Source organism: Oryctolagus cuniculus, chromosome 4, assembly GCF_964237555.1.
Source record: "Oryctolagus cuniculus chromosome 4, mOryCun1.1, whole genome shotgun sequence".
Taxonomy (NCBI): Eukaryota; Metazoa; Chordata; class Mammalia; order Lagomorpha; family Leporidae; genus Oryctolagus; species Oryctolagus cuniculus.
In genome coordinates, this window is record NC_091435.1 from 88,214,739 (window position 1) to 88,357,396 (window position 142,658).

The 142,658-nt window shown below is 37.5% G+C and overlaps 2 protein-coding genes, 1 long non-coding RNA gene and 1 pseudogene across 4 annotated transcripts; 3 read left to right on the top strand and 1 right to left on the bottom strand.

The window, feature by feature from the left end:
- The first annotated feature begins 11,127 nt into the window (after window positions 1-11,127).
- LOC100356896 (ribosomal protein eL22-like 1 pseudogene) lies at window positions 11,128-11,709 on the top strand (annotated as a pseudogene).
- Window positions 11,710-40,685: 28,976 nt separating this feature from the next.
- On the top strand, window positions 40,686-68,590 carry UTS2B (urotensin 2B). Its single transcript, XM_008266658.4, has 5 exons — window positions 40,686-42,477; window positions 48,483-48,581; window positions 49,747-49,784; window positions 59,157-59,250; window positions 65,246-68,590. The coding sequence occupies exons 1-5, from the start codon at window positions 42,375-42,377 to the stop codon at window positions 65,269-65,271; spliced, it is 360 nt and encodes a 119-aa protein (XP_008264880.1). The 5' UTR covers window positions 40,686-42,374; the 3' UTR covers window positions 65,272-68,590.
- Window positions 68,591-69,914: 1,324 nt separating this feature from the next.
- OSTN (osteocrin) lies at window positions 69,915-106,728 on the bottom strand. 2 transcript variants are annotated; one of them, XM_070073176.1, is made up of 6 exons: window positions 106,511-106,728; window positions 93,011-93,109; window positions 89,906-90,120; window positions 73,572-73,669; window positions 72,351-72,384; window positions 69,915-70,235 (listed from the first exon to the last, which is right to left on the bottom strand). In XM_070073176.1, the coding sequence occupies exons 2-4, from the start codon at window positions 93,107-93,109 to the stop codon at window positions 73,585-73,587; spliced, it is 399 nt and encodes a 132-aa protein (XP_069929277.1). In that variant the 5' UTR covers window positions 106,511-106,728; the 3' UTR covers window positions 69,915-70,235; window positions 72,351-72,384; window positions 73,572-73,584. The 2 variants fall into 2 exon arrangements, with proteins under 2 accessions (XP_069929277.1, XP_017202195.1); XM_017346706.3 differs by lacking the exon at window positions 72,351-72,384.
- Window positions 106,729-115,218: 8,490 nt separating this feature from the next.
- Window positions 115,219-129,150, top strand: LOC138849319 (uncharacterized). The gene is made up of 2 exons (XR_011388001.1): window positions 115,219-126,325; window positions 128,381-129,150. It is a non-coding gene; the product is annotated as an uncharacterized lncRNA (long non-coding RNA).
- Window positions 129,151-142,658: the final 13,508 nt, after the last annotated feature.

The window sequence follows — 142,658 nt, forward strand, 5'->3', positions numbered from 1 at the left end:
CATTCAGACAGTGTATATCTTTCACCTGCAAATTTTAGTCTATTGACATTCAAAATTACTATTGATAAGTAATGATATGGCCCTGCCATTTTTCCATAGATATCCTATTGATTACTTCGGATTTCCTTTAGTACATTTACAGGGAGATTTTTGCCTTCATATTCTTTCAAAATGATGACTATCTTTCTGTGTTTCTGTGTGTAGCACATCCTTAAGCATCTTTGAAAGACTGCAAGAGTGCTCACAAATTCTTTCTTTTTTTATTTTATTTTTTTTATTTTGTTGACAGTCAGAGTTAGACAGTGAGAGAGACAGAGAGAAAGGTCTTCCTTCCATTGGTTCGCTCCCCTAATGGCCACCATGGCCAGCCCTACGCCAGTCCAAAGCCAGGAGCTGGGTGCTTCCTCCCGGTCTTCCATGAGGGTGCAGGGACCCAAGCACCTGGGCCATAGTCCACTGCCTTCCCGGGGCCACAGCAGAGAGCTGAAATGGAAAAGGAGCAACTGGGACTAGTACCCAGCACCCCAACCGGTACTAGAACCCTGGGGTGCCGGCGCCACAGGCGGAAGATTAGCCAAGTGAGCCATGGATGTTAGCCTGACAAATTCTTTCAATTTCTGTTTGTTATAGAAGGTCTTTATTTCACCTTCATTCATAAATGAAAGCTTTGCAGGTTACAGTATTCTGGGGTGAGTTTTTTTTTTCTTTTACTTGAACTATGTCTCTCCATCCTCTCGTAGCCTGTAGAGATTCTGATGAGAAGTCAAACTATCCCTCTTTGCAGGTGATATGATTCTTTATTTAGGGGATCCAAAGAACTCTACTAAGAGACTATTGGAACTCATAGAAGAGTTTGGCAAAGTAACAAGGTATAAAATCAATGCACAAAAATCAACAGCATTTGTATACACAGGCAATGCCATGGCTGAGAAAGAACTGCTAAGATCAATCCCATTCACAATAGCCACAAAACCAATCAAATACCTTTTGTTTTGATGGGGATGTTTGAGACTCCTTTAACAGAGATGCCGGAGGCCAGAGTATGGGCTGAAAATGTTGTCAACAGAGAGAAAGAGGCCCCTGTGTCCAGGACAAAAGAAACAATCTGTAAAGGAGGATGATGAGCTGCTATCATGGGATGACTGCTGTCCCATACCCATGGTTTGACAGTGGACAGAGGGCCTGAGGTGGGCAGGGCAGTTGGGCAGGGATCGTCTTGAATGAGCAGTAACAGGAAGGGAGGTGAAGGGAGGCTGGAGGATGGGGCCAATGGCTGGAGGGTGAAAACCACCTGAGAATCAAACTGATAGAGTATGTCTCTTCCCAGGAGGGGAGTAGGACATTGAGGTATAATGAGAAAAGAGTTGGTAAAGGGCATCACATCTATCATGCAGAGCAGAGTGGGAGTCTGTAGATGCCTGTAAGGTTTTCCTTCCACCCAAACTATGGAGGTTGAGGCAGCAGAGGTGGGCTCTCAATACTGTCTGGAAGCATTTTAACTTTGCTTTGATGTCTGGAAAATTCTGGGGAAAGACATGATTCATGAGAAGGCTACAGCCATCAGAAGACTCTGGGTCTAGGTTGGTATATTGGAGGAGAGTCTGTGTAAGGCACTGTAAAAATTCAGAAGGATTTTCCTTTTTATCTTGAATAACTTCTCCTAGTTTATCATAATTTATAGCCTTTCTGGTAGATTTTTCAAGGCCAGCTAATAAGCAGGTAATGAAATGATTTCTGGCCATTATGCCATTGGGAGAGTTGTAATTCCAGTTGAGGTCCTGTTCGGGAACCACATCTGCCCCAGTGGGATGGACAGGGTTATTCTGATGAGTCACATCGGCATGGAGATGGGCTTATTCCCACACTTGCCTTCACTCCTCTGTAAGTAGGATATTGGAAGGAGTCATAAAGACATCATGAAAAGTCAGATCATAGGATTTGGTTAAATATTGATATTTCATGTACTACGGTGGGTTGGAGGTGAAGGAACCCAATTTTTGTTCAATTTTTGAGAGATCAGCAAGTGAGAAAGGAATGTGGACCCCGACTATGCCCTCTGCTCCCTGCACTACTCAAAGGGGTGACATGAAGTAGGCTCCCTAGCTGCCACACAATAGTGAGTGACTGCAGGACTGGGGACAGGAGAAAAGGGGGTCAAGGGCTTGAGGCAGTAGTGGCAGGGCAGGAACAGAAATGGACAAGGGCTAGTTTTGAGATAAGGGAAAGCAGGAGACTTGAGTTAAAGGGGGGGGGGGTAGAAATAGGTGCTCATCCTGGAATTCCTGGACAGGAGGGGAGGGTACCAATGAGATAGTGAGAGCCAGGGTGGACAGTGCTGGAGCAGACAGTGAGCTTTGAGGTTGTTGAGTGAGAAGTGACTGTGCCAGAGCTTGAGCAGGAAGGGGCTAAGCCAGTGCCTGTGGTGGGAGTTAGTAAGGAGGGGTCTCATCTGCAGGGTCAAAAGTAGTAGAAAGGGGTTTTGACCTTTTAGTGGGAGCTTTGGAAGTTAAGAGAACCTGAGCCAGAGAACACAAGGTATAAAGAGAAGGTTTAAAATGGAGACAGGAGAAGGCTTAGGCATAGGAAATCTCCTTCCACTTTCCTAAACACTCACAGAAGTGATAGAGATACCAAGTAATGTCAGATTCAAAAGTGCCATTATGTGGCCATTGGACTGTTTGTTGAGATCATACATGGGCCACGCCTGATTACAAAGAAGATGAGGTGATGGCATTTGAGATCCAATATCAATTTGAGAGGAACAAGATTATTTAGGAGATGCCCTAGGGGAGAGTCGGATATTGGGGTCTTAAGCCTGAGGCTGGCCCCTGACCAGCATAGAACAGTACAAGCACTCCCAACAAGGCAAACAGGAAAGGTAAGGTCGACGTGTCAAGAACACCACAAGCACCCGTGAGTTCTGTCGAAGCAGGAACTACTTTATTGAGGAAGTGTATAGGCTTATAAGGCTTACAAAAGACATGCGCAGTAGGGGAGCCAATCAGCAAAAAGGTCATGCAGGCATGGGTGGACCACGCACAGGGCATCTTAAGCAAAGTATAGGGATCATGCAGTGTCCACGTGTCCGGAACTAAAGCGGACCTATCCCTGCCGTTGGTCTGATCTTATGTGGCTTAACCACAGCAGCCGCAAACACACCCCTTGAACATCCGCCAGGCGCCATGTTGTCAGGAACTATTTTAGGCAATGTCCAATATTCAGACAGAATGTGGAGCAAGGAAGCTCCCACAGCAGCCTGAGGGTCGGACTGGCAGATAGCAGGCATCTCCGAGATGACAGCAGTGTGACGAGGAGAGTAAGGAACTGAGAGTGGGGGTATTCACACACGCCTACTGGAGCCTGAGGCGTAAACCCATGCAGAGGCATAAAGCCTGTGGGAGTTGTGGTGCCTGGTACTAGGACTTTGAAACGAAGCAGAGCAGAACCACAACCCAAAGTAAAGGCTGCCATGGGAGAGTTCACTATTCCCCATTTTACCTCAGAGTTTTGGAGGACTGGTGTGTGGATGGAAATCACAGAGTGTTCGATGGTGAAGAAGTTTTGTGGTTGGTAGGAATCCAGGATCCCAAAACAGCTTGGAACCCCAAAGAGAGAGAAATGTTGATGGGAGAGCCTGGATCCAAGTCACAGCACCAATTAAAGGCCATCACAAAACACACCAAACACCAGAGTTAAAGGAAAAACTTTATTGTGGGGGGGGGGCGCTGGGAGGGAGGAAAGAGGACCCAACAGGCTGGAGTGAGAAGATGAGAGAGCCTATGTGTAAAAACAGGTCTTATTATATCCTTGCAGAGATAAGGATGTGGGAGCAGCAAATCCTGTTAGGGTGGGGGTGGAGTTGACACTTGTGGTTGGGCCATTTAGTCACCTGACTTCTAGTAAGCCAGGCTGGACTTGGGAAAAACTTATTCTGGAGAGATTGAAACTTATTGTGCAGGATAGCAACTGGGCCACAGTCTAAAATGGTCCCCAACGGGTAAAATGGCACCTCAAATAAGAAGGCACCAGTTTCACTAAGAATGGGAGTCTAACTGACAAACTTAATGTTCCCTATTTTCTCAGGGATAATGCTACCTATTTCCCAGTATTTGAAGTGTTTTCTCCATATTTATATCAATTTATACAATAAGGACATGTTTGGATCCATTTACTTCCTTTTGTCCAAAAGTATAAGTCTAAAACTCTTTTAAAATTTTGAAGAAAAGGTTGGTGCTGTGACATAGTAGTTAATTCTCTACCTATGGCACCGGCATTCCACAAGGGCACTGGTTCTAGTCCCAGCTGCTCCACTTCCAGTCCAGCTCTCTGCTATGGCCTGGGAAAACAGTGGAAGATGGCCCAAGTCCTTGGGTCCCTGCACCTACGTGGGAGACCAGGGAGAAGCTCCTGGCTCCTGGCTTCAGATCAGCCTAGCTTCAACCATTGCAGCCATTTGGGGAGTGAACCAACGGAAGGAAGACCTTTCTCTCTGTCTTTTCCTCTCACTGCCTGTAACTCTACCTCTCAATAAATAAATAAATAAATAAATAAATAAAATCTTTAAAAATGTTTTTGAAGAAGCCACACTTACGTGTGTATCTTACTTGCAAAAGCTACTCTGTAGCTAATTTAGCAAAGCCTAAAATTAAGCCTTGGCAGAAAGGAGAACTTCTAGTAAATTACTTTCCTGCTGGAACAAAATTCAGTAAACTTTTTGAAAAGAATCTAATCCAGACTCATTATAATTTATTATAACAATATCCAGCATTCAATTAGAAACTACTCAACAGCAAAAAGACAGAAAATTGTAGTGAAAAAGCAAGGGTGACTAGAAACAATCAGTGGAAATAGACACCAAAATGACACATGTGTTGGAATTAGCAAGCAAAGACATAAAGATGCTATTATGAGCACTTTTATAAATATTTTCAAGGACTTAAACCAAAATATATGGTCTCAATGAGTTAACTGTTGGGGAAACTCAGTCTAGAAGTATAAAGTATATAAAAATCAGTGACCAGACCTACACAATGAAAATTGCACAATTTAAGAAAGAAATTGAATAACACACACACACACACAAATCGAAAGATTTCTTGTGTTCATGGATTGTAAGATTGTGTTTGCAGCAATGTAGCGATTATCGGTTCTCATGATGACTATATAAAGAACTGGAGCAAAGTAGCTGGTCATTTCCAAACACAGAAAAGATAAGAAAATAGAAAGGACAATTTCCTGCTTTGATTTTTTTTTGTTTTTGCAGTGTATATGTAATTAAATATTGTAATGTCATGTACTCCTTAAATATGTACAAGTATTACATATTAATCTAAAAACTTAAAAAAATAAAACAGGAAGAGAAATAAAGTGCACCTCTTATTGAAAAAGAATTTAAACATTATTACATGAAAGTTCTTTAAAAATTTGTGGCAGATACATATTATGAAACAATTATACATAGATTTCATCTTTTGGGGCACCAAAATAAACTCATACTAACTTGTCACATATCTAAACAGTACATTGTAGATGTATTAAGAAGGATAAGACCTGAATTTGAAAAGATACCCTATCACAGCAATGTGAATCCATCTAAAATTAAAGCAAGAACAAGTATCAATTTATGGTGAAATCTGGGTGTGAGAAGGATGAAATCATTGATGCTCTACAAATTTATGGTAACAATGCCCTGAAGAAAGGAACAGTGTATGACAGGTAACTTGTTTTAAGAAGGGACAAATGATGTTGAAGATGAAGCCTGTAGTTCCAGACCAGCCATATCAATTGGCAAGAAAAAATTGTGTTCATGCTCTAATTGAAAAAGGCTGCAAATCAACAGCAGAAACAATAGTCAACATCATAGACACTTCAGTTTTTTTTTCACAGTCCATAATTCTGATTGAAAATTTTAAGTAGAAAAAATTTTCTGTTCCATGGGAACCAAAACTTTTGCATCCAAATCAACTGTAGACAAGAGTAGAGCCATCAATGGAAACTTTAAGCAAATTAGATCAAGATTCTGAAGTCTTTTTTTTCCATGAATTGAAACAGAAATGAGACATAGCTTTACTCGCATGCTCTTAAAGACAAAGCACAATGGAAGCAATGGCTTCCAAGAGTTGAAAGTAGTTTAGTCAAAGAAAAAGCAAATTATTCAAGAGCAAATAACATGGCAACAGTTTTTAGGATGCACAAGGCATTCTGCTTTCTTTCTTTCTTCAGTATCTAAAAATGACATGTACTTGAAGAGAGTGTTTACAGAAAGTTACCCAAATCTTTAGCAGAAAAATACCCAAGAAAACCTCACTAGAATTCACCATGACAATGCTCTTGCTCATTCTTCTCATCAAATAAGGGCTTGTTTGCAAGAGTTTCTGGGGGAATTCATTAAGTATCAGATTTATAGTACTGAACTTTTTGCTTATCATTTCTTTTAGTTTCATAATCTTCTTTTAGTTTAATCATCTTAAAAAAAAGCACTGATTTTTCTTCAGTTAATAATGTAAAAAAGAGTGCATTGCCATGATATATATCCTCAGGATGCTCAGTTCTTTAGAGATGAATCAAATAACTGAATGCCACTGAATACAAAAATATCACTGATGGAGCTTTCCTTGAGAAATAAGTATATGTTTGTGATTTTTTTTTACCTTTTAATACCATTTGTCCATTAATATTAAAAATTGTTTATGAGGCATGAAGACAGAGATGGATAAGCAATGACAGAAAGAGAGCATACGCATCTACTAATTCCATGTCCCAGTTCCTACAATGGCCAGGGTTGGGATGCAGCTAGAGCTAGGAGCCAGGAACTCAATCCAGTTTTCCCACATAGATGGCAGAACTCAACTACTTGAAGTGTTACCACTGCCTCCTAGGGTTTGTAATAGTGGGAAGTTGTAATCAGGAGTCTGAGTTAGAGATTGTGGTGTAGTAGGTTAAGCTGTTGATTCCAACAACTGCATCCCATATTAGAGTACCTGAGATCTAGTCCAGCCTCCACTTCTGATCCAGCTTCCTGCCTATGCACACCCTAGGAGGCAGCAGGTGATGGCTCAAGTACTTTGTAAAATACCCCTCTCACTCTAAAAAAAAAAAAAAAAACAAACAAACAAACAAAAAAAAAAACAAAAAACAAAACTGTCGCTCCCCCTCTTCGTGGAAGAACGACACAGGACCCTGCGCTGTTCTTTCGTCTGCTCGGCCCTCCCCGGGTTTGCTGCTGGTTCTTCCTGGGTTGGCTACTATCCCTTCCACCTCCGTGGAAGGGCAGTTCCCCCTGGCCGCATTCCCCACTTCCGCAGGGGAGCGGCACACCGCCGGCCGGCTCTTCTCGGGGGCTGCACGGGTGTTCCTTCAGCTAGATGTTCCCCTTAGATGTTCCTGGTGCATGCCGTCTCTCTCCTCCTTTATAGTCCTCCTCCGCCAATCCCAACTCGGCTGCCCACACGCCGAGTACTCTGCTCTCCTCCAATCAGGAGCAAGTCCTACAGTTTATCAGTTGAACTGGAGGCAGCTGTGCGGAAGCTGTTTACTTCTCTCCCAGCGCCATATTGTGGGAGAGCAGATGCATAGAATAAGTCCTAATTCCAGTAACTCAGTCCAGTCCGGATTGCTCCCCACAGATCCCCCTTTCTTTTTATTTTTGGCGTTGATACGCGTCTGTCTTCAGTGCCCCGTGGCACACACTCTGCTCTGCTTGCTAGAGTTGCCACAGGTTCTTACAAGTCCTATCAGGCAAACCGAATCCGGGTCCTCTCTTCGCCATGTTGTGAGGAGGTTTTTAGGCGCTGATGCGTGCCTGTATTTGGTGCCCCGCAGCGCATGCTCTGCTCTGCCTGCAGGGGCTTACAAGCCCTAACAATCAGGCAAACCGAATCCAAGCCTTCTCATTGCCGTATTGTGGGGGAGACTTATTAGTGTTGGTTCGTGCCTATCTTCGGTGACCTGCGGCGCATAAGCTGCTAGCCGCCGCAGGTGCTCATCGCCTCACTTAATCGGGCAGACCGAATCCAAGCTTTCTTATTGCCATGTTGAGGGGAGGCCTTTCTATTTCTCTATTTCTCTATCTCCGGGCATTCCTATTTCTCCCATTCCACTTCTATCTTCCAGCATTCCTATTTCTCTCACTTTACTTCTAAAACTTCTGTTTCTCTTATCCCCGCAGCTTCCCGGCGCCTCGCCCTGCCGGCAGGCTCCGCCCCGAGGCTACTTCTCGGCGGCTTTCCGGCTGAGCCGCTTCAGCCCGCTTTGCGCGCACACTCCGCAGTCTCGCACTTAACCCTTTCGCGTCTGAACCACGGCCTACGCCAGCCCCGTTCCCTATCTATTCACGCCCCGTGCTCTCTCTGCACGCGGCGGCTTCCGCGAGTCACACAGCGTAGCTTACGTGTCCGCCACTAGCATTCAATCCAAGTTCCCCGGGCTAGCCTGGCGAATTCAACCCAGCTTACGTCTCCGCCCCACGGTTTGGCTTCCCGTCCTTTGCTCCCCGGGCTAATCAGATGGATCCCAATCTGGCTTATGTTTCAGCTTCTGGTTTCAACTTTTCACCCCCTATTCCCGGGCTAACTTGAGAATCCCAAAGTGGCTTTCGTGTCCGCCTTGGCCTGCCCCCCACGGCTTCAATTTCCCTAACATTTTTCTCTACCCGGTATGTTTCCCCAAGCTTTCCTCCAACAATATTCCTCCCTCATTTCTCCTGGCCTCTCCCCACAGTCCGTATCCGAGTCTGTTTGCTCTAGCTTTCACTTTCACTTTCGACCTTAGAGATTTCTCCCAGCTTCCCCCGTAGTCCGTATCTGAGTCTATGCCTAGGCTTTCAATAGCTTCTTCCGGCACCTTTTTCGTCTGGCTTTTCCCTAGGCTGTTTGCTAGTCTCTCTCTCCGGTATTTTCCCTAGGCTGTTTGCTAGTCTCTCTCTCCGATATTTTCCCAGTTCTTCCCGTTTCTTCCCTCCTAAGTTTCCTATCCGTCCTAGGTTTCCTATCCGAGCTAGGTTTCCTATCCGAGTCACGGCACCATTATGTCGCTCCCCCTCTTCGTGGAGGAACGACACTAAGCCCTGCCTAGGCTTCATATCCGAGTCACGGCACCATTATGTCGCTCCCCCTCTTCGTGGAAGAACGACACAGGACCCTGCGCTGTTCTTTCGTCTGCTCGGCCCTCCCCGGGTTTGCTGCTGGTTCTTCCCGGGTTGGCTACTATCCCTTCCACCTCCGTGGAAGGGCAGTTCCCCCTGGCCGCATTCCCCACTTCCGCAGGGGAGCGGCACACCGCCGGCCGGCTCTTCTCGGGGGCTGCACGGGTGTTCCTTCAGCTAGATGTTCCCCTTAGATGTTCCTGGTGCATGCCGTCTCTCTCCTCCTTTATAGTCCTCCTCCGCCAATCCCAACTCAGCTGCCCACACACCGAGTACGCTGCTCTCCTCCAATCAGGAGCAAGTCCTACAGTTTATCAGTTGAACTGGAGGCAGCTGTGTGGAAGCTGTTTACTTCTCTCCCAGCGCCATATTGTGGGAGAGCAGATGCATAGAATAAGTCCTAATTCCAGTAACTCAGTCCAGTCCGGATTGCTCCCCACAAAAACAAAACAAAACAAAACACTCAGATGCTGCAATGTGAGATGCAGGCCTCCTACATGGCATCCTAACAGGTAGACAAAATTCCTGTCCCTAACCATGAGCTTTTTGAAGTCCCATAATGTACATGAGATGATTGTCTAAATGTATGTCCTAAGACAGTTGCAAAAGCTACTACTAAAAATAATAAAGCAAGAGCATAGAGTACAAATTTAATACACTATAGTCAATTGTACTGGTATTTATTACCAACAATTAGGAAATGAAAAATTTAAAAATTTATAGCAGCATGAAAATATATCAAATTCTTAGGAATATGTTTAAGAAGAATATTCAAGATTTCTAGTCTGAACACTACCAAATACTGCCCATAGAAAATTGAAGAGAGCCTAATGTGGAGATTGATCCTGTGTTCAGAGATTGGATAAATGAATATTTTAAGGGGCTAATTTTCTCATGATTGGTCTATGGATACAGTGCCATTATATGTAAAATTCCAACAGGCTTTTTGGGTAAAACTTGACAAGCTGATTTGAAATATAATATAGGAATTTAAAAAAGACAACTGGTGTGGCCAAAACACTTTTCAAGAAGAACAAAGTTAGTAGATTCAGACTACCTGTTTTTACATAGTATAAAACTCCAGTTTTCATGCTTAAATATTAGTATAAAGAAATAATTCAGTGGCGTGAAATAGGGAATTGAAGAAAAAATGTACACATATACATTCAACTATTTTTCCATAGAAACCAAGGTAATTCAGTGGAAAATGAAGTTTCTTTTCAACAACTAATTGGACTAGAACTTTGATACTACTGTTGGTGTAGTAGTGTCACTGCTACACTTTAGTTAGAAAGCTGGCAAGGTTACATATACTCATCCTATGACCAAGTATTTTCTGTAAAAGTGCAGTCAGAAAATCGATTTTACATTTATTTTCCATTTTTGTGGCCTCATTTTTCTTTTTGTCTTTACTCTTTCTGCCAGCCTACCTCCCAATAAAGTGTGAGCATGTAGCATTTCTAATGTTCTCATCCAAAGATAACTGAGAGGATGGGCCCTCAAAAGCAAATTCTCAGGATGCCATTTTGGGATTAGATTACCCATATTCTGAAAGGGACTTATTTCATTTATATTATTAAATGGAGTGGCTAACCTTCCTACCCTGTAATGGAATCACAATTATTAAAAGCTCTCACCTGTGGTTAAGTGTAATAAAATACAGCCAAAAGGAAGTGTATTGGGATATTAAGTGTTTGTTACCACCAATTAGTATGGAATGATTTATAATTACCATTTTTAACGAGTTGTAAAAAAGAAGTGCATACTTCATTGGTCTCCAATCAAAAGAAAAGAATGGGTCCATCACATTTGCAGTAATTCCCCAATCCCAATTCACACAGGATGATAGAATGAAGATCAGGTAATTTGTACACCCTAAGTAGGGGTGTGTTACAGGAGAGGAACCTCAAGCTTAGGGACTCTCATAGTAAACTTGCTTGACTTTTGCCCTGATGATATATATTATCTTTTAAATTCTGGATTAGAAATGAACATACTTCTCTGCGCTACTGCGGTCTTCCAAGATGGCGCCGCAAAAAGACAAAAAGCCCAAGAAGTCAACCTGGAAGTTTAATTTGGACTTTACTCATCCTATGGAAGATGGAATTTTTGATTCAGGAAATTTTGAACAGTTTCTCCGGGAAAAGGTTAAAGTCAATGGGAAAACTGGAAATCTCGGGAATGTTGTTCACATTGAACGCTTCAAGAATAAAATCACGGTTGTTTCTGAGAAACAGTTCTCTAAAAGGTATTTGAAATACCTTACCAAGAAGTACCTTAAGAAGAACAATCTTCGTGATTGGCTTCGTGTGGTTGCTTCTGACAAGGAGACTTACGAACTTCACTACTTCCAGATTAGTCAAGATGAAGATGGATCAGAGTCTGAGGATTAGGTCAGGCCTCCCCGTAGAGGCTTTCCTTCACTCATGAAGTACTCATAAGAAAGAAACATCCAGAAAGGGATTTTTTTCACTTATTGGGCAATTAAAAAATTGTATTCTTAAACCTCTGTCTTATTTATTTTTTATTAAAGAGTATTCTGTTTGCGTGAAAAAAAAAAAAAGAAATGAACATACTGTTTTCTGTGAAGGGATTGTATTGTCTCTATTATCAAAGGCTATTTTCTATATGTGTATCCTGGAAAATACGGTCCAGAATGAAGGAAGAGTGCCTTTGCCTACCAAATATGCAAAAATGTTGGAATGTTGAATGCAGTTTGAAAATTGACTCCCAATAGCAGGCATATTGTCTATATGGAAACACATAAGCCTAGCTACTGTAATTGATATGACTTATTAAATTAATGATCCTTTTAGTAGGGTGATCAATTATATTTTGCCTTTACAGGGCTATATGATCTGTCTTGGCTTGTTCTCTGAGTCTAGTCATAAAGTGAGAGGATACATCAAAAAATTTGATAGAAAATGGAATTTACAGATAATTATATTTTGGTATAAAAATTTTGGAATTCACAAAGATTTTCGTAATATACATTTCCATGAATTTTTTTAGACCCTTTGTGTCATGAACATGTTTATCTTTGCCACAGTCTGCTGAATATGCTGCTGGTCTCCTCTTTGATTAACATCATTCTAATCTGCCTGTGTGTTTTTCAGGTTTTTGGGTTTTTTTTTGTCTTTGCTGTAACAGAATGCTAGGCCTGACTATTGGGTAAAGAATAGAAGTTTATTTATTTGACTCACAGTTCTGGTTTCTGTAAAGCCAAATAACACAGCTTCTGCATCTGGTGGTGGGTGGTGCTAGCTTGCAAGATGGCAGCAAAATGGAAAGCAAAATAGTGGCTTGCAGAAGGAGCACCTGTACAAGCAAGGAAGTATGAGAGCAGAGAGGGGCCAGTTTACCCTTTTATAATGACCCACTCTCAAGGAAACTAATCTGCTAGGAGATGTGACCCACTCTTATAGGACAGTATTCACTTGTTCACGAGGATGGAGCCACCCTGGCTTAATTAGCTTCTGCTAGACCCATTTGTTAAAGATTCTATCACCTCAATACCACTGCACTGGGCACCTTGCATCAGCTTTGAGTGATGAGTCATATCCAAGCCTTAATACCTCATAAGTAACAGATGTCAAATATCCTTGATATCCCAGGAATATCCACCTGCAGGTACTTTAAAAAGTTCCTGGGGGTAGCATTTGGCAAAGTGATTAAGATGCTATTTGGGATACCTGCATCCCATATAGAATGCTTGGTTTAGAGTTGCAACTGCACTTCTGCACTTCTGATTCTAGCTTCCTAATAATGCACAATCGTTGGTTCCTCGCCACCCATCTAGGAGACACAGATGGATTTCCAGGCTCCTAACTTTGGCCTGGCTTAGTCGTGGCTTTTGAGGACATTTAGGAAGTAAATCAGCAGGTAAAAACTCCTCTATTTTTCTTTCAAGTTAAAAAAAATCCTGGAAAGAATTAAAAGATAAATTTATTTGGATGCAAAAAAATTTGGAACAATCCATAGTTTTTTCATAATATATATTCCCCATGAACTCTTTGAGGAGCCATTGGATCGATGGCTTTCAAAATTTTTTGAACCAGAAAAATCTTGTGTTTTAATTCCATTTTATACAAACTTTAAGAAGTGCATTAATATATGTCATAACAAAGAAGTAAATCCCATTCAAACTCAAGGGTCATGGTCTTGGATATATTGAGTCATTGCCATTAAAACAATAATCCTTAATCATGAAACATCTTTCTTTTCCTTAAAATTTATTTATTCATTTGAAAGGCAGAGTTAGATGTAGAGACAGAGAATGAGAGCAAGCATGTGCGAACACCTCCATCCCTTGGTTCATTCCATAAATAGCCCTAGGGGTGGAGGCTGGGCCAGATTGAAGCTAGAAATCAGAAGCTTCATCCAAGTCTCCCTGCATGTAGGGGTCCAAGCTCTTGAGCCAATCTCTGTTGCTTCCCAAGCACATTAGGAGGGAGCTGAATTGGAAGTGGAACAGCCGGGACTCAAATGGGCACCTATATGGGATGCTGTCATTGCAGATGGCAGTTTAACCCGCTAACTCAGCACCAGTCCCCAGGGAAGATATTGTCTTAAATAGACACTTGAAAATGTTTGGAAAAAATTTTGGTTGCTAAAACACAGAGGGGGTGCTGGTATCATACAGGTAGAGGCCAGAGAATCAAATAAATATCCCCAAATGCACAAGATGGTCCTTCCCCTCAGTGAATAATTATGCAACTCAGAATCTCAGTAATGCCAAGGCTGAGAAATCCTACTTTATAGTAATAAATATGTTCCCTCTTGCAACTCCTACAGAATAAAAATAGGAGTGAAGAATATGTATCCATTTGAATTTTGGAGGTAATACTTATAGTACCTGGTAATGCTACTTTGACCCTTTTGTTTTATTTATTTCATTATGATTTTATTAGTAGACTATATGCTGATTATTTCATATCCATCAGTGTATCTTTCAGTACCTTTTTTAAAAACTTTTATTTAATAAATTTCCAAAATACAGCTTTTGGATTACAGTGGCTTTTCCCCCTATACCTGCCTCCCATCAGCAACCATCCCATCTCCTGATCCCTCTCCCATCCCATTCACATCAAGATTAATTTTCAATTATCTTTATATACAGAAGATCAATTTAATATATACTAAGTAAAGATTTCAACAGTTTGTACCCACACAGAAACACAAAGTATAAAGTTTTGTTTGAGGACTAGTTATACCATTAATTCACATAGTACAACACATTAAGGACAGAGATCCTACATGGGGAGTAAGTGCACAGTGACTCCTGTTATTGATTTAACAATAGACACTCTTGTTTATGGCGCCAGTAATCACCCAAAGCTCTTGTCATGAGTTGCCAAGGCTATGGAAGCCTTTGGAGTTCACCAACTCCAATCTTATTTAGACAAGGCTGTAGTCAAAATGAAAGTTATCTCCTCCCTTCAGAGAAAGAAAGTTACCTCTTTGCACTGGGACCTCACTCACAGAGATCTTTCATTTAGGTCATTTTTTTTTTTTTGCCAGAGTGTCTTGGCTTTCCATGCCTAAAATACTCTCATGGGCCTTTTAACCAGATTTGAATGCCTTAAGGGCTGATTCTGAGGCCAGAGTACTGTTTAGGACACCTGCCATTCTGAGTCTGCTGTGTATCCTGCTTCCCATGTCGGATCGTTCTCTCCCTTTTTGATTCTATCAGTTAGTATTAGCAGACACTAGTCTTGTTTGTGTGATCTCTTTGACTCTTTTTTTTTTACCACTGGAATTTTTTATTAATATAAACAGAACAAATTTCATGGATACAATTTTAAGATAACCGTATTCCCCTCCCTTCCTCTCTCCCTCCCTCCCTCCTTCAATTTCCCCTCCTTTGTTTTTTTTTTATTTAATTTTTGCAGCAGCATACTTTCAATTTACTTTATAATCACCGGCTTAATGCTCCACTAACCACAATGTGCAACAAATAAGAAGTAGAAGGACCACAGGAAGACAGATGAGGCCTATAAACAATAATCAAATCATGTCAGTTTCATTCTTATACATTAGGGGTTTCTTTTCATTTTTTGTATTCTATATTTTTTTTAACTTTTATTTAATGAATATAAATTTCCAAAGTACGATTTATGCATTACAATGGCTTCCCCCACATACCGTCCCTCCCACCCACTACCCTCCCCCCTCCCACTCCCTCTCCCCTTCCATTCACATCAAGATTCATTTTCGATTATCTTAATATACAGAAGATCAGCTTAGTATACATTAAGTAAGGATTTCAACAGTTTGCTCTCACACAGAAACATAAAGTGAGAAATAATAGATGATTTTTTTTAAATGATGATGAAATCAGATCAGACCTATTGTCATGTTTAATCCCAGTGAGAGTCAAGTTGGGAGTTGATAATTTCTTTTTTTTTTTTTTTTTTTTTTTACAGAGGATCAGTTTAGTATACATTAAGTAAAGATTTCAACAGTTTGCACCCCCATAGAAACACAAAGTGAAATATATTGTTTGAGTACTCGTTATAGCATTAAATCTCAATGCACAGCACATTAAGGACAGAGATCCTACATGAGGAGTAAGTGCACAGTGACTCCTGTTGTTGACTTTACCAATTGACACTCCTGTCTATGGCATCAGTAGTCTCCCTATGCTCCAGTCATGAGTTTCCAAGGCTATGGAAGCCCTCTGAGTTCTCCGATTCTTATCTTGTTTAGACAAGGTCATAGTCAAAGTGGAGGTTCTCTCCTCCCTTCAGAGAAAGGTACCTCCTTCTTTGAAGACCTGTTCTTTCCACTGGGATCTCACTCACAGAGATCTTTTGCCAGAGTGTTTTGGCTTTCCATGCCTGAAATACTCTCATGGGCTTTTCAGCCAGATCCGAATGCCTTTAGGGCTGATTCTGAGGCCAGAGTGCTATTTAGGACATCTGCCATTCTATGAGTCTGCTGAGTATCTCACTTCCCATGTTGGATCACTCTCCCCTTTATTTATTCTATCGGTTAGTGTTAGCAGGTACTAGACTTGTTTATGTGCTCCCTTTGACTCTTAGTCCTTTCATTATGATCAATTGTGAACTGAAATTGATCACTTGGACTAGTGAGATGGCATTGGTACATGCCACCTTGATGGGATTGAATTGGAATCCCCTGGTATGTTTTTAACTCTACCATTTGGGGCAAGTCGGCTTGAGCATGTCCCAAATTATACATCATTCCCTCTCTTATTCCCACTCTTATGTTTAACAGGGATCACATTTCAGTTAATTTTTAACACTTAAGAATAACTGTGTATTAATTACAGAATTAAACCAGTCATATTAAGTAGAACAGACAAAAAAACTACTAAGAGGGATAATGTATTAAGTTGTTCATTAACAGTCAGGGCTATGCTGATCAAGTCACCGTTTCCCATAGTGTCCATTTCACTTCAACAGGTTTCCTTTTTGGTGTTCAGTCAGTTGTCACCGATCAGGGAGAACATATGATATTTGTCCCTTTGGGACTGGCTTATTTCACTCAGCATGATGTGTTCCAGATTCCTCCATTTTGTTGCAAATGACTGGATTTCATTGTTTCTTACTGCGGTATAGTATTCTAAAGAGTACATATCCCATAATTTCTTTATCCAGTCTACTGTTGATGGGCTTTTAGGTCGGTTCCAGGTCTTGGCTATTGTGAATTGAGCTGCAATAAACATTAGGCTGCAGACCGCTTTTTTGTTTGCCAATTTAAATTCCGTTGGGTAAATTCCAAGGAGTGGGATGGCTGGGTCGAACGGTAGGGTTATATTCAGGTTTCTGAGGAATCTCCAGACTGACTTCCATAGTGGCTTGACCAGTTTGCATTCCCACCAACAGTGGATTAGTGTCCCTTTTTCCCCACATCCTCGCCAGCATCTGTTGTTGGTAGATTTCTGAATGTGAGCCATTCTAACCGGGGTGAGGTGAAACCTCATTGTGGTTTTGATTTGCATTTCCCTGATTGCTAATGACCTTGAACATTTTTTCATGTGCCTGTTGGCCATTTGGATTTCCTCTTTTGAAAAATGTCTATTGAGGTCTTTGGCCCATCTCTTAATTGGGTTGTTGGTTTTGTTTTTGTGGAGTTTTTTGATCTCTTTGTAGATTCTGGTTATTAACCCTTTATCTGTTGCATAGTTTGCAAATATTTTTTCCCATTCTGTCGGTTGTCTCTTCACTCTCCTGACTGTTTCTTTTGCAGTACAGAAACTTCTCAATTTGATGCAATCCCAATAGTTAATTTTGGCTTTGACTGTCTGTGCCTCCTGGGTCTTTTCCAGAAACTCTTTGCCTGTGCCAATATCTTGAAGGGTTTCTCCAATGTTCTCTAATAACTTGATGGTGTCAGGTCATAGATTTAGGTCTTTAATCCATGTTGAGTGGATTTTTGTGTAAGGTGTAAGGTAGGGGTCTTGCTTCATGCTTCTGCACGTGGAAATCCAGTTTTCCCAGCACCATTTATTGAATAGACTGTCCTTGCTCCAGGAATTGGTTTTAGATCCTTGATCAAATATAAGTTGGCTGTAGATGTTTGGATTGATTTCTGGTGTTTCAATTCTGTTCCATTGGTCTATACATCTGTTTCTGTACCAGTACCATGCTGTTTTGATTACAACTGCCCTGTAGTATGTCCTGAAATCTGGTATTGTGATGCCTCCGGCTTTGTTTTTGTTGTACATGATTGCTTTAGCTATTCGAGGTCTCTTGTGCCTCCATATAAATTTCAGCACCAATTTTTCCAGATCTGAGAAGAAGGTCTTTGGTATCTTGATTGGTATTGCATTGAATTTATAAATTGTTTTTGGGAGAATGGACATTTTGATGATATTGATTCTTCCAATCCATGAGCATGGAAGATTTTTCCATTTCTTGGTATCCTCTTCTATTTCTTTCTTTAAGGTTTTGTAATTCTCATCATAGAGATCTTTAACGTCCTTGGTTAAGTTTATTCCAAGGTATTTGATTGTTTTTGTAGCTATTGTGAATGGGATTGATCTTAGAAGTTCTTCCTCAGCCATGGCATTGTCTGTGTATACAAAGGCTGTTGATTTTTGTGCATTGATTTTATACCCTGCTACTTTGCCAAAATCTTCTATGAGTTCCAATAGTCTCTTAGTAGAGTTCTTTGGGTCCCCTAAATAAATAATCATGTCATCTGCAAAGAGGGATAGTTTGAGTTCTTCCTTCCCAATTTGTATCCCTTTAATTTCTTTTTCTTGCCTAATAGCTCTGGCTAGAACCTCCAGAACTATATTGAATAGCAGTGGTGAGAGTGGACATCCCTGTCTGGTACCAGATCTCAGTGGAAATGCTTCCAACTTTTCCCCATTCAATAGGATGTTGGCTGTGGGTTTTTCATAGATTGCTTTGATTGTATTGAAGAATGTTCCTTCCAAACCCAGTTTGCTTAGAGTTTTCATCATGAACGGGTGTTGTATTTTATCAAATGCTTTCTCTGTGTCTATTGAGATAATCATATGGTTTTTCTTCTGCAGTCTGTTAATGTGGTGTATCACATTGATTGACTTGAGCACATTAAACCATCCCTGCATACCAGGGATAAATCCCACTTGGTCTGGGTGGATGATCTTTCTGATGTGTTGTTGCATTCTATTTCGAGAATTTTATTGAGGATTTTTGCATCTATGTTCATCAGGGATATTGGTCTGTAATTCTCTTTCAGTGCTGCATCTTTTTCCAGCTTAGGAATTAAGGTGATGCTGGCTTCATAGAAAGAATTTGGGAGGATTCCCTCTTCTTCGATTGTTCTGAATAGTTTGAGAAGAATTGAGTTAGTTCTTCTTTAAATGTCTGGTCGAATTCAGCAGTGAATCCATCTGGTCCTGGGTTTTTCTTTGTTGGGAGGGCCTTTATTACTGTTTCAATTTCTGTCTCAGTTATGGGTCTGTTTAGGTTTTCGATGTCTTCCTGGTTCAATTTAGGTAGGTTGCATGTGTCCAGGAATCTATCCATTTCTGATAGGTGTTCCTGTTTGCTGGCATACAAGTCCTTGTAGTAATTTCTGATGATTCTTTTTATTTCTGTGGTGTCTGTTGTTATGTTTCCTTTTTCATCTCTGATTTTATTGATTTGGGTCTTTTCTCTTCTTTTTTTAGTTAGTTGGGCCAATGGGGTGTCAATTTTGTTTATTTTTTCAAAAAACCAGCTCCTCGTTTGGCTGATTTTTTGGAATGTTTTTCTTGATTCAATCCTGTTGATTTCTTCTCTGATTTTAATTATTTCTCTTTTCCTACTAGATTTGGGTCTGGTTTGATGTAGGTTTTCTAGATCCTTGAGGTGAATTGAAAGCTCATCTATTTGGTGCCTTTCCAATTTCTTGATGTAGGCACCTATTGATATAAACTTTCCTCTTAATACTGCTTTTGCTGCGTCCCATAAGTTTTGGTATGTTGTGCTGTTATCCTCATTTACTTCCAGAAAGTTTTTGATTTCTCTTTTGATTTCTTCTATGACCCATTGTTCATTCAGGAGCATGTTGTTTAATCTCCATGTGTTTGCGTATGCTCTAGGGATTCCTGAGTTGCTAATTTCCAACTTCATTCCTTTATGGTCTGAGAAGCTGCATGGTATGATTCTAATTCTTTTGAATTGCTGAGACTTGCTTTATGGCCTGGTATGTGGTCAATCCTAAAGAAGGTTCCATGTACTGCTGAGAAGAATGTAAAATCTTTAGCTGTAGGATTGAAAGTTCTGTATATATCTGTTAGATCCATTTGGGCTATAGTGTCATTTAAATCTGCTGTATCCTTGTTGATCTTCTGTCCTATTGATCTGTCTATTTCTGAGAGTGGAGTATTGAAGTCCCCCAGTACTATTATATTGGGGTCTAAGTCTCCCTTTAAGTCCGTTAACAAATCTTTCAGATAAACCGGTGCCCTGTAGTTAGGTGCATATACATTGATAATTGTTATATCTTCCTGTTGAATTGATCCCTTAATCATTATGTAGTGTCCCTCTTTGTCTCTCTTAACAGTTTTTGTGGTAAAGTTTATGGTGTCTGATATTAAGATGGCTACGCCCGCTCTTTTTTCATTTCTGTTGGCATGGTATATCTTTTTCCAGCCTTTCACTTTCAGTCTGTATGGATCTTTGTTGGAAAGATGTGTTTCTTGTAAGCAGCAAATAGATGGGTTTTGTTCCTTAACCCAATCAGCCAATCGGTGTCTTTTAACTGGACAGTTCAGGCCATTCACGTTCAATGTGACTAATGATAAGTGGTAACTTTGCCCTGCCATTTGCCAAAGATAAGTTCTAATATATGCTTTGAATTCCCTGTGATCTTTTGCTGTGAGGTTTCCTTCCTTGGTTTCCTTCCTTTACCTTCTTTCATATTGATGACCGTGTTTCTGTGTTTCTGTGTGTAACACATCTTTAAGCATCTTTTGCAGGGCTGGACGAGTGGCAACAAATTCTTTCAATTTCTGTTTGCTATGAAAAGTCTTTATTTCACCTTCATTCACAAATGATAGCTTTGCAGGATATAATATTCTGGGCTGGCAGTTGTTCTCTCTTAGTACCTGGGCTATATCTCGCCATTCCCTCCTAGCTTGTAGAGTTTCTGATGAGAAGTCAGCTGTGAGTCTGATTGGAGATCCTCTGAGAGTAATCTGACGTTTCTCTCTTGCACATTTTAGGATCTTTTCTTTATGTTTCACTGTGGAGAGTTTAATTACAACGTGTCGTGGTGAGGATCTCTTTTGGTCGTGTTTATTAGGGGTTCTGTGAGCTTCCTGTATTAGGATTTCTCTGTCCTTCTCCAAACCTGGGAAATTTTCTGCTAATATCTCACTAAAAAGGCCTTCTAATCCTTTCTCCCTCTCCATGCCTTCAGGAACTCCTAGAACCCGAATGTTGTTTTTTTTAATAGTATCCTGAAGATTCCCGACAATATGTTTTAGATTTCTAGTTTCCTCTTCTTTTCTTTGGTCTGACTGTATCTTTTCCTGTTCTCTGTCTTCTAAGTCCGATATTCTCTCTTCTGCTTCACCCATTCTGTTTGTAAGGCTCTCTATTGTGTTTTTCATTTGATCTATTGAATTCTTCACTTCAGTCACTATCACAGTTTCCTGTTGTACTAGTTGTTTTGTTTCATTTTGATTCCTCCTTAATATTTCATTTTCACGAGAGAGATTTTCTATCTTGTCCATTAAGGATTTCTGTAGTTCAAGAATTTGTTTTTGAGAACTTCTTAATGTTCTTATCAATTTTTTGATATCTGCTTCTTGCATTTCTTCTATGTCATCATCTTCATAATCTTGAATTGGGGTGTCTTTTTCATTTGAGGGCATCATGGTGACTTCCTTATTTTTATTACCTCGGTTTTTGCATTTGTTATTTGGCATATTGGAGATATTTGGTTTCTTCACTGTGGTGCTTTTTCTTGTTATACTATGACTCTAGATTAAGTGGACTATCTGTTTTTGATGGAGCCTTAGGGCTTGAGATGGGTGTGGCCTGAGAGCTCTGTTTGGTGTGCCAAAGGTGACACTCCCAGGTTAGGCGTGGTAAACCTCTCTCTCTCTCTCTCTCTCTCTCTTTTTTTGATTCAAAAGGGAAGTAATTCTGCACAGCTGAACGAAGTTGGAGGTAGTTAGCAGGCAAATGATATACCCACAGGAGCCAGAGATCAGAAGCTCTTTCCCAAGGACCCCACAGGGAATCTGTTCTGCCCTCAGAGTGGGCTCAAATTCTCCTTCAGTCTCCCACTGGGTTGCCAAAGTTACGGAATTGTAGCGTCTCTGGAGAGTACTCATGTGAATTCCGTGAGTTCTCTCCCCCACCGTCTCTTTTTTCACAGTCTCAGTTCAGTAGCACCACAAATTTACTAGGTCCTAATCTCCTGTTAATTTGCCCCGCCCAGAGTCAGGTTTTTCTGCTAGGCTCAGGGCCGGTGCAGACCTGAGGTCGCTCTGCTTATGACGTATGTCCAAGATGGCGCCTGCTGTTTGTCTTGCTCGCCCTCGCGTTCCAGCGCTGGTGTGTTGAGTCTGCCGCTGGTGTCCCAAACTGTGGGCTCCCACGCTCTCCACGCAGGTCTGCTCCCCTTCCAGCGCCGATGTGTGGACTCGGAGCCCTGGATTTCCCAAGTCTCCCCGCTGTTGTCTGTGTGGCACGCACTCCCCTTCGAGCACTGGCGCGCAGAGCCTGCGGCTTGCGCAGCTCGGTCCCGCGGCTCGATCTCTTTGACTCTTAGAACTATCAGTGTGATCAACTGTGAATTGAAATTGATCGCTTGGACTAGTGAGATGGCATTGGTACCTGCCACCTTGATGGGATTGTATTGGAATCCCCTGGCACATTTCTAACTCCACCATTTGGGGCAAGTCCGATTGAGCATGTCCCAAATTATACATCTCCTCCCTCTCTTATTCCCACTCTTATATGTAACAGGGATCACTTTTCAGTTAAATTTAAACACCTAAGAATAATTGTGTGTTAATTACAGAGTTCAAGGCCGGTGCCGTGGCTCACTAGGCTAATCCTCCGCCTTGCGGCGCCGGCACACCGGGTTCTAATCCCGGTTGGGGTGCCGGATTCTGTCCCGGTTGCCCCTCTTCCAGGCCAGCTCTCTGCTGTGGCCAGGGAGTGCAGTGGAGGATGGCCCAAGTGCTTGGGCCCTGCACCCCATAGGAGACCAGGAGAAGTACCTGGCTCCTGCCATCGGCTCAGTGCGGTGCGCTGGCCGCTGCACGCTAGCCGCGGCGGCCATTGGAGGGTGAACCAATGGCAAAGGATGACCTTTCTCTCTGTCTCTCTCTCTCTCACTGTCCACTCTGCCTGTCAAAAAAAAAAAAATTACAGAGTTCAACCAATAGTAATAACCGGAACAACAAAAAAAAAACTAAAAGGGGTAAAGTATTAAATTGTACATCAACAGTCAGGACAAGGGCAGATCAAGTCACTGTTTCTCATAGTGTCCATTTCACTTCAACAGGTTTCCTTTTTGGTACTTGGTTAGTTGTCACCGATCAGGGAGAACATATGATATGTGTCCCTTTTTGACTGGCTTAATTCACTCAGCATGATGTTTTCCAGATTCCTCCATTTTGTTGCAAATGACAAGATTTCATTTTTTTTTTACTGCGGTATAGTATTCTATAGAGTACATATCCCATAATTTCTTTATCCAGTCTACTGTTGATGGACATTTAGGTTGATTCCAGGTTTTAGCTAATGTGAATTGAGCTGCAATTAACATTGAGGTGCAGACCGCTTTTTTGTTTGCCAATTTAAATTCCTTTGGGTAAATTCCAAGGAGTGGGATGGCTGGGTTGAATGGTGGGGTTATATTCAGGTTTCTGAGGAATCTCCAGACTGACTTCCATAGTGGCTTGACCAGTTTGCATTCCCACCAACAGTGGATTAGTGTCCCTTTTTCCCCATATCCTCGCCAGCATCTGGCAGATTTCTGCATGTGAGCCATTCTCACCGGGGTGAGGTGAAACCTCATTGTGGTTTTGATTTGTATTTCCCTGATTTCTAGTCATCCTGAACATTTTTTCATGTGCCTGTTGGCCATTTGGATTTCCTCTTTTGAAAGATGTCTGTTGAGGTCCTTGGCCCATCTCTTAAGTAGGTTGTTTGCTTTGTTGTTGTAGAGTTCAGTACCTTTTTTTTTTTTTTTAAAGATTATTTGTTTGGAAGGATAGAAAGAGACAGAGACGAGAGAGAGAAAGAGATAGTAGAGAGAGGGAGACGGAGAGGGAGAAAGAGAGAGAAGAGAAAACGGAAGTCTTCCATCCACTGGCTCACTCCCTAAATGGGTGCAAGCCAGGAGTTCAAAACTGCATCTGGGTCATTCGCATGGGTGGCAAGGGCACAGGTACTTGAACCATCCTCTGCTGCTTTCTTAGGCACATTAGCAGGGAACTGGGTGGAAGCAGAACAACAGGGATTTGAACAGGCACTCTGATATGGGATGCTAAACAGTGGCTTAACCTGTTGCCTCACAATACCTGCCCTAGTACTACTTTAAGCCTTGCAATAAAAAGACTTAAAATTTGTATGTTTTTCATATGGTCATGCACAAAAGAAGGTTTTATAAGAGATCTGATTGCTGTGAGAGATGCCCTGTCACTTGTGACATATTCATGTGGTTCAGCTCTACCTCTATCCCTGGCCCTGTCCCCTGCCCTGCCCTGTGGATGTTTTGTCCATAGATTTTACCATTCCTATGGAAATAAAGCTCCAACTACTTTTACTTGTCCCACTCACAGAAATGAAAGAGCCTCCACATAAGTTACCCGATGACAAAGAGAGTCCATTGCAAGTGCTTCATTGTTGGAATGAAGTTGAGGATGCTACAGCATCCTAATAGATGCCTCAGGCAGGGAGGGGAGTAACAGCCTGAAAGTGAAAAAAGACTTAACACTCATTAGGGCAGATAATGTACAACGGCCAGCTGATCACCAAGATGGCCTGCGGGGCAGAGTTCATCATGATTACGGACTGCAAAGGAAACCGTATTCCTTTGGGTGCCCGGAATGTGGTCAGCTGGGACACAACTCGGTCGGGAAGTTCATTGCCAGGGCGCAGGGGATCGAGTACGACTGCGAGCTGGTGCCCCGGCGAGTGGCCGTCTTCATCAAGACCAAAGACGGGCTGAAGACTCTGGACGGCATCTTCTCGGAACAGGTGGCCATGGGCTACTCACACTCATTGATGATAGCGAGAGACGAGGGTGAGACGGAGAAGGAGAAGCTGAGGAAGCTGCCGGAGTACAACCCCTAGACCCTCTGACGCGGGAGGCGCCCCCTCGCGGCAGCTGTCAGTTCCACGTACACTGGGACAGGAAGTATAGAAGAGCGACGGGAAGGTTCCGCAAGGCTCCCTGAAGTTCCGTTTTCTAAGCGATTCCACGTTGACTACCTTTTTCTGTACGCTTTCCAAAGTGGTTCCCCCTCATCTTGAATTAAAATACCTGCTCACCAAAAAATAGAATAAAATAAAATATTAAAAAAAAAGAAAGACAGCAATGAGATGTGGGCACCAGAGAATCCCTTGTTCTTTCTACTTACCCCAAGCACTTTTCCAAAGTGAAGTGCCTCTCTGCAGCCAGCCCAGATTCATCCTGCAGGACTCAACACTTGACTGTGTTGTCATATGAGACCTCACAGAAACATATCACATTGTATTTGCTTTTCTGTTGTTCACACTTCACTTTTTTTCCCTTTTGTTCTCCTTTGTACCCTACAAAATGTCAGTGTGTAACTTTGCCTCTGTTTTTCTTTTCTAAAGGATTCAGGTTAAGATGCAGTACACTAAAGTATGGGAGGCATATAGGAATGTGGTTGGTGAGGATACTGTGTAAGTATATAGAGGCTACATCATAGAGAATTTTCAATATCAAGTTAAGGTTCAAAATATGCTCAGCTTCCAAAATGTGTGATTTTTGTATTCACACAGAATGGTAGGAATAGGGCTCTCCATCAATAAAGTGTCTAGTGCTTGTCCCGTTATTCATTAGTTAATTAAACATGGGAGTGATTATTGCTGATTCATTCTCTTCACATAATTCTCATGGATCTCTCTTTCATTTAATTATGTGGACTGCACTTTCCTTTCTGCCAATAACCCATTTCTCATGTGCTGGCAAAGGAAGGTCTGCCAGAGGTGAATCAAGGCTTCTACAGGGAATTAGTTAATGAGAAAATCTGTGGCATCCTGAAGCATGAAAAATTTCCTCCTTTCCATTCCCTTCCTTAAGAGAGGAGACTGCTTAGTGCTCAGGAAGCCTAAGAACCCCAAAGCAGGTATTCTCTGCTATGCCCAATGTCTCTATGTTACTTTATACACATTTTTCTAAATTAACAGTTATTATGTGTTTCTGTTTTAAAACTTAGGGGTGGTAAAATTAAGGTAGATATAAACTAAAAAAAATAGATGATAAGTAGATTATTAGCAAATTGTAAAGTGTGCTAGAATTCAATCACCATTATGTATAATTTATGTGATGTAATCAGTGAGCCAGATAAATATCTCTCTGAAGTTTTCTTGTACTTTTTAATGTCTTAAACAATATAATCTTCCTTTATCTTTATTGGTTAGTGAAGGAAGAGAAAAGCTAATATAAAAATATTTATTGTTTGCTGAATTCCTCTACAGAGGTGTTGTAAAGTTGAAAAAAGTAGTGCATGTATATTAGACATATATTTATTTATATGTCATATTGGACAAGTGTTAGAGGTGCCTTGATTTTCTTTTTAAAGAAACAACTTTAGACAAGGATCAAAGAAGAAGTAGTTTATTTGGGAGGAAATACCAATGGAGAATGAAGAGGAGGAGAGAAGTTCACACGGGAAGGAAAGAAAGCCAGCATAATATGTTTTTTAGGAGGTTGTACTGTAGGTATTGGGGAATGATCCTTCTAGGGAACTTCAGGTAGCAACATATTTTGGAGTTGTCCCAATCAAGATTAAGGTTGGCATCATCCTTGTTTTCCAAATCCTCATCTTTCATAGGATGAAGGCTGCTAAACAGAACTTCATTAGATTTCATTTTAAAGTCATCAGCCTACTCTCTCTTCTGTAATACAGCCTTCTCCAATAAATGTTTGATACCAAGCTGGGTCTAAACAAGTATGTCTAATTCTGTTCTATGTTTGGCTACATAGAAAACTCTATACCCAAATGTTATGACCATGGATCAAAATTTAAATATGGTACTCCATAGACAACTGATCATTGTAATATCAACCTAAATTACTAGGAATAACACTGAAAGAAAAGGAAGAAGATAAATCAGATTCATGCACAATATATCATAGGTTGAATGTAGGCATTCTGAGTCCTGGTAGTGGGCTCTTTCCAATACTAAACACAGCTTTTCAAATGATTGTACTTTTCATAGCACATAATTCCATAGAGATCACATGGTTGGGCTAAACAGATACTTGTGAATTAACTGTGAGATTTTTTTAAGTTTACTTATTTTCATTTTATTTGAAAAGCAGTACAGAGAAACATACAGTGAGATCTTCCTTCTGGTTCATTCCGCAATGTGCACAACAGCTGGGGCTGAGCCAGCTCAAAGCTAGGAGTTTAGAACTCCGTCTGGGTCTTCTGGGTGGGTGACAGGGACCCAGGTACTTGAGTCATCATCTGCTGCCTCCCAGGGTATACATTATCAGAAGCTGGACTAGAAGGAAAGTAGACCAGGCACTTCAATATGGGATGCAGGTATCTGGTGACTTACCCTCCATAGCAAACATCTACCCCTAACTATGAGATTTTTAAAGAAGGGAATGTATTCCTAGATACACTGCCTTAATTCCTATCTTAAATTCTCCCTTCCTAGAGGGAATGTCTGTTTAAGTGACATAGAAATGCAGATGGATACATTGCATACCAAAGCTGTAAGTGGAACTGAGCCTCAACAACCAGCAAAATCAGTTGTTTCTAAATCCTCAAACTTCAAGGGAATCCTTTGCCTTTAATCCCATCCCTGTCTCTTAGCAAGGAACCTGGTAGTGCCACTAAATCTGAGTTCATCCTGTTTTATTAGTTAATGGACTTACAAATAACTGAGATGAAATGTCAAAGCTAGGCAGGAGCCACAAATTATACTAGTCAGCATAAAAGCTCCATAAATATTGACTCTACTTAATGGCTTCTGTCAGAGAAAGAAATAATCTCATTGTGATAATGGCATCATTCCCTGAAACCCTGTAAATATATTAATATTACCAATACTTTAATTAATATAAATAACCTGAAACATTCAATATATAAATTAATCTATTTTAATGTATCAATAACATTGAATTTTTTCACAATAAAATCTTGAAAATATTTTAGTGAGAAACAATGTGAAATTTGTGGAAGGTAAGGTACTATCATGAATCAACCAGGACTGAGCAAAAGGCATTCTATAAATTCAAGGATATTTTAACTGCCCTCTTGCTTTCCATGCACATATTCATACCACCAGCTAAAATGGGACAAATTGTTCGTATGGTTTGATGAAGGCTTTTGTAATTATTGAATCTGAGCATAAGAAATATGGCTATAACCCAGTTAAAGAAGAGGCAGTAGCTCAGTTCAAGAGAGAAAGGTGACCTGTTGAGGTTAGGGCAATAACTCATGCCTATAAACAAATGCAAAGAAAGAAATAAAATGGAATACACACAAAAACAAAAAAGTAACAGAAGCAAGTCAAATAGAGCAGTAACTTTTTTTGTAACTCAATTCATAAATAACTTTTCACCAGGTTACTTTACTGTGGATCTATTATTGATTGCACTTTTACTATGTTAAAATGTGAGAAGAAGCACAAATTACTTTTTTCCTATTAAAAAAAACTAATAAAAATGTTACAACTGGAGTGCAATATGAGGTGGGAAAGTTTTCATGAACCTATTGCCACAGAATATTCATAGGGAAAATATCTCAGGTATAATTAATTCCACCATCTCACATATGACAGGTTTAAGGGCAGAACTTGGACACTCAAATGTTATGTGAGAGAAATAGAAGGTATTATTTATTTTTTAAAGTAGGTAACCAGGAATCATTTATCCTGCTGAACAACCAAGTAAATGTTTTTAAAGAGAATTCTCTATAAATAAGGTTATCTTAAAGTTAATTTGATCAGTAAATAGAGATTATTTAAGTTGGGATAATCAATGATGGAACAATTATATAATGCAATTAACTTGTAAAATCCTATTGTATGTGCTAGGGCTATGTTGTATATTTTACATCTGTTTTCTACTTTGATCCCCACCACAGACTGGAAGATATCTAGTACAAAGAAAAAAAAAATTACTATCCTTATCCTTAAGTAACTCAGAATTTGGTGGGTGACCTAATCTCTAACAAATATAATGCAACAGATAAAATAAAACATTTTATTAGGCTCCAAGAATATGAGAGATGAAAGAATCCTTCCCTAAGGAAAGGATCAAGGAATTTTGATTGGAAAATAAAATCTTGAGCCTCTGATGCTTTAAATGATGAGTTTTTCTGTTAGACAGAATTTTAGATAGGAGAATTGTGTCAACAAAGGGGTGGCGCATTTTTTATTTTCATTGAGCAGTCAAGCAAGATCTAAATCAGCTATCATGGTGAAAAGAAAGAAAAAGTTGAGGCCAGCTTCAGAGAAATGCAATCATGACTCCAAAGATGGGTTCTGAACAAGTGTAAAGTCAGTTAAGTGGTCTAGGACAGATGCATTACTCCATGAACCTTCAAGGGACAGAGCCTTTAAATTAACCTGAAGTCCAAATCCAAAAGGCACACAAAAGGAGAGAAGGGCAGAAGTTACAGGAGATGCATAACTTGAAGACACACTCATAGACAATGCTTTTGCACCTAAGCTTCCCTGAAAAGAGCCTGGACTTCAGACCCTCAGTGGATTTTCAGGCAGCTCTCCGCTTTCCAACTTGGCATTCCTCAGCTTCAAGTGTTCTTCCTCAATGATATTGACTTAATTTACCAGGCACAACAAGTATCATTACAATAAATTGCCTGACTGATGTACTCATTAAAGTGTTCACATACATTTAGTTAACCTGCCTACCAATTCATCAAAATCATGTTACTTTCATTTCCACCTCAGTTACCCAATGCCAGCTATATCCTCTACTTAGGAGAAAAAAGCAAACATGCCAGTCATTGCCATTTCTTGTTCTATTTTCTTCCAGCACCAAGACTCTGAATTTAAAAGTCTCAACTCTGCCTGGTTTTAGAGATATTTAGTTTTCCACTTGCTTTGAGATGGCTCTATTCTGTGTTTCAATTAGCCAGGAAATTTCTCCTGGTAGCATGGTGGAGTATGAATTAGCCAAACTAGTGAGTTATCAAAGCAAGAGAACCAGAAATAGACTCTTTTTTTTTTAACTTTTATTTAGTAAATATAAATTTCCAAAGTACAGTTTATGGATTACAATGGCTTCCCCCCCCCCATAAGTTCCCTCCCACTCGCACCCCTCCCATCTCCCGCTCCCTCTCCCATTCCATTCACATCAAGATTCATTTTCAATTTTCTTTATATACAGAAGATCAATTTAGCATACATTAAGTAAAGATTTCATCAGTTTGCACCCACACAGAACATAAAGTGTAAAATACTGTTTGAGTACTAGTTATAGCATTAATTCACATTGGACAACACATTAAGGACAGAGATCCCACATGAGAAGTAAGTACACAGTGACTCCTGTCGTTGACTTAACAATATGACACTCTTGTTTATGGCGTCAGTAATTTCCTTAGGCTCTAGCCATGAGTTGCCAAGGCTATGGAAGCCTTTGGAGTTCGCCGACTTCGATCTTATTCAGACAAGGTCATAGTCAAAGTGGAAGTTCTCTCCTCTCTTCAGAGAAAGGTACCTCCTTCTTTGATGGCCCCATTCTTTCTACTGGGATCTCACTCACAGAGATCTTTCATTTAGGTCTTCTTTTTTTTTTTTTTTTTTTTTTTTCTCCCCAGGGTGTCTTGGCTTTCCATGCCTAAAATACTCTCATGGGCTCTTCAGCCATATCTGAATGCCTTAAGGTCTGATTCTGAGGCCAGAGTGCTATTTAGGACATCTGCCATTCTATGAGTCTACTGTGTATCCCGCTTCCCATGTTGGATCATTCTCTCCCTTTTTTATTCTATCAGTTAGTATTTGCAGACACTAGTCTTTTTTATGTGATCCCTTTGACTCTTAGACCTATCAGTGTGATCCATTGTGAACTGAAATTGATAATTGAAACAGTGACTTAATCAGCCCTTGTCCTGACTGTTGATGTACAATTTAATACTTTATCCCTTTTAGTTTTTTTTTTTTTGTTGTTCCGGTTATTACTATTGGTTGAACTCTGTAATTAACACACAATTATTCTTAGGTGTTTAAATTTAACTGAAAAGTGATCCCTGTTAAATATAAGAGTGGGAATAAGAGAGGGAGGAGATGTACAATTTGGGACATGTTTAATCGGACTTGCCCTAAATGGTGGAGTTAGAAATGTGCCAGGGGATTCCAATACAAATAGACTCTTGATCAATTTCTTAGTTTAATTTTTAGATACCAGTGTTTTTAAGAGTGAAAATTATGGGCCAGAAATTCTGATTATTGGTTATAGATATACTCATAAACAAAGCAATTTTCGTATTGGACCTTATAGTGCAATGGAGACAGACACTGCACAAAAATATACAAAATCAGGCTGGCGCCGTGGCTCAATAGGCTAATCCTCCATCAGTGGCACCGGCACACTGGTTTCTAGTCCCAGTCAGGGCGCCGGATTCTATCCCAGTTGCCCCTCTTCCAGGCCTGCTCTCTGCTGTGGCCAGGGAGTGCAGTGGAGGATGGCCCAAGTGCTTGGGCCCTGCAGCCCGTGGGAGACCAGGAGAAACACCTGGCTCCTGCCTTCAGATCAGCGTTGTATGCCGGCCGCAGTGCACCAGCCACGGCAGCCATTGGAGCATGAACTAACGGCAAAAGGAAGACCTTTCTCTCTGTCTCTCTCTCACTGTCCACTCTGCCTGTCAAAAAAAAAATATACAAAAGCAAATAGATTTAGAGTTGGAACATGTGATATTTAGGAAATAGATACAGTGCAGTAAGAGGTTATGCCAGAGTTACCCATTTAGTTAGGAGAAATTGGAGGAGATTTTTTCTGAGGAACTAAAAGCTTTGAGGTTTAAAATTTTGTGTGTATGTGTGTGTGTGTGTGTGTGTGTGTGTGTGTAAGTGGAGAGGCGGGAGTATGCCTCCTTGCAGGGGCAAAGTCCTTGTGGCACAAAGTAGCTCAACATTTTTGAAGAGCTGGAAGCGGACCATTCTGACTGAACAAAAATATGGGCAGATATGCCCACTGTTCATTCAGGAGCATGTTTTCAGACTCTGTGTGTTTGCATATATTCTAGAAATTCCTGAGTTGCTGATTTCCAGCTTCATTCCATTGTGGTCTGAGAGGATGCAAGGTAGTATTTCGATGTTTTTGAATTTGCTGAGACTTGCTTTATGGCCTAGCATGTGGTCAATATTAGAGAAAGTTCCATGCACTGCTGAGAAGAATGAGTATTCTGCAACTGTTGGATGAAAAGTTCTGTAGATACCTGTTAGGTCCATTTGGTCTAATTTTTTGATTAAATCTGCTGTTTCCTTGTTGATTTTCTGTCTGGTTGATCTGTCCATTGCTGAAAGTGGAGTTTTGAAGTCCCTCATTACTATTGTACTGGAGTCTAAGTCTCCCTTTAAACCCCTAAACATTTCTTTTATACAGCCAGGTGTCCTGTGATTAGATGCATATACGTGTCTAATAGTAATGTATTCCTGTTTAATTTAGCCCTTAATCATTACATAGTACCCTTCTTTGTATCTTTTAACAGTTTTTGTGTTAAAGTCTATTTTGTTTGATATTAGGATGGCTAAATCAGCTCGTTTTTGGTTAGTGTTGGCATGGAATAACTTTTTCCATCCTTTCAACTTCAGTCTGCGTGCATCTTTGTTGGTGAGATGTGTTTCTTGTAGGCAGCAAATAGATGGGTTTTGCTTTTTAATCCATTCAGCCAGTCTGTGTCTTTTAACTGGAGGGCTGAGGCTATTTACATTTAGGGTGAGAATTGATAAATAACTACTTTGCCTTGCCATTTTACCAAAAATTCCTATTTTTTATTTCAATTTCCTTTGAACTTTTAATGATAGATTTTCTCCCTTTACCTTCTTTTGTAGTGATGACCGTGTTTCTGTGTTTCTGTGTGCAACACATCCTTAAGCATCTTTTGTAGGGCTGGATGGGGGGTAACAAATTCTGTTTATTATGGAAGGTCTTTATTTCATCTTCATTCATAAATGAGAGCTTTGCAGTGTATAGTATTCTGGGTTGACAGTTTTTTTCTCTTCAGATTTGGAATATATCTCACCATTCTCTCCTAGCCTATAGGGTTTCTAATGAGAAATCCACTGTGACTCCAATTGCAGATCCTCTGAAAGGAATATGGCATTTCTCTTGTGCACATTTTAGAATCTTTTCTTTATGTTTTACCATGGAGAATTTGATTACAATGTGTCATGGTGAAGATCTATTTTGGTCATGTCTATTAGGAGTTCTATGTGCTTTCTGAACTTGGATGTCCCTTTCTTTCTCCAAACAGGGAAGTTTTCTGTTATTATTTCACTAAAAAGACCTTCTAATACTTTCTCTCTTTCAACACCTTCAGTAACTCCTAGAACCCATATGCTGAATTGTTTGATAGTATTCTGTATATTTCCAATAGTGCTTTTTAGTTTTTAAATTTCCTCTTCTTGTTTTTTGTCTGACTGTATAATTTCCTACAGTTCATTTTCTAAGTTGGATATTCTTTCTTATGCATCACTGATTCTGTTGTTAAGGCTTTCCACTGCATTTTTTAATTTGTTCTATTGAATTCTTCATTTCCAAGATTTCATTTTGCTTTCTTTTTAAGATCTCAATTTCATGGGCAAAATTTTCTTTAATGTCATGTATGAATTTCATTAGTTCATGCATTTGCTTTGGATTACTTCTACATAATCTTATGATCGATTTTTCAAATTCCATTTCTGGCATTTCTTCAAACTCTTCATTTTCAAAATCTAGTATTGAAGTCATATTCTTTTCATGTTATGTTCCTTATTCTTGTTTCTTTAATTGATGCATTTCTTACTCAGCATTGTGGAGATACTCATTGGTTCTTCTTCTTCTTCTTCTTCTTCTTCTTCTTCTTCTTCTTCTTCTTCTTCTTCTTCTTCTTCTTCTCCTTCTTCTTCCTCTTCTTCCTCTTCTTCCTCTTCTTCCTCTTCTTCCTCTTCTTCCTCTTCTTCCTCTTCTTCCTCTTCTTCCTCTTCTTCCTCTTCTTCTTCTTCTTCTTCTTCTTCTTCTTCTTCTTCTTCTTCTTTGCTGTGATGTCTTTTATCTTTGGACTATGTCTGTGTGAGTTAGTGGAATGTCTGCTTTAAGGGAACATGTGGAGCAGCTTTATCATAAGTTGCTTGGGCTGGTGCAGTTTGGTCTCACCTCTCTCCAAAGCTGGTGCAAAGGCTTTCAGCTGCTAGGATCGTAATTTGTGCATGTCCACACCTTCCATGTATGTCTGCTGTGTCCCTCTAATTTGGGTTTCCTCTGCCATTTTCTCCCTAACTCTTCCCTGAGACTACACTCTCTCCACTTTTTTTTAAACTATCTTCTCCTACACTAGAACAGTAAACTCCCTCCCTACTCCACCATTTTAATCCCATTTTCTATTATTATTGTTTTTACAAATGCCTTCAAGTACCCTTGTATGAGATCATGTGTGTTTTTTTTTTAATCCCTATCCTGGCTTAAATCACTTAACATAATGTCTTCCAGGTTCATCTATTTTCTTTTTTTTCTGATTTATTTATTAATTTGAAATGTAGAGTTACAGAAGAGCAAAGGCAGAGAGAGAGAGAGAGAGAGAGAGAGAGAGAGATCTTCCATCTGCTAGTTCACCCTCCAAATGGCTGCAAAGGCTGGAGATGGGCCAATCCAAAGCCACGAACCAGGAGCTTCTTCTGGGTCTCCCACGTGGGTGCAGTGGCCAAGGACTTGGGCCATCTTCTACTGCTTTCCCAGGCCACAACAGAGAGTTGGGTCAGTTGTGGAGCAGCAGGGACTTGAGCTGATGCCCATATAAGATGCTGGCACTGCAGGCTGCAGCTTTACCCACTGTGCCACAGGGCTGGTCCCTAACCATTTTCAAATGACAGGATTTCCTTCCTTTTTTATATTAGATACTATTCCATTGTGCATGTATACCACATTCCATCTTTCATTCAAATTTTGATGGTCACTGAAATTAGTTTATATTGTGACTATTGTGAATAATGCTGTGATACATATGAGAATGCCTGTATTCCTTCAATATGATCTCAAATCCTTTGGGTAAATATCCAAGAGTAGTATAGCTGGATCAAATGCTAACTATATTATGAAAGTTTTGAGGAGTCTCCATACTGTTTTTTCATAATGATTATACTAATTTACTTTCTCACCAGTGGTGTATAGGGTTCTTTTTCTCCATATCCTCACAATCACTTGTTCTTTCTTATTTTTGATAACAACCATTCTAACAAGTATGTGATGATATCTTATTGTAGATTAATGTACAGTTCCCTGATGATTTGCCATGATGAACATTTCTTTATATACTTGTTGACCATTTATATGTCCTCTTTTGAGAAATGTCTATTCAGGGCTTTCATTATTTTTAAGTCAGTTTGTCTTCTTGCTGTTGAGATGTTTGAGTTGCTTATACACTTTATTTTTTTTAAAGATTTATTTATTTATTTGAAAGGTGGAGTTACAGAAAGGCAGAGGCAGAGATCTTCCTCCACTATTTCACTCCCCAAATGGCTATTAAAAATATGATTTCCTAGATCACTGTCATGGAGTACTTTCCCTATGTATTTTTTGTAGTATTTTTACAGTTTTGGGTATTATGATTAAATCTTTAATCAATTTTGAGTTGACTTTTTTAAAAATTTTTTATCAACTTATTCTTTTTTTTTTAACTTTTATTTAATGAATATAAATTTCCAAAGTACAGCTTATGGATTACAATGGCTTCCCCGCATAACGTCCCTCCCACCCGCAACCCTCCCCTTTCCCACTCCCTCTCCCCTTCCATTCACATCAAGATTCATTTTCGATTCTCTTTATATACAGAAGATCAGTTTAGCATACATTAAGTAAAGATTTCAACAGTTTGCTCCCACACAGAAACATAAAGTGAAAAATACTGTTTGAGTACTAGTTATAGCATTAAATGTCAATGTACAGCACACTAAGGACAGAGATCCTACATGAGGAGTAAGTGCACAGTGACTCCTGTTGTTGACTTAACAAATTGACATTCTTGTTTACGGCCTCAGTAATCACCCGAGGCTCTTGTCATGAGCTGCCAAGGCTATGGAAGCCTTTTGAGTTCACCGACTCTGATCATATTTAGACAAGGCCATGGTCAAAGTGGAAGCTCTCTCCTCCCTTCAGAGAAAGGTACCTCCTTCTTTCATGACCTGTTCTTTCCACTGGGATCTCACTCGCAGAGATCTTTCATTTAGTTTTTTTTTTTTTTTTTTTTTTTCCCCAGAGTGTTTTGGCTTTCCATGCCTGAAATTTGAGTTGACTTTTGTATATGTTTTGACATGAGTCTAATTTGGTTTTTCATAATGTAGTTATCCAGTTTTCTAAAAATCATATATTGAAGAGCCCAGCCTTTCCAAACTGTGTTTTTTTTTGTTTTTTTGTTTTTGGCAACTTCATTGAAAATCAGTTGATTTTAAATGCATGGATTTGTTTCTGCACTAGTTATACTCTTCCAGTGGTCTGTCTATTTTTATGCTAGTAACATGCTATTTTGGTACTGCAGCTGTGTGGTATAGTTTGAAGTCAGATCATGTGAAACTTCTAACATTGTTCTTTTTACTCATAACTTCCTTGGCTGTTTTGGATCTTTCCTAATTTCATACAATCTATGACTCTTTTTATTTCTGAGGAAAATGACATTGTAATTTTGACAAGGATCCCATTGAATCTGTAGATTGCTTTGAGGAGAATGAGCATTTAAACAATGTTATTTCTTCCAATCCATGAACAAGGATATAATTTCATTTATTTGTGTCTCCTTAAATATCTTTTGTCAATATTTTATAGTTTTCAGCATATTCATATTACATTTCATTAAATATATTTTATTTTTGATAGCTATTATAAATACAACATACCTTTTAATTTCTTTTTTAGGGTAGTTCATGTTAGTGTTGAAAGGTTTTTGATTTTTTATGTTAATTTTATATCCTTCAACATTACTGAATTTGTGTATAGTTCTACAAGGTTTTGTTAACAATATTTGGGTTTTCCATATATATGATTGATTATGTTTACAAAAAGGGGCAATTTAAATTATTCTTTTCCAAAATGTATATCATTTATTTCTTTTTCTAGCATATTTCTCTGCTAGGACTCCTGGTGCTATGTTGAAAAGAAGTGACGAAAATGGATACCTTATATTTTTCCATTCTTAATGGAAATTCTGTCAACTTTTTATCATTGAGTGTAATGCTAGCTGTGGGTTTGTCAGCCTTTATGGTGTTGAGGTATGTTTGTTCTATAAGTAATTTGTTGAGATTTTGTGTCATGAAAGGCCATTGAATTATGTAAATTTTTTTTCTGTTTTGCATCTGTTGGAATGATCATACTGTTTTGGTTTTCATAGCTTTGCATATGTGAGCCATTCTTTCATCTCAGGAATAAATTATGCTTGATCATAAATGATTTTTTTGCTAAAGATTTATTTATTTATTTGAAAGTCAGAATTACACAGAGAGAGGAGAGGCAGAGAAAGATAGAGAGAGAGAGAGAGGTCCTCCATCCTATGGTTCACTCCCCAACTGGCTGCAATGGCCAGAGCTGTGCTGATATGAAGCTGGGAGCCAGGAGCTTCTTCCAGGTCTCCCATGCGGGTGAAAGGCCCCAAGGACCCGAGCCATCTTCCACTCCCTTCCCAGGCCATAGCAGAGAACTGGATTAGAACTGGAGCAGCCAGGTCTCCCACTGGTGCACATATGGGATGTTAGCACTGTGGGCGACGGCCTTACCCACTATGACACAGCGCTGGCCCCAGGCATATTGTTTTCTATCCTTTAACTTTTAATTTATTTATGTATTTAAATTAAAATGAACCTCTTTCAGGGAACATATACTTGGTCTTATTTTTTGTTCATTCACTTATGTTTTTTGATTATAGAATTTAATCCATTACCTTTAAAGTAATTATTGATAGGCAAAGAATACTGTCACTATTAATTATTTTTTGGTTGCTTTATGGGCTTTTCTTCTTTTTTCTTATTTTAGTTTCTTCCTTTGTGATTATAAATTCTGTCTAGTGTTGTGTTTTGATTCCTTCCTTTTTGTCTTCTGTGTCTACTTTATGTTCATGCTTTGTGGTTACTATGATGTCTATATAAGATATCTTTTAGTTATAACAACATATTCCAAGCTAACAACAGCTTAACTGTATTTTTTTAGTATTTAGTTATTTATTTGAAAGTCAGAGCTGCACAGAGAGAGGGGGAAAAGAGAGAGAGAGAGAAAACTTTCATCTGCTGGGTCACTCCTTAGATGGCTTCAACGGCCAGGTCTAGCCAGGCTAAAACCAGGAACCAGGATCTTATTTCAGGTCTCCCATAAAGGTGGTAGGGGGCCAAGTTCTTGGGCCATCTTTTGCTGCTTTTCTCAGGCCATTATCAGGGATCTGGATCAGAAGTAGAATAACCAGGAATCAAATTGGTGCCCATGTGGGATAGTGACATCGCAGGCAGCAGCTTTACTTGCTATGCCACCACGCTGGTCCTAACAGATTAAATTTGATTACATTAACATCTCACGACTTTTGATCCATCCGCTTTTCATATTTTGTGTTTTGATGTCACAATGTGTATTTATATTGTGCGTCCTTTACCTAATTACTGTAGCTATCGTTATCTTTAATAGTTTTGTCTTTTAATATTGGTATTTGAGAGGCAGAGTGACAGAGGGAAGGAGAGGGAGAGACATATAGAAAGAGAGATTGTGAGGGAGAGAAAGGGAGAGAGAGAGAGAGATAGAGAGAGAGAGAGAGATTAATTGGGAGATCACTCCCATACACTGATTCATTTCCCAAATACCTGCAGTAGCCAATGCTGAGCCAAGGCCAGAGCCAGGAAATAAGAATGCAATCCAGTTCTCCCATGAGGGTTATAGGAACCCAGTTTCTTGAGTCGTCGATGATGCCTTCTACAGTCTGTATTGGTGAGAAGCTCAAGTCAGGAACTCAACCCAGGTATTGTTATATGAGCTATGGGCATCTTAACCAGTATGCTAAATGCCTACTCCCTAATGTTTTATCTTCCATCCTTCATACAAAAGATATAAAGATCTAATTGATTTGCCTACTGCCATTACAGTATTAGGGTATCCTGAGTTTCAATGTGTATTTAATGTTGCACTTAGTTATATAATTATATAATTTATAATGTTATTGTATATGTTGTTTTATTTCTATTTAATATTTCATTTTAATTTTATAATTTTTATAATTCTATACTTTTAAACTTTCATATTTTAATTTTAGATTACTTTTTAAAAATGATTTAATTTATACCAGTTTCATGTATTTCATACATACAGATTTATGTTTTCACATTATCAATTAGAGTCATTTTTTTAATGTGAAGAATTGCCTTCAACATTTTTATAAGACTATATTCGTGATGAACTCCCTCAGCTTTTTTGTTCTGGGAAGTCTATCTCTGCTGTTCTTGCCTCAAATTTGGGAGATTAACTCATATCTCCTGAAACAAGATTCTGTGGAAAAAATGGGCAGAGAACAAAGTCATAAGGCTCATTTAATTTAGAAATGACTGATTATTATTCAATCTTATCATAAGACAGTTAAATTATTTTGCCACTTTACTTATGAGAACTGGGACTTCTTGTGAAGTTTACAGCAAAACTTTTAAAAAAGATGTATAAAGTATAAGGATTTTAAAAATTAAGGCAGCGTTAGCTGAATATGCCTTTAATAGTGACTCATTTAACTTTCTCATTGTACTGAGAAGCTTATTCTCAGATCTTCCACTTAGGCTTTTATTAAGCTTTTTACAAATATGTTTTAAATATTAATTTTATTTAAACTTGTAATCATACTTTATTTAATCATATTTATATATTTCTTTTTTAAACTTTTATTTAATGAATATAAATTTCCAAAGTACAGCTTATGGATCACAATGCCCCCCCCCATAACTTCCCTCCCACCCGCAACCCTCCCCTTTCCCTCTCCCTCTCCCCTTCCATTCACATCAAGATTCATTTTCAATTCTCTTTATATACAGAAGATCAGTTTAGTATATATTAAGTAAAGATTTCAACAGTTTGCTCCCACACAGAAACATAAAGTGAAAAGTACTGTTTGAGTACTAGTTATAGCATTAAATCACAATGTACAGCACATTAAAGACAGAGATCCTACATGAGGAGTAAGTGCACAGTGACTTCTGTTGTTGACTTAACAAATTGACACTTGTTTATGGCATCAGTAATCACCCTAGGCTCTTGTCATGAGTTGCCAAGTTTCTCTATCAATTGATACTGATTTTCTATTTTTCATTTGTATGTAATTTTTTAAAAATAGAGTTTGAAAATCTTATCTAAATAAATTACAAAAGATATTGCCAAAGTATCCTTGAATGACAGAAGGTTTTGAAAGGTATAATAAGGTTTTAGGATAAAACTTAAAAGACAATGTTCACTCTATCATTTTTAGACTTAAAAATGATACTTAAAAGCCTACAATTATTCTTTCAACTTATTTAACTTTGTAAAAATGTAGAATTTGAAGTCATTATTCCAATTCTATCTTTTAATACCAAATTATTTATCACATATAAAACTAGTCTTCACTTCTATTTCTTCCAATCACATTAATACTTGTAAATCAGGACAGACATGGCTATGACAATATTTTCTCTCAGAAAAGGTACAATTTGAAAATAGAGACAGACTCACAAACTATATTAGTCTGTTTTTGATTACTGCAACAAAATACCTGAGGCAGGCTATCTTATGAAGAAAAGAGGTTTATTTTGACTGATAATCCTGGTCCAACTGTGATGGTACACGTCTTTGCATGACCTTCCTTGCTGGCAGAGTCCTGAGCATCATTTGGTGAGTGACAAGGAGCAAACATGTATGTCTCCTTGGGTCTCTCTTCCTCTGCTTATAAAGCACTGGTATTCAATTACAGGAGTTCCACCCCGACAACTTTATCTAATCCTAATCACCTCCTAAAGGCCCTCCATATTAACATATAGTGCAATCAAGTTCCACCTCTTAGTATATCACATTGGGGATTAAATTGCACACACTCAAGCCATTTCGGAATAATAGCACAATTACCTAACTATAATGAAAAGAGGAATGAATTTTGAGCTATAGTCAGAATATGCACATGAGCAAAATATTGTGTCAATAGAAAGTAGGAAACAATGTTGTGACTGAAATAAAGGGTTGGAATAGGGAGAGAGAGAGAGGTAGGCTAAACAGAGCTGGTGGCATCTGACCAGAAGCTTCAGTCACAAGCATGTTGTGTGATAAAGTATTCCGGGCTGATAGAAATAAGTCAGTAGAGCACTAAAGTGAAGAAAATGCAAGATTTGTTCAGGAATTAGGAGTCCAAATGTTGCTGATGCACAAAGATATGTAATTAAAAGGGTATAAGCCTGGATATCAAACTTAATAGCTTACAACTTATTTAGGCAAATTTTTTAAAGCAATGAGTTAGTGAAATATTTGGCCACTGCCCAAACTTAACATTGTCGTGTGCTGTAGTAAATGCACTTGGAACTGAGTCAGTATTAGAGCTGATGCACTTTAAGTCCCTTGGGAGAAGCAAATGCCAAGATTAGAGGTCATTATAGCATCTCTGGAGCCATAAAACTGGAATTGGAAATATCCTGAAAGACTTAAAAAGAAAGCCATCATAATTAAAGCAAGTTTTAAAGAGAGTAATTGATGGGACATTTGCCAGCTTTGAATTAATGAAATTCAGTCTTAATTTTTAAAAGTGCTGGTTGTAGCAAAATGAAACGATCCTTCTTCAATAAAGTGTGACAGTAATGTTATCTCATTATGATTCATTTGAAATTTGGGTTCTTACCAACTGTAATGGATTTGGTTGGTTAAGAAGAAAGTGATGGTTGCAAATAATGTTGCTATCAGTCGGGCACCTCCTGACTCTAAATTAGTGAAATGAAAGGCATTGTTCCCATTTGCACCTGCCTTCCATGCTTTCAGCCTTTGTATTAATAGGATTTGATGTTAATTAATCCTGGAATCAGGAAACTAAACAATAAATTATGAAATATCTGAAAGATTCTACATTCCAGGTTTTTGCTTTCTGCTTGCTCATGTGCTTGAGTGCGTGAGCACGCAAAGGAATGGCTGCTTTTAGTGAAATGGGAAGGTATGAGAGTTATTGATTGGGTTCTTCCTGACATTGGCTGTGTAACAAACCTGTCATTTCTCCAAGTGGTGAATCATGTTGACAGGATGCATTATATTTTATAAGCTTTTTTCTTCATCCAGAACATTTGTAATTGAGGCACACTTGCCTTTTAAAAGTGAGCTCTGCTGCATTCAACGGCCATTGAAATATCTGACCTGACTGGGATAGCGCAGAGGATTTAACATGAACAAGATCTTTTCAACCCCAATGTGCTTTGGATTCCTTTCTTTCTTATCTGTAATGATCCTTTTAGAATCGGTGCATGGAAGACCATATCTAATCCAAGGTATGTGACCATGAATCTAAAGTCCTACAGGTGGGTAAATAATTCGTATCTTGTTTCACTTTAATTTTTCTGCCATTATTGAAGAAGATTTTGCGATGATGATGTTATTTTATCACCAAACTTCCCTTGAGCAGTCAGTGTTGTGAATTAAATGTAATCTGTGTAATCTGTTCTAACTATGTTGGACCAAATTTACTTTATCCAATATTCTTCTACATTAACTTCAACTACACTTTGTTGTAATAATGGAGCATTTTTTATCACTTGTACTCCATTACCAAAGATTGGGAATGTATTAATAGTAACTCAGTCAGTCACATAATTTATGTATATTTCAAAAGTATACCTTGGAGTAAGAAAAAGGATATTTTTGTCCTAAGAGATTACCAGTCAGCTATCCAGGAAAGTAGAGTATATTGAGATAAAATTTTGTGAGATTTGAGAATAACAGTGCATGGGGATAGCAACATTATAATTTATGGCATCTACAAATACAGACCATCATAAAATAGGCAAAAACAAGTTTCTGCTCTTATAATATTATAACATACAAATCTTTAAATATTAACTGCATTCTATAGTAGAAATAGTTCTTAATGTAACAATCAATAAAATTAATTTAGTGCTGACTTATTAGGCAACAACCTCATTGAAACTATTTTCTGCTTCTTTGTTTTAAATAAATATCGACTTAGAATACTCCTCTCTGATATCCCTTCCAGCTTGACGCTTAGATTTTCTTTTCTCTAACTCTCTTTGTCAGTAGAGGGAAGACATCATTTTATACTTATCTTACACAGGGGGAACCAAGACAGAATGTAATAAATATTGTTTATGTGTCATTGAGTTGAGAAAGGGATCAAGTTTCCCACTTTTAGATGTAATTCAACTTTACTAGACACCGTTGCCTCAAGGGTGGTTTAAAAGTCAATAAAAGTTTAAAGTTCCTTTCAGAGTTGAAATAAAAATTGCATAAACTCAGTGACTCATTTATAAAGATTTTTCACTGAAAAACAAATACTCTCAGCAACCTAACTGCAAACCTTGGAATCAAAATTTCTGAATTTTGCTCTTGGTACTCACATTTTTTAGTTGCCTGGCCACTCAAAATCATGGCATTTGGTAGGCCTCCATTGATCTTTCTATGAAATGGTGAGATTTCCAATGTTTCCTTACATAATACAGACACAGTTTAAAGAAAAATGTGACCTTTCGCTGAGGAATTTGAAAAATTAGAATTTGTTAGGTAGTGTGCATATACATATATATAGGAAGGTATATATATATATATATATATAGTGGAAGGTAGTGTTAGGTAGTATATGTGTGTGCATATATATATATATATATATAGGAAGAGGAGCAGCCAGGACTAGAACTGGTGCCCATATGAGATGCTGGCGCCACAGATACATATCATATATATATACACACACATACACACACACACACACATATATACATATGCATGTGAAATAATAGGAAGACCAACTCTGAAACTGTTGCTAGGGTACAATTTGGTAATATCTCTGACCTGAGAAAGTCATACAGTGATAGGCATTTCTCATGGACAAGATGGAATCAATATTTCTCTTTGAACCTCCTTGGTCTCAGTTCCACAATACATTAATGGGGATGATTAAGTTATTATTAAGGTCATTTTCTGATATGAATTGTTCAAGGCTGGAATAAACTTCATATATACATTTTTAATAAACAAAATAATCACTTTTTTAGTCTTTTAATATATTTTTAAAACAAAAATTTATCTACTGACAAAGGCTACAGAATTATGGTTGCCAGACTTTTCTCTGTTAGATGACATCTAAGACAAATAGCTTAGGCCAGCTTTCATGTTTTGGAGGCCATGTAAAAGATGCTGCAGTGGCTATGTCTGAAGTAGATGCAATTTCCTATCACAGGTGTTGGAGGAATAAATATCATTCCCCAGAAGACTATGGAAATTTATTATTATTATTTTAAAATATTTATTTATTTGTTTGAAAGGCAGAGTTACAGAGAGGGGAGAGACAGCAAGAAAAGTCTTCCATCTGCTGGTTCACTCCCCAAATGGCCACAATAGCTAGAGCTGGGCCAATCTGAAGCCAGGACCCAGGAGCTTCTTCTGGGTCTCCCACATGGGTTCAGGGGTCCATGAATGGGCCATTCTCTGCTGCTTTCCCAGGTGGATTAGCAGAGAGTTGGATTGGAAATGGAGAAGCCAGGACTTTAACTGGTGCCCTGTTGGGATGCTGGTGCTGCTACCCACTATGCCACAGCATCAGCGCCAGATTTTTTTTTTTTTTAATATTTTATCATGGGGCCAGTGCTGTGGCACAGTAGGTTAATCCTCCGCCTGTGGCACCGGCAACCCATATGGGTGCCGGTTCTAGTCCCAGCTGCTCCTCTTCCAATCCAGCTCTTTGCTGTGAGCTGGGAAAGCAGTAGAAGATGGCCCAAGTCCTTGGGCCTCTGCACCTACATGGGAGACTGGGAGGAGGCACCTGGCTGCTGGCTTCAGATTGGTGCATCTCTGGCCTTTGCAGCCATTTGGGGAGTGAACCGACAGAAGGAAGACCTTTCTCTCTGTCTTTCCTTCTCACTGTCTATAACTCTACTTGTCAAATAAATTAATAAAATAATTTTTTTTATCATTTTTGGGGTTTACAGGTATCTTCCTGCTAAAATGTTTTGTCTGCATCCAGTAAAAAGCTTCGCATATGAATGGAAAACATGAAGACAACCAAGTTTTTTTGTTTGTTTTTTAAAGATTTATTTTATTTATTTGAAAGAGAGTTACAGAGAGAGGTAGAGACAGAGAGAGGTCTTCCATCACTGGTTCACTCCCCAGATGTCTGCAACGGCCGGAGCTGTGCTGATCTGAAGTCAGGATCCAGGAGCCTTCTCCGGGTCTCCCACATGGGTGCAGGGGTCCAAGGGCTTGGGCCATCTTATACTGCTTTCCGAGGCCATAGCAGAGAGCTGGTTCAGAACAGGAGCAGCCAGGTCTCGAACTGGCACCCATATGAGATAGCGGTGCTTCAGGCCCGGGCTTTAATCCACTGTGCCACAGCTCCGGCCCCAACAACCAAGTTTTTGGCATTCAGTATCACAAGTTGTAAAGAATCAGAATTTCTGCTGTATTTGCAAAACCATTCACTATCTCCTATTAGAGTAATTTTGGCAAGCATTGTGTCAAGGTGCATCTACACTCAGATACTTTATATTCATTTGTTTATTAATATTAATTCTTTGAATTAGGAACATATTAAAAGTACACTTTTTATTTTATTTTTTTTTAAGATTTATTTATTTGAAAGTCTGAGTTATAGCAATGGCCGGGGTTGTGCAGATCTGAAGCCAGGAGCCAGGAGCTTCTCCCTGGTCTCCCACATGTGTGCAGGGGCCCAAGGACTTGGGCCATCTTCTACTGCTTTCCCAGGCCATAGCAGAGAGCTGGAATGGAAGTGGAGCAGCCGGGTCTCGAACTGGCACTCATATGGGATGCCAGCACTTCAGGCCAGGGTGTTAACCCACTATGCCACAGTGCCAGCCCCACTTTTTTTTTATTTTTTAAGGCTCTGTTTTAAAACTAAAAATGAAAACAAGAAACAAAAAAAGTTATTTCCAGATTTTAAACCAACATCTTATTTAACTTTAGAAATCAACCTTTGGCCGGCGCCGTGGCTCAATAGGCTAATCCTCCACCTGCTGCGCCGGCACACTGGGTTCTAGTCCCAGTTGGAGCGCCGGATTCTGTCCCTGTTGCTCCTCTTCCAGTGAGCTCTCTGCTGTGGCCCGGGAGTGCAGTGGAGGATGGCCCAAGTCCTTGGGCCCTGCACCCGCATGGGAGACCAGGAGAAGCACCTGGCTCCGGGCTTCGGATCAGCGTGGTGTGCCAGCTACAGCACGCCTGGCAGCAGCAGCCATTAGGAAATGAACCAACGGAAAAGGAAGACCTTTCTCTCTGTCTCTCTCTCTCATTGTCCACTCTGCCTGTCAAAAAAAAAAAAAAAAAAAAAAAGAAATCAACCTTTTAAAAAATTTCTGGGGCCGGCACTGTGGCGCGGCAGGTAAAGCTGCTGCCTGAAGTGCCAACATCCCATATGGGCACAGGTTCACAGGTTTGAGTCCCAGCTGCTCCACTTCTGATCCAGCTCTCTGCTATGGCCTGGGAAAGCAGTAGAAGATGGCCCAAGTCCATCCTTTGGCTCCTGGCTTTGGATCGACACAGCTCTGGCCATTGCAACCAATTGGGGAGTGAACCAGTAGATGGAAAACCTCTTTCTCTGCCTCTCCTTCTCTCTCTGAGTAACTCTGACTTTCAAATATATAAATAAATCTTTTAAAAAGTTTCTGAAACACGTTTTCTTCAGAGATTCACAAAGAGGGATTGGGAATATGGGTGTGAGGTTGGGCATGGTGGGAAGAATCTCCATGTTCCTAAAGTTGTAATTATGAAGTGTATGCTATTTGAAACTATAAAGCTGTATAGTTCTAAAAAAAAAAAAAAAGATGGTTGTCTTAAATCATTGCTGACAGGAATTTTCAAGGACAAATAATTTTCAATGTTCAATCACTGGAAACAAAACTAGAATGTAGTAATGCCAGGCAGGGATATTATGTTTGTTTTTACAAATAATGTTCCACTTAAATATCAGAGAAATGGGCTGTAATTCATCAAATAACGGCTTTTGGTTTATCATTTCTCAGTGACTTTTCTATTGGTCTTACATATTTTCTAAGAAAGGAGATGAATCAGTTTCTCTTTTTAAAATTCTCTTCCTGAAACAAATAGTCATTATTATCTGATTCTAAATGTCTTATTTTTAAAATCAAAGCATTTTAAACACAATGTAATAGATGATGAGAACAAATTTTGCAGAATGTTTTTTCTTAAATTTTATCTTGAGTTCCTGTGTATAATTGATGTTGAACAAAAGTTATACTTATATATTAATGTTTTAATACTCAATAGAAATCAGAGTCTCACAATTTATATGTCTTTGAAACAAATAAAACTTAGAAACTGGGCAATAATTAATTAGTTAATATGGAAAACTTTGGTGCTATCACCTGTTTCAAATTATCATTTTCTTCCTGTAATTAACCATTAATTGCTTGAGTTGATCAATGGTATTTTGTAGATACAACAGATGATTTAAAGAATCTAATAACTATTAATCATTTTTCTAGCTGAGCCCACAGTAATTTTATTCCAAAACTTCTACCATATTGATTTAGCTTCTACCTACAGTATAATAGTTAAGATGAGGAGACACGGAGAGGAAAAATGTTTCCTATAGAAATTATTTAATAAACTTGATTTTTCAGGCCACTTCACAGAAGTTCATTGTAAAATACTAGTAAATATTTCAATTGCATTGTTTATCAATATATATCATTACAATATTTATGCCTTATATCTTGAATGAAGTTTGTCATCCCTAATTTCCATTCCAGAAAAAAGACATTTATAATGCTGAAGCAATTTGATATGTGAGAAAGGAATGGCTGTGAGGTAAACTGACAAGATGGGAAGATGTCAATATGGAAAAGGTAGACAGCATTCCAGAACTTCCACGAGTTTTTTTTTAGTGAGTTAAAGTTAATCTCAGAATGCAAATAAACTCATATTTAAACCTACATAACAAAATTTTTTAGAAATCAAAGTTATTTTTCTTTTAAATACAACTTTAAAGCATATCTTTCTGTTAAAGGCAATAAGTATAGAGATTCAAAAATACAGATTCGAAAGAAGAAAGTAATATTCACTTCCAATTCCACTACACAGAAGTATATAATCTTCCAAGTACATTCTGTCTGTCTCTGCATGTTCATATACATTCAATAATTTTTAAAGCAGTCCATCTCTTTGGATTATACACCTCTCTTTATTCCTATTTCTTTGTTGAATATACATATTGTTAGTTGCTTTTAAATCCTATTTACTAGAAACATTTTCAGCCAGTCAAATTGGAAATGGGTATTTGTGATCATTATAGGAAAGGACTTGTTTCCTGATAAAGAAGATACAAACAATGAAGAAATCTTGTTGGCTCTGCTGAATAAACATTTTGATTTCCAAAGAGCTTCCAACATTGGTGAGTTAATAATGAAGTCAAGATTTATTTATTGATAAATGATGGAATCCGTCCTGTCTTCTGATCTGGTTTTTCTAAGTGTTAATTTAAATAAAATAAAATAAAATAATTTCTTTCTCATAGGCTGCACTGACTATTTATCTGTTTTATTTGTTTCACATTTGTGCTAACAGCCATGGAAATACAAAAAATATTGAAAGCCTATTTTTTTCAATAAGAGGGTGTTGATAAGGTTGGTAATTATCCAGTTAAAAGATATTTACTCATATTTCACTCTTATCTATGCAATTCTTCAGTGGTACAATTAATATTTTCTTTTACTAAATGTCTCAGGAGTATTGCATTTTTAAATTTCCAAAATAAATTTCACAAATGAACAGAACTTTCTGGTGGCTAAGTAGGCACTTTTTCAATCAAATAGTTTCATTTTGAAAGCAATCATGATTGTGGAATTTAAGCTGTACCTAAGCTATTTTCATTTGAAGAACAAGCGAGTCTGATTTACAAATATATTTTTGGCTGCTCTCCAAGAAATTACTAGTATATTGTCAGAAATTAGCAAGTCCAGATGAAAAGCAAATATGACAATATGACAATGTGGTATCCTCTCATTCAATATCTCAAACATTCTTAACAATATTTATATTTTAAAAATTGATTAAATGGATACCTTAATACATTTTTTAAAATGCAAGGTTATATAATTAGAAGATATTTTCATTAGAGAAAATGACTCAAATTATAAAATCTGAAGAGAATAATGAAAATAGTTTGGGAAAAATTCTTCTTGATTAAAATATATAGAATTTGTGTCTTAGTTTTATTTTCATTTCATAGTGCTTCATGAGAATTCTCCCATGTCAGTAAAATATACAGTAATTTGTTTCTGAATAATGCTTCATGTAAGAAATATAGCTTACTTTACAAAAATTTATGCTTGTTGGAAATTATGTTCTCTCTGATGACTTAGCTGCATTTCAATACATAGACATTGATATATATATATATGTATATGTATATAATCTCAGAGGCTTTAGATTTGAAATGGATAGGTTATCAAATTATTTGCAAACCACTCTTCCATATGAAATTTCAAAATTGGGTTTCAATTTAATAAAATATCACTTATGATGTATATGTTTCAACTGACAAATATGTCTTACAGATATAGAATTGGCTAAGAAATTGGAAGAACTTAACCAGGTAAGACTATTAAGCAATTAAATGCTGAATTGTAATAAAAATTATAAGGTAATATCTTTCTGATATAATTTTTAAAAATATAAATACTAGTGTAAAACTTATTCCTGCTAGAGAAAGTGCAAAGAAATTAAATAGGAAAGAAATAATCAAAATATACTGAATAATAAAACCACAAAACTATAGCTGAAGTAGTTTTAGTACAGAATTGTCTAGAAGTCCAAATTCCAGTCTAACATCTCCAATTACCTAACCATGAGACCTCAGAAAATCTAAAATTCTCTGGACCTAAATCTCCTCATGTGTAGCATGGGACAGTGGAAATAGATTGGTGCTTCCTGGAGTTATTGTTTATATTTTCTCCCTTAAGTTTTTTTGCATTAGAAATAAACAAATTGCATGTATTTCTTTTCTTTTCTTTTTTTTTTTTTTTTTGACAGGCAGAGTGGACAATGAGAGAGAGAGACAGAGAGAAAGGTCTTCCTTTTCCGTTGGTTCATTTCCTAATGGCTGCTGCTGCCAGGCGTGCTGTAGCTGGCACACCACGCTGATCCAAAGCCCGGAGCCAGGTGCTTCTCCTGGTCTCCCATGCAGGTACAGGGCCCAAGGACTTGGGCCATCCTCCACTGCACTCCTGGGTCACAGCAGAGAGCTGGACTAGAAGAAGAACAACAGGGACAGAATCTGGCGCTCCAACTGGGACTAGAACCTGGTGTGCCAGCACCACAGGTGGAGGATTAGCCTATTGAGCCATGGCGCTGGCCCATGTATTTCATATATGTAGGCTTAAGAAGATAGTGATAGTTCCCACCCTACCCTCACTTCTGCCTGTGCTTCTAACCTGCCTCCTCTTTCATCTCTTATTCTTCTTCTTAACTTTTACAATGATCTACTTTCAGTTTACTTTATACTCATAAGATTAACAGTACTCTAAACAAAGAGTTCAACAAATAGTAAGAAGAAAAAAAAAACACTGTTCCTCAACAGTAGAGACAAGGGCTATAAGCAATCATCACATCTCAAAGTGTTAATTTCATTCCTATAGATAATCTTTTTGGTATTCTATTAGTTACCACCGATTAGGAAAAACATATGGTATTGGCTTTTGTGGATTGGTTTATTTCACAAAGTCCAGTGGTTTCTAATTGTATCCCTTTTGTTGCAAAAGACAGGCTTTCATTTTTTTTTAATGACTGAGAAGCATCCCATACTCTCTCTCTCTCTCTCCATATGTGTGTGTGTGTGTGTGTGTGTGTGCGTGTGCATATGTATGTATGTATATTTATATGAACATATCATAATTTCTTTATCCAGTCATCAGTTGATGGACATCTGAGTTGATAACATCTTTTATTCATTGTGAATCAAGCTGCAATAAGCATGGAAGTATAGATAACTGATTTCTTTTGGTTTAGGTAAATTCCCAAGAGTGGGATGGCTGGATCATATGATAGGTCTATATTCAGCTTCGTAAAAGATATCTCTATACTGTCTTCCACAATGGCTATTCAAGTTTACATTCCCACAAACAGTGAATTAGGGTACCTTTTCCCCCACATCCTTGACAACATTAATTGTTTGTTGATTTCTGTGTGAGAGCCATTCTTACTGGGGTGTAGTAGAGCCTCATTGTGGCTTTGATTTGCATTTCTCTGATGGCTAATGATTCTGAGCATTTTTTTTTTCATGTGTCTGTTGGCCATCTGAATTTCCTCTCTTTAAAAATGCCATTTCAAGTCCTTTGCCCATATCTTTTTTAAAAAGAGATTTATTAGTCTGGTGCCATGGCTCAACTGGCTAATCCTCTGGCTGCAGCGCTGGCACCCAGGTTCTTGTCCTGGTTGGGGTGCCAGGTACTAGTCCCGGTTGCTCCTCTTCCAGTCCAGCAAAGTGCTTGGGTCCCTGCACCCGCATGGGAGACTGGGAGGAACCACCCGGCTCCTGGCTTCAGATTGGCACAGCACCGGCCATGGCAGCCATTAGGGAAGTGAACCAATGGAAGGAAGACCTTTCTCTCTGTCTCTCTCTCACTGTCAATAACTCTCTCTCTGTCTCTCTCTCTCACTGTCTAACTCTGCCTGTCAAAAAAAAGCTTCATTAGATTTATTTATTTATTTGAAAGGCAGATTTACAAAGAGGCAGAGGCAGAGAGATAGAAAGAGAGAGAGAGAGAGAGAAAGAGAGAGAGATATCATCCATCTGTTAGTTCACTCCCCAAATGCTTGTAGCAGCCAAGTTGACCAGAAACGAGGAGCTAGGAGATTCTTCCAGGTCTCCCATGCTGTTGCAGGGTCCAAAGCACTTGGGCCATCATCCACTGCTTTTTCAGGCCATAGCAGGGAGCTAGATTGGAAAAAGAGCAACCAGATCTTGAATTAGCGCCCATATGGGATGCCAGCACTCTAGGTGGCAGTTTTACCCACTACACTACAGCACTGTTCCCCCTTGCCCATTTCTTACCTGGATTGTTTGTTTTGTCATTGTTGAGTTTTTAAGTTCTTTATAGATTCTGGATATTAGTGCTTTATCAGTTGCATAGTTTGAAAATATTTTCTCCCCTTCTGTTGGTTGCCTCTTCACTTTGCTGAGTGTTTCCTTTGTAGTGCAGAAGCTTCTCACCTTGATGTAATCCCATTTGTCCATTTTGGGTTTGATTATCCATGCTTCTGGGATCTTTTCCAAAAAGTTTCCATACAAGTGCCAGACCTCCCTGTCCCGGTCTACCCTGAGCCCTCTCTGCTTCCTGCAACGGAAGAAGATTCATCGGCTCTGGGACATCAGGCCTTCAGGGGCTGCCCCATGACACAACCCAGCGGGTGGGGCAGAGGGGTTTCTGTGTGTGAAAGACGACCTATGGATCAAGAGGGAGAAGTGTGTCCTACCCACAGGAGGCTCACAGCTTAGCTTTTCTGGAATTTTCCTTGAGGGTCTTTTCATTACAGAATCATTTTATAATATCCTCCCCCATATTTCCATGAAGACTTTAGTTGGCATTCAATTAAGTCTACACGTTGTCTTGCACAGATCAGACAACTGTACAATACCTGGCAGAGCTCAGAGTCGCCCAGCAGTCATATGTCAGCCCAGCAAACACGGGGCGCCTGGGTGCCCTGGAAATGTCTTGCAGTTTCCTACATGTTCTCCTCTAGTAATTTGATGGTATCAGGTGTAGATTTAGATCCTTGATCCATTTAGAGTGGATTTTTGTATAAGGTGCATTCCCACTCTTAATTTCTACAAAGATCTACTTTCAATTTACTTAGGGAGTGTACAGGGAACCCTACCCTTAGTAAAAGAGTTTAACAAATAGTATGAGGAAAAATAAAAAACACTGTTCCTCAGCAAAAGAAACAAAAGGTGTAAACAATTATCAAACCTCAAAATTTCCATTTCATTCTAATACATTATATTTTAAAAAAGATTTTATTTATTTACTTGAAAGGTAGAGTTACAGACAGTGGGAGGGAGAGACAGAAAGAAAGGTCTTCCATCCTCTGGTTCACTCCCCAAATGGCCACAGCCAGGAGCCAGCAGCTTTTTCCAGGTCTCCCACATGGGTTCAGGGGTCTAAAGATTTGCCATCCCAGGCCAAAACAGAGAGCTGGATTGGAAGAGGAGCAGCCAGCAGCAGAACTGGCACCCATATGAGATGCTGGTGTTGCAGAGGGAGGATTAGCCCACTGTGCCACAGCACCGGCCCCTAATACATTGCATTTTAGGTATACTATTTTTAAACTCAAATCAGGGAAAACATATGGTATTTGTCTTTTTTGAGCTGGCTCATTTCTGTAACTACAATGGTTTCTAGTTGCATTGCATTCCCTAGGATGGTGGCTGTGGGTTTGTCATAATTTGCTTTGATTTTTTTTTTGAAGAATACTCCTTCTATACCCAGTTTGTGTAAGTTTTTTTAATCATGAAAAGATGTTGTATTATATCAAATACTTTCTCTGCATCTATTGAGGTAATCATATTATTTTTATTCTTCAGTGCGTTAATGTGATGTATCACATTTATTGATTTGTATACATTGAAACATCCCTGCATACCAAGGATAAACCCCACTTGGTCCAGGTGAATGAATTTCTGATGTGTTGTTAGATTTGATTAACCAGTGTTTTGCTGAGGAGTTTTGCATCTGTGTTCATCATGGTTATTGCTATATAGTTCTCTTTCTTTGTTGAATGCTTTTCTGGTTTTGGATTAAAATGATGCTGGCCTTATAGAAGGAATTTGGGAGGATGCCCTCCTTTTCAATTGTTTTGAATAGCTTGAAAATAATTGGAATTATTTTTTTAAACATTGTTAGTATTCAACAGTAAAATCATCAAGTCGAGTTTTTCTTTGTTGAGAGAGTATTTATTAGTGATTCTATCTCCATCTTGATTAATGGTCTGTTTAGGTTTTCTGTGTCTTCCTGACTCTATTTTGCTAGATCCTATGTGTTCAGGAATCTATCCATTTCTTTCTTATTTACCAATTTGTTGGCATATAGCTCTTTGTGGTAATTCCTGATGATTCTCTTTATTTCTATGATATTCACTGTTATATCTCCTTTTTCAACTCTGATTATTGATTTAGGTCTTCTCTGTCTTTTTTTTTTTTGGTTAGTTGGACTACTGTATCAATTTTGTTGAATTTTTTTTTTGAACAGCTCTTCATTTCACAATTTTTTGAAGTTTTTTTGGTTTAATTTTATTTCTTCTCTAATTTTAATTATTTCTTTTCTTCTAGTAATTGAGAAGGATTGATAGCTCATTTGTTTTATGCCTTTCCAATTTCTTGATGCAGGCACCAACTGCTATAAACTTCCTCCTAACATTGATTTTTCTGTATCCAATAAGCTTTGATAGGTTGTTTTATTGTCTTCATTCATTTCCAGAAATTTTTTGATTTTTATTTCTTCTATGATCCACTGTTCATTGAGAAACAATGTATTTAGTCTCCATGTATTTGCATATTTTCTAGAGATTCATAGTTTGTTAATTTCCAACTTCATTCCATTGTCATCAGAAGAGATGTATGATATGATTTCAGTTTTGTTGAATTTGCTGAGATTTGCTTTATGGCCTAGAATATGGTCTATCCTAGAGAAAGTTCCATGCACTCATGAAGAGAATGTGTATTCTGCCACTGTAGGGAAATGTCCTGTAGATATGTATGTTCATTTTGTCCATAGTGAAAATTAGCTCTGTTGTTTCTTTGGTAATTTTCAGTCTTGTTGATCTGTCCACTGATGAAAATGAAGTGTTGACGACCCACATTACTATTGTATTGGAGACTGTGTCTCCCTTTAGATCCATTAACATTTGTTTTAAGTTGCCAGCTGCCCTGGAATTGGGTGCTTGTACACTTATTATAGTCATGTCTTCTTATTGAATTGAACCTTTAATCATTATATAATGTCTTTCTTCATTCTTTTAACAATTTTTGTGTTAAATTCTATTTTGTCTGATATTTGGATGGCTACACATGCTTGCTTTTGCTTTCCATTAGTATGGCATATCTTTTTCCATCCTTTCATTTTCAGTCTGTATATTTGTTGATGAGATGTGTTTCCTGTAGGTAGCAAATAGATGGGTCTTATTTTTTAACCCATTCTGCCAGTCTATATGTTTTAATTACAGAACTTAGGCCAGTTACATTCAGGGTTATTTTTGATAAGTAACAACTTGGACCTGCCTTTTTTCTAAAATATTCCTTTTGTTTGCTTTGTATTTCCCTTGTACTTCTATTAGGAGATTTTCTGCCTTTACATTTTTTCATAATGATGAATATCTTTCTGTGTTTCTCTGTGTAGCACATGCAAGCACCTTTTATAGGCCTGGATAACAGATGATATATTCTTTGAATTTCTTTTTGTTTTGGAAGGTCTTTCCTTCAACTTCATATATAAATGAGAATTTTCAGGGTACAGTATCCTGGGTTGACAGTTTTTTCTTTTAAAAATTGGAATATGTCTCTGAATTCTCTCCTAGTCTGTAGTTTTCTGATGAGATATCAGCTGTGGGTCTAATTGGCAATCCTCTCAAAGTAACCTAGCATTTATTTCATGGGCATTTTAGAATCTTTTTATTATATTTTACCGATAAAAGTTTGACTACAATGTGTATTGGTGAAGATCTTTTCTGATCATGTCTCCTAGTAGTTCTATGTGCCTCTTGTTTGAATGTCCATTTCTTTCTCTAAATTAGGGAAATTTTATGTAATTTTTGGCTGAATAAGCCTTCTAATCTATTCTCTCTTTCCACACCTTTAGAAGCTCCAAAGACCATATGTTGGATCATTTGAAAATATCCCATAAATCTCAAACATTATTTTTTTAAAAAATTATTTTATTGATTTGAAAGACAGAGTTACAGAGAGAGGTAGAGCCAGAGAGAGAGAGGTCTTCCATCCACTGGTTCACTCCCCAAATAACCGCAATGGCTGGAGCTGTGCCAATCCAAAGCCGGGAGCCAGGAACTTCCTCTGGGTCTCCCAAGCTGGTGCAGTGGCCCAAGGACTTGGGCCATCTTCTACCACTTTCCCAGGCCATAGCAGAGAGCTGGATCAGAAGTGGAGCAGCCAGGACTCGAATTGGCACCCATATGGGATGATGGTGCTGTAGGCTACAGTTTTAACTTGCTGCACCACATTGTCAGCCCCCATTATTTTTAATTATTCTAATTTCTTCTCTTTTTTGGTCTGAAAGATGTTTCCAAAGATTTATCTTCTAGCTCAGCTTTTTTTTCTTCTACCTCTTCCAGTCTATGATTAAGGCTTTCCACTGTATTTTTTATGTGGCATAGTGAATTCTTTATTTTTAAAATCTCAGTTTGATTTATATTCAAAATTTCAATTTAATGGGAAAATTTTCCTCCATGTGTACCTTGTACATGTACCTTGTGAATTGCTTCTAAGTAATACCATGATCATTCTTTTGAATTCCTTTTCAAGCATTTCATCAGTCTCTTTGTCTTTACATTCTAATGTTGAAATGTTGTCTGCTTTTTGAGGGAGTCATTTTTTCTTCCTTATTCTTGTTTCTTGAATTTCTTCCTTTAGTTTTAGGCATTTATGGAAATATTTGTTGGTTTTATTCTCTGATAGCTTTTATCATTTGCTTAATTTTCTGTGGCTCAATGGAGTGTCTGTTATTTCAGTGAATACCCAGACACATTTGCTGTTTTGGCCAATGAGCTCTAGTCAGTTTTCCAGGTTGTGGTGAATATCCAGGGTTACACCCAGGTTAGATGTGGTACATCTCCTCTATTGTCAGCAGGGGGCAGTGTATGATCACCCTGTTGGTGCATTCACACCCTCACTTCTTTTCAAGGTGATCAGTGCCTGGTGTTAGCCCACAGTGAGTGTGCAACACTCATCCACACTACCACGTGAATCACACATGGGATTGGTGCAGTCCTCAGCATGAGCACAGATCCCACTTCAATGATCCACCCCAGCCAATAAGAGAGCTCTGACCCTCTGGCACCATACACTGTCATTGCCCAGAGACTCAGCTATACCCTGCACCCTATTGTGCAGTCACAGAATTCCCTCAGTCTTAACACACAAGGCTCCCACACTCATGGGGTACAGAAGATCTGCTCCACCCTGCTAGCCTGTCCCATCTAAGGAAAGAGTAGAGACATTCCCAGAACCAGCTGCCTGTGGGTTCTCTGTCTTGGCAGTTTGAACCCCAGAGCCTATGATATGTTAAGAGGCTAGGGGTACCTCACAGTCCTGTGTATGTGTCCATTCACCTGTTGACCCTCCTAGCCAGACTCAGTGTCAGTGGGAAATGCAGATTTTTCCCTCTGGTAAAATCCATGGATTACACTCATGCACAAGAGCCACTACAACGATTACTGCTGTCAAAATGGTGCCTTCTTTCTGTCAGTTGCTAGGCATCTTTGTGGGGGAATGGGGAGAAAGAAACACACCCTTTTTCCATTGGGTTAACAGGTATGCTTCCCCCCTTTAAGGCTCCAGGTCAAAATCAAAGGCAGTATGGAATGTAAGGCTCTCCCTCTGACAATATCACCAGTAATACAGGCTGTTGCAGTCTGCTCTCATATACTCTCCAAAGCAGTTTATGCTCTAGTTCTCAGCTGCAGGGATCAAGTGTTAGGCCCATGCTCATTCCCACACTGATCCATGGTTTCCCTCTTCCTTCTGTCGAATTTCCACTGCAAATTTCTAACTTTCCCCTGGGAATGAACTTCCCCCCTCCCCTTTTTATCTTCTGTTTCCCCCTTGCCTAAAGCAGTACTTCCTTTCCCTATTCAACTATCTTGGAATCCTCATTATTGTTTTTAAACACTGGTCATTTTTCCCCCAAAACGTTATGTGGTCTCAGCCAAGAAAATATGGGAAAGTAGAGTTGCTCTGCTTGAAGCAGCTGTTCTGGGAAGGCTGAAGGGATTTCTTCTGGACAGGGAGCCCATTGGAGCACCGTTTTCTCCACTTCTTGATATGCTATGAAGAAACTTTGAAAATCAATAGATCAGATGTTTACCAGACTCATTCAAATATAACTGAATGCAACTCCATTATTAATCTGAAGCCTATGTGGCCATTTAGGAAAATTATATCCAACATTCTCTTCTGAGATTTGTGTGGTCCAGGCTGAATCTTACTATCATAAAGTTAGGTTTACAGGACTTATTTGATGACTGAAATTCTGGTTAAAATTTTAGGGCCTCAAATATTTCTTTCTTCCTTCTATAATGGATACAGATTTCAGGAAATCCAAACATTCAGATTACTCTTTGATGCTCCTTGGAAAGGATTCCTCATTTACACCAAAAGTTTACTTCCTTTTCCCAAAATATACTTCTTACTGATCACTGGTTGAGTCATGTGCTTTTCTCAGACAGTATCTAAATGTGTTTCCTGTTTTTTTGATTCTTTGGGGCATTTAATTTCTTTGTTCATTTTCTATTTTCTTTTTTGTCTGTTCCATATTTTCTTCCATTTTTCTATCTTGCTTGCTCTTATATCTCTTCTTAAATAGAATTGCATTTTTTTTTGATAGGCAGAGTTAGACAGTGAGAGAGAGACAGAGAGAAAGGTCTTCCTCCCGTTGGTTCACCCCCCCAAATGGCTGCTATGGCCGGCACGCTGTGCCAATCCGAAGCCAGGAGCCAGGTGCTTCCTCTTGGTCTCTCATGCGGGTGCAGGGCCCAAGCACTTGGGCCAACCTCCACTGCCTTCCCGGGCCACAGCAGAGAGCTGGACTGGAAAAGTGCAACTGGGACAGAATTAGGTGCCCCAGCTGGGACCAGAACCCAGTGTGCCAGTGCCACAGGCAGAGAATTAGCCAAATGAGCCGAGGCACCAGCCTGCATGGTTGTTTTTTAAAAACTAGTTATTATCTTTCACTTTTAACAGCTGGAAAAGCTAAAAGAACAGCTCCTGGAGGCAAAGCGTGCTAAGATGTCCTATGCTATGGATGACTTATCCTCTTTACATCCTAACAAGCGAGGTAAGCTTTCATTTAAGTTATGTAAGTGTATTTTTACAGCGCTTAAAAAAATATTTATTTATTTATTTACTTGAAAGACAGAGTTACAAAGGAGAGGGAGAGACAGAAGGAGAGATTAATTGTACGACACTGGTTCACTCACCAAATGACCACAAGGCTGGAACTGGGCCAGTGCAAAGCCAGGAGTCTGGAACTTCTTCAAGAACTCCCATATGGTTTCAGGGGCCCAGACACTTGGATCCTCTTCAGTTGCTTTCCCAGGCTCATTGGAAGGGAGCTGGATTGGAAGTGGAGCACCAATATTGGGTGCCAGCATCACAGGCAGTAGCTTTACCCACTACGCCACAACACTGGCCCTATAGTAGTCCTAAAAAGGGATGAGGTTGAACTAGTGTTTTATTTTTTAAATCTCAAATTATAGTGTTTAAACACTTAGACTCCAGAGCTGAGTTCAAATCTCAACTTCGACATTTTCCTACCTATGAGATGTTGGGTAATGATCTTACTTCCTTTGCTTCATTGTCTTTGCCCCAAAATGTAGGAAATAAAGTCTTCATGGGATTGTTGAAAAGATTTAATGAAGTAATTTAATTTAGAATAATATCTGGTGTGCGGTAAATAATAAATACTTATTTTTTATTATTCTGATCATTGTTGCTGTGATTATTATTTTATTCTCTACAGAGACATCAAATATAACTAATAATGTACTGCTTTATAGATGAGATAACTATAATTTAGAAGGATTAAATTATATACTGAAAATATTTTAGCTAAGTAAAGTAGCTAGCAAACGTGAAGGAGAAAAGTTGTAGGAGAGGAAATGGAAAGTGGGAGGCAGGGAACCTGAAACTTTAATTTCTACTTTTGTATCATATAGGAAACCATCTGAAAGCTTTGAGCAATAAGTGATATGTAATAGATTTTAAAAGACTCTTGAGGCTTTATGGAAAATTCATATGGAAAAGAAAATCAAATATGAGAGCAGAGACCTTTAATAAAGCTACTTTGGTGATCAAGAAACAGTGGCAGTGTGAATTGGAATGCAAGAATGAATGAGACGAGCTCTGATTCTGAATATATTTTGAATAAAAAATCAACACATTTTCTGTATAATTCCATATGGAGTATAAAAGAATGGCAGGTGTCAAAAATGTCTTTGGGGGTTTTATTCTGAGCAACTGTGAAAAGGAGCAATTTCTGTTTACTGATTTTGGAGAAGTATGTTTGGACAGGGGTTGAAAGAGACTTGGGCCATTCGTTAGACAGTATAGCTTAGGCTACAATCATGTTAAATTTTTAATAAAAATCTCAGAAGCTTAAAGTAATAAAGTTCAAGTATAAATTCCAATTCATGTGGCACAGTGCTACTCTATTTTATATGTTATTTAAAATATATCCTGTTAATCATGATTGCCCAGACAGGGATGGATAGGGGACACATATCAACTCTCAATTGTCTTAGTTCAGAAGTGACACACATGACTTGCACTGAATTCCACTGGCCAGAATTAGTCACATGTGGTGCCATCAATGTAAGGAAGACAGTCTGGTAAGTGCAAGGAAGTACCTGTAAGATTCGAGGAGCACTGATGCTTCTGCAGTAAACCATCTGATATCTTCCTGAAAACATGGACTATAGTCTCCCCATTCTCATCAGAGACAACCACAGATTTGTTTCACCATCTGCATGTATTCAAAGAACAGGTATAAGGTATAATGTGGCTATTCTTCACTCACAGAACTATTAACTAAAAAGGGCAGGTTCCTCACAGACAAGGAAAAGAATACTCAGAAACAATATTGACTCATAAATATTGACACACAAGTTCTGGAATGCTTGGCTACAGCAATTCTGAAATCTCACAGGGCCAATATTGTGAAATCTCTTAGCATGGGTATAGAAAAATGTCTCTTTTCTTTTTAATAATTTATTTAACTTATTTATTTTAAAGCAGAGTTAGAGAGAGAGAGAGAGAGTGAGAGAGAGAGAGAGAGAGAGAGGAGAGACAGCGTCACTCCCCAAATGGCTGCAATAGCCAGGGCTGGACCAGGCCGAAGTCAAGAGCCAGGAGCTTCTTCCAGGTTTTCCACATGAGTGCAGGGGCCCAAGCACTTGGGCCGTCTCCCTCTGCTTTTCCCAGTCACATTAGCAGGGAGCTGGATCAGAAGTGGATCAGCCTGGGACCTAATCTGGCACCAGTATGGGTTGCCTGGCATTGCAGGCTGTGGCTTAACCTGTGTTGCACCGCAGTGCTAGACAGAAAGTTTTCTTGATTAGGGCCACACATACTAAGGGTTTCTGTTTTTCCAATATTATTCCTGGACACAAGTCCTGCTTGGGGGAATATTCCCTTCTGACTTGCCAGTTTTCTCAGGATCTGCCAGTTTTCTCAGCTCTCTTTATATTCTTAAATGGTTGGAGAAAAGACTTGTCTTACAGTGCCAAAGACATTTTTATTCTAATGTTCCTTGTTGCTTTGATCACAATTATTTTATTCAAAAAATTTAGAAAGCTTCTCTAATATTTTCCATGCATATTTTTAGCATAACTTATTTTGCTTTTTCATTTCCTACTTAATAGCAGCTTCCCTAAAAGTATCTGGAATGTACCTTAAAAATCACATGCTTAATCTGTTTTTAATCTCTCAATTTATTTATTCCAATTGATATTTATGGAGCCTCTATTTCTTAAATATTCTCTGTAATCCCCTTTTTTTTGTTTGTAAAATTCTGAAGCCTTCCTGAGTGCATCCATTTCTTTTATTTATTTGCTAAATTTACCAATAATAGCCTAAATATACTGCTAGTGTTTTACTTCTCAACTGTTTTTTTCAGAAGTGCAAGGGATATATGATCTGAATTTCAAACTGTTGTAGATTCCAGTTTAACAAATATTTTGTCATTTCATAAACTGGCTCTTAGTTTTTCCAACATATATTATGATTCCTCTTGTATCATTAATGTGTTCTGAGACCATGCCACATTTTAGGAACTTCTTAGAGTAGCACTCCACTTCAAGGTATTCAATCACATATTAGGATATGCTAGGTGATGTACATTAACAAAATAAGCTTACTCAGTGATAGAGCTTGTTATAAGTCTTATGAATGAATGTTGCTCATTTCCTTCACTTTCTACCTACACTGTGTGGAATATATCATCCCTATAGCCCCAATAGTAAGATAGAACAAGGATTAAGGAGGTAAACCTGCTCTTAACCATCATAATTAGGCACACAATCCCAATCTAACTTAATGTGGCTAGGAAGCATCTGGTAAATGCAGAGGAGGGCAAATCATTGTGGGAGAGTCCTATCCTTATCATAGATACCCTGGGCTTTTTATGCCTATTTGGTGGTGACTTAAATAGATCACTGGAAATATGCATTTGGAGTTCAAGGAAGAAGCCCAGATTGAATACAGAAATTTGGCAGTGGAGCCAGCATCTTGGCATGGCAGGTAAAGTTGCATTGGCAAAGTAAAGTAGCATTGGCATCCCATATGGGAACTGGCTTGTGCTCAGCTGTTCCACTTCTGGTCCAGCTCTTTGCTAATGGCCTGGGGAGAGCAGTGGAAGATGGCCCAAGTGTTTGGGTCCTTGCTACCCTTGTGGGACACCTGGAAGAAGCTCCTGGCTTTGGGTCTAGCTCAGCCCTGTCCATTGCAGCCATCTGGGGAGTGAACCAGCTGATGAAAGATTTCTCTATTTCCCTGTATCTCCTTCTCTTTTAAGTAAATAAATTAAATAAATCTTAAAAAAAGATATTTGACAGTTATCAGCATATTAGCATTTTTTAATATTGTGATAAATCTATATAAGGAGTGAGTGATACATAAATCGATGATATCTAAGGACCATGGACCAAATAACATAAAGGTTAGAGATAGGCCAGTGAGAGAAAATCAGCAAAAGAGAATGAGTAGGAGCAGCTACCACAGGAGGAGACAAAAAAAATAGTGTCCTAAAGTCAAGTAAAAATATTGTTTCCAGGAAAAGGTGTTGAACTGTGTCTAAAGTTACAATAGATTCAGTAAACAGGGGATTACACTTTCTAGTTAAATTCAACTGAATAATTCATTCATGACCTTGAAAACAATTGTGTGGTGAAATTTGGGTTAAGGAAAACATGATTAAAGAACACAATCCATTGGCTATAGTTCTTTTGAAGAATTTCATTCCAAAAGGAAGAAAAAATTGGGGCATTAACATGAATGGTGAGAGTCAGAGAAGTCTTTTGTTTTTTTTAAAGGTTATGTTGAGACATTTTTCTTTGTGATAGGAACAAAATAAATATTTGTGGTAATGAGTATGTGAAGTAGATGTCCAAGTTAGGAGACAAAATGCTAGTATGTCATATAGGAAGGATAGCTATTGGCCTAACTGGAAACTAAGCACCATGAATACAAATATATGAAGGTGAAATGGACCCAAAGATACAGCTTAAGGCAGTAGGAATTTCTACTTACTGTGTAATACTGCTATTTAATTTCATTGCTAATTTAATATATGGTTGACAGATACCTGCTACAAATATTTTTGTCCAACATCAAGCATCATGGTAAAAGCAGTGATCACAAGAGTATATACCAGAAAGGCTTCAAGGGATAGCTGAATGCTGACTGGGGTTTTACTTCATGTAAAGCAATACATAAGTACTGAGGAGTTAGTTTTAATGGCAATACCCATCATGACAATTTCCTTTGACCAGGTCCAAAAGGCTCTTCAAAATATACTTCACTGCCCTCTGAACTGAACTGCTTATGTGGTGTAAGTCTTGGCTAAGTGTAGGCTTGTATTCTTTTTTTTTTTTTTTTTTTTTTTTTTTTTTTTTTTTTTGGCCAGACTGAGATATTAAAAGATATCTGAAAGGACAGAGAGGGCAGTGATGATAACTTTCCAAAGCACACTATAAAAAGAAGATTGGATCAGTGGACCAAGCTTGTCAGTTCAATGCCTGAAAATAGACTTCTGCTTTCCCAGGGTTTGAATGTGGTCTTGTTTAAGGGAAACTGTGGCTCTTGGAGAAATGAAAAGTAGTCTTTGAGTACTAGAATAACACTCTGTGTATACGTGATGATGAGCACAAGGGCTACAGTTTAAAGAGTGAGTTTGGCTGCAGAGGGAAATCCGGACAAGCATACGGGCCTTTATCATTTATTTCAATGAGGGGCTTAACTGTACTGTGAAGTTTTCATCCAGTTTTCACTGTGAGTCCCATTAATCAATAGTGAGCCCAAAGTCTGTCTTCCAAAGGTCTTAGTTTTATAAAGCCATTTTGTTAGAAGGAAATTTGAGAAATTCATAGCCAAATGAAACTACTGTGGGTTAATTGCTTGAGAACAGGCTACAGAGGGTTGAAAATGATTTGTTTATTCATTTTGAGACTGAAATTATGCTGAATTTGGTTTTATTTTCCTGAAGCATCATGTTATGGTCAGAACATGAAGATCTAGTGTGATAGAGAATTAATTTACTTAAATATCTTTGGTGGTTTAAAAAAAATCTTTTAGATTCCTACTCCTTCTTCCCTCAATAAGTCGAAACACTTTTACCATTGCTCTTTATTTATGTGACTTCACCTTTGGAATTTCAACTACTGCAAATAGAAAATAAAGGAATGAATCTTGCAAGATAACCTGTTGCATCCTTTGAAGTATATTATATGCATTATGATAAATAGCAGTGCTGTCCAGTAGAATTTTCTGTGGTGGGATCATTCTCTAATTTTCATGGTAGTCACTGATGATAAATCACTATGGAGCCCTATGAATGTCTTGAAATGTGATTAGTGTGCCTGGGTAGCTAAATTTGTAATTTATCGAATTTTAATTCTTTTAAAGTCCACATAAGGCTAGTAGGTACCATATGAGCATCCCTTTTACAAAGCTCTTTCTCTGTTATTCAGATACATAGAAACTGTTTGATTTAAATGAAAATTTTTTTTTAATTAACTAACCGACTAATAAATTTTTTGCTTTGTTTTCTTCTTTAGCTTGCTTTTGGAAATACTGTGTCTAAAGCTTTCTCTGGCCATAAAAACCATGGGAACATTAGAAAAGGATACACATTTATTCACTCTACTGCTTGAGTAGTGTAGTTGTCAAAGCATAAAGAAACTGTGGCAAGCATAAAGAAACTGTGGCATTCATTTTATGTATTTTCTCAGTTTGCTTACTTGTTACTAAGGAGATTATAAAATGCTTAAGGCTTAGGTTGTGAGTAATGACAAATCTGTTGCAGTTTTGAATGGCATCAGATTTTCAAATGACTTTGTAAAGCTAAAGTTGAGAGTGTTGTATGTATTGTACACTTCCTGTAAACTCATTATTTGCTTATAGTTTTCCCTACGATGACTACACAATTGAAAATTAATTAAAATATGTTAAAAAGCATCTTGGAAAGTGAAAAAATTATATTACCTCAATTTGTGTGGAAAATGTGCATTTTACTTTTGCTCTTAATATTATGATGTTTTTGTGTTTTTTGGAGACTTGACATTGAGTCTGCTACAACAAATGAATATGTAGCTAGCAAGCAGAAATTTTTCATTTATTGGGCTCTATCAAAGATAGAGAAAATCTAAAATCTAAAAATTTGAGAGAAAGTGTTAATAAAACTTTCTCACAGAATGATTTGCCTTTTGATTATTTAGTTTTTATGTCTACTACTTCCATAACATCAGAAACTATTTGAGATGGTCAACATGCTTTCAAGAGGTTATATCTAACATGTTAAAAAAGCAAATACTGGGGCAGGCATTTGGATTGGGGGTTGAGGTGTTGGGTGAAACACTTGTGTCTCAAATCAGAGTAACTGTGTACAATGCCTGACTTTGGCTCCTGATTCTTGTTCCCTGCTTTATCAGTCCTTGGAAGACGGTGATGGCTCAAATAATTGGGTTCCTGCCACCCACCTAGGAGTCCTGGATTCAGTTCTGACCAGTGCCCATTGACAGCATTTGTGCAGTGAGTCAGTGGATGGGAATCCTTTCTCTCTCTCTCTCTCTTGTTCTCTCTCCCTCTCTCATGTATCTCGATCTCGATCTCTATCTCTATATCTTCTCTTCTCTTTCCTATCTTTCTCCTTCTCAAATAAATTGGCTAAAATATTAAGAAACAAAATCAAGCTCCCTGTGTTTCTCTGCCTCTCAAATGAAACAAACAAAACCACAACAAAAATTTACAAAAAAGACGCTTCTTGATTTTCCCTTTAGTTTTTTTAATCCTTTTAAAGAGTTATTTATTTATTTATTTATTTGCAAGTCAGAGTTACACACACACACACACACACACACAAAGAGAGAGAGAGAGAGAGAGAGAGAAGAAGAGGCAGAGAGAGAGAGATAGGTCTTCCATCACTCCCCAATTGGCTGCAATGGCCAGAGCTGTGACTATCTGAAACCAGGAACCTGGAGCCTCTTCCGGGTCTTCCCATGCAGGTGCAGGGGCCCAAGGAATTGGATCATCTTCTGCTGCTTTCCCAGGCCATAGCAGAGAGCTGGATGGGAAGTGGAGCAGCCAGGGTTCGAACTGGTGCACATATGGGATGCCAGCACTGCAGGCGGTGTCTTTACCTGCTATGCCACAGCGCCGGCCCAGGCCCTCTAGTTTTTGATTCAAAATTATTCATCAAATTACTCTTGCTTACACCTGAACAAGCATATTTAATCAATCTGTGGCTGAGAGGTCAACTTTGATGATTCTTTCAGGAGATATCACTAAATTACTTTTAAAAATAATTCACTTCAATAATTCCCTAAAGCTAAATATATATTGAATGTGCAATTATATAGACGTTTTGTAATGTGGTAAATTTTGGGATGATATATCCAAAATTTAATCTCCTTCAGGAAAATTTGGTTATGTTGACACCAGAACTCAGAAATCATTTGCTGTATAGGGAACAAAAAAATGTAGGTTATTATTTTGAAACTAAATGAAAAAAACACTTTGAGTTGTGAATTTCCTATGAAATGTAGTTGGATTTCATAGTACACAATGTATTGGACAAATAAATGAGATGACTCATCATATTCTTAATAGGAATTGTGTCTTAATTTACTGTAATGCTTAAAGGATAACTTATTTAAATTTGTATATTGTTGATTTATTTTCTAATCTAGTGATAAGATTAAAAAATGAATTAAAGAGTTGTATGCAGGGAAAATATTTTTCTTTTTTTCTTCATAGAAGTCTTGTATATGGGTTATGTTATGAAAAACACATACCATCTAGAATACAGCAGGCATCAATAAGTTGTGACCTCTTACTCCAATTAAATTTTGAATTAATAAATGAAGAATGTAGAAAATTAATGAGTTTAATACCATTTCAAATCATTGCCAGGAAAAAAATTAAGGCTAAAGTTGATTTGTTTTAACAAAGTGTGAAGCAGCACCCAGTTTGATTTGAAACTTACACATACTCAAATAGGAGAGCAAGGAAGGAACTTCCCAGGAAGAGACAGCATGTATGTAGTTCATCAGAAGACTGGGCAAAGGTGGAAACTGATCATAACTTTTTTTTTTTTTTTTGACAGGCAGAGTTAGACAGTGAGAGAGGGAGAGACAGAGAGAAAGGTCTTCCTTTTTCCAATGGTTCACCCCCCAAATGGCTGCTACGGCTGGCGCCTGGCGTGCTGCGCTGATCTGAAGCCAGGAGCCAGGTGCTTCCTCCTGGTCTCTCATGTGGGTGCAGGGCCCAAGCACTTGGGCCATCCTCCACTGCCTTCCTGGGCCACAGCTGAGAGCTGGACTGGAAGAGGAGCAACCGGGATAGAATCGGGCACTCTAACCAGGACTAGAACCCGGGTGCCGGCACTGCAGGTGGAGGATTAGCCTAGTCAGCCATGGCGCTGGCCGATCATAACTTCTTTTAAATAATTATTTCAAACCATTAGTTCATAGGAAATTTAGCCAAGGACCACTCATAGCTCACTATCACAAGTTTGTGAAAAAATAAAATTGGTTAGCTTTCTCAAAATCCGTTTCTGTCTTTTGCAACAAAGTGGTTGCAACTGGGGACCCTTATGCATAGTGAAATTAGCTACACCAAAAAGACAAATATGTTTCCCTCTGATTTATGGTAGCTAATACATAGACTACCAAAAAACCCTAAATGTGTATGATTGAAATTGACATCTTGTGATTTGATTATTGTTTATATCCACTGTCTGTACTCCGGTGGAACAGTGGTCTTTCTACATTTTACTTGTTAAATTCTTTATTTAATGTAGTATTAAGCTTGTGATTTTAAAATAAACTGAAAGTATGTCATTGCAAAAATAAAAAGAGAAAATGAATGGAAGGAGAAGGGAGGGAGGGGAGGCAAATTGTATCTGTCAAATATACACAATCTGTTCTGTTTGTATTAATAAAAATGTTAAAAATTTTTCTCTTTCTGGTGGTCCTTTTCTATGAACAAAATAGTCGTTGACTTTTTTTTCCTAAACCTATCACAGATTTTCAACAATTTGAAAAACTATTAAGTTATACAGAAAACCACTGTGTAAAGACAGTTATTCATTTCTTTAATCTTTTTCAGATATTCTAAACAAATTTCTAAGAAACTTAATAACTAAAACAATATAACTAAAAATTAGTCTTTTAATCTTTTATAAAGGTTAACTATTTAGTTCAGCTTTCTTCTAACGCATTTTTTTTATTATGATACTTCTGTGAGGTTTTTTTTTAACTCTTTGAATTGTACATTCATTTTTAGGTAAGTTTAGCAACTACTAATTTATATTCTCTTCTTTTAATATGAAGGTACTCTCTCAACAATGCTCTTTGTTTTCATATTAAAAAAGTCCTTGATCTTTCATGCAAAGTTTTTTCCTTCTCACATTATCAGGTTTGTTTGATAATGACTACTAGTGTTTAAGGAAAATGTGTTTTGCAGACACTTTATACACTTATGCTAAGTAACATGGTCCAACAAATAAGTTATTTTTCTATTTTGAAAGCATATCAAACATATTACAGATTTATGTGTTCATGTTACAGTAATATCAAAGTATTGCTGAGATCTGAATTTTCCAAAATACCAAGGCTGATTCTGTGATAGGTCAACTATAAAGAATCTGAATCATTTTAAAGAAATTCTCACATACAATATACTTTTCAATAATGTGTTGAGCACAGAATATGAAACAGAATAATTTTTTTACATGAGCCAGTAATACGAAAAAATTACCATACCATGACTTATGTGCTGAACTAAAAATTGTTTGTACCTAACTGTCCTCTAACAGCTGAGATGGTTTACTACTTGGTAAAACTTTAACTTTCCTCCAACTTTTAGGTGTTATTTTTATGTATAGTCTTCCTCCTCTTAATGAGCCATTGCTGTTCTTGATTAACTATAAGTTAAAACTTAGACAAATGGAAAGTTGTTAGTGGACACAAGATATCCAAGCTTGGCAAAGAAATGCTATCCTTCACTTTCTTAATCCTAAGTCAACATGCTCCCAGGGCTGCTTTATTTGGTTGACTTTGGCTGAAACTTGAATATGGTAAAAGGCACATAATTTTATAACTATTACTCAATAGACTCGTAGGAAAAGGAAAAGAGAGAAGTAAAAGTATAAAAGAATATACTGTTGCATTTTCTTATTTCCCTACAAAAAACAAACAGGGTGTATATAAATATTATAGAAACTAATCCATCTTTCATTATTTACTTTTATTGCAAAAATGTGACTGGAAAAGGCATATAAGGAAGCATTTCACTGGGTTGTGGTTTTTATTGTTACTGTAAAAAGTAAGTTTTGAGGTGAAGGTAACTTTCCCTAAATAATCAAAATATATTTTTTAAAAATATAAAAGCATTAAAATGATCTCTCAATTTAATTGAAGATGTAACAATACTGTGATGTGAAGTTCAAGATTTGCAGAATGTCAATTCTTTAATGCTTCAGGAGTGTGAAGAATTTCATTAACGCATCTTCCATATCTCTGTGACATTTCATCCAAGAAGTCACATCTACAAAAACAAAAGTTGAAATTGTTAAAGCTAATGCAAAATCTATAGATCAATTGGAAATTCATCAACCATACATGAGAAGAGCTTGACCCCTGGTTACATGATGTTTTACTATAGCTTATATTTATATAAAATAGTTTTAGTTTAAGGATAATAAAGCAAAAAGATAACAGCAGATTAAAACACATCAAAAGTGCATTTTAAAGTCCAGGCTGAGTGCTGATGCTGAAGTTTCAATAAAATTATAAAATGTTTTAGTCTGAATTCTTTTATTCAAGAGCCTACTATATTTGCCTTTAGTTTTCAATATTGTTTCAGAGGATGTTGCACAATTCTTATGGGAATGCATTGTATTTTTATGATGTTTCAGAGATCCAATTATATACAGGCATTTAAATAGGGCAACCCTGCTGTATTTAAGAGTTATATTAATTTATTTATATTATTCAATAATGATGATGGCTCTAAGAGAAAAATTGTCATTGTAATATAGCAACATGTGTCTCTCATGACCAAAAATCAATGCATTCGGTACCAAGTGGCAGAAAAATCAATAACCACATCAGTAATTTAATTTCATCAAGTAAGCCTCCTGATTTCAATGGAAGAGTCCTAGAACTTGATAATCACGTTTTGAAAAGCTATATATACTTAGAGAAAATACGTTTTTGGATTTGGATAGAACTAGAGACTTCAAAAACTAAAGCCTTGATTTACTATATTAATGAGTGGAGGAAGACACTGTATAAATATAAGATTATCTTCACAAAACATATATATGAGGGAAGATTAAATAGCACACAGCACTGTATCTGAATTTGATCTTAAATCAAGGAAAACTTCCACAATTAGATACTAGTTTTACATATAGTATGTAGACTCACAGTGAACCCAAGAAGGTAAAAATCCACAAATAAACCTGCTCCTAAAGAGAATATATCGGCCCCCAGAAAAGCAAAACAAGATATTCATAACATCTCATATATCTTTTCTGTTTATTTTAGAATTGTGTGACTAATGAGGTTAGCATACAAGTAAGAGAATTTAGCACCAAAATCTTATGGGTCATGAAGAGGATATTGGTCTAGAAGTCCAAAGAACTAGGACCTAGATCTGGTCTGCCTAAGAGTTTATAAAATGTTGCTAAATTGATTTTCTCTTGTAGCCCTTGTTTATTTAATTGTTAATAAAGTGGGGCTGTATTCAATGAAACCTTATGTCCTCAAACTTGGCAGCATGAGTGTGGGAGTATTATATAATTTTGTAAGTTGTTATTTGTTGAGCAATGCACATACTACATTTCCTGTTTAATTCAAAGGAATATGTAATGGTAAGACAGAATATATAAAACATAACTTTGAAAATTTGAAAGAGTTATAAACATTATTATATTATGGCTTCTGTAATTCATATATTATATCATATGAAGCTTCCCATGAGGAAGTAAAAAAAAAAAAGTCTCAGAAATCCTGGGAAGAGTGTGGGAAATAATGAATAGAAACACAATGGTTGGGCAGGCAAACCCACAGTGACTGATGAAAGAAAAAGGGGAAATGTGGTAAGTTTTCTAAACCTATTTTTTGTGTGATATTGTCTTCAGATTTTAATAGTAATGATAAAGATTGTCTTCAGATTTTAATAGTAATGATAAAGATTGTCAAGATTCTCAACAAAGTATGTTAAGAGAAGGACATACTTTACTACTTTGGGTCTCACCCAGTAGTGATTTAGAAACCATTATATTAATTCAGTTCTCTTCATAATTGGGATTCTAGATCTGAAAAAAACAAGGTTTCATCTGAATTTTTAATGATTTTCTTGGCAGCATTCAGTAAGTCCTCCTGTATTTATAGACATTAAATAACTGTAGAACTTCATCAATCAACTCGTTGGAGAATAAAATTTCTTTGAATCAAGTCATTCTTTGAATAAAATAGTTGAGATTCCTTCTATAGCTTTAGAACATTTGAAAAAGAGGGGACAAATGGGACATTTTAATTGTGAGAGGATTAGGGATGATGTGATGCTTGGAGATTTTCTGCATCATTGGTCTGAGGGCCCTCATGAGAAAAGTCAAAAGCTTAATTTCCTCTTCTCTAGTCCAGGTTGTCTTACCTGTTTGGCAGGGAGGATTCACCTTATATAAGCCCTATTGGGAGAAAATATATCATGTAGATTTCATCTTCAAAAAGATTTTAGTGTTTAAAATATGCAATATATATGATGAAATGTATGTTTAGCACAACTCAGAACTTAAGCTTTTGGATGTTAATTCTATCTGCATCACTTCTTGTCTATGAGGAATTTTAAGTTAACATATCAAAGCTTTCTTTCCTCTTATATGTTTAATAGTAACTAATGATCCTAATGTACTTGACACATGCCAGACACTATTCTTAGTGCTTAATATGTGTCAATTCTGTAATTTTCAAGAAAATGCTATGTGGTAGAAATTACTATGATTCTAATTTTATGGAAGAAGGTTTAAGAATGTAAGCCAGGTCTCATAGCTAACAAATAGGTGACCTGCTGTTTGAACTGTAAGTCCTGATCTCCCTCCCTGGCAATTTTACCCCTTTCATGGTACAGTACTGCATTTCAAGACATTAGAGATGGTAATGGTATTACTTTATGGAACAGGATGATGAATGAAATGTGTGTGAAGCACTCATTAAGGGCTTGGCAGAAAGTGAATTTTCACAATTATAATATAAACTGTTAATCTTTCATGTAATGTGTGTCCATCAGGTTCTTGGACCACATCAAACACCAAACTTAATCTTCAAAATATGTAATATATGTTTATTTAAATGTAAAAGATGTGGAAAAGATAACTTGTCATAAACAAAGTCATGCATGAGTAACATAATTCGAATTTAGATAAGTTTTGATTCCATAGCTAATACTTTCCTGGTACACCATTCTGTCTTTTGATTCATGTTACTATAATTCTAGTAATCTATTTATGAGCAACAAAATGATGTGTATTTCTGGAATGCGTTTCCTTAACAGAGGGATTGTTACATACTTATGTATATTTATGAAGGCAATTTATTAGGTTAATTGGAATATTAAACCTTGTTTTGTATATTAACAGTCAATAATCACATAGAAATCTGTAAAAATGTTAATTCATTACTCTTTGAGGGTGAAGAAGACCTAGGTATAATTTAAATTCTTTGACATGAATAAAGAAATTGAATACAGAAGTGTTTGGGAAAGTGATTTATAAGCCAAAATATCAAAAGTGAGATTATGAACCAGGTGGATACTTTTGTTGATCGTGAAATGTTAATCAAGTGCCTGCACTTGATTACTTACCCAAATTGTACTTACAATTTGGAGTCAATTAGCCTCTGGAATTTGAAAGTCGGTTTCTACCAATCCGATCCATGGGAATACCAAATCTCCTTTTTGGATGATCTACTACTTTTCTGAAAATCAAGGTGAATTTTAAATTAATCAATCATTGCTTTGGCTCTTTCATTTCATGCAGATCTGGAGTTGGAATAATCAGGATAGTTAACCATTCACCAAGACCCACCATGTGCCAAGCATGTTCTAGTTTCAACATCTCTTGAGGTAGGTATTACTAGCTGTATTTTACATATGCATGAGAAATGTGAGGCTTAGAGTAGTTATCTTAACCAAATTCAAATAGACCACATGAAAAAGCCATGCCTTTGCAGCATATTAATCGGATAAGTGCTTTAGTTTGGGTATATTCCTTCTTTCTTTGAGATGGTATTTCCCTATTAATTGAGAAAGACTGGAATGGGTCCATGGTGTTTTGCAATCTCTGCCTTAGAATGGTTCTCCTGGAGAAAGAATGATGATGGGAAAGGAAATGGTGCTGATGCTAAGACTTAATGTGGAGTAAGTGTGCTTCTCATGTCTTCATTGAGACAACCCACAGAAGCTTTGGATGTGATGGTCTACATTTACTTGTATTCTGTATGTCCAGTTTATGCTGAAATGGTGTAAACAGCTTCTATATTAAAATAAAGCTTTAAAAAATCCACATGGGGCTACAAGAGGCCAAATGTACCTTTCAGCTCAAGTATGCTAAGAATTAGCTCTTTAAAAAGAAACATTTTTTAAACATTTCTATTTATTTTGTTGTTACCATCACTTAGAATTATCAAGCCAAAATCCTAACAGGACAGGTCCCAAAACTTTTGTGTGTAACTTTCACCTGGAATAAAGAGATGCTTGAGTATTCATAATGATAGAGGCGGGAGATGTGAACAAGTTGATGTAAGAGACTTGCCTTATAGCTGAAGGTAAGTGACTTAAAAATATGTTGGTGTTCTTGCTGAATTATTAAACAGAAAATAGGTTATAAGGAGGTACTTAAAAAGTTCATGGAAAACAGAATGTAAAAATGTTATTTTGGCACATAATAATTTTGAAAATATTTCATAGTTTTTATATGTATTTTTCATATACTTTTTGATGACCTTTCGTATGTAAGGATTTCTAAATTTTTGCACCAAAATAAATTTATCTCTTTTTAAGAATTAGTTATTTATTTGAAAGACAGGGTTACATAGAGAGAGGGAGAGTCACAGAAAGATCTTCCAACTGCTGGTTCACTCTCCAAATGGCTGCAATAGCAGGGATTAGCCAGACCAAAGCCAGGATACAGAGTCTCCATCTAGGACTCCCTTCTGAGTTACAGGGGCCCAAGAACTTGGGTCATCTTCTGCTGCTATCCCAGGTACATTAGCAGGGAGCTGGATTGGAAGTGGAGCATTCAAGACTTTAACTGGTGCCCATATGGAATGCTAGCATTCAAGGCTGCATCTTAACTTATTGTCCCACAGCACCAGTCTCTAAACTTATGTTTTAATTTCATTTTCCCACTGTCTTTTTGAAGCTCCATTCATATTTTAAGCAAACAATATAAGAAATTGAAAGATTGCAAGTGCAATAAGCATTTTGATCAAGAAGTAGAACATCATTAACAATCAAACACTTTTGGAATAGGAAGGAATCTTAAAGTTATTTCCCCCTAAAAGCAAAGATTTCTGCTGTAATTTTTGACTGTAATTAAACTTTATTCCTTGAAAATCTCAGTGATGTTACCACCAGACAACCTAATTTTAAATACTTTAAAGAGTTAAAGGAAATATTACTTCCAAAATTTTAATGGCTCTTTCTCTTTTTTCTAATTACTTGCATTATGTTATTAATATGTAAGTACAGAAGATGGGATTATGGATGTTTTTACTATAAAGAATATTAAACATTTGAAGAGCTTAATATATTTACCCTGATTGTTCATTACACAATATATGCATGTTAATGACATATCACCTCCAAAAATATGTGCAGCTTTTGTCTGTAAAAATAGGAAGTTATAACCTTAAAATAAAACAAATTGATAGATTAAACAAAAGAATAATTTAAGCACCTAAAGGAAATGAGTGTCTCAGTATTTGAGGTTTTTCCTAGCATAATTTACTGTGTACCTAATATATATATAAAGTTCTTTTGTGACTATTTTTGTATAAATGGATCTTTTCTTTAAGAAACCTATAATTAACTATTCTCAGAATAATGAAAATTTTATGTAAATACAGAATACTATCTCTCAGTTTTATTGATAAATATTTTTTTCCTTAACTATCAGGACTGAACAGCAGTCTGATATATTGGTAAGTAAATACTTTATTAAAAGGCTCTGAGAAGCATGGAGGACAATGTGGACACAGGAGATTTTTTATTGCTGTAACTTACAATTAACAAACACTACTTACTTTTAATTAAAAATAATTAACTTTTTTAAATTTATTTTTTATTTTTTAAAAATTTTTTTTGGCAGGTAGAGTAGACAGTGAGAGAGAGAGACAGAGAGAAAGGTCTTCCTTTACTGTTGGTTCACCCTCCAATGGCCGCCGCGGCTGGTGTGCGGCGGCCGGTGCATCGTGCTGATCTAAAGCCACGAGCCAGGTGCAGGACCCAAGGACTTGGGCCATCCTCCACTGCACTCCTGGGCCTTAGCAGAGAGCTGGTCTGTAAGAGGGGCAACTGGGACAGAATCCGGCGCCCCGACCGGGACTAGAATCCCGGGGTGCCGGTGCCACAAGCGGAGGATTAGCCTATTGAGCCGCAGCGCTGGCCCAAAATAATTAACTTTAAAAAAAAAATTGTTGAATCATTTGAAAGGCAGGGTGGCAGGGAGAGAGAGGGGAAAAGACAAAGAGAGAATCTCCCATCCACTGGTTCATTCCTCAAATGGCCGCAATGGTCAAGTCTGGACCAGGCTATAGCCAGTGCCCAGAACACCCTCTGGGTCTCCCACATGCAGTGGAAAAACCTGCGGTCCCCTTCCAGAAACTTGTTGAAGACCCCCTCACATGGACTTCAAATTTTTTTCCACCAAAATAAACTTATCTTTTATAACATTTCTGTGAACTTTTTGAAATTCTCTTGTATTTTTTAACTTCATAACCAAGTGAAAAAATACTTTTTGGAAAATTAGCATAAAAATCATTGTCAAGAATAATAAAAAGTATGAGTATCAGTCATGTTTTAAGTTCTTTTATATATTTGTAGATAATGGCTATTTAAATAGAAGGAAAAAAATCTCTCCTTTATATTTTTAATTATCTTTTCACACATAAGTGAATTTATATACTCTTAAGAAATTATTTTACTTTAGTAGTCACAAAATGGCTTTCCCGAGGTATCCATGTCATAATCCCACATTCTGTAAATATGTGACTTTGAGATAGGAAGATTTTCCTGAATCATCTTGCTGGGTGCAGTCTACTCCCTGGGGTCCTCAAAGTAACGATGATGACGAAAGAAGGAACAGAAGAGAACAGCGACCTGAGAGCGACTTCCCCCACCACCGCTGCCTGTGATGATACAGGAAAAGGTCAAGAAATCACAGCACGCTGTGGCCTCTGAAAGTTTTTAAAAGAAAATGAGGACTTTGGTGCTACAAGCTGTAAAGAAACAATTCTGCCAATAACTTGATTAGGCAGGACATTAATCTTCCTCTCAAGCCATCTCACATCTTGACATCTTCTGTGCTCAGATGGCAGAAAAAGTGAAAGACAGAATACAGAGTAACATGTAAGAGGATATTAGCTGCCAATCATGGCTAAAACCGAGTCATGTGACTCTATTGAACGCAAAAGGAAAATCGAAAATGTTGTTGGGAATGACATACAATGTATTTCAAAAATTTTGTGGAAAATGTATGCATGAGTTTCAATGTTTTTCTGTACCCAAGTGGAGCAAGTGGAATTATTTTTTTTCTATTCAGGTGACAGGGAGAGAATATGAGGGAGAGAGGAAAAGAGGGAGAAAAAGAGAGAAAGAGTGATAAATAGAGAGATTATCTTCCATTATCTTCCATTCCTGAAACGCCTGCAATTGCCAAGACTGAGCCAGAAGCCAGGAACTCAACCCAGTTCTCCCAAATGAATGGCAGGGACCCAACTACTTGAGACATCGCCTCCGCCTGCCAGGGTCTGCATTGGTAGGGAGCTGGAATCAGTATCTGGAACTGGGAACTGAAACTAGGAACTCCAGTATGGAATGTGGGTGTCTAATAACTAAATCAAATATTCTATCCTATACCTCTTTTCTGATTCCATTTTCAACACACTTTTGAAGTACCCTGCTATGGGGCACAGTGAGGATATGATAGAATCTGACTGATAGAGTTTAAGATAATTAATTTATATTGTTTGAAGCTAATAAATGTTATAATTTATTATAGCAGCATTTTTCTATACTTGTAAATTTTTCTATAAGATTTAAGGCTTATGTCTAAGTGTAATGTAGTTAAAAATAGAAAATATTAAAATAATAAGATTCTGGGAGGTTCTTTGATCCTTCAGTTCCTTTTCTAACTGTTCTACCATTTTAAGTCCAGGGAAGGGGTAAGGCAGAAACCATCTAGGATGGACAGAATTCTCAGGGGTAGTTTCAGATGAAAAGGAAGAAGAATAATCCTTTCCAGGTATTTTAAGAATGGGGAGTAAGGGGCTGATGCCATGGCACAGTAGGTTAAATCCTCCGCCTGTGGCACCCGCGTCCCATATTGCGGCCAACTGGGGAGTGAACCAGCAGAAGGAAGACCTTTCTCTCTGTCTCTGCCTCTCACTGTCCATAACTCTACCTCTCAAATAAATAAATAAAATCTTTTAAAAAAAATAAGGGGGAGAAGGAGAGGTAATAGCATCGTGAAAAAGGAGTCCTACTACTCCCATCAAGAATCAATGTTGTTGGTCGGCGCCATGGCTCACTAGGCTAATCCTCCGCCTTGCGGCGCCAGCACACCGGGTTCTAGTCCTGGTCGGGGTGCCGGATTCTGTCCCGGTTGCCCCTCTTCCAGTCCAGCTCTCTGCTGTGGCCAGGGAAGGCAGTGGAGGATGGCCCAAGTACTTGGGCCCTGCACCCCATGGGAGACCAGGAGAAGCACCTGGCTCCTGCCATCGGATCAGTGCGGTGTGCCGGCCGCAGCACGCTGGCCGCGGCGGCCGTTGGAGGGTGAACCAATGGCAAAAGGAAGACCTTTCTCTGTCTCTCTCTCTCACTGTCCACTCTCTCTCTCTCACTGTCCACTCTGCCTGTCAAAAAAAAAATAAATAAAAAGAATCAATGTTTTCAATAAAAACAAGAATTTTTCTTTTTCTTTTTCCTGTTCTTTTTTTTCCCCAAAGAAACTGCTGTTTATTTAATGAGTACCAATTTCATAAGTACAAGTTTAGGAATACAGTGATTCTTCCCATCAGATTTATGATGCTCTCATAAACCATTACAAATTTAATCAGACATTTATTGGTCCCTATTATCAATTTATATTTTAATGAAGACAAAAATAAATGAAAGTAGCATTTTTTCTTTATTCATTTATTACAGTTGATCTGTGCCTGCTGAAGCAAATGAGAAGCAATTGAGTTCCTGGTGAAAATCAAAATTAACTAGCTTCTTCCAATCTCCCTCGCTCCCTCGCTCCCTCCCTCCCTCGCTCCCTCCCTCCCTCCCTTCCTTCCTCCCTCTCTCCCTCCCTCCTTTCCTTCTTTCCTTTTTCTCCCTTCCTCCTTTCCATCTGTCCTTCTTTCTCTCCTTCCTTCATTCTCCCTTTCCCTATTTCTCCTTCCCTTCTTTCCCCCCAGATTTGATTAAAAAGCCATCAGAAACCAGGAGATAGAGGACTGTTTGATCCTAATACTTACTGTTGGTGTGACCCTCTGAAAGTCTGTTATTCTAAGCCTCTTTATCTTTGATAAAATTAAGATAATCCTCACTGCACTATGATGTTATTCTAACAACAGATCCACAATTACTTTATCTTGTCAAAATTAAGATTAAGACTTGCTCATGAATATTTTGAAACTAAATTTAAAAAAAACAATTAAAATATTTATAAATCCACTCAATGCTTTATATATTTTGTACTAACTCAAAAGTCATATCACTTTTTCAAAATACATGAATAAAAATCAGTTGCACAGGAAATTAAAATCTATACAACCTAGCTATTAGGAAGTAAATTGCAATCTAGTAATCTTAAAATTTTTGTTTATATAAAATGAATATAATAGTACTAAGCTCTATCACACATGCAGTAACATATACATAAATGTTAGAAGAAATTCCTAACACCAAAGGGAAAGCTATACTTTCTGACTATCTAGTCCCTCTTGTGACAAAATAATGGTATGACATGACTACAGATGCATTTAAAACAGTCCACATTTTCCATTCTAAAATATTCTGTAAGTAGTTTCAAAATAAAGAATGTTTGTCAAACTAATGTAAAGGGAATGACTGGATTTTTTTTAAACCCAACTTTAATCTTTACTCTAAAACATATACTACAAATTAGGACTTAAATTCATGGGTAATTCCATTTCTAAAGCTATTTTACATTCAAAAAAGGCAGAAAAACTATTTTTAAAAGTTTAGTTGAAAATCAGTACACATAAGGAGTCTATAAATTTATACTCGGTTTTAAATAAAAGGAAAATGAACATTCCTGTATGCAGCATTAGCATAAGGAATAAAGTATTACCAGCACTGTAGACAACCCAAGTGTTCCCCATCCCATCTTGCCTTTCTCTCATGATTCAGTCTCAGAGGTAATCTTTTGACTAAATTTTGGTCTAATCATTTCCTTGCTCTTCCTTATCTTACAGCCTGTGTATATATTATTCAAAAATCTATTGTCTAGTTTAGACAGTTCTAGAATTGTACTTAAAAAGAATCATGTATTGGAGACATAATGTACAACTTAGTGACTATAGTTAATGATAATATTGTTAATATTAATAATTATTAGTACAATTAGTTATGCTATTAACAAAGTTAATAATAATGTATTGCATACTTGAAGTTTGTTAAGAGATTGCAAGTGTTTTCAGAACAAGAAAAGTAATAATGTGAAGTGATACTTAATTTGCTTGACTGTGGTCATCTTAACGTTCCTAATGAGGGTTGTGTGATGACCACTATGTGCCATACCTTTTTTTTTTATTTGATAGGTAGAGTTATAGACAGTGAGAGAGAGAGAGACAGAAAGAAAGGTCTTCCTTCTGTTGGTTCACCTCCCAAATGGCTGCTATGGCCGGCACTGCACTGATCTGAAGCCAGGAGCCAGGTGCCTCTTCCTGGTCTCCCACATGGGTGCAGTGCCCAAGCACTTGGGCCATCCTCCACTGCCCTTCTGGGCCACAACAGAGAGCTGGACTGGAAGAAGGGCAACTGGGACTAGAACCCGGCACCCCTATGGGATGCCAGCGCCACAGGCGGAGGATTAACCAAGTGAGCCACAGCGCCGGCCCACAATACTTCTTGAAAAAAATTAATAGCTTTGAGAATTTACCAAAGCCGGAGAATACGAGTGCCACATCATGGAAGTATCAGTCAAGTAAGGCATTCTTTTACTTCTCATGCCTCCATCCTCAATTATAATGAAGACAAATGGCAGCCTCTTCTAGTACAATGGAGAAAGTAAAGATAAACTGACCACAATGCCCTTCCCACTGCAACTTCGAGTTTTATTGGGGCCCAACCTTGGGAAATGAGAAGCTTTCATAGTATTCATGATTTGGGCTAAGATATGAGCATTTTTTAAAATTACTGAAATATGGTTATTTTTTCTAGTAAAAATGACCAACAGGATTCTTATTATTTCAATGTGCCGAGTAGAGCCATAGGATTTGCCTTTGATTTTTCCTAGGGATAAAGAACAGGTACCTCTCAGTGGGTTTTAGTGCATGTCGGTGGGAGATGAAATTGATTTTCAGATTATGTAATAGGGGATGTCTTTTAGTTTTAGTAATATTCTGTAACAAAGCGCTTATGTACCTGGGTATACAGAACATGTGTAATTGTGCTTCCGTATACTCTCCAGATCTACTCTCTACATTTTTTCATCCTACTCTGAGTCCCCAGGATGCTGATTTTTTGGACCACATAAAAGTCTCCTTTCCCACTGGCTTTGATCTGGGTCAACCAATAGGCAGCCTTCACAAGTGAGATTGGAGGGGAGTGAGGAAAAGCCAGGATAATTTTCTCCTGGCCCTCTCTTTGCAAGACCCCTTCCAGTCATCTATGCCTTTGAGCAGTTCACTGCTTCTCTTAAAGCATCTGACTCTACAATCCTCTTTCTTATTTTCAGATCCTCTCCCATCACTGTGTGTTTTGGCCAGGGCCAAAACATCTACCATGATCCATCCATTTATACTCAGATTTTTAGAGTCTTCTTGTGAATAAAGCCTCCTCAAATTTTCCTATTTCAAGATGCCCGTTTCCTATAGGTACCCTGACTGACGCATAACATTACTTGCTTGACTGACCTCAAAATGTTAAAGAGACAATTAAAGAGCAATGATAGTTGTGGAAATGTTTAATAATAATTAAATTCAAATGTAGAATATTATTATTCTTGTATTTGCAATATATTTTTGGTACTATATGAAGGAATGAGGCAAACCATTTTTTTACTCTGGGCCAGTGATCATCTTCTAACATCAGAGGGTCATTTAGATAGTATATACTATTTTGACACAGATATAATCATGTCTGCTTCCTTATTTGCATAACTGGAGTGACCATTCGTACACTGAAGGCTTTAAACAAGTGAAATAAAGTGAAAAAATATTTTAGACTTTAAAACACAGTTAGTATTGCCTTGATAATTAAATTTGTATATGTAACTGAAAATGTTGGAAAAATATTCAGGTGAAAAATACATTAAACAATATAAAATAGGAAACAATATATATTTATTTGTTTCTTCTAGATAGAATTTGACATAGAATTTGTACAGCATATGGGAAATCTGTATTTCTCTCTGCTCTGTGCCTTTCAAATAAATAAATATAAATAAATACAAATTTTTGGTTTAAGACCAAGCACAGCAATTCAGTGTAAAAACTGAAAGCTACAGTGAAATTTCATGAGAAATATCATTTGAATTGAAGTTGAATGCATATATTGTTAATTATTAAAAACAAAATTATAAAGGCCTAAAGAATCTAACTCAGGGGAAATATTTAGCTTTTATGTGCACAGGGCTTATGTGCAAGTGCCTGGAAATAATTGGAGGTGAAGGTAAACAGAGAAAAGAGGAAAAGGACAAGGCCATTTTTAACCTCCTAGGGTCATCACTATTCTACTTGCTTTATCCAACATCTTGCTTTATCTAGCATTCAGTGGGTCCTTTACAAACTGCTCCAGGATACAGACCAAGCCAACATGGACTTTTCACTGTTCAGTTCCAAGGGCACAGATATGAATAGTTATGTGAACAATATCCCTGTGTGACCTCAGTTGTCCTCCCCAACATTATTTCTTATCCTCTGATTCTTGTTACCTAATATGGAGCCCATGCCATGCTACTCAGCTCACCCTTCAAGAACATGCCCCAAAATGTTCAAACTCAAAGCTATCTCTTACATGTTTTTCTCTTAACACAATAATTCTTGTTCATCCATTTCATTGGTCAAAAAGATACTAGTTCTTTGTGTCAAAATTTGTTGTTATTGTTGAATCTGAGAATGTCTTTAAAACTTTCTTAAAGAATTTTGATGAAATACCCATAATCTCTTCAAATAGTAATTGTTTCTTTTTTATTTCCCCATAAAACTCTTAATTACTATAAATTACAATTTCTCACTCTATTTGCCATACTTTTGATGTATTCTGAGTCATTTCCTTAGCCTTATCCTATGATGTATTTGTTACTCTATTGGTCTAATCTTCTATCTTTCATTGCTTAGTTCTATAAATGTATTTCAGAATAGTACAGACACACGCCATAACAGAAAAGTGTAGTGAACACCTGTGTGCTCATCATTAAAGGAAAACATTACCAATTTATTGCAAATCTTGTGTTTCTATTCTACTCCCCCATACCATGAAGCAAATTTCAGATAAATACGGATAGTTTGCCACTCACTGTGATTTCACTCACAGCTTTTCCATTTCATCATTGTGTGGGAGATAAACATATTCAGTGGAACCCATGCACTGAATTTTGATCTTTCCCTAGGCTACTCATAGGTGGGACATCACTTTGTCATGATGCTGGGAAGCTGTGGCTCCCAGTTCAGTCAGCCACGCCATCCTGACAGTAAACCACAGAGGCCCTGGGATGTACTGTGTTGCTAAGCTATGATGGTCAGGATGTCAGTTGTGCTAAATAAGGCAATGATCAGGATAGGACATGACTCCATCTGAGTAACCCTTGCTAAGTTAAGGAGAATCTATCATTCATGTTTATATATTTAACTGAGGCATTTCATTTTTAACAAAAATTAAAACCTTACTCAAACTTGAAACTAAATTAATGTCATTAAGCAGTCACTATTTATACTCATAAATGTCTTCTTCATATGTTAATTTTATAAAAGATAGTTGTTTGAATCAGGAACAAAAAACCTTGCAACTGGTTAATAAGTCTAAGTCTACCTTTTTTTTCCCCTCTGGTGAAATCCTTGTAATTTATTTATTACACAAGACAGGTTATTTTTGCTGCAGTTTCCTCAGTCTAGATTTTGCTGATTGCATCTTGTAGTGTCTCAGAAGTTATTTCCGTTTTCCATATTTTCTGAAAATTGGTAGGTAAATCTAAAGATAAGTCTTTTGTTTCTGGCAATATTATTTTATGGGTGGTGCTGTGTTCTTTCAGCAGGAGGCATACAATGATTGGTTTTCCTTTGTGATACTAGCAGCAGTTAATGCTTCATCCATCATTTTATTAAAGTTACTATTCTATCATTTTTATTCATTAATTAGACAAGTTAATGCTATAAGGTGAAATTTTTTTTTGAAATCCATGCAGGATTTTTCATAATACATCTTTTCTCTGAACCTTTGGAAGTCCCTTTTATAGCTGAGTAGTATTCCATTGTGTGCTGTCTTAGTCTATTTCACCTGTATTTTTATCATTTAGCTTATATGCACTTTGAAAATTCTTTGTTACCAAGGTATTTTCTATGTTTTGCATTTTCTTTCATGTACTTGAAAATTCTTGGGGCTGGTGCTGTGGTGTGGTAAGTTAAGCCTCTTCCTACTGGTGGTGGTGTCCCATATGGGCGATTGTTCCAGTCCTGGCTGTTCCACTTCCACTTCAGCTCTGCTAGTGGCCTGGGAAAGCAGCAGCAGGTGGTCCAATTGCTTGGGTTCCTGTGAGAGCCCTGGAAGGAAACTCCTAGCTCCTGGCTTCAGATCTCCAATCTCTGACCTTTGTGGGCATTTGGGGAGTGAATCAATGGATAGAAGACCTCTCTCTCTGTCTCTCCCTTTCTCTGTAACTCTTCCTCTCAAATGAATAAATAAATCTTTAAAAATCATACTTTGCCTATATATTTTATTATTTTTGTGCTACAGTACATAAGTCTTTTAACCTTTCATATGAGATGTGTTTGTATGCAGAAGTTATTAACTTTTTTAAAGATGTATTTATTTATTTATTTGCATGCATTTAAAAAATACAGCTTTAGGAACATAGTAATTCTTTCCACAGTACCTGCCCTCACACCCACTCTCCCACCCCCTTTCTCCTTCCTCTCCTATTCCCAGTCTTATTTTTTACTAAGATTTATTTTAAATTAACTTTATACACTCTTTTTTAATATACTCTCTTTTAATGTACTCTTTTTAATATACTCCATTCTCTTTTTAATAGATTAACTCTATTCTCATACAATGTGTCCTATTAACTTTTAATATATTTTCTTATTTTTATTTAGAGCTTTGTTCTAGTAGTTTTTACAATGATTGTGTTGGTTTTCGAACATATCATGTGGAAATAAGCAAACTTTTACCTCATCATTTCCAAGCCTTATGACTTTAACTATCTTCTCTTTAATAAATACATTTAGAAATTATAGTGGAAATAATAGGCATTGTTTTCTTATTCCTCTCTTCAGTACAGCTCCCAGTAAATCCAACAATTAAGTAAGATACTGACTTTTGACTTTTGGTCTGAGGTACATACATACACATATACACATACATCAGGTTATGGAAGTATCTGTCAATTCTTTTTTATTATCTTTTTTTAGACTTGAATAAATGTTAGATTTTGCTAACTGCCTTTTCTTTCATTTGTAATTATAATTATATTCTTTTCACCCAAGGTTCTGTTAATGAAGAAAATTCTTGGATCATATTTACTTTGTTGTAATAAAACATAAATAAAAAAATAAAAAATAAAAAATTTGGTCAAGATAGAATTTCTAAAGTGCAGTTGGATTCTGTTTGTTAAGAATGTTAGATATGATTTTATCTTGTTATGCATAATGTTTTTGGTTTAGGAATCAATATTGTACTTATTTCAACAAATGAATTTGGAAATTCTATTTTTTAATTATGCTCTGAAAACGTAAAATAATATTGGTATTATTGGCTACTTTAAGGTTTAGTAAAATTCTCCTGTGAAAATATATGGATCTGGGGCTTTCTCTTGACAAGATAAAACCATCTATATGCATGAAACTGACACCTTATGATTTGATTATTGTTTATAGCCCCTGTATATATTCCTGTGGAACAGTTGTCTTTTATTTTTTATTTGTAGGACATTATGTTTAGTGGTTCATTAAGTCTGTGGCTATGAAGTAAATTAAAAGTATGTTATTGCAAAAATGAAAGGAAAGAAAACAAAGGAAGAAGGGTGGATTGAGAGAGAGAGAGAAATAAGGAATTATGGTTATCTTCTTGGATTTTATCTATGAAATATATGAAATCTGTTTCTATTAATAAAAAAGTCAAAAATCAAGGTGATAGGATTGTGTCTGTGTCTATTGTATTAAATGTTTATAAGTTGTATTTTTCAAAAAATCTGTCCATTTTCCCCTAGATATTGTTTATTTATATGCAGTTGAATAAAGTAGTTTCCTAATCTTTTTATGAAATTCCTCTTTGCTGGCTATTTTCTTATAATTTCTAATTTTGTAATTGCTTTCTAATCATTTATTAGTTAGTTTTACTGACTTGTCTTATTATTGGTATAAGAAAAACAAGCCTTGCGTTTATTTGTTACATCTTGTGCTGTACTAACTTACGGATTTCAGCTTTTGTCATTGTTAATTACTATATTCTGCCTTTCTTGGTTTATTTTGCTGTTCTCTAGTTTTTTGGAATGATGTTTGCATTATTTTCATTACAATAATCTTGATTTTTCTACAATTACTTTGCCTGTAACATATTTTCATCATTATTGCTTTTAATAAGGCATTTTAATAAAGTTCATTTTGTATGAGCATTCTCAATTGATAAAGCAATTAATTACATGGTTTATAATTTCTAGGTAAGAAAGTCTTGTTTTTTTTTTCTAGTTTTACTACATTCTAGTAAATGAATGCTTTGGTAATATATATATTTTGTAGAATTTCTTAAAGTTTTGTTTGTTAATTCAGATATGGTAAATTTTATGAATATTTGGCTCAGGTATCATGGCACAGTACTTAAGATACTGCATAGGGCAACTGCATTCTATATTGTAGTTCCTAGGTTGGAATCCTGGCTCCACTTCTTCTTTTTTTTTAAAAGATATATTTATTTATTTGAAAGTCAGAATTACACAGAGAGAGGAGAGGCAGAGAGAGAAAGAGGTCCTCCACCCACTGGTTTACTCCTCAACCTGCCACAATGGCTGGAACTGCACGGATCCAAAGCCAGGAGCCAGGAGTTTCTTCCAGGTCTCCCACACAGCTGCAGGAGCCCAAGGACTTGGGCCATCCTATACTGCTTTCCCAGTCCACAGCAGAGAGCTGGATTGGAAGTGGAGCAGCTGTGTCTCGAACCAGCGCCCGTATGGGATGCTGGTGCTTCAGGCCAAAGTGTTAACCCGCTGTGTCACAATGCCTCTGGCCCCACTTCTGATCCAGTTTTCTGCTAATGCACACCCTGGGAGGCAGCAAGTGAAGACTCAAATACTTAGGTCCTGATGGAGTTCTGGGTTCCTGACTTCAGCCTGGCTCAGTCCTGGCTATTGTAGAAATTTGGGGAAGGACCAACAGATAGAAGAGTTTCCTGTTTTTTTTTTTTTTTTTTTTTTAAGATTTATTGAAACACAGAGGTACAGAGAGGGGGAGAGAGGAATATAGATAGAAAGTTAAATTGATTGATCTTCCATTTGCTTGTTCACTTGGCAAATGGCTACAATGGCTGAGGCTGAGCCAGGCTAAAGCCAGGAGCCTGGAACTCCATCCAGGTCTCCCACATGGATTGCAGCAGTCCAAGCATTTGGACCATCTTCAGCTGCTTTCCCAGGAGCGATAGCAGGGAGCTGGATAAAAAGCAGAGCAGCCGAGACTCAAACTAGCACTCATATGGGATGTAGGCATCTTAGGCAGTAGCCTAATCCATTGTGCCACAACACTGGCATTTTCCCCTGACCCATCTTTGAAATAAATTAAAGTTAGAAACAATTTGTGAATATTCTTATTCACTTGAAAAGAAATTATATTCTTAAATATTGTAGTTCAAAATTAAAGATAATTTATAAGTGTATTTTACTGATTACACTGTGTAGGTCATCTATGAAGTTTTTTTTTTTTTTTTTTTTTTTTTTTTTTTTTTTTTTTTTGACAGGCAGAGTGGACAGTGAGAGAGAGAGACAGAGAGAAAGGTCTTCTTTTTGCCGTTGGTTCACCCTCCAATGGCCGCCGCGGCCGGTGCGCTGCACCGCGCTGATCCGATGGCAGGAGCCAGGAGCCAGGTGCTTTTCCTGGTCTCCCATGGGGTGCAGGGCCCAAGCACCTGGGCCATCCTTCACTGCACTCCCTGGCCACAGCAGAGGGCTGGCTTGGAAGAGGGGCAACCAGGACAGAATCTGGCGCCCCGACCGGGACTAGAACCCGGTGTGCCGGCGCCGCTAGGCAGAGGATTAGCCTAGTGAGTCACGGCGCCGGCCTGGTCATCTATGAAATTTTACGATATAATAAATTTGTCTATGATTTTTAAAAATGAGTTAAAACCCCCTATTATTAAAATATTTCTATCTATTTCCCAATGTTTCCTGTAGTTTCTCTTGGATATTATTGTTTTGTCTCTCAGACTGGAGCTAGGATGCAAATAAATGAGGTCCTAGATATTGAAGTTCTTTATATGATTAGCTAAGGAGTTTGATTTTCATGTTGCAAGCAATGGATTACATTTTACACAGAGGTTTTTGCTGTAGTGATAGCAAAAACTCTGGTACAGAGCAGAAGGTACTTTGGTGATAAATGAGTGATAGTGGTGATGGAAGTGCAGGTGAGGAAAGATTGCACAAAGAACAAATTTGGAAAAATAAAAAGAAGTCCTGAATTAGGAAAGCCTTAATGGCAGAAGTTATTCTGAAGACATTTAAGATATAAAACTAAATAGGATTTCAGGAATTTATAAAGAAATTGGATATTTAAGGTAAGCAAATTCATCCTAGTCAATTCTTCAAATACCTGGGTACACTAATTTGGTGGTCTCATGCCATTTCCAATATACAGCATGAAGCACAGATCCTGAAGTAAAAATTAAATTAGTTTAAATTACTGGCAGTTATTTAATGATAATAGGTGACATAATTATTGTAATTCTTACAATTAACAGCATGGAAAGAACTTTCATTTGATCATCTCGTTTGATTTTTATGTAGGTAAGTAAATATTCTCAGTTTATGGATAAGTAAGCTGGAAAGATATGAGGGTAAGATATTTGGCATGAAATGAGCAGAAATTTGACTTAAACATGTGTATTCTAATTCCAAGTCCTGGGAGGGCTTTATTGCTTCCTGATAGAAGAAAATGGACTCATTCACCTTTTTAGAAAATCTTGTACAAAAGGCAAAAATCAAAATAGTATTCTGGTGACCTCTGTTGAATAGAAAACTCAATTGACTAGAACATTTATTCCAGTACACACATTGCCTCTCACCTCTCAAATGCAGTATTGTCTTTAAGAATGCTTCATATCTGCATACCACAGGATTTTCCTTAGGAAACGTTGCACAGATATTAATGCATACTACCGAATCATTCTGACCGCTAGTTACATCCCAGATCACACCTTTAAACCCACAAGTTAGCTAATGCACTCTCAAATCTGTATACACATGAGTTTTGTGCTGTATTTCTATGTGGAATTCTCTGTTTTGGAATTCAGTAAGGAAGAATTAGAAAACGAAAATTTCCCTTCTCCAAGAGTTCACTCACCTCTGTTTGCCTCTATGATCTCCAGAACCAGCTGAGAGTCTGTCAAGGGGAGACCCAAAACCAGAGAAGCTCCTTTTCTTCTTTGTCTCAATTACATCATTCTCCAGGGACACCAGTTCATCAAGAAGCAAGAGTTTTGCTGCCAGTTCAGTGGCAGATTTCTCTTCCCTGATTGTGGGTGGTGACTGCACATCTGTGACTCCAGGATCAAGGGCCTAGAGGGCAGAGAAAGGTGACTCCATTCTTCTAGAGAAAACAATTTCAAATCAGTACAGCCATTGCATCTGGCTTTTGCTACCTTTTGCTAACATGCTCATCACATAAGTTTTTATAATTTCTCATGGAATCATGTTCCAGAGAAAAAGCCAGACTTCTGGGAACTGAAACATGCAGAGGTGGGGTATATCTAAGAGAAAACCAAAGAAAACAGAACACAGAGGGAAAGGGCTCCAGGCTCACCTCTAAAATACAGGATGTTAACTGATCATTCTTTCAAATTTTCCCATTAGCATTCCCTTCATTCTTCCTATTCATTCCCACAGCGTGTCATCCATCCCTCTCTCATCATCTCACTCACTACATTTTTACCTTGTGTTAGAGTGTTTGTAATGTTTTGTTTTTGTTTTCCTTGTTAAATCATAACTTGAGGATAATGACTTTGTGTATTTATCTTTTATTTGCTCTCAGGCCCAGCTAGTATTTTGTTGAGAGCTGACACTCAGTTTATTTCTGATGAGTGTTTGTTGAATAAATTCTTAAAAAACTTGAACTTCAAGCTATTTTCTTTTCACCACTCATTCATTCTATAGTGATGGAAGCTACTAGGAATTCACTATGTACCAGGTCTGCTTTAGATTTAAAGGATACAAAAGGGAACAGAATCTAGTCTCTGAGCCCAAGGAGATTACCAACTCTGTGCATCTAATTTATTGACAGATATTAAAAAGTGCCAACAACATGTCAGAGGTATCCTATAACCTCATTACCCCATGTAAAATTTCTTATTTATTAATTTGTTGTGTATAGTGCCACTTTGTACTTTATCCAAGTCACAAAAGTATGTGTTTTAATTTGTGAAATGTATCTGTTTCCTTCCGAGGCCCACAGAGAGCATTTTTCATGCTCCCCCGTCATTCTGTAGTTCAGGGATTACCACTTAATCATTTTCCTTATAGCTTGGTTCTGTATCTCCCTGTTTCCTCTCTTCTATGCCACCCTGAAAACTCTTACCAAATGAGTTATCTCCAACACTATTTTCATCATATAAAGAGGAAATTAAAAACCTCTTACAACTCCTTGTTACTTACTATGCAGAACCCAAAATGGTTTAAAACTATCTTAAACTCTCAAGTTCTATTTCCTATATAAGCCCAACAACATAGAAAATATAGAACAGGATTCCATACTCATCAGGAAAAAATTTAGACAGCAAGAGACTTTCAAAGGGTAAAGGATTTTTAATTATATCCTAAGGCATTTTTCAAAAAAAAAAAGTGCTTTTATTTTGTACTCTTAACTTTCACACACACAAAAATCATAGTGAAGTAGTTATTGATACATTAGCTAGGACTCTGCCTGAGACACTCCCATTCCATATAGGAATTTTTGAGTTTCAGTCTCAACTCTGCTTTCAATTCAAGCTTCTTACTAATGCACACCCTGGGAGGCAGCAGGTGACAGCTCAAGTACTTGGTCCCTGTCATCCACGGGGGAAATCTTGATGGAATTTCAGATCCTGGCTTCAGCTCTGGCCACTGTAGTTAGTGAATCAGTGGATTGAAAATCTCTTTCTTTCTGCCAGCGCCGCAGCTCACTAGGCTAATCCTCCGCCTTGCGGCGCCGGTTGGGGCGCCGGATTCTGTCCCGGTTGCCCCTCTTCCAGTCCAGCTTTCTGCTGTGGCTAGGGAGTGCAGTGGAGGATGGGCCAAGTACTTGGGCCCTGCACCCCATGGGAGACCAGGAGAAGCACCTGGCTCCTGGCTTCGGATCAGCGTGGTACGCCGGCCAAAGCGTGCTGGCCGCAGCGGCCATTGGAGGGTGAACCAACAGCAAAGGAAGACCTTTCTCTCTGTCTCTCTCTCACTGTCCACTCTGCCTGTCAAAAAATAAAAAATAAAAAAGAGAAAATCTCTTTCTTTCTTCCTCTCTCTCTCTCTCATTCTTTCTCTTTCAAATAAATAATATAAAAAAACAAACAGAACTATATAAAATTTATTCTTTTGTTAAATGCACTTCAGGTTCTTGTTGTTAAGACTTACATAGAAAATATATTTCCAGTAAGATGTAATACACCAAATTAAGTTTTCTCTGAGTAGAAATATCAATTCCCTTTATACCTCTTTTCATGGTACCCAGAACTGGTACTGTAATGCAAAGTTTGACCAAAACTACTGAAACTTTGGGATGACAAGTACTTCAACTTTCAAATAAAAGCAATTCATCTTGATGTTAATTGATGTAATTAAAATGTGGCTGGGGGTCTGGCCCTGTGGCACAGTAGGTTAATACTCCGCCTGTGTCCCTGGCATCCATTATGGGCACTGCTTCTAGTCCTGGCTGCTACTCTTCTTATCCAGCTCTCTGGTATGGCCTGGGAAAGCAGTGAAAGATGGCCCAAGTGCTTGGGCCCCTGCACCTGTGTGGGAAATCCAGAAGAAGCTCCTGGGTTTGGATCGGCCGTGCTCTGGCCGTTGCAGCCATTTGGGGAGTGAACCAGCAGATGGAAGATCTTACTCTCCGTTTCTCCCTCTCACTGTCTGTAATTCTACCTGTCAAATAAATAAATAAAATCTTAAAAAAAAGTGACTAACGTGAAAATATATTTCCTCAACACTTTTTTGTTCAAGGAAGGCACATCGTTATACATGCTTTAAGTGTCTTCTAAAATTTAGATAACTGGGTTGCTCTGAATGCACTGTGAAGAGAAAATCAATCGTTATTGCTCTTTACAATTAATTTTTTTATCTTGAATATCAGGTTGGCAATAAAATAAAGCAATAGAAACACATTTATTTCTTTAATTCTGTGTCATCAAGGCGTTTTCCTAAGTGTCAACTGCACCTGTCTCTGATTCTAGCAGGAATGACTTATGCTAGTTTCCAATACCTCTGTTGCTACGTCCATTGAGAGCACTTTTCCTGAGCCCCACAGCATCAACATCACAGCCAGGGTGAAATGCACACATGGCAATCTCCAGTCCAGCATCTAAGGGTTACATAAATTGGTATTAGCATTAATTAGTTTGGAATATACAGATTAAAGCAAACATTCTTATAAAGATTGTTTGAAACAAGAGAAGGCAAATTATTCAGCTTGTAGGCACTAGAGGACATCTCTACAAAACTTAAATAATACTTATAGAGATTACCAATCTCCCAGAATGAATTTTATCAAGGCTTCATTTCCATGGAAACCTAGGTTGGAATAATACAGCTACAATGATAATGTATTTCAAATGAACCCATGATCTGAGAAATCCAGCTCATGCAGCTTTATTCTTTGTCAAATAGAGTGAGTTCAACTTCATGTACCTAAGGAGAAATAAGGAAAATTTGCAAGGTATAAAAGAAGGTATGCGGTAAATCACAGGGAGTGTGTACATCTAAAATAATTTAATTTGGAAGACACTACACATCCAATAGGAAGATATCTTTCTTTTTTTTTTTTTTTTTTTTTTTTTTGACAGGCAGAGTGTTAGGAAATAGGTAAAAATAAAAAATGCTGGTGGAAACTTAAACAAATACAATCATTTGGAGAAAATTGATCTACATATAGAACAGTTGAAAATGCTTATGTCCTGCTTATGACTTTTTTTTTATTTTATAAATCCCACAGAAACTTTAACGTTTATGAAGAGACATGCATCTGAAAGTTCATTGCCTCATGGTTTATAGTAGTAAAAGATTAGCATCAACTGAAGTACTTCATTTAAAAGAAAATAAATTTATCAGTTGAGATACAAACTATGGAATTAAAGTAAATGAGTTAAGTAAATTAAGATTTTAAGAGCTCATATAAATGTGTATTATGAAGAAAATAACCATGGATTTGAAAATTTTTTGCACCAAGTTAAACCAATGTGTTATTAATGATTTATTTATTTGAATGCTAGAGTTGGGGGTGGGAGAGAGAGAGAGAGTCTTCCATCTGCTGGTTTATGTCCCAAATGGCTACAACAACAGGGGCTGGGCCAGGCCAAGGCCAGGAACCAGGAATTCCTTCTGGAGCTCTCACATGGGTAGTAGGACTCAGGTACTTGTTGCTTTTCCAGGAGTACTTGCAGAGAACTGGATCAGAAGAGGAGCAGGCAGGACTTGAACCAATAGTCTAATATGAAATGTGGCCATCCCAAGCAGCGGCTTAACCCACAACACCTGCCCCCCAAAACATTTCTTTTATTCTTTCACAGACATTTTGAATCATCTTAACATGTGTTTTTTCCTATAAAACAAATGACTTAAATGTATGTGCATATATATATATGCACAGATTTCAAAGGAGCAGTTTTGTTAGGATATGGGAAATGTGGACCATACATATGGCATGATACCTTTACCTAAACTGGAAATGCACAAAGCAGTTTCATATATCTTGGAATAAATAAAAAATGGACCTTGATTCATGTTTATGATTGCTTTTGTGGAGAGTGAAAATGAATGATTAAGGAGAAAACATAAGGACTCAATTTTTAATCTATAATTTAATAAAGAAGTCAAATATATAAAATATTATATTTATTAATTCTCAGTATTAAGCACAAATGTGAGTCACGTGCACCTATACTTGCTCTTTATGTTAAACAAAAAACCACTATGCAATTAAAAAACTGTGTTTGTTGGCTGCCAGTTTGGCCTTGGAACTCTCAATATTATATCAAAAGGGGGAGAGACACTGAGCTCTTAAAGGAAGATCACAGGATATGGGCTAGAAGAGAGTGAGCTTGACTCATTTGCCACATAGTACTTGGCACTGGAAAAATCATCTAGGGTCCATCTTTTATGGATAAGCAGCCTTAGCAAACATCTATTTCCTTAAAATCAGTCACTTGGAGAACTTGCTGGGGTCATAGGGATGCTGGCATGAAATCTGAAGAACTAGACTTGAGTCTATCTTTGCTTTCACATTAGTGTGATCTTGAATATGCCTAATTTAATGCATTTGAGTTTCCTTTTCCTTGTTTATTAAGTGGTAAGTATTGCCACCTCAAGCCAGCTTTGAGGCAATTGAATTGATTAATGCATGATCCCTTTATCTCACATAGAATTCATAAATTTTAAGTGAAGTAATACCAATCAGATATTAGTAAGTACTTATTAGGCACTGTATTTGTTTTGGTGTGACTTAGATTTTCTTTATGACACTTAAACTATTGTTACCATGAAACCTCAATGTTGATTTTAAAAATTAAATTACATATTAAAGTAAGAACAAATATTTTATATAGACAGAGTAGCATCCACATTAACCATGTCTATTAAGACTTAAAACGGAAATGAGAATATTTTAGCATTGCCTATAACATTTATTTATTAAATGAAACTTTAATTTTCATGTACTATAGTTTAAACCAGCTGTTGATTATGATACCCATTAGTCTGTTTTGGAACCTTGTTATATAATGCTAGTCATTAGCTACTTCTCTGTATTCTGTCTTTCCCTAGAAGGTGCAGTAAATTCTCTTTTTATTCTCTTTTTTGCCAAACTGATATTTAAGCTGATTTTTTTGGTAAGTATCAACATAAAACAAAATATAACTAGGTCTATAAATTGAGAAAACACGAAATAACAAGGAAGAATGCAACAGTTACTTTGTGAGGATCCCAACAAAAGACTTCATTAGCTCTTCCCTTAGAAAATTGGGCACTGGCCGGCGCGCCGCAGCTCAATAGGCTAACCCTCCACCTGCGGCACCGACACACCGGGTTCTAGTCCCAGTCGGGGCACCGGATTCTGTCCCGGTTGCCCCTCTTCCAGGCCAGCTTTCTGCTGTGGCCCGGGAGTGCAGTGGAGGATGGCCCAGGTCCTTGGGCCCTTCACCCACATGGGAGACCAGGAGAAGCACGTGGCTCCTGGCTTCGGATCAGCACGGTGCGCCAGCCGCAGCACGCGGGCCGCAGCGGCCATTGGAGGGTGAACCAGCGGTAAAGGAAGACCTTTCTCTCTGTCTCTCTCTCACTGTCCACTCTGCCTGTCAAAAAAAAAAAAACTTGGCACTGATTATTTTTTTCCTTCTAATTTTGCTGATATTTCTTTGCCTTTCCTTCACGCAAAGGATGGCATATTAAAAACATAACTGTTTTTAAAATGATCTCATGTTTCTGAAACATCTTTATTTTCAGTATTTTTTGTATTTAATCAAAGATAAACTACAACTGTGATATTTTCCTTCTTTGCTGCTTCTCATGTTAAAAATAGGTTACAAAGTGTAAAATTGTCCACTTTTATAAGCTTTCTATGTAGACTTCCTTTATTTTATGCACGTATACTAACCATGTTTCTCTTCATTGCTACCATCTTATAAATGGCACAGGATGACGGGTGTTTATAAAATTGCTGATTATGTCTGAGGCGTATATTTTTGTGCTCTGGTGTGTATAGGAAAAAAGTCATAATGCCTCATATTACAGATAACCACATCCTGATTATTTGGATAGTGATGTAAAAATAAATGCTGAGTTAAATACACACATTTAATGGTTTAAAGCCATGCTTATAGCCAGTTAACCAAAAGGCCAAGTTCCTAAATATGGCGTTAGGTACACAAATTAAAACAAGCTCCCTGGCACCTGCCACACAAAAGACATTTGATTAACTAGTTGAAACTTGATTGCTACAAAATTAGAAACCTGGGAAATTATAGGGAGGAAAGGAAAAGACAAGGTTCGGCCCATTTCCCTATTTTGTTGATAGTAGATAAATATAGCCCATGGTTTAAAAATCTCTTTGGCCCCATATATATTCCAGATCACAGAAAGGACACTAAAAAGGTGCTCACTGCCCATATGAATACACCAAGGTAGAGGTGCTTGTAGGTTTTCCAGAATAGCAGCCATTTTTATGAGTAATTCTTGAGCAGTGTTCCTAAGAATACTGAATTCTTTCTAAAGAGACAATGGACATGGACTCTGCCCTACAGACGCGTCCATTTGTACTTCATTCATTTTTAGCCAACTGGACTATTATGTGAACCCACCACATTGTGTAGCAGCAAGAAGAGATTGTGTTACTGGGTTGGTGGGGAGTGGATCAAGATGGGGAGGGATGAGGTTTCCTAATTTTTTTAAATTAATTAATTAATTAATTAATTTGAAAAGCAGACTTACAGAAAGAGAGAGAGACAGAGACAGAGACAGAGAGAGAAGGAGAGAGAGAATCTTCCTTCTACTGGTTCACTTCCCAAATGGCCTCAACTGTGGGGCTGGGCTGACTGAAAACCAGGAGCCAGAGCAGGGACCCAAGCACCAGGCCATCTTCCACTGACTTTCCAGGGACATCGGCAGGGAGCTGATCAGATAGGAGCAGCTGGACTCCAGCTGGCACCAGCTTAACCCTCTACACAACAATGGTAGCCCCAAGGTTCATCATTAAGTTTGGGAAATTATGTTTATTGTTTTTTCTCTTTAGAACATTGGAAGTTCCTATAGACATGCTGCTGTGAAAGTCTAGCTTCAGTGAAATTGGTCCAATCATATTTAAATCAATGTTTAATGAGAAGCCTGTTAAAATGAAGAAACATGTCTTCAATATTAAGAATCAGTGCAGCAATGAGCAATTGTTAATGTAAACAAAAAATTTCTCAGGTGGGCTAGGACAGATGACTAAAAGACTGAGAATCACTAATTTAAAAAAGAGCATTCTAGAATATAGGCAGATTTGAACATAAAAGGTGATTTAGTTGAAAAATTGGACTAGTATCTGAGCTAATGCAGTTTTTAACTGATAATACTTTTAAACTAACTATATTTGAAGACTGGCATTGGAAGGAAGAGTTTAAAAAAAGACACTCATGGCAAAGGAAATTTATTTTCACTTTGAGACTCTATGATTAACTTGAGTTACAGTTGATCCAATCATTGGAAATTCACAAGAGTACTGGGTTTATGTTTGAATCTTCTAGCATCTGTGAGTCTTTGTTTACTCTAATTTCTTCTTTAATTTATTCATTGAAAGTATTCAAAATATACTCTTATGTTCAATAAAAATTAAAAGTAAAGGACTTAATTAAAGATAAACACTTATAAACTAATTCAACTTTTATTTATTCTTTCATTTGTCTTGCCGCTTTGATAGAACAAATAATTAAAAGAGATATAACAGGATATAATGGAGAGGTCCTCATCCTACACCATGACATAATCATGAGTGCTTTCTGACAATACTCTCTATATTCTTCCTTCTCTAGTGTTTTCTAGGCAAGTTGACCCCTAAAATGATCTGTAAAACAGTGATTTCTTCAGCTTACTTTTACTCCACTGCAGTTAGTTACAGTCACTCATATCTTTGTGATAACAGAGAAGAGCTCCAAGAATAAGAGATAACAGAGTGACAGAACTAAGAGGGCTGATGCTTGGCTCCAAATCTATTACATCACTGTAATAGAAAGAGGCCTTAGGGAACAGTTTGGAGAGGCAGGCTCTTCATTGACAGTATTGCTATTGAATGATGTGATGCGGGGCAAACGCTTTCCTCAGCAAGACAAGTGAAATTGAATTGATTTAACAGGCCTATAATGTTGCTTTTAGGTTTTAAAGTACTTCAGTGGTGTGGGCATCATAGTGCAGTGGATTAACATCACTGGCATCCTATTTGAGTGTGGGTTCCTCTCCCAGCTATTCTGCTTCAGATACACCTGCCTGCTAATGTGAGTGGGTAACTATGGAAGATGACTCAGACTCAAGTACTTGAGCCCCTGACACCCACATGGGAGACCCAGAAGGAGTTCCAACCTCCTGGCTTTAACCTAACTCACTCCAGGCTGTTCTGGTCATTTGGGATATGAACCAGTGGGTGGAAAATCTCATGTGTGTGATCTTCCTCTCTCACCCTCCCTGTTACTCTGCCTTTCAGATGGAAAAAAAAAATCTTAAAAAGTCTTTTTGTGAAGTGGCTCTTTTTTGGTGGAAGTGTTGACATATTATTAGGTAATGATAATAGCTGGTGCAGGTTTAAATTGGAAAAACTTTCTGCTGCTCCTCAAATCACCTGGAGTCTATGCAGAAGATTGCACATAGGCTGTGGAATAGATACTCCCTTTAATGCTTTTAGCTGAAAAGAAAGTGTCTTCAAATTTTAAAATGTCATTTATGGTTAGAGATTTTACACTTTGTGTTTCTGTGTGGGTGCAAACTGTTGAAATCTTTACTTAATATATACTAAATTGATCCCATGTATATAAAGAGAATTGAAAATGAATCTTGATGTGAATGGAATGGGAGAGGGAGTGGGAGATGGGAGGGTTGCAGGTGGGAGGGACGTTATTGGAGGAGGGAAAGCCATTGTAATCCATTAACTGTACTTTGGAAATTTATATTTATTAAATAAAAGTGAAAAAAAATAAAGAATTTAAGGGGCAGACATACAGAGATAGAAGAGAGATGGAGGTACAATCCAGGGGTTCACTCCTCAAATGCCCACAGTAGCTAGAGCCTGGCTGGGCCAGGGTGAAGTCTGGAGCAGGGAGCTAGGAATTCAGTCCAGGTTTCCCACATGGTGTCAGGGACCCAGGCACTTTGGCAATCACCTGTTGCTTTCCAGGGTCTACATGAGTAGTAATCTGAAGATAGGAATTGGACTTAGAGGCAGAACTTGAACCCAGGTAGTCTGATATGGGATTGGGAATCCTCGTTTATAAGCCAAATGCCTACTCTCAGATGTTACATTTTAAAAATGTATTTTAAGAAGGAAAAGAATGCCACCAATTGAATTATGTCATATTTTCAAGTGTGACGCATTCCAGGTTTAGAGATATTAAATGCAAGGCAAAATTGATGAAACTGATGAAATACTATGTTTACTTGAGTTTTTTTTCCCTCATAAATGTGACTGCACCATTCTTCTACAGTTTAATTTTAAAACAAAAATTGTTAGAATTGAGGTATCAGATGCCATAGAGTAGAATTTTATCCCCTTTTTGGGGGCTTATAGAAGGAAAGGTTGGTAGGACAGTTCCCCTGATTTTTGGATATAAATTTCAAAAATCACATAATTAATTTTAATAGACTCTAAAGATTTGATTGAGTCTTACTCCCAAGCATTTGAAATTGGCATTAGTCAAGTTATAATAATAATTTGAGTATTCTTTCAGTTGTCACATTGTGTATGCAAAACATGGATGCAAAATAGCAATTTTTGATAAGAATTTTCATAAGTCTGAAACTTGTACAATTGTCCCACACATATCCCCAATATGTACATGTTCATATAATATTTCTCTGAAACTTCTCTATAAATTAATAAATATTTTCAGAGTAAAATAATTCAGCCCATAAATAGTTCTCCAGTAACATCAGAAAATTATTTCTGGGTTGGTGAGGGAAAAATTTGAGGTGATATTGGGAGCATATGGGTAAGGAGGTGTGCTTGCTGAACTCTTTGTTGGCTTGGTGACCTACAGCAAGATTTGAAACATACCTTTAAAAATCACCTTATTGATTTACAAAATTTTAATTGATTTGTAGTTCAAGTTATTTAATAAATTTACAAATAGCACAAATAATCACATTTGCTTAGACTTGTGATTAAGAACAATAAATATAATACATTTTTATTTAATTTACTAAAAGATATGAATATATAAATTTATCTATGAAAAATTCATTATATTCATGCTTATATATTCACCATATATTATTATATATAATATTATATATTCATTATATATTATATATTCATTATATATTCATGCTTATTTTATCATAATTCAAAACTTTTCAATGGAAACTCTAAAATGATACATACAAGTATTTTGTGAGCTATAAAACAATATGAAAAAATAAACCACGTATTATATTATTACTGAGCTGAAGGTGGGACTTTGAAGCCAAGTTCATGCAGTGAACACAAAGCTTACATTTAACAACCATCCAGGGAATTTAGAGCCATTCATAGAGACAATCTGCAGAATTTGTGTTGAAAGAATCAAGAAGATGAATTACAGAATGTCATTATATAGATAATCTTGATATGTCAATGAATAACAATTTTTAAACAGTTCTAATGAAGGCTTTTTCTAGTCTTTTGATGACTAGGACTCCTATCTGCTGAAAGCTGAGACTCAGACCTCCTGCTCTTGGAGGCCACTTCATTCCTGGAGCTACAATTCCTCAGTCTAGTGAATTTGGCCCGGTAACCAGGACAGCTAGTGTGGTCATGGCACTTAGCACTTTAGAAGTGGCGTATTAGTTTAAGATCCTCATAAACTCAAAGAAGAGATTTAAAACCGCTGAGGGTTGATTTCACCTGAGAGCAACTAAATAATGGTTTATAGCTCCTAACAGTAGCATAGACATCCTCCACATCCTTACAAAAATACTGAGAACTGCTCAGAGTACTTAGCCATTTATATAAAATTCTCCTTGTGAAATTTGTTGTTTTTGATACATTGTGTGTTAGGTATTTTACTTAAGGCTGTGTATGATCATAAAAAGAAGGTACATAGTTTCTCGTCACAAAACTAGAAGAAAAGCTAGAAAACAACGTATTTGTATAAAACATTTTTCATCTCCAAAACAAATTTCTTATAAAGTAGTATTTTTTATGTTTAAAGGAATTTTTTCCTTTTTTTATTTAATAAATACAAATTTCCAAAGTACAGTTTATGGATTACAATGGCTCCCCACCCCCATAATTTCCCTCCCACTCGCACCCCTCCCATCTCCCGCTCCCTCTCCCATTCCAGTCACATCAAGATTCATTTTCAATTATCTTTATATACAGAAGATCGATTCAGTATATATTAAGTAAAGATTTCATCAGTTTGCACCCACACAGAAACACAAAGTGTAAAAATACTGTTTCAGTACTAGTTATAGCATTACTTCACATTGGACAACAAATTAAGCACAGATCCCACATGAGAAGTAAGTACACAGTGACTCCTGTTGTTGACTTAACAATTTGATACTCTTGTTTATGGCGTCAGTAATCTCCCCAGGCTCTAGTCATGAGTTGCCAAGGCTATGGAAGCCTTTTGGGTTCACCGACTTCGATCTTATTCAGACAGGGTCATAGTCAAAGTGGAAGTTCTCTCCTCCCTTCAGAGAAAGGTACCTCTTTCTTTGATGACCCCGTTCATAAATTAGTATTTTTAATGTGTGAAGTACTCTTAATAGTAGATGCCTGAATTTTAAAATGACTCCCTAAATGCTACAAATCGGGATGAAGGATAATTTACTGGTGTACATGCATTAAATAAATCTTATTCTACTTGGTACCATTTTTAGACATTTTTTCCTTCCAAAGCCTCATAATTGTGCTTAGTATCTTTATTTTTTTCTATTCCCAATTTTCAACCTTACTACCTATCTCTTTTTGCAAAATAAATAAATAAAAAAGTCAGAAACCTATAACACCACCTTAAAGAAAGATCCCATTATTGAAGACCCCAGCTCTGTGTGTTTCACAAATTACTAAGTTGTTGCTGTCAACAACAGGGCAGGACTAGGACTATGTCTTACTTACTAAAGCATCTCAGTAGCTTGTGCAAGGCCTGGTAAAGAGTCAGTGCAATGCACTGAATGAAGGAATGAAGTCCTATGAGGAGACTAAACCGATATACAAGGCAAATTTTAATGTTTCAATATTATTGCTGTGGAAACTGAGACTCAGTGATTATCCAATATAGGCTTGGAGGAGAGAAGTGATTGACCTGTTTTTAAATCTCCAGGAAGTTGTGTGAAGCTCATGCTAGAATTCTGGTTTGTCCATTAAAGTTTCACGTCATAGGTTTTCATTCAAATGAAGTAGAATACATCAATTTTTTCCTATAAGCATTTATCTGCCATTTAAGATTTCCCCTTACTAAACAATGTGAACCGAGGTCCCTGACTTACTAAGCATTTTTTGGTACTAAACTTTGTCACCAACAAGCAGAGAGCAACATTGGTATATGATTGTAGAGAATTCTGCTAAGGAGATTTCTTGATTAATTCTACTGCTCACTAATGGGAAAAGAGAAGCTTTAAAACTGTGGGTATCGATAATCTGAAATAGTTTGGCAATTTGATTGATGGATCATTTTTACATGGCATAAAAAGATTTTTAGACATTAAAGTTGGATAAGTGAATTTAAATATAGCATTAATAATCCTCAGGGCAAAATGGCTATTACTACCCCTTTCACTTGTTATCCTACTTTGTACTTGTATATAATGCATATTTAATAAATATCTCACATCTTAATTACATTTAACTAATAAGATAAATGAAAAAGTACTCTTTAAAATGTAACATAGGCAAAGATAAATTTTATAATATTCACAACAGGTTGCATTAATTATGCAAATGTGTATGTCAGGTACCACGGATAGAGTAAAGCACTATCCTTATCCTTGAAGTTCCTGGCGGCCTCATTGAAGTGGAAACCCTTCAAACACTGACCCTTCCCAAGGATTTCCTCGTGCAAGAGCAGACTCCAGAATCTGTCATTTCTTTCAAGGGCAATTCTTGTAAATAACTTTTTTAAAAGAAATAATGTTTGTATAATTATTTCTTATCATGTGTTAATTTATCTCCCTTCTTCTTTAGAAGAGTCATATTAGATCATTATGAAAACATATTATAATTGTATTTTTAATTGATGAAATAAAACAAGCTGAATTACTTGAGAATGTTGGTATGCTAGCTGTGTGTACACTTTCTAATACAAGTGAATATGTAGAAATCTGGTGGCCCTCAAGTTATGTAGATTTAGATCTAAATCCTCCCTGGCAATGTTACTGAGTCTTTCTCTGTTTTAGCATCTTCATGAGTAAAATGGGGCACAGGCTTAGTCTGCAATTTTATGATGAGGATTAAAAATAATAAAGGTAATATTTTTGGCACAGATTCACTGAATAAATAATGATTATCATTACCCTATTTTTTCAAAATATGGCAATTTAAAACATATGTATATTTATTTTTATAAAAATGATTTGATCCCTAGAAATCTAGAATTATAGCTTAGTAATAAAAATATAATAAAAATGATATTGAGAGGAGGGAGGAAATTTCATTAAAAAGCATTATAAGTAGCATTCACTTTAACATTTGATTCATGATCATTATTTTCAATGTTAATATATATTGAAATCATTAGCATAAATTATAGAGAATATCATCCTGAGCAGAACACAATGAGCAAATAACTTAGACGCACTCTAAGAATAATTATTCCTCAAACTCTAATTATATTGACTAAACTGAATTTTAGTATATTTTTATGATATTTTATAACTGCAGTTTTCACATGTTTAAAGCCTTATGTGTCAAAAAAAATTCCGGAAAGGAAGAGATCAAACATTAGAGATTTAAAATCCTCAGCTAATAGATAAAAAAAGTGAGGCTCATGGAAAATGAACTTGCACAAGGGAGAGGAGATAATGGGTATACAGTAATGGATGAAGGAAGGGTAGGAGCAGAAAGAGGTGGTAGCTCTAGAGGTGTTGCCACTATGGGGAGGAGGTTCTAGGTTGAGGGCTTTCTCTGATGGGTTATCAATAGTGGGCAGGGGAAAGCTGAGTGACAGCCAGTTCAAGCCAAATAAGACACCAGGAAATTATTGTCAAGTGATGCTAATCACTGCTCCAGAAAGACACTCTGAGACTTACTTGGAGAAAGGAGAGCAAGGGTCAGATAAAAACAGTGATTAGAGATTTCTTCAGGCATAGGGGATGTTGGTTGGTTTACAGAGGTGCCTGGGCTCAGGGGTTCCCTTGTAGCTCACCTAGTATTCCTTCACAGAATCCAATTTTAATGAGGAGAGAATAAAGCCCTGGGGAGGCTGAGTTATGTGCCCAGGGTCACACTGCTGTTGGAGTCAGGAGTAGGAGGAGAATTCTGGTTTTCTGACGCCTCTGTGCCCCTTTGACTGTACCACTGAATTTAACCAAAGTTGCTTAGTGGGTAGGGATCACACAGTTGAGACACCTTGGCAAATAAGTTAATAATATCCTGTCTAGTGATTAGCCCTATGAGTCTGTATTACTGGGTCCTTATTCTATAATAAAGAGAGGACTGATATGGGAACTGCCTTCATTTCATTCTCACAGTCAGGATCCCTTACACTACTATTTCTCCCATAACTTTCAGTAACAGAATACTGTGGAGCACTTACTCTTAAGACTTGCCTGAAGGTGCATAGGTAGATAGTGGCAGAGCTAGGACAATATTCTAGAACTTCTTCCTTAGAGTCCTTTTCCTTTGAGGCAAGCTCTATTAATATTTCATTAATAAAATGTTTGAATAACCAGGTATTTGAACAAGAATGTAAGACTATAATCTCGAGGCCCCAGACCTAGTAGCTGAAGATATCTGCTTCTCCACTTCTCCCATTTCATTATATAAAGAATTAGGTTAGAGCCCTGGAAAATAAAGGTAAGGGAGGAGGAGTAAACGTCACCCTTAAGTACTTTCAGTAACTTTTTGAATGAAGACATGGTGCAGTTCATTGACAGGAGACTTGAACTCATGTCCAAAGCAAAGCTCTGGAAACATGCTGAATAGTAGTATCAAAGCAAAGAGAAGATAGAAAATGTGCCTGGTATTTTTCATAGGCAATCAAATATAACTCTACCAATTGTATAGCTTACACGAGCATTACAGTAATCATAATCCATTACTTATTTTTAATTTTTAGAAGGATAACAGACATGAATAATAAGCACATTTTAAACCTATAAAGTCTACTATTGTAATTCACAGAAGCAATATTTGCAATGATATAATTGAATTTGTTAAGTGCACACATATTTCCACAGATCAGAATCTGAAGCAGAATTTTAAATCTGGTCTCAAATGGAACTCAGATGCATGTTTCACATTAACACTCAACTGCATCACTACATGGCAAGAGCATTGCAAGCACTGAAGAACATTAATGTCATATTTTCATACTTGATTTAATGGAAGAAAAATAGAGGATGCTTTATGTTTTAGGAATACGGGATATAGAATCTGATTGATTTGGCATTGTTTCTTAATCTCCAATTTTGATAAAAATAAAGATACGAGAAAAACTTTTTATACTTAGATGATTAAATCAGATCATTTTGCATGCTGAATCATTTCTTAATATTATACATCGTTATGAAGTCAAAATAGTACTATTAACTTTACATATAAGATAGTTATCTTGATTCCCCTTCATCTTTGTTTTGAAATGAAAAATCAAAAAACAATGCAAATAAATATGAAATTTCTGGGCAAACAATTAGTTACAGCTTAAGTTTGCATCACAAAAGCTGCATAGATTTTCTACTCATTTTAGATAGGAAAATATTACCAAAACATTTCTAATGTTAAAAAAATCAAGCTATAATCAAAACACTAAAAAGTATGTGAAAGTAAAGATAATAGTTAAAACAAAAATAAACACTGAATCTTCACCAGCTTTTACAACTAACTTACCTTCTGAAAAATCAGGAGATTCCAACTTTATAGAGTTCTGTCTGTGCAGCTTCTCCCAAACTCAGCCCTGATGGTGAGATTTCTCTTTGAGTTTTTATAGTCTCAGTTATACACCCCTTACTCCAATCCCTGCCTTTGCTTTCTCTTACATCATTTCTACAGATTTTCCACTGAACATTTTCCCAAGCCTCTTTCCTCTCTCTCTCTCCCTCCCTCCCTTTCACCCTTCCTCCCCCTGTTCTTACTTTCCATATTTATTCTATCTATTGCTTTGATCATTGCATTTAAGTAGCAAAGGAGCTTGGACTCTGGAAAATTTGGGTGTACAGTTAGAGATGTGTTGAGCTGCAAACCCATCAATTCTTCCTGAGGTTTTAGTTCAGCTCTGACGATTACAAGTCATGTTTTGGAAACAAAATGCACTAAGATTTGTTAAAAAATGAGTAAGGCATTTCAAAGTAAGATTTAAGGAAATCATAATCACTCAAACTGATTATTTATTGGCATTTTTTTTGACTTTTAAATTAAATGGCATCTATGCAAATGAAGAGTAGTTTCAGCCTCAGTCAGGTGCACAGTGCTCTCAGTGAGATGGCAGCTACTTCATAATTAACATTGCTATACTAGGAAGACTGTCACTAACAAACCTATAAATACTGAACTGTGACATGTGAACTATAATTGCAGATGTTGCAATCATTCTTATCATGCTCATGTTTTCAAGCATTTTAATTTCCTTTCAAACCAGGATATTCCTGCTTCTGTCCATAGGTTTCCTTCATTTTCATTTCCTACTAATCATATTGGCATTCTTGGATGCACAAATAATTACAAATAAACTATTAAATTCTAAAGGCAGTTTGTTATGTTATCAGATAATTATCAGCTCATTTGGTTCACCCATGAGACCCACTGTCTGACAGAGAAAGAGACTGAGACTCAGGTAAATTGAGTGACTTTATGAGATCCTATAGCTAAGCAATTACAGCAGAATTGAATTTAAAATACAGATCTTCCTAATTCCATATCCAATTCTTTTTCCACAACTGCATTCTGTCTCGCTGTCTAGTTTTAAAAGGTAGAAAACAGAATCCAAACCAGATTATGATTTTGTGCAAATAGAAATAAAATCGTTCTTTTTGGTTTTGCTTAAAAAGCCATTTAAAATACTACTCACAAGGATAGAAACGATTATATGGTTAATTTGGATCTAGATGGGGAAACTGACCAGAGCACACTGAATTGGTGGGACAGTAAAATGCTTCCTTTTTATGAAGGGTTTCCAGGGATAACATGGGTTTCAACAAGCTTGAAATCTGAGCAGTTGGCAGCAACAGTTCACAAGTCAAGATAAAAATACAGCCTAATTGTGGACCCTTGTTTAGACGCTGCTGCCATAAAACAATTATGTTAGTTTGAATCCACATGATGGAAAACTCTCAATATAGATTTAACGGATGCATCATAATGCCACCAGAAGCCAATATTCTTGACGCACCTTCTACACTTATTTGAAATGCCTTCCTTAGCATGCTGACAAGTGATATCTGTGGCTGATTTATTCCAGATCTGTCCCTGCTTAGACAGTCCAAAGATTCCACCCTATTTGTGGATTTTGTTGACCTAATTCAAAAGTTTGACTTAACTGTCCTACAGCAGTAGAAATAGCAACAGTTTATTCCAGGAACATAACCATGGTACATTTAAGCCATTTACACAGGCTTCTGTGCATTAAACACCCTTATGTGATTTACTTATGCATTTGTGCATGCTGGAAAAATTCCATTATTTTAAAAGAGAGAGGCAAAATGGAAGCGTGCAAAAAATACAAAGATGATGAGAATTCACTTCAAATCATGCATAGGGAGAGACTATGGTGAGAAATAAAGAAAACGTTACTGAAAACTTTTCCAGCTAGCATATCATTATGTAATTCCCATAACAACTTTGCTAAGGGTGTATTACTATGATGAGAAAACTGAAGTTCACATTTGTTAAGTGGATGTCAGGGGACAAAGGTTACAGACCTTGCTATTTATATCTGTTAGGATTTTAGCAGGAAAGTGGTGGCCTAAATTGAATCATTTGAGGAGAATGCAATGTGGCCTAGGTATAAATGAGCTAGAGGGATCGTGCAGTACAGTGACCCAGTCCTCTCCAGTCTCCTGGTCTTATCCAGCAAAGGGTAGTTACAGGGACCGAGAGACAAAGGGATGTGGGTAGAGGAAATTGCGTGGCAATAGTGTGACTTCTTTTCAAGGACACAGCGAGTCCGGAGCAATCTATGGAGGGGGGGTGAGTGTAAGGAGTGAACACCAGAATTTCACTGTATTTCTTTAGTTCATTGTTGTTGTCTTTCCCTTTGGCAAAATCTAACTGGAAACAAGTTTGAGGAAGGGGCAATGAAAGAAATCCAGTAACGTTATTTATTTTCAAAACTGTACTTTGTAAAGGGCAACACATCTAAAATGCCATTATTATTCACATTATTATCTAATACTTTTTTTAAAGTGCAGATTTGTTATTTTACAACATCAAGTTTTTTGAGGTGTAATTCAGGTTTGTTTCCCTTTTTTTTATTTGAGAGGTAGAGTTATAGACAGTGAGAGAGAGACAGGTCTTCCTTCCGTTGGTTCACTCCCCAAATGGCCGCTACGGCCGGCGCTGCACTGATCTGAAGCCAGGAGCCAGGTGCTTCCTCCCGGTCTCCAAGAGGGTATAGGGATCCAAGCACTTGGGTCATGCTCCACTGCCTTCCCTGGCCACAGCAGAGAGCTGGACTGGAAGATGAGCAACCGGGACTAGAACACGGCACCCATATGGGATGTCAGCACCACAGGTGGAGGATTAACCAAGTGAGCTACGGCGCCGGCCCTTGTTGAGTTTTTTTAATAAACAATATTGTCCTGTTTAGAATGCTCAGTTTGAAGAGTTTTGACAAATGTATATTGTATGTAACTTCTACTACAATGCTGACATGGATTATTCTATTACCATCCAAATTTACCCCATGTACCTTTGCAGTCAATCCTCACCATTATTCCAGGTCCTGATAACCACTGATCTGATTCCTATGCTTATCATTTTGCCTTTTCCAGAGGCCCTAGGAATGAAATAAACATGTAGCATACAGTCTTTGGTGTCTGACTTCTTCACTTAGAATTATGTTCAATATTTATCCCCATAATATGCCCATGACTGTAGATACATGGCTCAGGCTTCCCCTGATATTAGAAGGAGGCTTCAAAAATTAGGCATGGGACCAAGCAACCCCTTGGCTGATATCCTGAAAGCTGTCACCATAATCTGCTTTAACTGAGACCAGGAGGAAGAGGAGAAAGCAAGGCAGAAGGAGCATTGTAATGATACATGGCAGGCCCAGCTAATAGCTGCTTTACACAATGGTCTGCTGTCAAAAGGACCCACCAAGCCCAGTATACCCTGAAATAGCACCTATCATCCGTGTGGGAAGCCAAGGCATTGGGAAAACAGCTGTCTTAACAGAAGTTGGCTGCTGAGAAAGCCTATCCACTCTGCCAAACGCTGGCTCACTGGAAACAACTGCTCTGGGGGTTGAAGGACTCCCAGGTCAGAACTATAGACACTGTGACACTGTTGACCCTAAGCTGAGGACACTCTTAACTCTGCCCAGCTCCCAAGTCCACTATTGCTGCTGTAGAGATGGAGCCTAGGGTCACTGTTGGCATATCAGAGAGGACCATGGGTTTTCTACTAGATACGGGAGCCATCTACTCTGCTAACCTCCTATTTGGCCCAGTTCTCCCAGTCTAGCCAGGTAATGGGAGTCAGTGGGATACCTAGTTGTGTGAAGCCTGCATTATTATCATTAAGTATAAAAACCTCTTGTTTCCGTTCCTATTTGTCTTTAAATAGGTTAGCAGACAGGGAATAGGGTAACAGCTAACATGGACAGTGTTGCCATGAGAATGTTTAGATACCCCCACCTATTTGGACAAGCCCTTGTGGAGGATCTAAGGACCAACCTCTTTAGGGTGTGGAGAGATGATCTAAAATGTAGATGATTTGATAGTCTGGCATCTCACCTAAGACTCCAGTTTTGGGTATTCGACTTGTATGCTTAACTTCCTAACAGAATATAGCTAACAGATTTCCAAGGAAAAATCACAACTGGTCTGTTAGGAGGTAAATTAGGAGTTCATTTTCTTCTCTGGGGAATGAAAGTGGTCCTGGAAGATACGAGGGACACAGCAGATTCATGCCCCTACAACCTTAACACACCTCTAGTATTTTGAAGCTAATGGATTATAGATCTTTTGCTATGGGAACAAAATTAAGACCCCTTCAACAGGGCAGGTATGTCTTAGACATGCTAACTGTGGCTCACAGGGGAATTGTGCCATCCTCATGAATGCCGTTTTTGGATCAATAAAACTAGATGAGTATAAAACCATAGTCGTTTCTTTCCAGGCTGAACAGGGATGGAATTTCTTGTCTAGTATTGGATCAAGAAGATTCTGGCCATTTCATTTTCTTGGCCCTAGAAGCTGCATATTCTTTTTTTTTTTTAAGATTTATTTATTTATTTGAAAGTCAGAGTTAGAGAGAGAAGGAGAAGCAGAGAGAGAGAGGTCTTGCATCCACTGGATCACTCCCCAATTGGCTGCAGTGGCCGGAGCTGCACCAATCCGAAGCCAGGAGCCAGGAGCTTCTTCCGGGTCTCCTATGTGGGTGCAGGGGCCCAAGGACTTGGACCATCTTCTACTGCTTTCCCAGGCCATAGCAGAGAGCTGGATCGAATGTGGAGCAGCCGGGTCTCAAACCAGCATCCATATGGGATGGCGGCACTGCAGGCAGCTGCTTTTACTCCCTATGCCACAGTGCCAGCCCCAGCTGCATATTCTTATTACCTCTCCTTGGACCATGTGTTCTTAATAGCCTCAGTCATTTTTGATCTAACAGAATAGATGCTATCCAGTTCTAGATTGTCGTGAGGCAGGGCTTCTATCAGATCCCATTGTGTGCTCTGTCCATCCTTTGTGGCCATGCAGAAGAATATTTCCTCATGGCAACCCCAAACAACAAAGCAACACAATAATACCCACACCAAGTTCTATGCCCATATGCCAGCTCAAAGAAGGTACAGAAGACAGACCTTTTCCCATTCTACCACCATGAGATTAGGGCTTAACATTTGAGAGGGGAAGTTTAGGTTGGAAGGCAGTCATTAACCTATATGTGGGAGAGGAGCTGAACAACAAAAATGGGAATTTTGTGTAGTTGAATGAAGGAAGAAGTGTGGAGACCAAATGCTTGGAAGCAGGCCAAGCATTTGCACATCAAAAGCCTAGTTGATGTCCAATAACTTTGTTCAGCGGGTCCCAGCCCTCCTCTGGGATCATCCTCCTCAGGAGGGATAGTAGGGCCATCAACAATGTGCTGATAAAGTCTTGGGAGAAACTTCATGAATTCTCTGTCCAGAAACCCCACTGCCCAACAATTTCCTAGAAGAGGGAAGGAGGAGAAGAAACTGTGGTCCTATATTTATATAAAAACTCCAGTCTGATAGCTGAATGGTCTCACAGTCCTTTCTGAGATGGTCGCCTGGTCTGTTAAGTGTATTTTCTTCAACAAACTTGGCTGCTTTGCTTACTGCTATTTTGTATTTCAGGTCTGAAATTCTTTTCTTGAACAAGCAAGGACCTCAGTTCCACCAATCAGTATAAGACTTCATATCAGAAGTGGGCATTTAGCAGTGGTTAAGCCATGATGTAGGATTCCCACATTCCATATCAAAATACCTGGCTTAATGTCCTGGCTCTGCTCTACATTCCAACTTTCTAAATTGTGCACCCTGGGAGCCAGGAGGTGATGGCTCAAGTACCTGGGTCCCTGACTCCTACATGTAGACCTGGATTGAATTCCTAGCTCCTAGCTTCAGTTTGGCCCAATCCAGGCCATTGCAAGTATTTAAGAAGTGAAACAGTGGTTGCGAGATCCCTGTTTCTCCATCTCTTGCTTTCTCTGTCTCTATGTCTCTGGCTTTGAAATGAATAGATTAAATCAAAATGCAACACAAAGCAAACAAAAAATGATTTTTTAAATGATTACTCTTTTGTTGAATGGATGTACCATGACTTTTACAACTTTAGTTTTCATTCTTGCGGAAATTTCATTCTTGTGGAAAATTTGAGTTGCTTTAGTTTTCAACAATCATGAATAAAATTGCCACATGGTTAATACTGAGTTGTTTAGGTGGACATATGTTTTCATGTCACATGGGATAAAAAAGACATGGGATTCCTAAATAATGTTGTACATGCACATTTAACTTGGTAGGGGATAGCCAAATTAATTTCCAAAGGGTTATGCAATTTTGCATCACCACTTGTGATGTATGAGAACTGTATTTGCTCAGCATACTTGCTATCATTTAACATTAACATTTGAAAAGAGTAACTAATAAGCATATACTTGTAAAGCATCTCATTGTGGATTTTTTGTTTGGTTCTTTGTTTCACTAGTGATTAATGATGGGGAAGATGTTTTAAAATACCTCTATATTTTCCTTGGTAAAGTGTCTGTTCAAATATTTTGTTTACTATTGAGGTGCAAGAATTCTTTATATATTCTAGATAGAGCTTTTATAAGGTTTGTACTTTGCCCATTTAATTACTTTATAATTTTAAAACATATACATTGTTCTTTCATAGAGCAAGAAGTTTTAATTTTGCTGAAGTCTAATTAGCCTTTTAAAATTGGATTACTTTTTTGTCCTCTACCTAAAAAAGCATTCTCATGCAAGTTTATAAAAACTTTCACCAATGTTTTCTTCCAGAACCTTTTTTTTCAAAATTCTTTTGACTATTCTAAGTGCTTTGCGTTTCCATATAAACTTTAGAATCAGTTTGTCAATGTGAACTAAAGAGTCTGCTGGTGTTTTGGTTGGGATTTGAATGAACCTATAGATATATTTGAGAATAATTGAGTCTTCTGGTTAATAAATATAAGATAGTGCTCTTATTTATATATTTTATTAGATAATATTTTCTATTTTCAATATAAAAATATTCAAGTGTTTTGGTAAGTTTATCCCCAAATTTTTCATGTTTTTGATGTTATTGTAAACAGTAATTTTAAAAATTTCAATTTCTAAGTAGACATCTTTTTATCTTTGTTTTTACTCTATTGATAGGGTGAATATATAATTTGGCTTCCTGAGATAAACTCCTCATGACCATTATTTATTATATTTTTATGTTCTTGGATTTGAGATACTAATTTTTTTTAAGAAAACTTTTATTTAATAAATATAAATTTCGAAAGTACAACTTTTGGATTGTAGCAGTTTTTCCCCCCATAACCACCATCCCACCCACAAACCATCCCATCTCCTACTCCCTCTCCCATCCCATTCTTCATTGAGATTCATTTTCAATTATCTTTATATACAGAAAATCAACTTAGTGTATACTAAGTAAAGATTTCAACAGATTGCACCCACACAGACACACAAAGTATAGAGTACTGTTTGAAGACTAGTTTTACCATTAACTCGCGTAGTACAACATATTACGGACAGAGATCCTACATGGAGAATAAGTAAACAGTGACTCTAATTGTTGATTTAACAATTGACACTCTTATTTATGATGTCAGTAATCACCCGAGGCCCTTGTCATGAGCTGCCAAGGCAATGGAAGCCTCTTGAGTTCTTCTCAGATCACAATGGAATGAAACTGGAAATTAGCAACTCAGGAATCCATAGAGCGTATGCAAACACACGGAGACTGAATGACATGCTTCTGAATGAACAGTGGGTCATAGAAGAAATCAAAAGAGAGATACTAATATTTTAAAGAATCTTTATCCCTAAGGGAAGTAGGCCTTTAATTTCTTTTAAATATATTTTCAGGTTTTGGTGCCATTGTTTTGTTTATCTCATAAAATAGTTAGGAAGAATCATACTTGCATCTATTTTCTAGAGGAGTTTGTGTGGAATTTTTATTATTTCTTCCTTAAAGTTTTTGAAGACGCTTTAGTGAGTGAAGCCATCTGAGCTGTTGCTTGTCATTGTGAGATTTTGTTAAAAATCTTCAAATACTTGAATACATATAGTAGGTCTCAAAGTTTTTGGTATGTTTATAGCATCTGTCTTATAAATACGATTATATTAATAATTATCAAATTAAGGTTATTTATACTATCCTTTTTTATTTGATGTCTGTGTTATTTGTAGTGATGTCTCCATTTCATTCCTATATCAGTAATTTCTTTCTTCAATGTTTTCTTGGTCATTCAACCTAGAGTTTTAGTAATTACATTTATTCAACGAATCAGCATTTCATTTCAATGATTTTCTCTATTATGTGCATCATATAATTTGATTGATCTTTGCTTTGTATTGTTTCTTTCCTTCCATCCCATTTGACATTAATCTGTTTATTTTTCTGTTTCTTATAATACCTGATGCTTAAATGAGTGAATAAACATATTTCTTAATTTCTAATGTAGGCATTTAGTGTTATAACTTTTTATCTAACTACCACTCTACCTGTATGTTTTGATATATCCTGTCTTCAGATTTTATTTAATTTAAAATATTTCCAATTTTTTATTATTTGCCATTACGCAATATGTCATTAATTTCCAAATATTAAGTTATTTTCTGTTTTAGTTTCTGATTTAATTCTTTTGTTTTCAATAATTATTTGTTTTATTTCAATTATCTTAAATTTATCAATATTTGCTTTATTAAACAATATATTATGTCATGGTGAAGTTCTTTGTGATTTTAAAAAATATGCATATCATTGCTTTAGAATGTTCCATAAATCTCAACTAAGTGGTTAGGTGGTAATGTTACATGTTAATAATTTAGTCTACTTATTTTCCCTTTTACTAAAGAAGGGTTGCTGATAGCTCTAAGCATATTTGTAAAGTTTTCTATTTCTCTTTTATGTTCTGTTATTTTTCACTTTATTAATTTCAAACTCTTAATTAGGTGAATATCCCTTTGTCTTTTAGCCCATTAAAATTCAATGTTTTGAAGTTAACTTTTGGTGATATAAATCTGTTTACTGCACTTTCTTTTGACTATTTTTGGTGTGGTATACTTATCCTTTCACTTTTAGTTGATCCATGCTGCCTTTGAAATAGGTTGGTGTATAGACCACAAATTAATTCACTCTTTTCTCCCCTTGACAAGCTCTAGATTTCAATAGGTAAGTCTTCGGCATTTCATTTAATGTAATTATTGATATAGTAGGATATAAAAATACCATCTTGACAATATTTTCTTTTTATACTATCTAGTCTCTTTTCACCATTTCTTTTCATTCTAACTCATTTTGCATTATTATTGAGGTTTATTTTTTAATGTTGTTACTATATGTGTACAGTATGAATAAAAATATTGTTATAGTCTCCCTTCAAATCATATTTTTCCAATTCACATGTAATAACAATTTTCTATAATATATAACCATTACTTCCTATATTTTAATTTTGCATGCCATAGCTCCACAATTTTTTCTATTTTTGCTTTAACAATTTTAGTGACATAAACCTTCTTTTAAAAAAAGATTTATTTAGGGGTTGAACTGTGGTGTAGCGAGTAAAGCTGCCGTCCTTAGTGCTGGCATCCCATAGGGTTGCCGGTTCAAGTTCCAGCTACTTCATTTCCTATTCAGCTCTCTGTTGTGGCCTGGGAGAGCAGTAGAGGATGGCCCGGGTCCTTGGGCCCCTGCGCCCGTGTGGGAGACCTGGAAGAAGCTCCTGGCTCCTGGCTTTGGATCAGAACAGTTCCGGCCTTTGTGGCTATTGGGGAGTGAACCAGTGGATGGAAGACCTCTCTCTCTCTCTTTCTCTGCTTCTTCTTTTCTCTCTGTGTAACTCTGACTTTCAAATAAATGAATAAATCTTTAAAAATATAAGCAAAAATTAAAAAAAATAAAGAATAAGAAGAATTATTTATTTGAAAGGCGTAGTTCAGAGAGAAAAAGAAACAGAGATAATGATCTTCCATCTGCTGCTTCACTCCCAAAGGTCTGCAGTAGCAAGGGTTGGTCAAAGCAAAATCCAGGATCCTGGAACTCCAACTGTGTTTCTCACATGGGTAGACAAAGCCCATACACTTGGGCCATCTTCCACTGCCTTCCAGGCACATTAGCAAGGAGCTAGATTGGAAGTGGAGTGGTGGAGACTGAAACCCGAGCTCATGTGGGATGCCCGTGTCGAAGGTAGTGTCTTAATCTGTTGTCTCTCACCACCAGACATGACATACACATTTTTAAAAAATTCTCATGTTTGCCTACACTGGTGCTGTTGTTCGTGTGTGTGTGTGTGTGTGTGTGTAGATTCATTTTTCCAAGTAGTACCGATCTTTTGTCTGAAGAACTTTTTTTTAGTGTTTTCTTCTTGTAGTGTTTTATTCAAACCATGTTTAATTCATCTATATTTTGATGCTATTTTCTCATGAATACAACTGTAAGTTGACAGTTTTTATTCTTTTAATATTTTAAAGTTGATGCTCTTTTTTCTTTTGGATTGCACTGTGTCTGACAATAAGTCTGCTATCATCTTTTTCTCTATGATGTACTTGTACTTTTCTTCATGTTTTTCCTATTTGTGGTTTTCTAAATTGTTGTTTTGATTCATTAATTTGGGAACTTACAAGACCTTATTTCCTTAAATACTTTTCTTGTCTCATAATCTCTCTTTCTCTTTCCTGTTATCCTAATTTTGTGTATGTTAGATCTTTTGATATTGCTCCACACCTCTTTTCAAATCTGTTTTTTTAAAATATTTTCCTCTATGTGTTTTAATTTGAATAATTTCTATTAACCTGGATTCAAATTGTTTTACTGTTTCTTATTCTGAATCTGGTCTTAAATAGTGTGTGTGTGTATGTGTGTATTAGTATATTATGAGTCTGATAAATAAATGTGAATTTCACTAACACCTCAGGACTATAAGAATTCTCAAATTTTATACAGTCTACAGATTTATCTTAAACTTTTACTAAAATTTTTATTAACTTTAAATCACTTTTATTATGAATAGATCCCCACCATAAAATTCCTTCTTCAGTGATGTACCCAAATGGAAAAATGCGTGTGATCTCATTACTCTTAGAAGGGCTTATAACTGTTTAAATTTAGTAATGCTAGATGTCTTGTGAACTTTCTGATGTGCTAAAGAAACGATTGTGCTTTCCAATGATTTTGTGGAAATGACATTAGGTTGTGTCTTTGTATATACTGAGTAGGAACACACATTTCCTACCTATTATTTTATGCTTATTTTCAGGATAAAAACATTTTGGTAATCCTTTTCCATTATTTTCTGAAATTATTGCTTTAATTATTAACCCGATTTTGTAAATACGAAAATAGTTTAAAAGCACTTGTAATACAGAAATAAGATACAAAGTATGTCTGTTAGCTACCTTTTTCTCTACATTTTTCACCTGCATCAATCATACTTTTAATCCTGGAGTTCAGAGAAGTATGAGTCACACATTCGCAAGCCTCCTTGTATTTGTCACGAAATGAATTTCAGAAGCTTACATTTCTCCCAGGTCACAGGACTGATTTACACCTCTGAACTTCTAGGACTAGAGCACTCCTTATGTTTTTCTGGCTTTGCACTGATTTTCAATGTATTCCATGTTTGGGCTCACTGAGCCTATGGAATTGCTGTGGTAGAGACTTTTTCAACAGACCAGGGATTTACAGAGTATCTTTGAGCCAAAACCCAAGTTTTCACCTTTATTTTTGTGAGGCTAGAGCTGCACTCAGCCTTGTAGGAATTATTTTAAGAAGTTTTTACAACCATACTATTTTCTGTCCTTGACAGAATACTTCTGCCATTTGATACCTCCACCCTTTACACAGTTTCCCAATTAAGATCACCCTTATTAGTAAAATGAACTTCAGAATCTTACCTGATAAATTCTAACTGCTCAATCCTGACCCTGAGTTTGAGGACATGGAAATACAGAAATTCTAGGGTCATCAAAACCACATTAGAAGATCGATTGCCATTATCACCAATTAATTTCTTTCTTTCTTTCTTTCTTTCTTTCTTTCTTTCTTTCTTTCTTTCTTTCTTTCTTTCTTTCTTTCTTTCCTTGTCTGTCTTTCTTTCTCTCTCTCTCTCTCACACACACACACACATGCACACATACTTCACACATACATATATGCACATTCTTTCTATGTGCCTAAACATAAAACAATGTAATGAATGATATAGATACAGGACCCTCCCAGTGAAATTATCAACAATAATGAGGTATTAATATATTCATAACCAGTAATAATATCTTACATAATATCCACATTATTGTTTAGTAACTCTGCTCTTATTTGTACAAAAACTTTAAATAATGGAGCAGCTATTATGAACAGCATCAGACAGATAAAAAATCCAAAGTTTAAAGAACCATATTTACCTTTTCCATTTGATGTGCAAGGAATTTGCTGGGTCTTTGCAAGTGGTTCTGTGCTCTAGGATTCTGTATTCTAATGGGGTAGGCAAAATTTAAATGCAGATAACTCCAGAAAGGCCTCCATATTTCTATGAGAAATTCAACCCTCCTTTTTAAAGTTCTTATTTCTCCACTTTATTTCTTTTCCTAATGGATCTCTTCTGAAATTCCAGAAAGTTATCCAACAACCATCATGTATCATGTATTTTCTCTCATGTTGAGTCAGGAACTATTTGTCTTAAGTTAAAATTATAGGATATTTTAAGGGTGGACACTGGGTAATAATAACCATTTATCAATTACCTTCTATGAGTCAGTACTATATTATTTTTACAGTCATTGTAACAACACAATTTATTTAGAACTACCATATGCCCTCATTATGTTATTGAATCTTCACTTCTTTTCAGTGAAGGATAAATTGTTATCATTGCCCACCCTATATAGAAAAATAAATCACAATTTTGTTAAAATCAATAAAGTATTTGCATAAAGTCAGAATTTCAATTTTTTTTTTACTGATCTTAAAGCCTACGTTTTTGACAACTATACTTGATTGTTTCTGTAATCCTAAAAGTTGCGTTACCAAGTAGGTATTATCCAAAATCAAAAAAATAGTTAACTAGATTTTTAATATGTTCAAAGTTATATAGGTATAAATGCCAGAGCTTGGATTTGTGTGCAAAGAAGATGACTCCAAAACCTTTTTTTCTAAATCCTACTGAACACTCCTGCTGTGCATTCTACTATACCAATGACACTGAGAGATAAATTCAACAGCTCTTGCTGTTCACGACATTCTTGGTAGATAGTTATCTAGACCATCAACTTCGATCATGTGAAGGAGTAGTGCCCCTGTGGTTTGTGCCTTCCTTTCACTCTTTTCTGTGAAATTACAGTAGGAAAGATCCTCAGGGATCACAAAATAAATACTTTTTGTTCAGTATGCCATGCTAATGGAGGTAAATCAACTGGAACCTCTAAAGTCAACACAACATGCTGCTAACAAGATTGCCAATTTCTCCACGTGTCCTGTGAAGCTCATACACTCAGTGCCAATCATGGCTAGATATAGATACTGAAACATAAAATCCAAATGAAGGAAGTAATAGTCCAACTCTATTCTATTAGTCAGTTTATATATTTGTTAAGATATAGATATAAATAAATTAGAAATTCCCCAAATGAGGCCCAGTATAGCACAAGCACTGGAAGCTAGTTAATCTAAGGACCATTTAGAAACATAATCACCTTAGTTTGAAGGCCAAAAATGTATATATTGAAGCTATGGGTTCTAAATTACAGGAATATAAGTTTGAATTAAATTGTAACAGAAACTATCAATTATATTATTATTGAACACTTTTTTGGAAACTATTTGCAAGAGATTCTAGAATTATAAGCTTTTAGATATTAAGCAAAAACATCATTGTTTTAATAAGATATTTTAAAACTCTTAGTTTTGTCTGTTTCTATAAATCATTTTTAATAATAAATACAATTTGAAGAAGAAAGGGATGTGTTACAAGTGATCTCATAGTTTCTTTAAATTCAAAATATTCTTTTCTTTCATTTTCAGTCAGGAAGCATGTTGAGGAATATATAACTCAATGTAGTTAGTAGGAACCATACATTGCTCTAAGGTGTTTTAAATGCCCAGTACGTTTAATCTTTATAACATTAATCAATACAATATGTTCATTTTGAAATAGAGAAAATGAAGTATAGAAAAGTTAATCAACACATTCTGATTAATGCAGAGGACAGATACCAGCCATTACTCCATTGATTGAGAAAACACATTGTGTCAAGACAGTGACAAAATGGCAGTTTTAGCAGTATTAGCATTTGGTTTTAGACATAAAATATATGGAATATTTAGTGAAGATGACATTTCCTTTTTTAAGGTCATTATATTTTTTAGCATTTTATGTAGAGATACAGAAAGACATATGTGGTGGAATAAGGCCATGCCAAGATGGCCGCTGGCAACAGAAACTGCCTGGCAACAAACTATGATTGGATGGTTTCGGAAACCACATGACAGCAGAGCCTGACTGGCAACAGGCTGTGATTGGATGGTTTCAAAACCACATGACAACGGAGCCTGCCTGGCAACAGGCTGTGATCGGATGGTTTCAGAAACCACATGACAGTGTAGCCTGCCTGGCAACAGGCTGTGATCGGATGGTTTCGGAACTGCCTGGCAACAGGGTGTGATAGGTTAGAGCATAGACTGCCCCTTGACTGGATTGGCTGCCTTGGCTATATAAGCTGCTGTAGTAACTGAAATAAACGAGTCTGCAGGCTGCTTGCCTCAGGTCTGCTTTCACCTGACTCCCAGGGTCTGTGTGGTGACTCCATGCTTCTTGCCCCCACTACGCTCTTCCTCTCAGGAATGAATCCACAGCAACAGACATAGAAAGATTTCTCATCCACTGGTGCACTCTTAAATATCCTTAACAACCAAGGCTGTTCCCAACCAAAGCCAGGACCCTAAAACTCAATTCGGGTATGCCACGTGGGTGGAATGTTCCAAAGTTCTTGAGCCCTTATCTGCTGCCTTCAAAGTGTGCATTATCAGATATCTGGAATTAGAAGGAGAGAAGAAGAAACTGGAAAAAGGCACTCTGATATGATATGCAAGTATACCAAGTGGTAATTTCACCACTGTGTCAAGCACCCACTTAGAAGTCAAAATTGATATCTAAATGTTATATTTATGCTTAGAATTGCATGCAATTAATTATGATAATTTCCTTGGGAATATTTTCTCATCCAAATTATTCTTTTTCTCATTGCTTCCCTTTCTCTTATACACACACTAAGATTTTGGATTTTGAGCACATTCATGATGTTATGCATTAAAGGTGAATAGATATATAACAGAGACACCAAATCATTTCTTCTCCATTAGAATCTTTACATCACTTCTACAGACTTAGACTTTTGGCTTCCAGCCACGAACTAATTTAAGATTATCCCCTCAGTTTTTCCCTAAGCAGATTAATTGTGGGGTGTTCATTAGAATAATTCTGTGGTGCTTTTGGCTCTTCATGAACCTAGCCTGGTGAGATTGGATCTCTGCTGTCCTGTACTGGTCTTGGACAAATATTATGTTTCCTACACTTCCAGTTTCTTATCTATGAAATAAGAAATGTATTCAAGAGATATCCAAAACTTTTGCAGTTTTCAAATCACTTTGGAAGTCAGGCAACAACTTTTTTGAGAAAGTGTCTACATTAACTATACTATTGTGTATTTCATTCCCACAAATATTTTCCCAGTACTATTTATGTATCTCCTCCTGAGAAAGTCACTGTGTAGAATAAAGAGTTTATACGGTACATCATGCTAAGAAGCTTCTGCACAGCAGTGAAGAGATAACACACAGAATGGAGAGAAATATTTGCAAACTATGCATCTCATAAAGGATTAATAGGCAGAATATGTAAACAGATCAAGAAACTTAACCTTCAAAACAAACGATCTAGTTAATAAACAGGCAAAATGTATGTCCATCTGTTTTTCAAAGAAAAAATATATTTACATATATATAAGTATGTATATGATGTTTATATATGAAACTAATGTTGCTAAATGTTAAATTTTAAAGCTAAAAATAATTAACATTGAAAAACAGTAGATGACTGTGTGTGGGGCTATCTGTGTCTTCAAGTATCTTAAAGTCTTACAGATGATACGATTAATTTTAAGAAATAATGGTATTTCAATGTGATTGGTGCTTTACAAATGACACGGCATTTTATGGAAATTCTTTCAACAAAATTTGAGAGACTTACCTTCTGTCATATTATTTTAGTTGCCAGGGTATCTGAGGGGTGGCTGACAGATTTCAACTCAACATTAATCATGTGCACATATGGTTTTGGAATAAGGATGATTCTTAAAACACAAAGACAAGAATAAGATGAGGCCTTTAATGTTCACATCATTAAAATTATAAATGCACAAACATAACTATTTTTTTACATGCAGAGTGGACAGTGAGAGAAAGAGACAGAGAGAAAGGTCTTCCTTTTTCCATTGGTTCACCCCACAATGGCCACTGCGGTTGGCGCACCTCGCTGATTCGAACCCAGGTGCCAGGTGCTTCTCCTGGTCTCCCATGCGGGTGCAGGGCCCAAACACTTGGGCCATCTTCCACTGCACTCCCTGGCCACAGCAGAGAGGTGGATTGGAAGAGGAGCAACCAGGACAGAATCCGGTACTCAGACCAGGACTAGAACCCAGGGTGCCGGCACCACAGGTGGAGGATTAGCCTAGTGAGCCGCGGCGCCGGCCCGTAACTTTTTTACATATAAGATTTACATTCTCTTTCATTTTCATGGATTCTTTTTAAAAATTGAAACTATAAGTCAAATCTAGACTTAAAATGCTTTTTCATAAAATTATCATCATCATCATAAACTATTTCCTTGAAGAGACAGCACACCTGCTTAGCCCTTTTCCTCTGTATTTTTTAGGCTATAAAACAATTCTGTTTCCTACTCATCACACTGAGTGTTTTTCCCTCTAACTTTTGTAACAGTCTTTCTCATTACCTGAACTAAATTTTCATCCATACATCTGCCAAGTTACTAGAATTCACTGATCTGCCAAAGTGAAGGAAAATAATACGTTTCTAGTTAAAGTGTAAACTGTACTCTTAAGTCTAATTGTAAATTTAGATACGGTAACACGAAAGTAAATGTAAAACTGGAGCTTATAATTGTCTAAAGTTGCCAAATGAAAGTTATATTGTTGCAAACAAAATTATCCTTTTCCCTGTGTGTCTCATAATAATTTCCAACTTCATCTACTTCTTTCTAAGAAGCATTGGAGTGCTGTCATCTTGTTTTTTGTTTTTTACACATGCTTAAAATATAGCATGAAACAATAGTAAAATTACATTATTGGAAGAAAAGTTGATTTTATTATTGACACTAAACAGAATGAAGTGAAAATACTAAAAAAAAGTAAAGGTCAAATATTACTGTATTAAAATTACTAATTTGAAAATTTGAAAGTATGAGTCTTTTAGTTACCATTGCAAAGATTCTGTATTCATTAAGCTACAGAACCCTCAAGAAATGTTTACCTGAATTATTTCAGGAAATCTTTGGCATAAAACTATTTAATAATCATTATTCATTGAATTTTGTCTCATTGAGGAAAAATACCTTTGTTTATTTGTGATCATCTAATGTAAACAACTTCATAAGCCATCATTCCTGAAAACCACAGGGTGATATTTTTGATTAAAGTAAGGTAAAAAAGGACACATACTTACTTCCATATTATCAAAACATGAAATCTATTAATAATAACAATAACTAATATTACATTATTATTTTATTAATTATAAAAATTGCTCATTATCTATTTGGAACTAGCATTTTGCCAATGGTGTTATATTTTTATCTTGTTTAATTTTCACAGAAATTCTAAAAGGGGGGTAGTACTACTATTCATAGGTTTAAAATGAGGTAATTTTGGCATGAGCTGTTGAAATGACTAATCAAAAGTCACCCAGCAAGTAAGTGGGAAAGTTGGTATTCCAGTCTTTGTGCTCAGAGTCTACACTTCTAGCTATATATTTTATGACACCTAAATATTGGTAATTTCTTTATATTTTGTTTCTAATTAGAACAAGTTATCTACAGTTACACACCTATTTTTTCTTTATTATTATTTTTTCTTCTGATATATTATGCTGGGGGTAAAAAAAGTGTTTGAGAAAATTTAGAAGAAATCATATGGAAAAGGATATCCTGACTACAAATATATATAGAAATTTCTTTTTGGAAACAGGTCAGACTAAAGAAGTTGAAATTGGAGGTAGGAACATAGAATCTGGCCAAGTATCTGTTGCCTTAGTGCAAAGAATTCCAAATCCAGAGAGAAAGCTCTCTGTAAGAATTAGGAATGCAAAATGCAAGAGTTATTGATATGCTGAACTATCATGAAGCAAATGTCTATTGGAAATATTTTCATATACTGAATATCTTAAAATTAAACATTTATTCATTTATCAATATAATAAAAAATTGATCTAACATACTTTTTAATTGGTTGAAATATTGGTTCTAGATATAAAATGTAAAATTACATGATTAAATGCAAGAATACTAAAAGTGAGTTCCAAAATGAGAAGCAGTACAATACTTCCATTATTACCTTCTCTCATTAGGTCGTCTTCAACATCTACTTCAATTTTTCAAAAAGGCCTTATCTTCTCTTGCACAAAGGGTTTTCCAAAAGTTCATGTAATATGTAAATTATGAAATATTAGGCATAAATTTCACATTTTTGGTAAGAAATTAAGCATCTTTAATTTTAAAAATGTCTACTTATTTCATCTGCTTGAAAGGCGAGTGACAGAAAAGGCGATCTTCCTTTGTTGGTTCACTCCTCAAGTGGCCACAATAGCTAAGATTGGCCAAGCCAAAGTTGAGCTCCCTGCTGGTCTCCCACTTACAGGGAAAGAACTCAGGTACTTGGGAATCATCTGCTGCCTCCCATGATTCATTACCAGGAAGCTGGATAGCCCTTATCTGCAGGAGCACTCCAATTATTGATGTGGGCAATGCAAATAGCGGTTTAATCTGGTGTGAAGTCCTCTCATACATCAACAAGTCTTTCTTGGGGCAGAGACAACAATCTTAGTTCTTCAGCTATATCTCTGCAGGTAGGTTTACTGAAATAAAATTGCTGCCAGATATCCTGATGACAGAACAGGCTGATTTAGGTCAGTATGTGGGGACCAAAATTCCAAAAGGTATTGCTTGATTCCTGGCACATATTTTTCTTTTTTTCTGATAGGATTTGTTTGATGCTGTTTCTTTTCTTCTCTTATTTAATCAAGTACCCCTAACCTACAAAATCCATACCTGGCTTGGTTTGGCTTCTGCAGACACCTTTGTTCTGTTTCAGAAAATGTCCAGGTCACTTTATGTGCACTGCACTACATTTGTTCTTAGATTTTCTGGCTTCTTAAATCATCAGTTGCCTTTGTTACTGTCCCCCACTGATCACCTGCTTAGTGTGTTTAAATTTTTTTAAGTTTTTATTTATGAAGTTTTATGTCTATTTGAAAAATGAGAGAGAGAGAGAGAGAGAGATCCTCCATCATTTGTTCACTGCCCAAATTCCTATAACAGCTGATGCTAGGCTAAGCTAAAACCAGGAGTATGGAACATAATTTGGATCTTCCAGAAGTTTGACAGGGACCAAAATAATCGAGCCTTTTGTCTGCTGCCTCCCAGGGTGCAAAGCAGCAGGAAACTGAAGTTGGAAGCATATCCAAGACTTAAACTCAGGCATTGTGATACAAGATGCAGGTATCCTAAGCAATATCTTAACTGCTGCGCTAAATGCACTTAGTTTGAATTATTTGACTTTGTTAGTCATTGTATTTTTATATAATTTAAATATGAAGGAGAGAGAAAGAAAGAAAGAAAGGGAGAGAGGGAGAGAGGTAGGGAGGTAGAGAGAGAGAGAGAGAGAGAGAGAGCGCAAGAGAGTGAGAAGGAGAATACCAAATGGATCTCCCATTAATTGGTTCACTTCCCAAATGGCCGCAGCAGCTAGAGCTAGGCCAGGCTGAAGCCTGGAATCAGGAACTCTAAACTTAGGCTTCCTATATGGGTAACACGAACCCAATTACTTGATTCATCACCTCTGCCTTTAGAGTTTACACCAGCAGAAAACTGGAGTCAGGAATTGGAGCTGGGAATTGAACTCAGAAACTCAAAAGTAAGACATGGATGTCTTGACTTCTAGGCTGAATGTTCACACCTTGTCAATGTACTTTAGTCTTTGGTGTGTATCTCCTGACATCTGCTTTCTATATTCAACTCATCATAATACAAGGTTCCCATTTCTGAGCTCAGTTTCAGCCCAGTAACTGAAACTGTCCTAACTAGCACTCCCTGTAATTCATTTTATCCTGGGCAAGGAATGGAGTAGGATAAGTAGAAGAAGCAGGGTACTGTAGTTGGAAAGAAAAGTATGCAAGAAACTGATATTAAAAAATCTACTTATTGGGGCCAGCGCCATGGCTCACTAGGTTAATCCTCTGCCTGTGCTGCTGGCATCCCATACGGGCACCGGGTTCTAGCCCTGGATGCTCCTCTTCCAGTCCGGCTCTCTGCTGTGGCCTGGGAAGGCAGTGGAGGATGGCCCAAGTGCTTGGGCCCTGTGTGGGAGACCAGGAAAGAAGCTCCTGGCTCCTGGTTTCAGATTGGCATAGCTCCGGCCATGGTGGCCATCTGGGGAGTGAACCAATGGAAGGAAGACCTTTCTCTCTGTCTCTTTCTCTCACTGTCTGTAACTCTGTCAAATAAATAAACAAAAATCTTTAAAAAATTTATTTACTAAATTTTACTTTAGAATTTAATCTCATAATTTATTTTTGAATATATTGTTCTCATTTCCTATTGCATAGATCCTATTTAAAGAGAAATTAAGTATAGTTTAATTCCAAATTTGGCTTATTACTGGAAGAAATGGAAAACACAAGTTAAAAGCTCTCTTTAGTACTTTTTGGGTGTGACATATTTTATATTAATTATGAAATAATATTTTATGTATTTTTAAAGATTTATTTATTTATTTTACTTGAAATAGTTACACAGAGAGAGAAGGAGAGGCAGACAGAAAGAGGTCTTCCATATGCTCTTCACTCCCTAGATGCCAGCAATGGCCAGAGCTACACCGATCTGGAGCCAGGAGCCAGGAGCTTCTTTAGGTCTCCCATGTGGGTGCAGGGGTCCAAGCACTTGGGCCATCTTCTATTGCTTTCCCAGGCTATAGCAGAGAGCTGGATTGGAAGTGGAGCAGCCAGGTCTTGAACCCGTGCCTATATGGGATGCCTGCACTGCAGGTGGTGGCTTTACCTGCTACGCCACAGTGCCAGCCCTATAACATTTTATATTATTGGTAAAATTCTGATGGTTAATATGTTTTGATCACGTGATCAAAATTTAACAGTCACATGATAAAGTGATAAGATTTATCTAGATTTTGATTCAATTTTTGGCACATTTGCCTCTTAAAAGATATAGGTACAAAAATAGTTTCTCAATATTTTCCAAATACACTAGATATTTCTAAATAAGACATAACAACCTTAGGTTTAATATCTCCCTATTCCTATCTATTAACCATTACTCAGCGACCAAAGGCCACATAAATGTTATATTTTTCCATGAGTATCTAATCTTTCCATTGGAATAATTAGTTGTTTCTTACTCTGACATTCCATAATAAAATACTTTTGTTTTATAATCACTTATTAATTTCAAATTTCTACTGTATTTCTGATTTCTTAGCTCTACTACCACATGCTTCATGGCAATAACAGTGTCTTTTTTATTTTTATTTTTTTTTGACAGGCAGAATTAGACAGAGAGAGAGAGACAGAGAGAAAGGTCTTCCTTCCGCTGGTTCACCCCCTAAATGGCCGCCACGGCCGGTGTGCTGCGGCGATGCGAAGCCGGGAGTCAGGTGCTTCCTCCTGGTCTCCCATGTGGGTGCAGGTCCCAAGGACTTGGACCATCCTCCACTGCCTTCCCAGGCTATAGCAGAGAGCTGGACTGGAAGAGGAGCAACCAGGACAGAATCCAATGCCCCAACGGGGACTAGAGACTGGAGTGCCGGCACTGCTGGTGGAGGATTAGCCTAGTGAGCTGCAGGGCTGGCCTAACAGTGTCTTACAAGCTTTGTTTCCGCAGCCAAAGTCCAGGGAAGTGTTAAGTTTTCTCTTAAGTGATGCTTTTTTTAAAGTTTACCAAGATTACATGACCTGTTCTTGGAGTTCTACCTCATAATTTCTTTCAGTGTATGCTACAATATTCTTAGCTTTGTTATTATTGTGTTAATGGAAGTCAGTCCTATTTGAAAATTCATTACTGGTTTAATGTCTTAACACCCTTAGTATTATACTTAGTATTATACTTGATAAAAATCCATATTAATCAAATGATTATATAATATTTAGTATTATACTTGATAAAATCCATATTAATCAAGTGATTCTATTTCCATATCATATTCCAGTTGTTCACTTATATTTCAGCTAATTTTGACCATGTTACTCTACTGATCTTGTTTTCTCCTGTACCTTACTCCAATACACACACACACACACACACACACACACACATCCCATGCTTCTTTTTTAGATTTGGTTATTTGAAAAGCAGTGTTACATACACACACACAAAGAGAGAGAGAGAGAGAGAGAGAGAAATCTTCCATCCACTTGTTCACTCCTGGAATGGCCACAAAACAGCAGATGGGCTGATCTGAAGCCAGGAGCTTCTTCCAGGTCTCCCAAGTGGGTGCAGGGGCCCAAGAACTTGGGCTATTTTTGTTGCTTTCCCAGGTGCATTAGCAGGGAGCTGGACTGGAAGTGGAACAGCTGGGGATCAAACCAGTGCCCACAAGGGTACTGGCACCACAGGTGGTGGCTTTACCCATTATGCCACAGAGGCAGCCCCTCACACCATGATATTGAGTAAGTTTTCTATACAAGATAGATGATAATATTTATCATGTAAGATTATTTGGATGATATACTTTAATGATTTATATAAAGTGGGTGTAAATGCATTATATATATTGAATAAGTGATAACTATCATTACATTTTCCCATCCAACTGAACTTTTCAAAATAGTGATATTTTGAGGTATTTATCATTAGCACATTTTTAGTTGAGAACTTGAAACAAAGTGAAGTGACCTGCTCCAAAATCATGTTTCCAATAAATTCTAGTGATTCTCTTCAAATTTGAGCAAACTGTTCTCTCAATTTCAGACACACTGGAAAGTTTCAGACATGCTAACATGCAGAGAAATAAATGATCTGTTTAGAAGAATTTGAAAGCTAAAATAGGACTGGCATGTAATGTAAATGAAGATGCACAATTTAAGTAGGTTCTGTTGAGCACCTTAGAATTTAACAGGGAACAGAGCTCCTATATTGATATGTATGAATCTTTCTGTCTAAGCCAAGAGATGAGCAAGAGTTACTGACACAACTCTTTGAACAAAATTATTATACCAGAAATGTGAAGACTTTACAATGCAAATACTATGTGTCTGAAGCAAAACAAAATGCATACATGGTACTGGAGTGAGGCATATAGGAGACAAATTCCAGAAGGCAGGTTCTGCATATTTCCTTATTTAAATAAATAATTATTTGTTCCCAGCTATGATCTAGAATTAGAATGTAATCTAGATCTAGATCTAGAATCAAATAAACAATAGAGGTGGATTGGGATCAAAAGATGCCATTCTTTCCCTTGAGAATAGATGCATTCTGGAAGAAAATGTAGAAAGAAGCAAGTTATAACAAGTGCAATGGATGCTGTCAGTTCAGTGGGAGCATAAAGAAAGTAGCCCTAACTGGGGCTGACACTGTGGAGTAGTGGGTAAGGCTGCCATCTGCAGCACTGGATCCCATATGCGCACAGGTTCCAGTCCCGGCTACTCCACTTCTGATCCAAATTCCTGCTAATGCACCTGGGAAAGCAGTTCCAAGTACTTGGGCCCTTGGACACATTTGGCAGACAGAGAGGAAGCTCCCGGCTCCTGGCTGTCTGGCTCAGCTCTGACCATTGAGAACATTTGGGGATTCAACCAATGGATGGAAGATTCTCTCTCTCTCTCTCTTTCTCTCCCTTCTCTCTCTCTCTCCTCACCCCATAACTCTGCATTTCTAATAAATAAATAAATAAATAAATATTTTAAAAATGTACAGTACCCTAACTGCTTCTCCCTGGGTTAGTGGAAAGTTTCATAATGAAGATGCTTGAGCTAGGACTTGAAGGGTATGTAAAAGGACCAAGTGCTAAGTAAACACTATCTAGAAAGGCATTCTTGGATGAAAGAGCATGGTTTAGGAGAAGTGAATATTATATTTGGGAAATAATATAAAATAATTGGGGAAGTAATGTCTTAATCTTGAAAATTAAAGAAAACCCTATCTACTAAGTAGCAAGATGAGAACTTCAGACATAATTTAAAATTAGTGTATCTCTCTTTTCATATCCATATTTAACACATATGCACGTTATACCTATTATTAAAGCATTTTAGAATAGACCTGGGGTTGTAAAACAACTTAGGGATCAGTTACAATTAATAATTTCAACTTATGTTTCTCATTGAGCTATTAAGTATATCCCATTCTGAAGTAAGGGGGTTAGAGAAACATAAAATATATATAGTCATAAAGACTCAAAACCTCAGGAACTAGACAGACATTTGCCTATTGGCATAGGTACACTGAAGGATGCCCTCTGCTCACATTACTGACATGTCAGGATTTTTAACAGATGTTATTAAGATGCCACAGTAACCCAGAGATGTATGTAAGCTGAGAGCATAATCACTATGAGGGCTGAAGGCTGATGATTTGACTGTGTTGAAATTACTCTGGTGTCCCTCTAATTTGTCACATGACTTAATGTTTAACTCTTATATGGTTTTAGAATCTGGGTTCCTGACGATTTCTTTCTCTTTTTCTTTTCACGAAGTGGAGGATGATTTGTAAACCGACGCTTCATGTTCCTAAACCACAGAGCATTTTAAAAATTAGTTTCCATGAAATAGAAGTGGTTTCAAAGGAAGTCTTGGCTCAAGTAGCTTCTGTTTAGGGATTTTGCCTGCCAGGATATCCATTCAAAGACAGATGGTGATTTCTAAATTATTCTATTTTTACTTTGATATCCTCCCTGGAACTCTACAATTTTCTCCATGCTGCTTCCCAGGATCTCCCTCCTGTTTTTTTTTTTTTTTTCCTGATCAAGGCTCCTTTATTGAACAGATCCAGTAGTATTTAAACATGACCAGTTGTTTACAAGAGGAGCACAAAAGATTTACATATCAAAAAGGCTTTTAAGTTTACAATAAAACACTTAGGTGATAAATGCAGGTTTCAGGTGTGACTGATTATCTATATTATATCTTGTGAGAGGTTTAGGTTCTTCCTGCCTCTTCCCGGAATCTCCCTAGCCCAACTGTCTGTGCCGAGAAGTCTCCATTCATATGTTTAAATGTAAACAAAGGGAGTGACTACCTGTGGCTGCCCACATTTCCCCCCCCTTTTTTTTAAGGCATTGTTCCTGTCTTGGGTTGCCAGTGTCTCTTCTTGTCCTTACCCATCATTGGACACCCCAGACATTCTCTGAAGCTCCTCTCTTAGGTTGATACAAGGAGACAGAGTCTTACCTATCATTGGAATTCAATGCCATCCTTTTTGGCTCGGGGGTGAAGCTGTGAATGCAACTTTAAAATCTCAGACCAAATGGCACCAAATGACAGAGAGGCCTTGGAATATACAGGGGAGGCATGGACAAAAAGGCAGGAGCAGCAATAAAGGACCCAGCAACATCAAAAGCCAGTGGGTCCATTGAGATCCACCAAAAGAAAAGGGATTAGTTAGAAACATATGCTGAAGTTCACCTTTTAGCTGCTGTACCAGATATTTTATGTAAGGAACATTATTTGAGATATTAAAGCAGCAACTTCCAGGAATCAAGTCACAGCTTATAAGATCTTTCAGTACTAAGTAGTCAATGGCAGCTAAATGTGGCCAGAAATTGCTACTTTCGACAGAGAAGGAGGAATTGACCATAAGAGTTACTTTAACAGCTTTGACCAATACATCAACAAGGCCTCTTTTCGCTACCATTAGCAACTACTGTTATCCCACCTTCCATGTTCCATCAGTTACCAAATCCTCCTGGAAAAGTGGAAAGCTTTGCAAAGGTAATATTTCAGGAAATAATTCTACACATATAGAGGAAGTGATCTTTAATATTCTTTGTGAGCATTTTAATATAAGACAAGTGGATGTGAATAAAGAAACTTATCTTAATTATTTCATATAAACTAAGCCAAAATGAATAGCCTTAGTAATAGATATATAATATTGGATTTTCCTTTTGGTATTTTGCCTTCACTCGCTATTTTACTTCACTTTCACGTAGACATGAACAAACATTAATTAAATCTTAAGCATTGTGTTAAGTGTTCAGGAAATGATTTTTTAAAAAGATAAAAAATCTGCTTTTGAGAAATTTATCAATTAGAGGCAGAGACACATATAGATCCTTGATTTGTATAAGGATGGTATAAGAAGTCACATGATACAGTGTTAAATCTCCACTTTTTTATACAAGAAAAAAAACCCTTCACCTTTATATTAAGAACTCACAGATTTTGGCATCAATAGGCACTAGAGGATTTATATATGGTTTCCTGAAGGTTCAGTAGGAGTACTCATTTGGAATTTCTTTGCACGAGAGACTGAAAAGTGTTTTGGTAAAGACCTCCAAGTAGAAGAATGGATTGAGATGTATAAAAGAGGTCTGTATCTCAGAGGAAGAAGGGACTTTCTTTTGGCTCTCCTCTTGCAGACGTCTGGTTTGGCCCTAAGGAATGGAGAAAAAGGAGAAGAAAGATCTGAGTCTCTAAATAACTGCTAAAATGTATATGGAGTACTGCATATGTTCAATTCACAGTGGTGGTAAGGCAAGTAGTCCAAATGGGTAACACCCTTCAGCAAATGGGCCAGAATAAATGTAGGGGAAGATGTCAAGCTTTAGCATTTATGGGCAGCTCTGACAACAGCAGAGGCGGCATGTCATCTTCTGCAAAAGCACCCACAATGTTGGCCTGGGTACAGGGAGCACTGGCTGCTCTGGCAGTGTCTCTGTGGCTTAGTGGTGATTTTAGCATTCTCAGCAGCAATCTTTTCCATTTATCTGGAACAGATGAGGAGAAACATGGCAGATAACACATGATTACTGGGAGGGATCATATTATTGTGAGCACATTTTTGGTAGTTTTGGCAAATACTATGAATTAGTATGGCAGAGTTTGAAGAGGCTTGGAAATTTTCACAGCACAGGATCAAAGCAAAACAGAGTATTTTTGGTACTCTTATTATAAAATCACCTATCTCTCTTTTTAATTTACTCTTTCCAATACAGATTCCCTACAGAAAAACAAAGCATAATTAAACTATATTTCTATAGAATCTACATATAACACATTTTTTAAACTTGCATTTTCTGAACAATTTTTTCTACAATGAATGTCCAATGGACCTTAAGCTTTTTTATTTATTTATTTACTTGAAAGGCAGAGTTACAGAGAGGCAGAGGCAGAGGAGGCAGAGAGAGAGAGAGAGAGAGAGAGAGAGAGATCTTCCATCGCTGGTTCATTCCCCAAATGGTTGCAATGACTGGAACTGGGCCAATGCAAAGGCAGGAACCAGGAGCTTCTTCCATGTATCCCTTATGGGTACAGGTGCCCAAGGACTTGGGCCATCTTTAGCTTTCCCATGTCCCAGCAGCAAGCCAAATTGGAGGTGTAGGAACCAGGACTCCAACAGGTATTCATATGGGGGTGCCGGCACTGCAGGAGGCCTATTTACCTGCTATGCCACAGGGCCCCACCCTTAACATTTTCTTATTATCAAGTTAGATCAGTAGTAAGAAGTTAACCGGCTCTTCACACTTCAGCCTTCTCTCAGAAAATGTTCCCACTGCATCTAATCTAACTGTATGACCTAAATGTTAGTTGAATCCATTTAAAAAAAGAGAGATGTGCAAGCCATTTACCTATTCTCTGTAAACCTAATCTTCCACAAATTGCCTGTTATCAATTTATAGTTGCTCATATTTATACTAACCTTTTTTTGATGTTTTATGATTCTGAGGTTTGATCTTGTAAGCCTTCATTAATCAAGGCCACAGGAGTGAAACTGCAAGATGATGGAGGAAAATAGTGCTTCCCTTCTGATTGAGCCTCCATTATTATTATCTGAGAAGCAGCTCAAGTTTTGTTCTCAGACCATACTTCCTTAGAAGATACCATTTCCAAGCAGCATAGTGTCTCATTAGAGCAATTCTGGCCTGCCTATACGTTGTGCAAATGTTGGCTGCTTCTGCAGACCAACTACAGGCTAAACTCTCATGCAATTTTTGGTGATGGGGAGATATGTGTGTTCCATTGGTTGCCATGTCATGCCAGTGAGGTCTGATTTTAGCTTTAGGGGAAGATCCTTAATTCCTTTGTTGTGTTCTCTCTGTTCATCTGAAAGTAGTTACTGTTTTTTTGCACCTGATATCTGTGGATTTCTTGAATTCTTTTGTATTTCCTTTTGTATTTTGTAGTTAACTATCTTCTTTTTTTTTTTTTTTAAAGATTTATTCATTTATTTGAACATCAGAGTTACACAGAGAGAGGAGAGGCAAAGAGAGAGAGAGAGAAGGTCTTCCATCTGCTGGTTCACTCCCCAGTTGGCTGCAACGGCTGGAGCTATGCCGATCTGAAGCCAGGAGCCAGGAGGCACTTCTGGGTCTCCCCTGTGGGTACAGGGGCTCAAGGACTTGGGCCATTTTCTACTGCTTTCCCAGGCCACGGCAGAGAGCAGGATCAGAAGTAGAGCAGCTGGGTCTCAAACCGGCGCCCATATAGTTTACATTTCTTTATCTTAAAGTTGTTCTGTGCAGATAACATGTGTGTATTTGTTTATCTCTTGAGTAGATTCTGATGAATATATCCTATTTTTATGATGCTGTACAAAGTAATATATAGATATTCAAATGAGAAATTTAGTATCATATATAAAATCATTTTTTTCTTTTCTTTTCTTTTTAAGATTTTATCTATTTATGTGCGACTTCCCTGGCCCCCACTCTGTTGCTCTGTTGGGACTGGGGAACCTCACCCAGGAATGGAACCCCAATAAAAGCCTGTGAATTAATCGATTCGTCTGCCCGGGGAAGATCTGTTATACGCCGGACACCTTACAGATGGTGCCGAAACCCAGGAGCTGAGATTTACAGCCTCCCCTTTTTGGGTTCGAGGCCCCCTCACTCATTGAACCTGTCTGGTGCCCCAGGCTAACTACGGACCATGCTCGACCAACTTTAAGTAACTCCTCCCTTGCTCTCCTTCCCTCCTCTGTGTTGGCCCAGTCTCTGCAATCTCCGGCTAGCTCTCCGTCCGGACAGAGACCTCCAAATCGTGTGTATGTGGGCTCTGTTCTCTCCGCTGTTTAGCCTCCCAGTGGCTGTGGAGACGTCCCGCCACTGGCTTGGCCCCATAGAGGACTGACCTCTAATCCATCTGCTGAAGTCCAGGACAGGGGACGCCTTGACCAAATTTCAGTAGATCCGGGCTACCGGGGAGACCATGGGATCTGGCCAATCCTGCGGGTGGGATTCAAAATGCCCCCTGGCCTGCCTCCTAAAGAACTTGAAGAAACTGGGAGTGGCCCAGGACCTATGGCATAAACGCCTAATCTTCTACTCCTCCCAGGCATGGCCTAATTACCTTGAGAATTTCTGCTGCAGGAAGAGAAAAAGGTCCCATATCTCCAGGCTTTCTGAAACCTCCACTCCTGTCCTACCCTCTTCTCCCCTAATTTCTTCTCTGCCTGCTCCATGGCCCAGGTCTTGCTGGCCAAGATCGGGCCCCCACTGCCTAAGGATGCCTCTTCTGTGTTACTGCCAAACTCTTGACCCTCCGCCTTTTTGGACCCTCCTGAGTTCCTGGGGATCCCACAGCTAGCCAGGAACCTCCCGTCCCCATAGCACATTCTTCCCCCCTGCCCCACCCCATGTCCTGCCTCTCCCTGCCACCATTGCTGGAAGCCAGGTAGCCACGTGGCCCAACCACCAGTGTCAAGCTCCCCACCCTCATCCTAATGGGATTCACTGCTCTTGCTTCCCTGGCCACCCTCTGGCAAAGTTTTAAAAGGACCTCTTCCTGGACACATGGCTCTCTAGCCTCCTCCTCTGGTTTCCTTTCTTTGAATCTAAGATCACTACCTTTGAAAATATTGCTTTGTAACTTGCTGAGCTTATTTTTGCAATTTATTTTAACAGGTTTCTGGGTAATCAGTACTCAATGAAACAGCAATGGGTAATTAGTACTTGTTTTAGATGAATGCAATTTTTACTTTAATTGAATTCAAGTAGAGATATATCAGCATCTTAAGTCATTTAGGTGTAACTGCTAATTTATTGTAAACTCTTGTATCCTCAGCATGTTAAATTTGTGTTAAAAATGTTATAGAAATGTGCATTTGGTACTGAAGGTTAAAAGGAAAGAGTTATTTTGTATAAAAAAGGACAAAGTTTGTAAGATTGACTTCATCCTGATGGCTAGTTTACTCTAGACTGGAATGGAAATGATGGAATGTTTCAAGTAAGTTGAAGAGGGTGTGTGGAAGTCACAGAAGGTTACAAAAGAAATCTTGGATCTTAATGAGAAAGCCACAGAGGCCTAAAGAGTTAAATGTTCTGTAAAATCCTACAGGTGCTTTCAAAAATGCTATGTGAAGTAAGCAAGTGCCTCTTGTTGAGTTTATAATGAGTTTATAATTTTAAACCTGGCAACTTAAAGCCTTTTGTCATCTACAGTTTTATATATCAGATTTGCTGCTCATAAAACTAAAGTGTTGTTGGTTCTTTGTTTAGCTGTCCTCTTACAGGTTCCGATGGACTTTTTCCAGGCACTTCTATTGTATTCAGTACTTTGGGATGGTGCTGTAAACAGATGAAGCCAATAATGTATTATAGGTACCAACTGAAAGTATGGTTAGTTGAGGTTGCTAAGAGCAGAAAGTAATTCGAATCAATTGGTAAATTAAAAAATAGTTAAAGGGTTTAAAAAGCTAGTATTGTCACTGCTATATTTGTTATCTAATGATTGAAACTGCTTTCTAAATTTTCATTTGATATTACTATTGTCAGTAAGTGATCTAGGACTTGAGCACCCCCTTGACTTGCATCCTCTGGTCTGCTTTAACAAAAACCAGGAGGAAAAGAAAGCTAGGCATCAAGCAATGGGTGGCAGGCCTATTAAAGGCTGCTCTGTACAGTGATCTGCCCTCAAGGAGACCCAACAGGCCAGTCCACTGCAGCGGCTTGCAATGTGGTAAGCCTGGGCTTCAGCAGAAGTCAGCTTATGAAGAGCCCTGGCAGCTCTGCCAGCCAAGAGTTGCATCACTGGAAATGGACCTGCCCTGGAGTTGAAGGACTTCAGGTCAGAGCCACCAATCTTGCTGGCTCCAAGCTGAAAAGCCCTTCACTTGGCCCAGCTTCCAAGGTGACCACTGCAGCTGAAGGGATGGTCAAGTAGGGTCAGCAACACTGCAGGCAGAACTGTAGATTTCCTGTTAGAGATACCACCTGCCTTTACCTGGCCAGCTCTCCTCCCAGACAAGCTAGGTAATGGCAGCCAACAGGGTGCCTCCCCCAAGAAGGTTCACACCTCCCTTAAGATGTACCCCATGTGAAGAGAAAGACAGATTTGGGCCTCTTTAACTTACAAGGCCAAAAGCCCACCAGATTATTATCAAGCCCCTTCTGTCAGTTTCTATTTGTCTCTCAGAGAACTTAGTTGTGGCTGAGATAGCACCTTTCTTGGGTCCTCTAATAATGACTCTGTGCTTTGTCCTAGACCCTGTCTAGCCCACTTGGGACTCATTCCTTTGTAATCATAGCCTCTACTCTACCAGCAATGGCTCTACTCCCAACCTGTATGTACTGATGATCCTCTCCACCACTTAATTTGTATGATTATTCAGAATTTCTCTACAGACAAATCCCACTACCTGCAAAAGTTGAGTGTCCTTTCTCCCGGTCTTGGCTGGGATCAGATTTAAACCACATCCATCAAACTGTCCCCATAAGGGTCCAGAGAACCCCCTCATTTCCTCTCCTCTGTGAAATCCTTTCATTACCTGGTTAATGCCACTCTTAGGTTCATTGGTTGCTATTCTCACCCTGACTTGTAACCAAGGCCTTCAGCAGCCAGGAAGTCAACCAGATGCTTCTCCATCCATACATGCCTGTCCCTGCAGAGCCCCAAGATACCCCCAGTGGGCCCCTGTAGACGACGTCCCCAGTCAACAGGAAGTAGCCAGAGAGACTCATCATTGCCCACTTTCCTATCATCAAAAGGTTGGGATGGTAGCTTTGGGATCTGCAAAGGGGAAGGCCTACACTTCCGGGAATGGAGAGGCCTACTTCCGGGGAAGAAAGTCCTTGTCAAGGTCCCTGAGGGTGCCTAAAGTTCAACCAATGAGGATCAGACCCACCTCAACCTTTAACTCCCATGCCCTGAATTTATAAAAGGAGCTCTCCCAATCTCTGACACAGGACTTCCCCGGTCCCCGCTCTGTTGCTCTGTTGGGACCGGGGAACCTCGCCCGGGAGCGGAACCCCAATAAAAGCCTGTGAATTAAAAAAAAAAATTTATCTATTTATGTGAGAGAGAGGGTTACAGAGAGAGAGAGAGGGAGAGGCGTGGTGGGTTAAGCTGCCACTTGGGATGCCCATATCCTCCACCCAAGGGCTGATTCCAGTCCAGATTATTCTGTTTCTGATCTACCTTTCTGTTGATGTGTTTTGGAAGGCAGAGGATATTTGCCCAACTACTTGAGTCACTATCACCCATGTAGGGACCTGGAAGGTGTTCCAGGCTCCTGGATTCAACCTGTCCTAGCCTTGAATGTTAGTAGCATTTGGGGGAATGAATCAGTAATGGAAGATCAATTGATCTCTCTCTCTCTTTTTCCCCCATCTCTCTCATTCTTTCTTGTCATTCTGCTATTCAAAAATAAACAAATTGACTCATTTTTTAAAAAAATCATTTTTTAGTATTTACAAAATATAATTAATCTCTAATCTATAAGGTATACTATTTTAATATACATATAAAGAAGAATTACATGTAGAGCCAACCTTTAAGGGAAATAAATAACAGTGATTTTTAGGAAACAGAACACACAACCAGTTGACATACAGTAACAAGTGAATTATGAAGGTGTTTTATGAAATCTAATCTTTTGACACTGCTTAAGCATTATAAACTTTAAATATTTCTTCAATATTAATTTAGAGTTGGTACTGAGCACACATTAGAGGAAGGATTTGAGCTAAAGAAGAAAGGACAGCTGGTGCTACCAAAATAGAATATTTTAAAAAGATGAGACTGAGACACATTTATTTGTTCAGTCAAGTGCTATCTATTATCGGTTGTCATAGTGGCTTGATAGTAAATTGACATCAATTAGAGAAGATAAAGTTACACCTTTCTTCCTCTAATATCAAATTATATGTATTATGATATCATTTATATACACAAACATGCACACTCATATACTCATATGTATTTGTATATGTGTATATACACACACAGTATATACATATGCAGTTTCACATTCTCATATACATTTGTAACATATCAAGGGTTCATGTAGAATGCATATTATGACAAAAGTATGCATGGATTTCAAAACATTCACACCAAGATAAACTTACCTTTTAATTCCATTTTTTGACGTTCACTCATATATAGTACTGAAAATAGAGGAAACTTATTTGCAGTGGTCAAACAACAAGAATATTCTCAATACCCATTACTCCTCTTCCTCACTGTTCCTTTTCTCCCAAAAAACATAACAAGAATAGCAATTTCTAATATGATCCTTTATTCTGACTTCATCACTCTTTAATTTTTCAATTCTATATACATGACAATGTGCAGTATGTATTGTCCCTTAACATAATTTTTAATCAATATTAGATTATTTAGTAATATATATAATATTTTAAGCTTCATCATATTCAAAGGAAATAGTAATACTCAAATATTTTGCTGCCTTTAGCAGTTGTTTCCATACCATATAGTATTTCATTGTTTAAATATACTGTCATTTAAATATTCATTCTTGTGCTGATGGACCATGTAATTTTTGCAAGCTTTTGGCCATTACTAATACTGCTCTTAGGAACAATTTTGCATGTGTCTTTTGGTGCATATATGTATAATTTTTAATATACATTGAGTGGAATTCCTTTCCTAAAGCATGTACTTCTTCAACCTTAGAAGAAAATGTCGTCATTTATTGTAAAATATTTTGTTTTGTTCTTTTTTAAAAATTATTTACTTATTTATTTGAAAGGCAGAGTTGCAGAGAGAGACAGAGAGACAGAGAGAGACAGAGAGAGATCTTCCATCTGCTGGTTCACTCCCCAAATGACAGCAATGGCCAGAGCTGGGCTGTTTCAAATCTAGGAGCCAGAAATTCCTCTGAGGCTCCCACCTGAGTGCTGTGGCCCAGGGAAGTGGGTCATCCTCCACTACTCTCCCAGACACATTAGCAGGTAGCTGTATTGGAAGTGGATCAGCCAAGTCTTGAACCTGTTCCCTATGGGATGCTGGCACCACAAGTACTTTCTGTGCCACAGAGCTGGTCTCTGTTTTGCTATTTTCTCTGGATATTCTATGTGTTATTGAAAGAATGTGTTTTCTGTTGATATTTTGTATAGTGTTCTATATATTTCAGTTGGGTCAAGTTTATCAATTACATTGTTCAAGTTTCTTCCCTATTTATGTTTTATTTTTCTGTTGATTCTTAGCCCAAGAATAATCTATGTTAAGATATTTTCCTATAAATAACACTCTATTTTCAGACACTGGCATTTTTTTCTTATATATACATTATGTGCATACAAATATGTATTTACATCTTTATCCCATGTACTAAAAGTAGGTTAATTTTACCCTTTGGTGTATGTTCACTTATTTCTAACAATGATTTCTTGTATAAGTTTTACTTTGAATGTGATGAAACTTAAAAACTTTCCTTTGATTAGTGTTTCTATTCTGTGCATCTTTTATCAAACTTTAATCTCAATCTTGCTGTACTCTTTCAATTTAGAAATTTTTTGTTAATGACATATTATTATGTATTGTCATATATTTTCTTTAATTATTACACGTAGACCAGTTAGAGTTATTTAATTATTGACTTATTTGTACTAAGTTCATCACATTCCTAATTTGTTCCCTACTTATCCCTCCTCTTTTTGTTCAATTTCTGTCTATTTCACTTGAATAAGATTATGTGTTCAATTGGGTCCATTTTCTCCTCTGTTAGTTGGCTAATATTCTTCATATATTTTAGCATTAGCATATTAATTAATACTCTTACCTTGCTCTTAAAATGTTCAAAGGATTTACCACACTTTAAATGATATTTGTTGTGTTTGTTGATTTTCATTCTGTCTATATATATATATATATATATATGTATATTTAAGTGTAGGCATGTGCATAAACATTAGTAGATTTTTATTAGTTTGCATAGTCAATGCTTATTTAGCTTTATCCTAATATATCTTCCTTTTTGTCTGTATGAAAATTAAACCAATTTATAGTATGGTTTATAACCAACCACAATGTGTAATCAGATCTTTGCATCTTACTGTTTAGGTTTTTTGGCTCAAGTGGATCATACTAAAGGAAACTTTATTTTACCAATCAATCTAGAAGCAACTTGCTATTCTTCTTCTTATTATTATTATTTATTTATTTTTTTTTTTGGCAGGCAGAGTGGATAGTGAGAGAGAGAGACAGAGAGAAAGGTCTTCCTTTTGCCATTGGTTCACCCTCCAATGGCTGCCGCAGCTGGCGTGCGGCGGCCGGCGCACCACGCTGATCCGAAGCCTGGAACCACGTGCTTCTCCTGGTCTCCCATGGGGTGCAGGGCCCAAGGACTTGGGCCATCCTCCACTGCACTCCCGGGCCACAGCAGAGAGCTGGCCTAGAAGAGGGGCAACCGGGAAAGAATC

Coding starts and splice junctions, on each gene's coding strand:
- OSTN (XM_017346706.3), bottom strand. CDS start 93,109: ATGCTGGACTGGAGATTGCCATGTGTGCATTTCACCCTGGCTGTGATG. Junction 90,121..93,010: donor CAATGGACGTAGCAACAGAG/GTATTGGAAACT, acceptor TCTGCCCTCTAG/GCCCTTGATCCTGGAGTCAC. Junction 73,670..89,905: donor GATCATAGAGGCAAACAGAG/GTGAGTGAACTC, acceptor CTTGATTTTCAG/AAAAGTAGTAGATCATCCAA.
- UTS2B (XM_008266658.4), top strand. CDS start 42,375: ATGAACAAGATCTTTTCAACCCCAATGTGCTTTGGATTCCTTTCTTTC. Junction 48,582..49,746: donor CCAAAGAGCTTCCAACATTG/GTGAGTTAATAA, acceptor TATGTCTTACAG/ATATAGAATTGGCTAAGAAA. Junction 49,785..59,156: donor AATTGGAAGAACTTAACCAG/GTAAGACTATTA, acceptor CACTTTTAACAG/CTGGAAAAGCTAAAAGAACA.